The sequence below is a fragment of the Solea solea genome, chromosome 4, assembly GCF_958295425.1.
Source record: "Solea solea chromosome 4, fSolSol10.1, whole genome shotgun sequence".
NCBI classification, from domain to species: Eukaryota; Metazoa; Chordata; class Actinopteri; order Pleuronectiformes; family Soleidae; genus Solea; species Solea solea.
This window is the reverse complement of record NC_081137.1, coordinates 20950395-21075137: the sequence shown is the minus strand read 5'-3', so window position 1 is coordinate 21075137 and position 124743 is coordinate 20950395. Positions and strand designations below refer to the sequence as shown.

The 124743-nt window shown below is 39.7% G+C and overlaps 2 protein-coding genes across 7 annotated transcripts; both read left to right on the top strand.

The window, feature by feature from the left end:
* Positions 1 to 8952: 8952 nt before the first annotated feature.
* Positions 8953 to 14432, top strand: yipf5 (Yip1 domain family, member 5). The gene is made up of 6 exons (XM_058628211.1): positions 8953 to 9068; positions 10147 to 10264; positions 10460 to 10632; positions 11324 to 11469; positions 11883 to 12064; positions 13364 to 14432. Exons 2-6 carry the CDS (start codon positions 10155 to 10157, stop codon positions 13524 to 13526), a joined length of 774 nt encoding a protein of 257 aa, XP_058484194.1. The 5' UTR covers positions 8953 to 9068; positions 10147 to 10154; the 3' UTR covers positions 13527 to 14432.
* Positions 14433 to 22759: 8327 nt separating this feature from the next.
* On the top strand, positions 22760 to 89832 carry LOC131458161 (glucocorticoid receptor-like). 6 transcript variants are annotated; one of them, XM_058626986.1, is made up of 10 exons: positions 22760 to 22850; positions 34926 to 36178; positions 69348 to 69517; positions 71928 to 71954; positions 76753 to 76869; positions 79371 to 79628; positions 80766 to 80910; positions 82387 to 82517; positions 85480 to 85637; positions 85896 to 89832. In XM_058626986.1, exons 1-10 carry the CDS (start codon positions 22797 to 22799, stop codon positions 86055 to 86057), a joined length of 2475 nt encoding a protein of 824 aa, XP_058482969.1. In that variant the 5' UTR covers positions 22760 to 22796; the 3' UTR covers positions 86058 to 89832. The 6 variants fall into 6 exon arrangements, with proteins under 6 accessions (XP_058482969.1, XP_058482967.1, XP_058482968.1 ...); XM_058626984.1 differs by lacking the exon at positions 22760 to 22850 and adding an exon at positions 32416 to 32595; XM_058626987.1 differs by lacking the exon at positions 22760 to 22850 and adding an exon at positions 32435 to 32551.
* The last annotated feature ends 34911 nt before the right edge of the window (positions 89833 to 124743 follow it).

Below are 124743 nucleotides of genomic sequence, written 5' to 3'. Positions count from 1 at the left end.
CTATGAGACGTTTCCTTATCTTTCTTTTTTTTAAGCTTTTTTATTCCACACAGTCCTGCATATGATATTTACAAATCTATTGAAATATGGAGGTATATGCACATAAATATCTTCTTTTTTGCCAATATGTACCCAAACTCCAGTCCACAAAACAAAAATTACTACCCTGCATTCCAACTTTTCTTTTTTTTTTTTTTAAATATAAACTCATTCCTTTATTAGAACTGCAGTGCAAAAAGATTTTACGAGGATGGTTTTAAAGCATTCCATAACTTAGGAGACTTTTATGGGTATATTGCAGCCCACTAAAGACCCAAAAAAAAGCAAATGTTAATTCATTCAACAATCAATTTTCTCCACACTGCATCCTTTCAGTGATGCAGTGTTAGATCAAAAGGTGCAGGGTATCTTCAGGTCACTCTACTTTATGCACAACTAATAAAGAGGAGAGGGTTGTTGGCATTTATTTAGTGCTGATGATCTCTTCACTGTAGTATCGCTCCGCTTCTCAGGTGTCTATAATTAATGAATAATTACAGTGACCATTATAGACGCGATGAATCTACAGCGTTAAGCCTTCATACAAACAACCACAGCAACTCTCAGTGCACACTTTTTTTCCCTCCTCTGGTTGCACAATTAATAAGGAAATACAAATAGTACAAAGAGTCAAAGAAGTGGACCTGTGTGTAGCGTGCAAGGATGTGCTCATTGTTTGTGTTGCCAGGCAACAGCCGAGTTGGTCCCGTTTGGGAACTATGTTTTTTGTTGGCAGAGGAATATAACTGTTTGAATTAAAGAAAAGAAAATTGTGTATATTATATATCACATTCTTTATCGTAAGTGACTTTGTATGCAAACAGGAAGGCAATTGTGTTAAATGACTGTAATGCCCGTGGCGGATGGATTGTGATGTGACATTTACCGAGTTAATGATTCTGCTTTGAGGCTCTGACCTTTGGCTTTGGCTGTTGAAATATCACTTATTAGCCAAGTGTAGTAATAATAATAATAATAACGACCAGTACATTAAGCCGCTGCGATACTGCATCTGACATGTTTTTAGTCTTCCTTTCTGTCCGTGGTAGAATTTAGTTGCGCGTTTGGCACTCAAAGATACCTGGAGTGTGCAGGTTGCAGGTGTGCACACCTGGCAAACGTGCTGATGCCAGAGAAGCCCCATGCAGAGCATTTGCTCCTAGCAATGACAGCTGGTCCCCAGGGCCACAACATTGCTTGGAAGAATATCTTTATTGCTATGGAAAACCAGACCAGGGCAGAGACAGATAGATTCAGACAACCTTTGCCACAAGCGTGACCCTTCATTGAGACATGTGTGTTTGCGCTGCACTGTCCTAAGAGAAATTAAAATGTCCCTCTAATGAGCACCAGCGATGTGACGATGCCGTGAGAACCACAGAGCTCAGGGACACGTGAAGCTTGTTGATATAAACGTTTGTTGTTGTTTTTTTTCCTTCCCTCAACTACACGACACACTCATTTAAGACCTTTCCTATGTATACAGCAATTGATTGGTTGTTCCAGGTTATTGGCACATACAGTAGCCTCTGCACAATGTCCTCTGTTGGTGTTCTTCAACAACCTAGATATGTCAGCCTGCAACAACTGCTGGAACCAGAAGAAAACCTACAAGAGGAGACTTTTCCTGGAGGAGCAGCGTGGTGCCTCTCATTCAAGGTTGCCAGTTCTTTCCTCAAACAACTACCAAGCACCTGCTGGTTCGATGAAAGACACACAAGACCAAGCTACTCAACCCACACAGACTCTGAGAAACAAAAAAGGCATATGCGTGCACATCTTGTGCAAGAAATGCATTTACATCACAGTGTAAATAATGATAAATAAATAATTGATTTGTAGTAGTAGTAGTGATCCTTTGTACCTTTTTGTTGAGGGGTTTCAAAATAAATGTCCTGTCTCCACTTTTTAATAAAAGTCTGGTTGACTGCAGCCAAAATAAACCACAGACGTGTATTTAATCAAAAATGTAGTTAGAATGAAGTAATGAATAGATTTTTTTTTTTTTTTTTAAAACATCAATTGTGTTAATGATGTATGACTAATTATGAAAAAATGGTGTATGGTCTCATGTCAATTGATCCTAAATTTCCACTTTGTTATCAATAGAAAAAAAAAACCCTGTTATGCTTTGATAGAGAAATTGTAGTAGAAGCCAGTAGACCTCACGAGTATCATACAGTAGGTGGTGTTTCATTCAGCTGACTCAGAAAACAGTTGGATGGGATCAACTTGTGGGTGTAGTGAAAGGAGGAGAGGGGGTGGAGGATCTGACAGCTCCATGGCAAAAGAAACAACAAAAAAAACTCATTTGTTCAAAGGAAACATCCATTGAGAGAGACAAACAGTGTGTAAGTTTACACCGATGAGATTAACTGTATAAAGTAAACGTTCAGTCAGCCCCGTAACAGTACACTATTAATGTACAGTAAAGCTCATTTTGGCTACTTGGAAGTATATAGCTCTCTGCCATCATCATCACTCCACAATAGCAACCACTTTTTTCACATCTTAAGCAGACGACTTAGACTAAGTAACTAAAGCAGGGAGAAGATAGTGGGACTGTATCTGTGCAGCGCTCTCTCTCTTCTCTGTCTCTCAGGCCTCCGCGACACAGTGACACAGTGAAGTTCTCAGAGCCCTAAAGGGATCTTGACCCTGCTGAGTTGGCGAACCGTGCAGGTGAGGTGTTGCTTAGCATCCATTGCTCCCTCTGCCAACGTAAAGGCCATGTGGGAAGAAAACCGTGGAGGGGGCAGATAGCTGTGCTATAGTTTACTGCCACAGTCAGCTCTCCTGCCGTGTGTGTTTCAGTGTGTGCGTGTGTGTGTCCCTCTTTCTCTGTCCTTCTTTTGCCCTCCCCTCAGTATTTTCCGGGCATTACTCCCCAGCTCTTGGGATTAAAGTGTGGTTTCCACAGGTTCTCCAGTGTGTGACAAATCTCTTGATGGAAACAAATTTCCCAAAGTCCTTTGAACTGTAAAATATTCTCTAAAGGGATTTTCCCCTTTCTACCGTCAGGAATATGCAGTGCATGATTCAAAGCATTTCCAGCAGAATAATAATTCAAATGTTTTATTATCCCAATAACGTAGCGTTTGTAATCAACAGAATTTACCTGCACGACTTTTCCAGAGCTTCCTTCGATCTGCTCGTGCTGACAAAATTGAGATACAGTAAACTAAGATGAATGAATGAACGTTGCCTTGGGGGGGAACTGTGTGAAGCTCTCCCTCTCTACGCACCCACAGTGGAAATGGACAACTTGTGTCAGTGTGAGGAAGCAAAAGTGACAGATGAACATGTGGTGGGTCTCTCATGCCACCATTCATTCCATCAAGGGGGAAGCAGTCCACTGGTACGACGGAGTATTGGGGCCAAACTGAAGAGGAAATAAATATTGACTCTTTCGAGAATGAAGTCATAATATTATGAGATTCTTTTTTCTATCGTTATCTAATCCGTCTATTATTAAGTAGCAACAGAACTCAGATGTAAGCCAATAGCAGCCGTTTCCTCCTCCAGTCCACAAAAGAGATGCTTTCCTCCTCGTCTGTGTGATTCGTTCTTCCAAACAGACTCACTTTCTTTCACAATCTTTTCAGATAATGTTGGTGCTGATGTGACAAAAATATGAAGTATTTCTTCATTTGTGAAGCCCAAATGTAACTTCACGAAATGTTGCACGTTCCTCATCTTGACGCAGGTTACAGCTTATCATCTGAGAATTTGACTGAATAATAATTACGACCTTATTCTCAAAAGGTTACGACTTTATTCTCGAAAGATTGCGACTTTATTCTCGAAAGATTATGACTTTATTTTCGAAAGGTTACGACTTTATTCTCGAAAGATTGCGACTTTATTCTCGAAAGATTATGACTTTATTCTCGAAAGATAGCTACTTTATTCTCGAAAGATTACGACTTTATTCTCGAAAGGTTACAACTTTATTCTCGAAAAAATGTGACTTTATTCTCGAAAGAAAGCTACTTTATTCTCGAAAGATTACGACTTTATTCTCACAATATTATGACTTTATTCTCGAAAGATTTGGCCATAATACTGGTATGCGTCGTACAGTGAGGAGTCACCTCTACCAAAAAAGCAAAAATGGATCTGTTATTTTCAATTTTTATCTTGAGTGCAACAGCAACAAACAATATTGTGGTTGTTTTAAAAAAAGAAGTTTTGTGCTGCAGTTAAATGTTTAAATCTAAAAGAAAAATTGCAAAGCATGAGCCCGGGCTTCTGTCTAGACGCATCTTTTAGCGCTGACAGGAAACAGTCGGAGAGAGAGCTCCATCATTGAAGGTTCTGCTACTTTTTCCCCTCCACTGATAGTGGCTTTAATAATGCAACGATGCGATGGAGCCTTAAGATGCTGCACGTCCGGTAAAAAGAGACTCGTGGGCTGTCGTTTTCCTCTCTCAGCTGCCATCTACTATAGTTAGGAGAGGAGAACAGAGCTGAAGGCAACCAGATCACTCCTGCTCTCTAAGGACTGGGGGGGCAGGTTCAGGGAGTAGGCTGATAGCAAAGGAAATTTCAGACCTGCATCATAACTTCTGAAACTTCTGACACAAGTTAACATCATCAACTGATCCAAGGGGATATTTCTTTTCCGGCATTCAGCAGCCAGACTGATGATGGGATAATTTGAGCTGTAATTCTGCTGGAAAGTCCCATAAGAAATCTCCAACAAAGTCTTGGACCCTGCTGTCAAATCTTTTATTTTAATTAGACGGAGAAATATATTCAGGAAGGAGAAAGAAACTTTTCAGAGACTGATGCTATAAATATTAATTTCAATAGTAAAAAAGGATATATGCAAAAGACAGAAAACTGGTGACTTAAAGATATTTTATATTGGCAAAAAAAAATGTTTCTCATTTGCTGTCCTCTCTCTTAACACATTGATCTTTGCATTAACTTTGATGCTAAAATCGATGTCATTCGATCAATGAATCACCCGTGTAAGAATGTGAGAGATATGGGGTTTTAATTCAAAGATATGGATTGTGCGCTCTGGAAAATATATAAACAACAACCCCCAGATGTTGTCATGTAGAAAGAAATATCGATTTTCCTTAATTTGATCTGCAGTAACAAAACAGCGGTAATCCGCCGGGATAAAACTAATTTATGTCCGGCACGGCCTTTTCCTCACAGTGAAGGGAATTACAAACTCTTTCACAAAAAGTTAGGCTTGAATGAAACTTGGCCGAGTGGCTATCGGGGGCAGGAGGAGGAAGAAGAAGAGAAAGAGCCAAGGCCATGCAACTGTTTATGATACAAGACTTTATTGTTATATATAGCAGCTTCTAAATCTGTTCTGACAGGTAGAACATTCGTGGGTCGACTGCTGCACTCTCCGGTGCCAGCCAGAGACAGATCAGAGAGGGATGGCTCCAAAACTCCACAGTGTGCTCCCCCAGAAAGTCTTAGACCTGCAGTATATCAGGTTCAGCTACCATTTCAGAATCTAATGTTTAAGGAAAGTTACACTAAATCTAATCAAATGATGATTATATCAAATAAACATTTTTATCTTTTACCTTCTTTGGGTGTGTTGAGTTGTATTTTCATGCATGTTCTCCACGTGTGTGTGCGTGGGTTTTCCTCTGGAATTTGGCAAATTAGACGCTCTAAATTGACCGTAGGTGTGAGTGTGACCCTCAGGTGGAGGATAAAGCGGTAGAAGATGGATGGATGTTCATGACGGCTGATCATTTTGCACAAGTTGCTGAATCTTAAAGTGGGAATCACATTTTTGGATCAAACTTTCAAATCTCTTCAGGTGCTGTTTAGTATTTTATCGTGCAGAGGGAGGAAAGAATGGACCACACAAAAACCAGATGCCTAACAATTTCAGCCTGTGCAGCAGTCACATCATCTGGGTGGCAGGAAATTGAATTAGATTATAATATTTAATCTTGTAATGGTCTGAGGGAGATGTTTGCATCCGTTCCTGCTGTAAAGATAGAGCCGTGTGTGAGTGTATAGTAGACGCAGAGGAAGAAAATGTGTACCAGATGAATATATACTGTATATCTCTTGCATTTTCTCCTTTATTTGATCTCGGTGAGGAGGCGAGTCTTCTCAAATGAGGGTGAAGTAAGTGGTTGGAGATGAGAGGTTGCAGCAGTATGGGGAAATTCAGTATTTTTTAATCTGCTCATCCACCCAGGCGGTGACAGCAGGATTACAGCAGAGACATTACAAAAGACTGCAATTATGACAGCGCATAGCAACATACTGCCCCTAAATTCAATTACCTTCTCTGGCACTTTTCAATTTTCTTCCATTAAGTGGATTAAGAAGAAACATGCTCTTCATGTTCTGAAATGATTAAAAGTCTGAGGAAAGACGTACGGCAGGCAACTCGCTCCTGCTTATGATTAGCGTTTGCTGTTGAAATTTGTGTTTCGTGCATCAAATCGATTATGTTCAACAGCGGAGACAAATGACCCATGTTAGACAGCTGGTTCTGTTAATGATAGTCCTTTAGGGTGTTTTTCCCTCATCCTCCACATCTTTTCACGTGTTGTGTATAAACACACTTTAATAAAGCTGTATATAAAAATAAGGGCTCCAGTTGACAGCAAAGTCTTCAACAGGAAAAGGAATGGGACAGAAAATACAACACTGTCAGTATTGAAAGTCCAATACAACAAAAAGAATAGCATGTCACGATAAGATAACTCAATAAATCTTATCTCTGTCAAAGATGGAGACATTTCAGTATGTCTCCTCAGAAGGTTTCTCGTCATGTCATTTTCCACCATATTCTTTTTCTATTTTCTCCCTCTGTAACTCCGAGCCACGTCTATGAAATTTAGTCTGCAACAGTTAATATTTGGCTTTTATTTACTATAATAAATGACAGGATATTGTTACAGCAAAGTAGTACTAGCTCTAGTTTCTGAGAAAGAAATGGACGAGTAAAGCAGAGCAGTGTTTTCTTTTTTCTGATCTGTTTGTAGTGTGACATTCATTACGGGGTCACGCCAACATCTGTGATGTTGTCTCGGCTGGTCGTCGCCACATGCCCCTGTTTTCTCTCAGCAGAGGTCAGTGGCCAATTATTTTACATTATCTGTCATCATCGGAACGAGCGCAGGATCTGATCCACCTGCAGTATTTGGTAGCAGCGCAGCTCCCCCACACACAGGCACTGATCAATGTGCTCCTCGGCTTCCACATGAAAGAGGCCACCTTTGTTGTTGCCTGGAGCTCCGAACGTGTACGGTTAAATCATCTTTTCTCTGACGATGAGTCAGAACACAAGATGATCTCATCTCTACATGTGATGGGCAACAGTCAACGCAGACAATAAGCAATGTTTCCCCCTCTTTGAGTCTTGTATATGTATCTAATTTCTTCTTTTTACACTATTACTAATAACTTTCTGCTCACCAAAGACTTAAAGGCTTGTTATCTGAATGTATCCCAGCATTTGTCTGGTGGGTTATTCCACAAAGAAAGACTGTATGCCACTCAATTGAATTTTCACCATAGTGACTAACTCCTATAGTGACTGTTGTTTGTGAAAATATCTAGAAAGACATGTTCTTACTCAGAGATATTTGATGTGAACAATAACTGAAGCCACTTATCTCCAAGATGGATTTGCCATTCAAGAAAATTCTTTTATTTTCTTTTTTTTTGCTGTCTTGCAAGAGGACAAAGCCTGCAATAGGTGAAGATATTACTATTTTTTCTCTCTTTTTTTTTATCTCCAAAATGTTTTTTTCTGTGTTTATATTCTAATTAGAATATGTTCTGATTTCCAGAGCAAAATCCAACCTTGAAGAAATACTTATTTCCTTTCTGCTTTTGTGTGTTGTGTGTTCACAGTATCTGAAAAAATCTCAGTTGGTGAAAGCTGTTTAGTACAGCTTTCAGCAGTGTGTTCTCGTTCAAACAGAGTCTGACTGTGTGTGTGTTTGTGTGTGTGCCATATGGTGACAAAATTGGGTTTTTATAAATTACTTGTGCAGTACCCGCATCTCTTTAACTGACTCAGCATCTCCGTATCCTCTCTCTATTGACACAACTGTCTTTAAGAGTGATGAAGCGACTTATTTAGCGATATTTCTGTCACATTTGCCCCACGCTCGCTGACCTACCTTGAATTAAATTTGGTATTTTGCAAAAAATACCTCAGATTTTCTGCTACTTGTGTGGTTGTTTAGATAAAACTCCAGTAGACGAGTGTTCTCAATAAACCACGTTTACGTGTGTGAATTATGGGACATATAATGTGAGCAGAAGATAAAAGCTTATTATGGGTAATTATGTTCACAAGCTCTACCACTGGCCCAGAGTTTAGACTTAGACTTTGATGTTAATTTCCGCCAAAGGGGAAATTCCTTCTCACAGCACTGCACTTGTTTAACAGATGCAACAACACAACAGCAATAAACTTAACATACTTTACCACCACCTATCCACCCTTGCACATAAAACAGTGATCATGAAACCGTTGTGATCGCACTCAGTGGGCTTTGTTGTTGAGGGATGTGATGGCTGCAGGAGGGAATCGGCCAAAGCGTTCCCTCCTGCACGTCAAAGCCTTGTATGTACCTGCGCCCTGAGGGCACGAGGGCTAGATGTTCATTGTGAAGTCCTGTTTTATTGAAATTGCAATGCATATAATGGCCTTTGTTATTAAGTTCAATGAGGTTGGGTGTGCATGGGAAATTTTGGCTGAATTATGCCAAATTAGTATGAGAATTATATTTATATTATGTCATACTGTCACATTTATACGAAATAAGTGGTGTGCTTTTTATTAGAAAAAAAATTATTCATGTATGCTGTTTCTTTTGGATGAAAAAAATCCACTTGATGACTATGATGTAATGCCACTTTCGGTCGATGGGTAGCGCTACATTTTCTGCAATCGGTGATCGAACAGCTTCCGGTTGTCGACGTATCATGCCGGAAGGTTTAGCTGCTCTGCTGACACGTAGCAGCCGCAATCAAGTTGGCACCGCTCTCGTCAGAATAGTCAAACGTCACAGGTAACCGTTTGTAATGCTTCATGTCTCAGTTTTGATTTACTTTGCATGAAAATGGCGAATGGAGCGTTAAAAACCCGGCGCTAGTATCTTGTCCCAAACATGCGTGACACGTCTTCACCGCCGTATACACAGCTGTTGTAGTGATAGCTTTAGCTACTTAGCAGCAGGGTTAACGGTACGTTAGCCGCCCAAAGATGAGCAGTTTTACTCTATTGTGACCAGACAAGTTAAAACCAAGTTTCGCCCTTTGTTGTGTCATTTGAGAGTCCACGCAATTCATAAAAAAATACCATGGATAACATTTGTTTTGACGGTGTGTGGAGTTAAATGCGTTAGCCTCTGTAGCTCTCAGATTGTGTTACAATAATAAGAAGTTAGAGTCGCAGTAACTGGGTGGAGGCTGTTCATTGTAAACAAAGACGGTGTGGAAATGTTTGCTAAAGACAACGTTAGGGAAGCTGCTATAACTTGTGATTACAACCCGTGATTCATTCAGTTTCCGCCAACTGTGTCAAGACTTGTTATTATCTACTAATGGAAATATTTGAAACGCGAGCTCCAATGAAAAGAGCCACAACATACAGTACATGTCATGTCATGTTATGTTTATTTTAGAAATGTATACAATCTAGTCACTGTGGGATGTGCCAGTAGTTACAGAAGTTACAGTATTTAGTAGCCAACATTTGTCATCCATGTTATGGTTATACTTTTGTGATTATGAGATGATGTATCACCGAAAAGCACTGATAGGTGGAAGAAAGAGCTGACTTACTATCAGCAAACTCTGAATTATAATATATTACAGTCAGTCAAGAAAGGGATTCTGTGATCCAAGACTGAATTCACATTTAACCAAGCAACACAAGCTGAAGCTCAAACAGAACATTTTTAACAGCTGACTAAGTGGAATTCTTTAACTTAACAGCATTTAAGATTTGTCATCTTATAGGGATTGATGTTAAATTTAAGTAAAATGAACACTGCATGCTGTAACAGGAAATATCGTCAGAGTGTGTAATTTACATGAACATAGGTTCTTATCCGAGCTGATCTGGTGTTTTCCTGTTCCTGCCAGGCGGAGAGATGTCGGGGTTTGACAACTTCAATACAGACTTTTACCAGTCAAGCTACAGTGTAGATGACCAAAACCAGGCCAGCCAAGGCTACAGCAACACTGAAAACCCCTACAACAAGTAAGTGAAAAAGGTCCCTCCCCTAACATCGTAGATACTCAGTTATGTTTTAGCTGCCTTAACTCTTTGAAGTGTTAAAGTCAGTTTGGATATTATATTTGAATTCATTTAAGTTTAAACAAGAATAGGGCTTCAAAATGTGAACACTGCTTCACTGAAAAGTCTTGGTCATTGAGCATTGTGTGTCTTTTCCAGGCCGTACGGTCAGTATGATTACTCCCAGCCCATGGGTTATGCTGCCCCAGGCGTGATGCAGCCTCAGCAGCCATACACAGGACAGATCTTTCAGCCCACACAGACCTACACGCCATCTCCATCACAGTCAATGTATGGTAGCAGCTTTGATGATGAACCACCGCTGCTAGAAGGTAAGAAGCACAACTGTAGGCCATGACTTGATTTCTATATGCAGTAACTCTCCGGCTCTCACAGTGGCAGTTTGACTGACTTTACAATATTATACAGGTACACTGTAAAAATATAGTGTACCTGTAGAAAGCAGTTTCAACAACACAAGGTCTAGTATAAAGATGTGAAATTAAAGTTGCATCTGTTGTAAAACAAAATGTGTCGTAAAAAATATTTAATTCAAGAGGAAGGGCAGAAAGGCTAAGTGCTTAAGTGACTGCATAATTGACCTGATTGACCTGATTGTCAGTGTTTACCCTCCAATTACACCCATGTGGAAGTGTATTAATGGCATAAATGTTGTGCATGTATAAATCAACAGCATACAAATTTAAAAATGAAATTACATGACACATTGCAGTTGTGGCAACATGCAGCTGCTCTCATCAGCCAGAACACTAAAGCTGGTATTAATGTTGTGGCTCATCCGCAAATATTTGCTCACTCTGACCCATCGATGATGTGATGTGAAACGTACTGTATTTGAAAGTTCAATAACAGTTATTCCCCATATATTTATTTCTTCAATCACTCCAAAATAAATGTGTCTGTAACAACAGTAGAAACCAAGCACCAGTTTTTATCCTAGTGTCTGTGCTTGATTATACTGTTCAACATATGTAATGTGTATTCTTCATTCTTTTGTTTTAGAACTAGGAATCAACTTTGACCACATCTGGCAGAAGACTCTGACAGTGCTCCATCCACTGAAAGTAGCAGATGGCAGCATCATGAATGAGACTGACCTGGCCGGCCCCATAATCTTCTGTTTGGCCTTTGGAGCGACACTCCTTCTGGTAAAAATCATTTAGTGAACAGTGTTGATGATTCTTGTGGTGTGTTCACACTAGTTTTCTCTCTCTCTATTCACACTTATTCACTGAAAGCACAGTACTGTAGCATGCCCACCCACTAACATTTACCTGCTGATGCTTCATGATGTAGAAATTGTGAGGGATTTGTCTTTTTACCAGGTTACATGTCTGACAAATGACTTTTTCTATGAACATCATTTTTGTTGAGTGTATGAATCGGACCAGCTGAAAAATTTAATGATGCGAAGCAGACAGTTAGTTGTGAACGCATCCTTAAAAACAAATTGATTCTTCCACTGTTACGCACACAATATACCATCCTGCACTATCCTGTGCAGTTGTCATGTCGATGTCTCCAAATCCATATATATCTGACAATTTCTTTCCATTTCCAGTCAGGTAAAATCCAGTTTGGATATGTATACGGCATCAGTGCAATCGGCTGCCTCGGCATGTACTGTCTACTCAACCTGATGAGTATGACTGGCGTCTCCTTTGGCTGTGTGGCCAGCGTGCTGGGTTACTGCCTCCTCCCCATGATCCTCCTCTCCAGCTTCGGAGTCCTCCTCTCTTTACAGTGAGTAGGAAAACATTTGCGGATGTCAATATATAACCTCTAATTCAAGCACAATAAAGACGGCTCTCTGAATGTTTATGTAGTGCAGCGTAAGCCTGCGTCCACACTGTATCCGTGTGTAGTGCGCGACAGCTGCGTCGCTCATCTGCTGCATCTCACACTGCACTGTTTATCACACACAGAGCGTGTCTGTTGTGCATCTGCTGCATGGCCTCTTGCTATATTTGACATATCTGAAAACCATAAATATTTTTTTAGTTCTCTAAATAGTCCTCTGTACTCAACTTAATACCAGTACTGTTCAGTATGAAGCAGTGCATCCCTCAGTCCTGCTTATATTTCACAATGTACATATATAGTAAAATATGTTAAATATTTTACAAATTTTAAGTGAGAACTGAAACGCTGGAGTTCTTTTATATTCAAATGGTTAAAGGACCTGCTATGTTTGACCTTTGTGACAGATATAGACGTAGAAACTGACGGGTCATTTTCACTGTCTATTTTTTGCTATGAGACGGGCTCAGCTTGCAGAAAAAATAGGTGGGTGGGACTTCTATTCCCAAAAAAGAGACGCATGTCTTATGCCTAAATGAAAAGTCAGGCGTTTTTTTGACGCAGACTGCACCCAGCCTAACAGCATTCCCACGGGTCCTTGAAATCCCTGAACATTTGTGAATTAGATCAATTGAAAATCACCCTAAATAGACATTTTAATTTAATTTTGTACAATAAAAAAAGGTTTAGGTAAATTTCTCCCGTTTGTGACGACACCACCTACTGTTTCATGCGCCCTGCATTGCTTGAGCTACGTAGACTTGGCCTACGCAGAACACACGCCAAGTCCTTACTAGCGACGTGGTGGACACTGTACACCGTCTCTCTCCACCCGTGAGACGTGGGATTCCATGCAGAACAATGAGCGAGTAACGTTGAGCAAGAGAGAGCAAATTAAAGTGATGTCTGCGAAATGCAAATTTCAAGATCTCTGGCTCACCAAAGACAAAATACAAAGGCTGGCTTGCCCACGATCCCAAGGACAATCACTTATCCAGATGCAGAGCGTGCTGCAAATCAATAAAAGTGGACGCTACGGGAGAAGCAGCTTTTACAAGTTGCCGTGTCGGCACAATTTGAGGGAATTGGTCCTGGAAAGTCCTTGAAAACTTGAATTTAATGTCGACCAAGGTGCTTACTTTTTATTGTTATTAACTGTTTATCTCATTTAATGCTGCTTATCTGCAGGTAACCTTTGAAATGATTGAACTAATTTCCTGCTTCCTTCTCTGTCCTCTCTAGGGGCATGATAGGAATTATACTAACGGCAGCGATCATTGGCTGGTGCAGCTTCTCAGCCTCAAAGATCTTCATCTCGGCATTGGCCATGGATGGGCAGCAGCTGCTGGTGGCCTATCCCTGCGCTCTTCTATATGGGGTCTTTGCACTCATCTCTGTCTTCTAAAAAGAAAAAACACGACAGTTTAAAAATAACTGCCCTCCATTACAGAAAAATAGGAGCCGTCATCTTAAATGGCAGCAAGTTTTTTTTTCTTTTTTAAGCCTCCACCTCTCACAATGGTCCAGATTAACCATCTGAAGGCTGGAGTGTGTCGTCTCACCTGTGCTTACTTGTCCACCTTGTTCCTCTCATGCATCATAAAGGAGAGGACTGTCGATAAACCTGGTGAGAAAAAAACAACAACTCTCCTTTGGACTACATTGGGCCTTAAACAGCCTCTTACTGTTCAGTTATTTTAAGGACATGAAGGAGAAGGAATAGAGCTTCCCACATTGGAAACAGATATATTTAAGTTCAGCACAGATCTGACAACGCTCTCAGTTTCCGACAAGAACCGATGACAACACCCCCCGCCCCGCCCCGTCCCCACCCAGCAATTTGATGCCAGTGGAAACACCGTGTGTAACAAAAGCTTTTGTGAACCATTTCTGGCCGGGATCCATAGATTCTACAACTGCAAGACTTAAGGGAAGGACCCACTTCCGTCACGCACAAGACTACAGCAGCTTGCTCTTGCAGCTTTGTCTTCTTCCACTTATTCCTCCAGGACTGAGGAGCCACGACTTCCACCGTGTGCTCACCACAGCAGTGACCTGATCTTTTGATGTAACATCAACATCAACTGCTCTGCTTTAACCTCCCATGTACTGTTTTTTTGTTTCGATGCCTTGCAGGAAGATGGAAATACAGATCGCACACAAAACTTGTTCCAATTCTCCAAACCCACATGCAAATTTGATAAGATTGAATGAAGAGTTTGAGAGACACTCTTACATTTATTGTATGCTTTTGATGTGTCGTCTGTTGCTCATGTCTCCTCGTGTACATTAAAGTTGTCTTTGAAGGTTACCCCCACCTTGTGACATTGAAAGCTACATTGTTTGTTCCAGCAGATAAATTGTAAGCGACGGCATAACCTTTCAAACTGGGATTTTATTTGACCCCTGTGCACCTGCAGTGTTTTTATATGCAGGAGGAAGTTGCTGTGTGATGTGTAGTGACCGCTTCAATAACCCGTGGAGATTCTATCACCGTTGTTGTTTGTGGTTTAGATCATTTGCATGAAAAATGTGAAAAAAAAGTAGGTTTGCACCACCAGCACTACACCGCTTTATTCTTAAAATATCCTCAGGATGGCTCGCTCCAATGCTTTTATTGCTATGCTATCTATTTAAAGCCAGAGTAGAACCTACTTGACTGATGTTTTTCCAGGCTTTAAACACAGTATATTAACGTTAAACTTAAATATCAAAAAACATTTATGGATTCTGAGATGAGTAAGTCGTTTTTAATTTGTCATAATGAGGACAATACAGATGAGGGAATAATTACACTGACGCAGAACACGGGCTAAATATTTTTAATGAGCTGCTTGAAAATCTCCCCCGAAACTGTGTAACTGTCTTAATGTCAGCAGGGTTTAAACTGTTTAAGTGTTGCCTTTTAATCAAAATCATCCAAATGTAATCAGTGATATAAACTCTGTTGTGTTTGGCAGAATAGAAGAGCACTGACTGACACAGCTTGCGAAATACTAAACCGAATAATGAGGAGAAAGAATGTTTATTTTAAGGTAAGAACAGAATCCTCTATTTTTCTTCTTCCTTCTTGCTATTTTTTCTTTCTTTTTATTTTGCACTAGCATACACAAATCACATACACGGGAGGTCTCCCTACATGGATGATAACCCAGTTAGGACGGATGAATAATTCAAAAAATGGGATTGAGTGCTTTTTTTTCCCAGTTCCATCAGACTCGACATCAAGGAGATGCTTTGCATTTTAAGCAAACCTGGGAGAGTTTGTCTCTCAAAGGCCACACTGTGGTTCATACAGTCTGTTCTCACGTCCCTGCTGTATCTAAAGTTTGTATTTCAATTAAAGAAAGGTAAAAAAAAAAAAACCTATATTTTAGTGTCTTGTCTTTTATGGAAGTGCACCGTGTTGCACAGGGATATATATTTGGTTTCTCTTTGAATAAAACATGTTCTGAATGATTTTTTCAACTCATTTTATGCCGTCACACCTCGGCAAATCTGCGTCCAGTGCTTTATGTTTTGTCCTGGAGCTCTGCGTCTCGTTAGTTCTGCAGATGTGTGGAACAGTTGATATTGTGGGAGTAGATGGAAGCCAGTTATTGACATGCATTCACCCTTTTTTATGTGCATGCATGAGCGCGTCTGCAGACTCTCAGAGACAGCTCATACTGTATGTTCCCTCTTGAATCGACAGGAGAAGGAATTATTTCCGGAATGCCACAGATGCCACGAGGGACTCCCACCAGTGTGTGCTGATGTGAGACAAACATTTCAAGTTCTAAATGATGATTAGAAAAACAGGATAATGTTCCTAACTTCCTGTTTTTAATATTGTTATTAAAACTGCGCTAAAATTCAACTTCACTGAAAAGCTTCACCCACAATTCACAGTTGCAGAAACTGTACGCGTACTCTATTATTATTGGATGAGGTTCAGTGAGACAGCTCGTGTTTACAGCCGCTGCATCTACAGGATTTTGTGTAATCTGTGTTCGGGATCAGATGTCATGCAGCATAGTTTACAGTTACCTTGTGTTATTCATCTTCAAAGGATCATGAGATGCAGATAAACTGTGGATATAGTCGCTTCACAACAGTTGTCTGTCCTTGTGTTAATAAAGCCAATAATCATTTATTATAGTGCAAATTAACTTGTGTAAAGTGCGTGTGTATCCTTTTTTTTCATTCTAATATATGATCCACTAACTAGGCCTTACACGTGTGAACAGAATGTGATATTATTTATGGTTCCAGGATAGTGCTGGATGTGTTTTTTTTTGTAAGCCAGGCTTTCACACCTGCACAGCCTCTTTCCCTACAGTGTGTTCACATGGAGTTATATGTAATCTGAGTTTAATGGATTTAATGGACACGTGAAAATAGGAAATGTAGATTCAAGAGTGGACACTTGGAGCTAGAAAAAGAAATGAACTTGTTTCTTTTCACGTGTGTGATTCATTCATTCATTCGTTTACTTGCTTCTGAAATGCCTCAAACAGCACTTGTCAAAAACAGGAAGACAAAAAACTCCTGCTACTTCCTGTTGTTTTTCTTCACCTGAAAACATCTCCACCCGTGTGCCTCTAGATGACAGTATTGAGTAAGCCTATTTGTCATCTGTCCTCTGTGTCTCACCCTGCTGCTGTTTCCAACCTAAATGAAATCCTAGAAATCGCTGACTAGTCGAGCTGAAACGATTAATCGACTATTAATCGATCACTAAAGTAATCGGGTAATGTCAACTATTTTGATAATCGATTCATCGGTTTGAAGCTTTTTTCTTTATTAAAACAAGATTTCTGAACTGTTTTACCTTCTTAAACGTAAACATGTATGCTTTCTTTGATCCAGATAACAAAGAAATCATTAAAAACTGAATAATTTCCAAGTTTGACAAACGCTCATCAACATTTTTTAACATTTTCTGACATTTTACGGACCGAGCGATTACTCGATTAATCGTGAAAATGATCAACTGATCACACTACTGACGAGTTGTTCTGTTGCGATTCTCGCTGTTTTTCTGTGCTGGTTTGTTTGTGATCTGCTGAACTTGGTTCTGTGCGTGTGGCACCTACTGCACGTCTGTCCTGGGAGAGTGAGCCCTCCTCTGTGTGAGCTTTCTCCCCATATTTCTTTCCCTGTACAAGGATGGAGTTTCTCCCCTCCCTTGATGTGAGGGACGATGTAAGGACTTGCTGTACAGACTATAAAGGCAAATTGTGGCTTAGATGAAAAGTGTTGATGAAAATGATGACATTTTCTCTTGCTCTGGTGCTCAGAGAGGGACCGACTCAGACACTTTGGGTTGTTCTGATTTTCTCCTATTAGTCATGAGGGTAGAGGAGATATTGTGACTGTCGTTGACTCTGTCTGTGATGGGATGCCATTGTCCTTTCCAACCTCCACAATGTGTGAATCATCCCTCGTTTGATTCTCTCTACTTTCCATTTTTCAAAGACATCATTTCATTGACTCATGTATGACGCAAAATACTGTCTAGCCCCACTCTCGGTGCACTTTCCTCCCTTTGGACGTTTGAGAATAGACATTTTTAACCTTCCACCTTCCAGATGCTGATGTTTATCCACAGCTAAATGTCTTTTTAATGCCTTTGTCTTGTGTTTTTTTTACTTGATATTAGTGTATTCATTTCTCAAGTATGAATGAAGGTTGTGTGACTTTTGTGGGAGTAAATTTCACCGCGATGTGTCTCGCTTTGTAAAATCTGAGCAGTTGTTTCTGTTTTTTAAGGATGGACAAAAAGGCAACAAGGCCGATTAGGGCGTTGACTTTCACCGAGGGAGCAGACGAGTGACAGGTGGAAATGTGACGATTGCTATTCAGCGAAGCAGTGGCGCCTCTTTAATGCATCTGCATTGCCAACAGCACATGAATATTCACCGGGCAACTGTTAGCACAGCACTGAGTGTGATTTGCTCCTGCATTTCATTAGGGTTAATTGTCCCCTCTTGTGGCTCCGCGGACTCTTCTAACAGTTGATTCAGAACTCGATGAACTAAGGCAAACACTGCAAGGGATAAGCAGAGTCCAGCTGAGGGGAAATGAGTGGTGTGTGTGTGTGTGTACTTTGTGTATTTGTTACCTCCTGAGGACATTTATCACTGTTTACCGTCATAAACACCGGCCTTGTCAGGACAAGTCGTCTTCATGGAGGAACTGGTTTAAGTCTAGGGCTGAGTTTTGAAGATAGTGTGTATATTCATGAACTGCTTTTATGAATGCATGCAGTGCTGTATGAGCATTAACGTTGAAGTATGTATATCCTGTATATGTATATACAGCAACTTTCCCTCCACTATCTCTCCTTTTGCTGTCCAGAGGCAGACAACCACCCACCCAGAACCTGGTTTTTGCTGTTTAAACAGAAGTAGTTTTCTCTCCGGTGTCAACATTTGATTATTCGTCCGTGTGCGAGGACAAGGCCGTGACTCATTTGCAAAATATTTTCGGCGGACACAAATTCACACCTAAATAAAGAGGCGCGTACGACAGCTATAGATTAAGTCATCGACACTTCAAAAGATTGTCAGACCACAAATTGAATAGTGCCCACAGGCCTTTTTTTCACAGCAGACGGTTCAGCGTGTCCTAGCAGGGGAAACTATTTCATTAATGGTTGAGTTCAATGGTTCCAAGGCAGGAGCAGGTTGACGTGCATGTGTACAACGTCTTTAAGTGAGACATTTGAAATGTTCCAAGAATTCACTCCATTCCAGGCTCTATTTGACTCCCTCTGCTGCTGGGAAACATCTACTCCAGTCTATAGGGGTTAGACTCTTCAGGAACTTCAGGAAAAGTCACTGTGAAATAGTAGAGCTGCAGTAACCACCTTTGCCCAGCTGTCAAGTAGTGTGAGGTATTCAAATATGACAGTAAACTGTAACATTGCATCGTTTCCAGTCTCTAGTGTGCAGCATCTGCCTCGACCGGTTGGGGTGAAAGGGGAAATGAGAGAGAATGAGTTGTAGTTGTAAATGTAAGTTGTGTATGTCATTGTATAAATACTTCAGTGCCTTGGAACGTATAATTTTGATCTTTTACTCATAAGTAACTGTTTTTTTTTTTAGGAAATAGAGACCATAATCAATTTTTATTAAGACTCACATACTTTAAGCCACATAATCAAGTTAGTATCCTACAAACAAAAACAATGATACTGTATTCACAAATTATAATGATATGAATAATTATTAATTATTATTATATTATATTATATTATAATGAATAATTATTATTACCACTTAAAATCTAACAGTGCTCCGATACATTTTCCCAAATGTTTCTGCAATTAATTAAATTGAAAATGAATTAAAATAATCACAAATGTGACAGGACATAATTACGCTTCAATCCTCCAATTAATATTGACTAGCTGTCTCAAACAAAACTTTACAAATAAATGTATAACTCGATAAAACATGCACACATTTGATGGAACAACATGCATTAATACAAAAGTTTCATTTGCTCGTTATCATCCTTAATCTCTCTGTCCACACAGACACTGAGTTCACTCCATGTCCAGCTACATACTTTGTTTTTAGGGTGTTTAAATGTGTGTCTTTAAGATCTTTTCATGCTTTATTCTTGTTTTCTTTCATTCACCTCTATGTATTGTTGCGTTATGTGCGGTTGTTAGATCAGTTAGAAAAGAAAACATCGATAAATTCAGGTTTCGTGGTCTAGTGCTGTGGATTTAAAGCGTGCAGTGAACTCGAAGGTTTTTCCTGCCTGAAGGAGAACTTCGTACTGTGATAAAGAATCGTGGCAGCACTACACCTCGACATGCAGCCTGTCAGGAATTATAAATATTATTATTAGAAGAAGAAATCCCTTATGTTGAGTTGTTCCTGATAGAAATGCTACTGCCGTCTAACATCTTCTATTTATGGGCTGTAATTATTTTTGTTCTTCCAAGTCACAGATGAATCACTTTCATTTTCAAATCTCTCGTGTTTATACCTGCAGTGAGTGCAAAGGTCAAAGCCCAAATGTCAGCTCTTCTGTGTGTACATGACGCTCTCAAGATCATCTCTCTGTTAATATTTGGAATAAGAACTAACTGCAATATCTCTTCTGTCCACTAGGCCAATTAGTGGCACTCATTTTTCTATCTGAGGGCAAATTGTACATATTCTTCATAACAAATGTGTTCATCCTGGAGTAGGCATGGGTACATTGTCCCCGGCTGCATCCTAATGCCAGATTAAAATGCCCTGCGTGTAATTGATGCTAAATGACACCTCTTATTACTCTCCCAGATAAACAAGCTTCTCATTAGCGCAACAATTAGGGCCGCGTAATGAAACCTTGTCATAAATCAGAAAAATGAAGGCACAGGTCCAGTTAAAATGTAGTTCTTACAGGGACATCGCCGCACAAAGGGCGTATGAGGGAATAGAATAAGGCTCTTTTATTCTGAAAAGGAGGTTTGTTTGCGTCGATGAAAAATACGCAATGTGAGGTTGGATAGTTTGAGTCACTGTGGAGAATCCGGTCAGAAGTCTTGGCTTTGCGTCTACACAGAGGGGTTCGATAACCAAGCCTGGCTCAGACGTGTGTGTCTCTATTTCTTCTAATAATAATAATAATAATAATTTCCAGGAGGCTGGACATGAAGAGTTGTAATGCTGCCCTCCACAGTTGCAAGATCTTCTGTACCAATGTAGACATGGGAGACAAGAGAATGGAAATGGCCAACCCAGGTCTCCTTCTTCTTCTTCTAGTTCTCAATCACAGCTCCTCAATGCAGTCCAGCTCCCTGATTATTGGTGGACAATTGATATCCTTCTTCTTCTTCTTCTTCTAGTAATTTCTAGTAGCCTGTACACTTGAGAGGTGCAATGCTGCCTCCCACATCAGAGGTCGAACTTCTTTACCACAGTTCCTCCATCTTCTCATCTCCTCAGCCTCATCCCTCCCAAGCCCCTCCTCAAAATCCACTCAATATTGAGAATCATCACCACCTTCTCCTTTCTCATCCTTTTCCTCTTCTTCTTCTACTACTTCTTCTATAAAATGAGTAGTGTTGCCCTCCACAGTTCAAAGGTCTTATCACAGTTCTTCTCATCCTCTCATCTCCTCATCCTCATTGGCTTAAGCTTAAGAAGCTGAGATAATAGCTCACACCGCTGACCTTGTAAGTCCTCTGCAAAGTTTGAAGCCTTGAATGAGTAGAGAGATTATTATTATTATTACTCTTTTTTATTATTATTATTTCCATTTCCTTTCTTTTCATGGTTTTCATAGATGTAGGAAGCAGGACATAATATGAAGGTAAAAGAATGAGTGAGGGAGGATGGTCGGAGTCAGACACTGAACACAGATAAAATACAAAAAACAGCTTGGGAGGCTCAGAGCGTATTGATTCTTTATAGTACAGTATGTGATCCATTGTTGACATAAAATACTTATTAATGCATCTTGAAATCTTTTTTTTTATGATACAAAGCAGAAAATCTTCACATTTGAGAAGTGGGAAATAGAAAATATCTATGACCTCTCACTGATAAATGTCAAACACAGTATCAAGTGTGTTAACGCGCCTTCTTTGAGCGTTTGTTTTGTGTATAGTGCTTGCTTTAAGTTTAACCGTGCTATCTTTGAAGATGGTGCCAGTCACTACAAACCTCTCTATCTTAGTTCTTGCCAACTCACTTTGTCCTTTACCACTGTGTGTTTGTTTTTTTTTGTTGCTTTGTGAAGTCGTGGGAGAGCAGAAACAATTGCCTCTGGCTGAATAGAACCACTCAGATCATTTTGGTCAAAAACACTCATGATATTTCATTATTTTGTTGTGTTTTGTTGCTAACCCCATCAAAATCAGCCTCCGCCAGCTTTTAAAAACAATATAAGAATAATATCACTTCCACCCGGTCCAACTGGGGAAGAAGAAAATGTTATTATGCAAGCATGACGGCTGGTAAATGTACTTTCATTATTTGAATTCATAAGCACTGCTTAAACATCATGAAGGTTAAAACCCGTGTGTAGCATGTGCGCCGACAGCTGTGTGTGTTTGTGTGCTCCTTTGTGTGAACACGACCCTACACTAAGCCGGTACCCTCGGTGCTCAGCATACCGAACACTTAGCACATGATAGGTCGACCCCGAAAGGTCACACCGCGGCGGCCTGTATCCATGGTGACTGGTTTGCCAGTAAAAAAAAAACATAAAAAAAATAGCGAGCTGTGATCGGGGCTGCAGACTAAATCAAATCACCACACACACATAAACACATGCGCACAAATGGCTGTAAGGAAGGACGGATGTTTGTAACAAAGGACGAGATGGAGGAGAACGGTGTTTAAACTGAACACGGCTTAAATCCTTCTTTATTTTTAGTCTCAAACGCTTGTTTTAGACTTTGGTGAATGAAAAGACGTGTTAGCTGTTCACCAATGCACCTTTAATAGTTTAAGTTTGTCTGCGTGACCTTAGAACCTCAGGGTTCTGAATTCACACATTGTGTTGACTTGATTGCACAGTGGCTTATATCCCAGTTCACAATCCTAATGACTACAATAATAAGAATGTCATTTAAACTGTACAGATGACACAAAGATTGATTTTCGTTTTGTTATTGCAGATCATTTGCAGCTATCACGGTTTGAAGACAAGACCATGCTCTCTTCACTGGACCTGGATCACAATGACTTGCTCCACATCCCCCTGGAGAAGTTTGTCTCTCGCCTTATACTCCAAGGTAAAACACAGTAGGTGAATGGTGGTGGTGGTGTTTAAGCGAAACAGATGTTTTGAAGTGAGCCAGTGAGAATTGCTCTGCAGTGAATTGACCACGTAACCGGTTACGCGATAGTTTGTTTTTATTATTTTCATTTCTTGAGGTGGGTGTTTTGAAGAAGAGATGCAGTGGCTGTGAAAGCACTATAATCCTTTTACAATTAAAGTGAGGATTTGTTACCTGATCCACTTTCACTCATTTTCGCTCTCGCACAAAAGAACAAGAGACGGAGGGTGAGTCTCTCTCTCTCTCTCCCTCTCCCTCTCTCTCTCCCTCCCCTCCTCTGTCCCTGTCTGTGAGCGAGTGAGTCACCCTGGTTAATAAAACCTCTGTGTCACATATTTACTGTGAAAAACAACAGCTAAAGACAAAATAACCACAAAAAAACACTAAATAACCAACAACATATTTTGTATATTGACATATTTGCGCAATTTATTGAGCTGCCTCATAATTATTAATTATGATATGATTCTGTAACCAATGCAGTGTATACCCTACCAGTCATATATAGGAAGAGAGTTTAGGTTTGGGTGGATTCTGAACCTGGATGAACAAATTACACAATGACACAAAACCTTCAGTGCACATTTGGGTTTGACGCGTTCAAACACCCAGTGCTGATCCGAGGACGGGCTGATAAGTTCACAGGCTGACGAAGAACAAGTACCAGTAATGCCAGAGCAATAACCTTTCGTGATACTAACTGCACTGCCTCGTTCCAGAATAACCCACATTTGAGAGGGAAACTAGTGCTCGAGACATTTTGTTTTCTGCTCGGTTTTGATCCCTGATCAAAAGCACACCAGGCTGCTCATGTCGCAGGAGAACATGGCACGTTTTGAAGCAGATCCAGATGGTTTTCCTAACCCAGGATGAGTGTTGGTCCACCCAGGGGACAAAAAAGCAGTCCATGCAGTGGAAATATCTGCTGTTGCTGTTGTCTTTTTTTGACCAGGAAGACTACGTTAAAAAAGAAACCACATTTGATCCAGTTTGACCATTGCACCATGGTCAGCCGGTGCACTTTTCAGCCCAGCCTCGTATAGAAACAAGACAGATATCGGCAGAGCCACGTAGGGGTAAACGGTGGCATTTTAACCCTCACATAACAAAGATCAGACAATAACATGCACTAAATGCTCTCACTAGATGGAAGGAAAGCAACTGCTGTATCATATAACCATAGGCAATATCTGTATATGTATATATAAACTTTTACAGGCGCAAGAGCAACACAAACACACATCATTTATATTCTCACATGAGAAATTCTAATTCAAGTTTTCTGTGCAGGAGCAGAATAAAAAGGACAATCTGTCCCGCTCTTGACTTTAATATAACCCCTGAAAAGCAGATGTTATTTGCTGTTTTGTGGAAACACACAAATGACTTGTGTTCTTACCGGGAACGTCAGCAGGATCAATATGTTTCTCATTTCTGACTCTCGCTGCCATCATGTTGATGTTTCTGGCTGGGTACATGAAACTGATTGTGTCTTCTTGCTCCTTCTTTTTCCCATTGAAGGAAATGTCAATACAAAAGTACAATAGGTTACAATACCAGTGCAGTAGTTTGCTCAAGGGAACGTAAAACAGCTTCTTCACTTCAGTTAACCCCACAATGAACCCGGAGTCTACACTATAAGAGCAGGTTGACAGGATCAGGGTTCACACAAATCATGTTTTTTCACAATATTGCAGCTTGTAAATGCCACCTTCATTTATAGAACACGTATAGCATGTAACAATGTTGCACTGTTAAACTGCAAAGTCTCATTTGTGTGAAAATACCACGGACAGTTACAGAATCTTTATAATTCTTTAATTTGTCTATATATCTGCAACAAATGACTTTGAAAAGTTGCTTTCTTTAAAAAGGTGATTTAATACTGCGCTTTGTATATTTTAAGTTGATTTTTATGTTATTATTCATGCTATATGACTGAATTGGTTATATCCCCACCTAACCTATATGTTCTGCTGCCTGTCTTGGCCAGGACCCTCTTGCAAAAAAATATTTTTATCTCAATAAGGTTTATTCCTGGTCAAATAAAGTTAAGATTTTTATTAAAAATAAAAAATCACTGCATATGCAGAGAGAACAGTTTGTGCTCTGCGCTAATTTAGCTGCGGCTGGGATTCAGTTTGCATGTAATAAGCACAACGTTCTCTAAGATGATTATCCTTGTGAGTAAACCCCGAAAAATAGATTTAATATGCAACGTGTTTTATCATCAGGGCTGTATTATTATTATTATTATTATTATTACTATTATTATTATTGTTGTTGTACCTGGAAGTAAAATGATGGCTAATCAGGCTGCGGACGGCGAACCCATCAGCCCTGCAGCCACTCTGTTGACAGCTAATGGGTGTTTTGTGCGGCTAATCTTCTAAAAACCCCTCGTATGTCGCGCAAAGATCATATTCCCTATTGAACTATTGAATCCGAAAGGTCACCGCGGTCAGAGAATTGAAGCGCCTATGCGACGCAGATTCTGATACTAAATATAGAACTCTTTTATCCTTGCTCTCCATTTGGTCGGTCAAGCGTTTACACGTTACAGAAGTTTTTTTTTTTTTTCATTTTTGCAGAAATTATGCAGTTTTTTACAATTTTGGAACTGAACGTTTTGCATATAAAATGTTAGCAAGTCGTCGGATTTGTGAACGAGATGTAGTGTAGCATAGAAAAACCAAAGAAATAAGATTGCCTCTGGTCCTCTCTCAGCTCTGCAAAAACTTTATTTACGACTGCAAGTGTGTTATATATATATATATATATATATATAAGTACATACTTAATTCTGTGACATGGCAGAAGGATGGAAATATAGCGAATGCCCTCCAGGCCTTGTCATTCAGACCTCCTGTATGACACTGACAGGGATGCAGCTGTGTTTCACTACACTGCATGTCCTCATTTGACTAAATCTCTCTTATATACAACCTTCTGCATATACACACGATTACGCCCGAGCAAGAACATGCTGTATATGTAGTCCGTGTATAAATCCATCCTTGCAGTGTCATTTTAATTCCTTCCCGCATTAGATGTTTCCTGTTTCATTGTCTGAGTCAGCCTTCCCTCGGTCTCAAAGAAGAAATACCAGAGGGTGTGAACTGCCTGTTCACCTTTAAAAAGAACTCCTTCCTTCCTGTCTCTGGTTCCTATTCAAAAGAAACTCTTCCTTCCTCCGTGTGCTTTCTCCTCGACGTCTAACACCGTGACTCAGTTGTGTTACAACTCCAGTTCAGACAGACTAAGTGCTCGAACACAAATATAGAAAAAGGAAAGAAAATACACAATGTACTACGTTAGTATTATTTGCTTTAAGTAGACTTTAATGTCTTTTTTTCTGTCTTTTTCTTACTTGGGTTTGTATGGTGTAGGTTTGTCATTTAACATTTTACAGGACAAAGCACTTAAGGTGGGCCGGACCAGTCAAATAATAGCATAATAACCTATAGACAACAGACACTCCAAATGTTTCCCTTTGTTCTACATTTAATAAAGTATCTTTTTACAAAACGTGACATTGAACGTGCAATTTCAAAAATATAAGTTTTCCATTTACACGTGTGTAGGTATCTGCATCTGATAAATATAGGATTTCACATTATGATCAGATTGTGCGATGTGATGTGAAGTTTTCTCAAATTCATCCTGCAGGCCGGATTGGACCCTCTGGTGGGCTGGTTCTGGCCCGCGGGCCATATGTTTGACCCGTCTGACTTAGGGGAATGCATATGCGAAAAACAATATACCTTGGTGCTATTTAAATGACTGATTAATTCTTATTAAAGTGCCACTTAACCATGAGTGATACAGAAGCCAAACTTTATCCATAGTAACACAAATATGTGATGTTATTTGGAGACACTGGTGTACGGTTGTTAAAGGAGTTTAAGGCATGAACCATGAACTGCAGCCTCACTTAAAAAAAGGCATCACATCAAATGGAAAGCATCGTGTGTCATATTTTCACTTGGAAACGCCGCTCCCCGTTAAACCACAGAGCAACATTTTCCTGCGTGGCTGACTCTCCATTAGTTTCTTTTGGACTCGCTGGAGAGCTGTGACCACATCTTCAGTGGAGTCGGATTCATGAGGAGAGAAAACACTTCATGATTTGTGATAAATGTGACTGACTTGTTACAGCTTGGTTATCGTTCAAATACCACGTGGCAAACATTCTTTGGCTCTGGGACGATCATGGTTGGCTTGAAGTATGCGAGGACTAACTGGTCGGACCAGGGAGATTTTCTGGCCAGCTGTAAAGTTACAGGCGTTGACTGCTCAACCTCCGTCTGCTCCTGCTGTTGTGAACTTTTACAGACTCCTAAAACACCAGAATAGTTTACTTTTTCCCGTCATCTCGCTACGTTGAGTCAGACGTGAGAATCCTGTGGACACATTTTAGTGTCATGAATAAAATACCTTTTAAACTTGGCGTTTGCGTGACAGCACAGTTTCACTGTAGGAGACTATTATCTCAAAATCTCATCTGATAAAAAATAGCTGCTTATCCATCTACCGCTGACTTTAGGTAGAATCTGCACTTGTGATTCAAATGGACTGACCTTTTAACCTCTACAGGCAGACTGCCGAAACCTCTGTGTGTGTGTGTGTGTGTGTGTGTGTTGTCTTGTATGGGTTATTAGGACCAAAAAATGTATAAACCATAGAGAGTGAGGACATTTTGGCTGGTCCTCACATTTGAGGGTTAAGACTTAGTTTTATTGTTAGGGTTATGCATTTAGTTGTAGTGTAGGAAGCTAATGCATTATGTATATGAGTGTCCTGGTATTCCTCATGTTGTGGGGACCTAAATCTGTTTACACAGTCACATTATGAGGAATTGTCTTCTTCATGGGGACAAAAAGCAAGTCCCCATAATGTAGACAACAACATTTTAAGGTGAAGACGTGGTTTAAAGTGAGGCTGAGGTTAGGGTCAGGGTTAGGATTAGGCCAGTAGTAATTATAGACAAGGTGTAAGTCAATGTAATGTCCTCTGAAGTCATGTAAACCAGTGTGTGTGTGAGCACAGTGTGCACCTCTCCTTGGGTCTAGTCATTCATTCCAATCTAAAAATCAAGAAAATATTTGAAACCCACACGTCGTCCTCTCACCGTCGCAACTAGTGTAACCCACTGCACCACACACACACACACACACACACACACAGTCATAGACCTATAACATAATTATCCCATGAATCCATGTGGCACATATTTGCACACAGAGCACCACACGTCCAGTGTTTTTTTTTTATTATTATTATTTTGATTTTGATTTTTTTAATAATTTATTTATAAATAGGACGTTTATAAACACTACCAACGTTAGTTGGTAGTGTTCCCTGTGATGTTTTGAGAACAGTGCAGTTTTCTCAGGCCCTGGGGAGCTCCTGCTCCTCACCAGGCACACTGGCTCTTAATAAGACAGCCACATTCACAGGACACACTTCTGTGCACCGCCTAATTGAATGACTTGCACGATGGGTCATGCCTGCCCCTCCCCTTTTTCCCCCTTTCTCCGCCCCTTCTCTGTCTTTCTTGTTCTGTATGTGTCTGCCCGTTTTGTGTTCCCATGTCTTGTCTTTCCTTCCTTCCTTCCTTCCTTCCTTCTTTCCTTCCTTCCCGCTCTTCTTTTCCCTTTCACCTATGACATTTTGGTCCACACTGAAAGGTCGTCTAATGACTCCGAAAGTGGTCAAATGATCAATTTGGCTTCCAAAGTCTTTATTAATTCTATTCATATCCTCATTTTACCGCTAATTTTTGGGTTGTGTGATTCTTCATTTTCCGTTTTTATCATGTATTTTGAGTTGCGTTGTCGACTGTTGTAGTGAATGTAAACTCTGGCCCTTGTATTGTTATTGTTTTTAATTTGCTTGTATGTTATTCACCAGAATAAGTTTCTTTTACTGATTGTTTGTTATCAGTTATGTCAGTTATTGGTGATTCATTGTTATTGTGATCGTCTCTTGGCCTTGCATCTCTATAGCCATTGATTCAATTCACCATTAGTGTGAGGCGGCGACTTGGCAAACAAACGCAGACAATTAATCTGACATTATTGATTATTTAACAACGGCAGACCAGGCGTTTGTTTACAGCAGGCGCTCCAGCAACACACTGTCAACACCAGCAACGATGGAAAATGGAGATAAAGTCTGCACATCCGTGGCCCGTGAACTCACCTCGGAGTTCAGCGGATGCTCAGCAAGCAGAGTTTAAACATTTTGATAGAAGCAGACGTAAAAACAAATGTTCACTCAATTTATCTTTATTGGCGTTGACAACAGTTAATCAATAGGTTTAGAAACATGCCTGATTGGGAATGTATAAGGAACATGGTGCACTCACTGGTCAGCGGTAAAAATGAGGATTCATTTTTAAGTCGATAGTTATGTTGATTATTTGCCACAACAACAAAAAAATAAATTTCATAGCTTCAAAGCAAATAGGCCGCTGACAGTTTATGTTTGCATGTGGGATCGAAAATGTCATTATTATGCCTTTGTTCACACAGTAAACCCGATCATCACAAGATGTTCTCTTAGCAACACTGAAACTTGTGTTACTTTCTATGTACTGAATATAGTTCTACTATGAGTTCCCTGTTGCACATATACGCATAGCGCACCACATGTCCAGTGTCTTTTGTTGTTGTTTTTTTATCACTTACTGGTAAATAATTTCACCCATTGTTACCTCACAATAAAAAAACTCACAGTGTTCCCTGTGATGTTTTGAGAACAGTGCGGTTTTTTCGGGCCCTGGGGAGCTCCAGCCTCTCTCCAACCACACTTTCCCTTAATGAATCATCCACATTCACAGGACACACTCTGCTCCTCCTAATCAAATGACTTGCATGGAGAGCCAAACCTGCATCTCTCACTCCACCCCCTTTTTTCCCTCTTTCTTCTTGTGGATGTTGGTTTGCGTCTGCCCGCGTCCAAGTTTCTTTTCTTGAAGATGGAACAGAATGGGCGTGTGCCACTGCTCTTCCTTGCCTGGTCCTTATTCTGGTCCCCTACAGAATATCATCAGGAAAATGTAATGACCTTTACAAATGACCTTTTCTAGTGCAGAGGTCACTCGTTATTTCCTGTGCAGTTTTGTGCAGGGGTGTGTAGGAGGAGTCTATTTTTGCAATGTTGAGTCATCTTTTTTTTTCCTCTCCTCAGTACGTTGGAAAACAGGTGTGCAAAGGGTAACACAATTCTCATGCAAATGCACATGTGGCCAAATAATATTTTCTCAAGTATTTTCTCAAGAATTTGGGAGGTTGCAAAGTTTTCATTCTGTGACCACTGTATTGCCTTTGTAAGGACTTAAGTGAGGGGCATAAGGCTTCCTTTTCCTTTAATTGTTGACTGTGCTGCTTTAACAGCATGCAAAGACTTGCTTTGTCCTTTTAGCTTCTCCCTTTATGGGTTCGCCACAATGGGTCAAACTGCCTCCATCTCAGCCTGTCCCTCGTGTCCTCCTCTGTATCATGTCCTCAGGTCCCCCGCTTTTCCTCCTGCACAGCAGCTCCATCCTCAAAATCCTTTGTCCAATATCATCACTGTCCCTCTGACTAAACCATCTGAACCTTAGTTATTATGGATGGCGCTTCTATTATTGTGATGAGCTGCGTTTGGTCAAACACAAGCTACAGGATATTAGTTTTTTTTGTTAAGTCCTTTAATGTCAGACAACGGGAGCCATGTATGTATACTAAATAGTGCTTAATTAACACAGAGTGTATCGCAGGCGACGTGTTTGTGCAAGCGCACTTTGCATTACCGTAAAAAGCCAATATGTGGTAATATTATGGTAATTTTTACATTTTAAATTGTTAATACACTATTTTAACATTGCAGTAAATTGTAAACAACTGCTACTGAAAGTTATTCTGCAAAAAATGGGCAAAAGCACTTAACTCACAGGATATTTTCCGGCCCTTTTAAGATTAAATCAAGCAACAGTGTCCAGACCGACATTTTGAGGCTTAGGTGTTAAAGGGTTAAGAATAAAACAATGTAATAAAATACACAGGGAAAGCAAGAAACATATACAGTATGAAAAGAAAGTAGTGCAAAGCTTCAAAGACAGGGAGTCACTGAACTATCTACAGTAAGAGTGCACAACATAATAGTGTGTAAAACATGTCTTATGACATAAATACGAGGGTGATATTCTGTCATAGATGTTAAATAGAGGAATAGAAAGAATTATTTGTATTATTTTTCAATTGTTTTTTGATCCAGTGTTGCCGATTGAATACAAAATCAACAACAGGATGGCTTCTTCAGCGTTCTTTAGCGTGCTTTTATTTTGTCACATTTTGAATTCATTTCCTGTTCCGAGTGGAGCTGACTTGAGGGGAGGGCCTGCACCGGAAATGACCCCACAGACAGATGTCTGTGGCCTGCAGACAGAATCATCTGCTTGTGGGAGCTGAAATCTGTCCAGTACTTGTGTGTATAGCTTTGTAAAAGACTAGGATTCAGACTCAGGCTTCCAGTTTCCAGACTTCTACAGTCTCACAATCTATCCTCTGACTTCTCTCTGCTCAAAATGCACAATAAGCTGAGTTTCAACTCTTGTCGCTTGTGGGAAAATTGCTTTCCTGAGGCACAATTAATGATCGGAAATTGCTGAAGGCAGTTTTATTTTGCAGTATTTATTTAGTTTGCATAAACGTCTTTTTTTTCTACCGTGCACTGCCTGCAATTTGAGTTTGGCCTCTTATTTTTCCCCCGTTCAGCAATTCCCTGGATGCACTGTCTGCCGAAGGGATTCATATTTGCTGCAGGTGAGTTGACAGCTATCCTCCGAGCTAAAACCCGGAATGAATGACATATTACAAACATCAAAGAAACTGGCTTGGACCCTCTGAGAATCTGGAGAGAATCTTGACCATGTATAACAGACAGTTGGCAGTTTTAGTGTTTCAGATTTTTTTTATTGCCCTGTTTTATTGGTTTTCTATTCAGTTTTTTTTTTTTTTTTTTAATATTGCTTTTAGTTTACATTGTTTCATATCCCGTCTGTTTGATGTATTTATGCGATGCACAGCACTTTGGTCAACTCTGTTGTTTTTAAATGTGCTATAGAAATACATTTGGATTACACTGGATTGATACAACACTGAGCTGTTGATGCTGGAGATGTAGTAATGATTGTTGATGACTCCGCACCAAGAAACTCCTGGGTCTTGGAAAACCATTCCGGATGCTCAAGGACTTGTTCGCAAAGTGTTGGTCAAAACAAAATCAAACACTCTGGAAAGACTTGTTGACTTTACGAGATTAGTTGGGATTCAGTTTAACTGATTAATGCAGGATTATTATCCGATACAGTGTAATATGTAAACAGTTAAACTTGTGAACTGATGGCCTTAAGCGGTTGCATTTAAAAGAGAGGACCTTTGATGTTATTTAATAAAGGGCTCAGTGGATCTTTGATGTCTTTGATATCAAGATAAATGGATCGGGTAGGTGTGATAGTTTGGGGTGAAAAGGTTGTGAACCGCTCGTCTACAGTCTACAGAACATTTAAAGAAGAAGTGAAGTATTTCTGATCCGAGAGAGGCTTAGATTAAATAATCTTTGAATGGGCCTGTACAATCTCCTGGTCCACCATGCCGGGAGTAAAGCAAGTGGGCGACACACGGAGACACGTTTTGACAGATTCCCCAGCAGGGTGAGTTTCAGTCTGAGAAAGGGGGCGTTCACCAGCAAGTGTCAAACTCCCAGCTCTGTCAAGCTGCCAGACGTGGACAAACGCTGGCCGGAAGCCGAGCTTGTTTCCTTTAAAAAATAAAATACCTAAACTAACATGAAATTAATTATGAGGTTTGTAGTAAGTGCTTAAGCAATACTAGTGATTATTTTAATACCCAAAAAATACGCTTTGATTGTTTGTCTGTGAGCATGTAAGACAATAAGTACACATCTGTGACAACAGGACTTTTATTGTTAAAGGGCGTGGCAAGAAGTGCTGCTCTCGTTTCAATGAGCTTGACGCCATTTCCCTAACTGTCCGCCCTGCCCTGGTTCGAGTTTGCAGTTGAGTGCGCCAGAACACCACGGCTGAATTACATAACTTTAAAGCACTCACTGCACTCACTTATGCCCTAAATCTGTCGCGTCTTCAACGGATTTTCTCTTTTCCTGCCGAGAGCATGAGCAAACAAGTGACCGATCGATCTCCTCCGCCTCCTCCTTTCCGCCCGTCCCCTCCTCTCCCGGCGACGTGTGTTAAAAGTTATCGACAGATCGTCGAGGCGGCGCTCGAGATGGATCACAAACTCCAGTGAGGTCAGCGACGTTTTTTGTTTTTTTTTGTTGACTCTAGTTTGAAATAGTAGATGCTGGTTTTTTTCCCCTGCCTCGCGGCGTGGACGGCGACAGCGAACGCATCTGACATTAAAGCAGAAAACATCGCTGTGACGAGTGGACAGCTTGACTGGGTGGACATTGCGCTTCCCTCCGCCCCCCCGTTATTTTATTTTTTTTCTCCCTCACTCAACTCGGACTTATAGGAAATGACCTGACCATTGGAGTGCTTTCCTTATTCCACTACAGGTACGACCCACTTTCAGATTTGAGCACTTGTCTCATAATTGGCATAGATCTGTGCTGGAATACTGTCAGAGACGGGGGAGACAGAAATAGACGAGTAAAAAAGCTGGTTGTTATGTCGAGGTAGGCCAACGATGAGCGTCCGTCCCCCGCCGCTGCTGCCTCTGGCTGCTGCGTCGGTACAGCCGCACTGACATTCCCGCTGACAGTGACAGTGACAGCGGCGAGGAGCCGTTTTCTTTTGCTGTGCAAGAAGGAGAAAATGTTGCACAAACTTGAGTTTATCAGCGCCTCGGGGCTGTAGGCGTGTGAGCAGCGCAGTTTCCTCTCAGCGCCAACAGGTTGCACTAATGCCGTTCATGGTGTGGTGCGTGAGAACTAACAGCCCCCCCCTCCCTCTTTAATTTTTCAACTTGAACGTATATAGGAGGTTATCTGTTATCTCCAATTTCAATGCATTCGCAGAAAGATTGCGCTCCATATGAGATAAAGTGCTTGACACCACAGAAGACGTCTGTAACTGCGCTGTGGCTCGAGAGGAAGTGGTGAAACATACAGTCAGTATGTGACCAAAACAAAAGTATTTCGATTTTTTTTCTTCTTTTCAGTGTTACAAAACATAGCAAAGCAACACACACAGGATGTACCCTCTTGTCTGTGCTCTCTCGGTGTGGTGATGTGTAATGTGGCACTGACTTTGAAAGTTCACTTTTTGCCAAATAATCAGTAGGTTAATAATAAAAGTGCAATACCATTAAATATCATTCTTAGTATTAGTAGGAGTATCAGTAGTATTTTATGGGCAGTAAATAAAAAAAAGTTCGTCACAAGAGGCGTGAACATAGTTGACCTCGTGGTCAGCACGTTCATTTAATGCTGAAATCCCTTCTTTGCATTTCATTTCAATGTATTTCATTTGTTTTGTATTTAGTCCCCTTAATGGCGTTGAGTTGACTTTGTCTTGCAACTGGTGTCAAACTGTGGCTGCTAGAAATGCCCAGAGGCCCACATTAGCTCAAGCTCTTGTATGTTGTTGCACACATGCTTATATTCATTAGCACTGTCATGTAACACAAGTTACTCCGGGGCACTGGACATCTGGACATCTGGACACATAGTCGGTCATCTTTGTGACTGTTTAACACTAATTTAAGGTCTTTAAAGTGTCTTTTTTTTGCCTCTGCCATATTGCCTGCAGATGGGCGAGAGAGAAGGAGATTGCCTCTCTGATTTGTTTTCTTGTAATTTCGTGGGAAAATGAACATACATAAGACGGCAGTGTTGTTTAAAGACATTCAAGACATCTATTCTTGTGAAAGGTCTATATTTCAAAAAGCATTTAGGCCATTCTCATAGTGTCGTCCTACCCATGATATCTCTTTTGAAAAGCTAACCAAGTCTCATCTCTCCCACTGTGTGTGTGTGTCCCCTCCATTCACTCTCACTCAGGACAAAGAAATGGCTCAGGGCGGATTCAAGCGCAGTGCTAACCAAGACGACAGCCTGACCTTTGGGGAGACAGGAGTCGGACAAGGCGGCGACACAGGTGACGCAGCTGCTTCACTGCTCACGTCCACAATGCACCTGCCTGGCCCCGGGTCCATGCCCCAGCTCACAGTGGCCCCAAACGGACGGACTGGAACCAAAGAGCAGGGCGATTTTGAAAGCCTCTTTGATTCCCCTCATGGTCAGTATGAGGGGTCAGACAAGGAGGCCAAAATCATGAGAATGCAGAAGCTGCAACAACCACAGGATATCGGTATGTTCAACATGGAGGGCAATTCGCCATTTTCTGATCTCGATCAATCAGCCACCACGGTCATCAGCACCTCAGACAACTCAGTCCTGGGGAACCTACCTCTGCCAAATCTTTTCCCACAGCGTATCAAGCAGGAGGGAAATTTTTCTCTGGAAACTGATTTGGGAACTTACAGCGGACATACAGCTGGTGGACCATGTGATTTGGATGGCAACAGCATTCGCATGATTGAGGAAACTGTGATCTGGCAAGACCTGGACCTTCCTAATTCATTGCCAGAAATCAGTGATTTGGAGTTGGTGTCAGAAGTGGCACATTTGGATACCATTCTGCATGACACCGGTGGTGGTGGTGGTGGTGGTGGTGGTGGTCCTGACGGCAGCTTGCTAAAGGAAGCAAAGACTCTGGTGGGTAACGGGGGAAGCTCCACCAGTTTGAATGGCACAGACCAGCAACAACACATACACCATTATCAACAGCAGCAGCATTGCCATCTACTGCAACCACAGCAACATCCGGTTCACCCCCCACTTCAGCCGTCTACGCTTCTCTCTACCGTAACAGTCAAGGTAGAGAAAGAGCAGGACAACTCCTTCATCCACATCCGTACCCCTGGTGTGATCAAGCAGGAGAAGCAAGAAAACAGTGCTTTCTGCCAGTCACAGTGTCTCCAGAGCAGCATGAGCTCTATCCATGGAGGAGGCCCGATGTCCTCACCCATGGGAGTCAGTGCAGGACCCGGCTACCACTTCAAAGCCAACCCGGCCTCCACGGTGGGCCTTCAAGACCAGAAGCCTTTTGGCATGTACTCAAATGTGCCTCAATCTGTGGAGGAGAGTTGGGCTAGAGGGAACAGGTATGGGGAACCGTCAGGGTTACAGAGAGGCAATGACGGGCTCCCCTCCCCTGCTCTCATGGCATCTTTTCCTGTCAGCTTCTCCAGGTAGGACCCTTAAAACTACTCTATCCTGCTGTTTACTTTTGTCATGGAGGCAAATTGGGTGTTTTGGTGCTTTGTTTGACGTTGTACTTGTGTGCAAAAGGTGTTTTCTGTCTCTATCAGATGTTTAGACTAGAGCACAGACGTTCTGTGACTCAGTTTGTTTACTCTGCCATGGTGGCAGGAAACGGCTGTGCAAAAATGCCAGTAGTGAGAGTTCACTGTGCATTTTGCTTCCCCCCCCGTCCCCCACCTCTCCTCTGTCGCCCATTTTTCCTTTCACCCCAACCGGTCGAGGCAGATGGCTGCACATCTTTGAGTCTCTGCTCTCCATGAAGTTGTATATTACATTATTACATTATTACATGTCATTTAGCAGACGCTTTTAGCCAAGCGACTTACAATAAGTGCAGTTCAACATTTGGGTACAAACAAGAGCTAGAAGTAAGTAAGTGTACAGTGCCTTGAGATAATGTATGCTGTGATTCGGCGCTATACATATAAAATTGAATTAAAGCCATTGAGAGTGATCAGTATATTACAGAACCTGACATACTCTACAGAATCTGACCCTTACAATGCCCCCGTGGTGCATTTCACAAGAAAAGAAACCGTCAGTGCGGAAATGATTCCACACCGGCAGCATTGCGACATTTTCAACTTTCTGATCAACTCTCCCTCATCCTGAACTTTTACATGTTGCAATAAAAACATGTGAAATAAGCAAGATATTAAAGGGAGTTAGCACCGGATTCTGTGCCTGGCCTAAACTGAGTTCTACACAAGCATGATCTCCTGTTGTCTGTTGGGTCCCATCGCTCCCTCACTTAGAGCATATTTTATGGCCGTCTCACAGGATCTTTGGCAATCTGGTAAAATACTCTCCCATTTGCTTGCCCCCGACTGTTTTGGCATTCTGGGGCACAACAGCTGTATGTCTGTAGATTTGATCAGCATGGCTTCTTGCCAAAATGGTGTTTTTGTGTTGGTTGTGTTGGAGTATTGCATGACAGGGTTTGTGTGAAAGCTATTGCAGCTCCATACAATAAGACACTGCTATCTGTATTTATTATAATTTAGCTGGAGGAAAACCTGCTCAATCTTTCCCTCACATTTTTGGAATGCCTTGACAAATGAAAAGTCATGGATTGTTGTCAGAGGACGCAGATACATTGCAAAACGATGCGCTTTTGTTGCCAGGTTACAAGGAACAGGTTACAGCTTATATAATCCTTACAGTGAGATAACGGAAATCTGTATTTCCTTTTCTGGTCATTTCAGGAATTGGGGTGGTTCTCACACACACAGTAGAATTTCCATGTTCCTCTTTGCAGCACATTTGTAACACAGTAAAATTGTGGGGGTTACGTAAATGTTTCAATCCCACAGGACGTGATTCATTCAGAAAACATGATATGTGCATTTTGGAGGATGTAGTAAAGGCCCATTAAATGAGTCTTGTGAGAAAATCATGTACAAGGAAACGTCTCTAAAGGGCATGTGTCACTTCAGCTGGGAAGTACTGTCTAAATACGGCAATGACTGTGAGTGTAATGTTAAAGAGGGGGATATTATTTGCTGTTTTATGAGCTCCTTTGTGGACACGGGCCTGAATGGGCAGATCCCAGTATGTCGTCTGATGACTGTAGTGTGCTTTTGTGACTCAGCCTTGTGTTTTTTAGATGAGCAACTGTGGTGTTTGGGTCTGAAATGAACATGGGTATCTGCTGCTGTTATCTCTCTGCTGTCACATTGATATACCCCTGGGTTGTTCTGCTGCAAACTAGTCCTAACTGTAGAAACGCCTCTTTTGTCATGATTCATTCTGTATGTGTGAAGTCTAATCTCCTGTAGTCACAGTTTGTTTGAATTTCACTTCAGTGCAAATAGTACACAATGGATGTTAATTCGTCTACAAACATTGAAGATAATGCTTTTTGAAAAGGTTTTAGGGATCCGTTCAGTGTTAATTGTTGCAGGGTTAGGTTTACAAACTCATGCATGCAAAGAATCTGTGTCACGGTAGACCTGTACTCGAGCTACTTCCTGGTTTGTTGACGCTTGTTGCACCAGCAATTTTCTTCTCACAAAGTGTTCCCTCGATGCTCTGCAAGGCCTAAACGGTGCAAGGCAGGAGTTCCTACAGAACAAGCAACTTCATATACAAACAAATGATTAGGTGACTCAACAATAGTCTTCTAATTTCCTCTTTATTTTATTAATAGAATAAAATAACTCAGTTCTGGGTCGGATTTATGCACTCCTGTATGCCTGCGGTAAATGGTGGCTGACCTCCACACACTGATACTGAAGCAGTGAGTGAGTGAGTTGTTGTAGTTTGTACAGGAATTGAGTTTGCTAATATCAACAAATGTCCCACTCCCAGCACACTGACACACACAGACTGCTGCTGCTGCTGCTGCTGCTGCTGCACAGTCTCGGGTTGTTGTGAAAAGTAGCTCCAAAGCAGCAAATGCTTCTCAAAACTAAGTCACCTTTTAATCGTAATTATAAAAGCTTCCCCTGGTAGTACTTGGAAATACTCTTCTACTGTATATACCAGGGTATGTGATGAGGAGATAAGTGGTGCATTTTTGTTTGTATTTCTGTTATTAAATAATAATAATTAGTTGCGTCATCTCTCACTCCATCTCAGTCTAATTTTGCTACACCGGTGTCTAAAGTATATGTGAGATAGAGGAGGAGGAAAAGTCCGTAGCTGACTTTGCCCGGCCTATTTACACCACTGTGTTTTAAAGGTTTTAAATGGTGTTACTTCGTGAGCTCAATATTTTCCTGGGTGGTGCTTGTGTGTGAAAAGTTTGAGCATTTAAAGCAAAAGAACATTTTATCAAGTGCGGCCCTTTGGGCCAAACCATAAAGTGACCAATGGTTTAGTTTCCTCATCGGTGTGAGTAAATCACTGCTCTCTTCTCTGTCACTGTTTTTTTGGAACTTACGTTTGGCCTCTTAAAGATTTCCCAACCGTCCCACAAAAGGGACGTTTTCTTGAAATTGACGGGAATGCGTTGGAATTTATTTCCAAACAAAATTGGATGATTGTGATAATAAGGGCATGACTCAGCGATAACTCGTCGAGAGCAAGGGTGTTGTTCTTGTTGTCACACTCAAGTCTCTCTGTAAAGAGTTCTGCCATTGTTGAGCTGTGTCATCTTCTTTCCGCTCACTCTTTCACACACACACACACACACAGAGGAATCACACTGATTGCCATTCATTTGGACGACCTAACCGAAGTCCCTAAAATTGACCATAACCGGGTAATGCCTGACTTTAACCATAACCACAATTCAAAGCTTAGCTCCTAAATAGGTAACAAATATAAGTACACACTCGCACACGCATGACAGTGACACCTGGTGGTAAACCAGTTTCAAACGCGATTATCAAAGTAGAAAAAAACATCAACAATCGGGTTAAAGCGGTTAAGCGCAGTAGCTGGCTCCACGTACTGCTGTATCACTGAGCACCTAACTGTGCGATGGGAAGTTTCAGCACAGATGGAGCACGGTTTGGCTCTGTCACGTTGTTTGGCTCGAGCCTCTTGTTATGTAACTAATAATTAAATAGACAAATGTTGATGCTTGGAGCTCGGGGTGAAATGGAAATGTGCTTTTAAAGTTTTTAAAAAACGGCCCGATGCCACATCTTATGAAGTGGATACTCGCTTTATTTGCTTGAGATTTATCCCGGATTTCTTTTATTGTAGGCAGCAGATAGCATTTAACTATACAGGGCATTACTTTCTCTATATAATGCATGTTTAGGTTTTTTTTATCTATTTTTTATGTGATGTTTAAAATGTCATCATAAAATGTTCACACCCACGCTGACTGTAAAAATGCTTAAAAAAACTGATGTAAACTTTTCCTTGGTTGCTGCTGTGTGTGTGTGTCTGTGTGTGTGTGCCAGCCGTCGATAGCAGGACAGACTGCCTGTGTCTGTGTGTGTGTGTGTGTGTGTGTGTGTGTTTGTACACACACAGAGAGGTTGGGAGGCCACGTGTACAGATCTGCTCTGGTGCGCTGTTGCGTCTCTCTCCTTAGACTGCTGCTACTCTGCTACTCTACTTTTTTCCTTCTTCTCACCTACTCACCCTCGATAGGCCTCTCAGAGCGCTCTGCATTTCACAGAGGCATGCGAAAGCCGAACACACACACATGCGCGCGCACACACACACACACTCCCACACCACTTACAAGTCAGAGCAGACTCTCACACACACACACACAATCACTGTTTATTCCCCAACACTTACACAGTGACTTAAATACACCCTATGAAACAATGCTGTGATATAATATATTCATTTTTTAATTGTTTGATTGAGGTTTTTTTTATGACATTGACAACTTTTCATGCACAGCCATGACCTGACACCACCACATGCTGACGCAAGCGATGGCAACAACTAATGACACGAATGTACAGTCATTATCACTACAGAGCAAACCAGAGAGTCCACAACAGGTTCCACAACAATGCATATGCAGCACTGTAGAGTGTAAAAAAAACCAAAACATGGTCTGGCCTTCTCATGAGTGATGGAGCAAGGCCTCTAAACAGAGTGGACGGTTTGTTCACAGCTGGGAGCCGGATCTAAGGGGCCAATAGAAGGGTAGAAGCTGTGCGGTAGAAATGTAAACATGACTTGCAGTAATGGATTTCAGCAGAGTCAGGCTCTAACTGTTCCATGACTTAAAAAAGGCCAGTGGTGATGTTCATTTGTGTGTAATTGTCCCTTAGTTACAGTCAAAGCTTGGTATGAGGAGGAGCTCTCTGGTTTTCTGCCGGCATTGATGCATAACGGTTGCACTTTTTGTAAATGTTGTTGCTTGTGGAAGCTGTAGGTAACGGAAATATCCTCTGTGAGTTTCCTAGAAGTTTTCCTAAAAGTTGCAACCACACTGTAGGATCCTAGGAACTGGGGGTTCAAACCCCTGACCTTCAAGTTGAAGATAACCCGTGAACTGATCCATAGTAATGTGTTACAATATAACACATTATAATTTCACTGCAGCCACCTTAGGTAAAAGGTTGATGTCTGCTGACAGTTTCCTGGATTTGTAATCGTTCAAGATTATGCCGACCGCAATTTGCAGTTTGTCGAAGTTCCTGTTTCTTTATAGTCTTACTGATGACCTTTGATGCATGCAGAACAACATTTCACTACTCTTTTTTTATTCGTTTCACTGCCACCTCACCCCCTCCCTTTCTCTGAATGTCTTTTCCCGCCCAAGTCTACTGTGGTTTTGGATAAGATCAACGTAGCGCAGAGAACCAAAGCAAGGTCTCTTCTGGCGGCCAAGCTGTTTTACGACTGTTCTGGTGGCGGGTGGCCACATGTTTACACCGGTGTTGGGTGTTGTGCACATATCCAAGATGTGCAAAAAAAAAAAACAGCCACATGATGCCTTTACCGTCTGAGAAAAATTGTACATAACTCCACTATTTTTGTAACACTCTTCATGATGTTGGATCAACCCTGTCAACTTCAATTTCTGGTTTGTAGTGTGTTAAAAATGCAAATCACACTCACGGAGAGTGCTACACAACAGATTATCAGTATTATCAGTGTGTATAATATAATTCTATTTTTGTTTAATTTTGTGTTTTTTGTGACTCTGTCAACCCGATCTCATGCTCGATAAAAGGGGGCTTATGTTGCTCAGTTGTCACCATGTGACTGTTAATGGTATTTAGCTTTGTGCTTTCTGGAAATTCCTCCACTTGCCAAATAGGGATTGGATACTTAGGCTAATCCTGACCTGGGCTGATTCCACAGTTACATTTTTCTTTAATGTAATGCATAAACAATAAAAGGGCAAATGTTGACACACACGTCATGTGATTACTGTTTATGGTAAGCGATGAAAGCGAGGGATAATTTCCTTGTTCTAGATAAACGATATTTAGAATGGAGCACTTGTTGGATAGCGCAGACCGATTTTTCTTATTTATCCATCCTTGTCCAACGAATTACGTGATGTCCTTAAATAATGTGCCTGAACGCTCATGTGAGCATCTAGTATACAATAGACGTCCTCCTGCTGCTGCTTTTGATGCCTTATCTAACGGCATAATCTTGCTCAGCTTGCACGACGATAAAGGCATTCGTTGGACGGCAGCAGCTTATTTATTTCTTGGTAATTCTTCCATGTACTTCACAACGTGGACTGAAATTATTATAAAATTGACTTATTTGGGTTGTGTTATGGCAGCTGCAATCAACCATTTTTCCTGAAATTCTGAGGTTGAAGCTCCTAATTAGCTCGTATATCAAGGTGTACCCAACAGGCTCGCTCATTCATTAAACATTAGGACTGTGTTCTACACTTCCGTCATTCTTTTCTTTTGAAATGATTGTATTCGTAACCCAAGTTTCACTGTAAAATCCTCTAAATTCTCGGTCATGTCGAGACTTGGTTTCTGATTGACAAATCACATTGGTGGAATTTCCTGTCTTTGCTGCCAAGCTGTTGGACACTGTGTCATGCTGCGTTTTCAGTATTCTCTACCATTGGTTTGTGTTTTTTTTGTTGGGCAGCCATTATGCCTTCCTCGCTCTGTCTATCTCATGCTATAACACAGATGTTTAATCCCTTCTTCAAATGCCCTTAATCTGTGGAAGGAATATGCACATCAATTGCCTTTTTTCGATGTCCCAGATTAGACGAAGGAAAACGTGTTCCGAGCATGCCGGGGTTTTATTGCCAAGGTTCAAGGATCACTGCCAGTTCTATTGCACAGTTAGGAATTACAAAGCATATCGTCGTGATCAATTCATCCACATGGTTTTATGAGACTGTGCCTCTGTGAAAAGGGGAGCAGTCCTTCTTGCGTTTAATTATTAGGAGACTCCTAATGCAGTTATTTGTAGTAATTACAACAGGAGCAAAGGAGGATGGTGTAACAAGGGCCAAAGTCCATGTTGAGAGGAGGTTGTGTTGGATCGATGGGTCAAAAAAAAAAAATACAGGACTTTAACATAAGAGACCACTGTTTGCCGCTGTCACAATTCACAATTATATGACTTTAAACTCAAATGCAGTGGCCGACAATGCTTCTCTTTGGTATGGAAGCAGATGGTAGCCATACAAAGACATTCCATGCACAGTAACATCTCGCTGGAGTACTTTAAATATGCGTATGTATTTATTTGGTGTACACGTTGTATTCCCATGGCCAGAATGACAAAGGGAAACAGGTGATGTGTTTTTCAATATCTTGTGCCATATTTCAGCACTTGACACTGCAACGGTTCCTTGAGATAAGTGGACACTTTTCTAGCAGTGCCACAATGGCAACGAGACACTTGCACCTGAATGATGTTATGGCCTCTTAAATATTTCACCGCAGGACTTGCCTTACATTCTCTGTCATTCTGAACAGGCTTTCTGGGCTCCCAAACTTACCGAATCAGTGTGAAATTGTATGTGTACTTATTTTTTTTAATGGCAAGTAGCACAAGACCTTCTTCTTCATCATCTGTGCAGCCCTTAAACCTAGGTAGACTTGTTTATATAATTTTTTCCGTAATTGTATCAGGACATATCATCTTGTAAATTGTATTGCAGGCTGGATCACGCTGTTTTGAACGTCCCCCACCCCTAAAAAACACCTCTTAATGGTCATTTAAGGACAAACAACAACCTAAATAGGGTTGTGCAGGTTGGAGGACTTGTTGCATGTTAATGATTATATTAAATCTAAATTTAAAACCAGTGTGGGGTGCTTTTCAAAAAATTAAAAAGGCACACCCATGACACTTTGGCAGATTAATGTGAAGCCACAGGTTCAGGTCCCTCTGGTTAGTTAGCATTCGGCCTGTTGAAGTGTGAGCTACTCAAAGAATCCCACCAGTCCCAGAGCTGCATTTCTTTGATTTACCCGGGCTGATGTAATTATAGCTGCAATGAAATTGCACGCACTTGCAACAAGTGGCCAGCTTTTGGACCCTGCAGATGCAATAGTATGTAAGATTAAAGTTGATTGTGACTGGGGGAAAAAACAGATTGTTGAGTAAATAGAGTAAAAAAGTAGGTACTTTGTATGGTGCCTCAAAGGAGAACAGATGAACACTATCAACTTTATAGCAAAACATCTTAAGGCCCTGTAGAACACATGCACCTAAAGTGTGCTACTTAGTTATTAGGAGCATGTTATATTATTGGTTATTTTAGCGAGCATTTGTTGAATTGATCTGTCTTTTGCAGATTGACTAGTAATTCTGTTGTGGTATCAATCACAGTGTAAATGCTGTATTCTTATATTTCAGGAGAACTACAAACATTTTCCTGAATACGTATAGATGAGACATTTTGTACAACTGTCCGCATGCATTTGCTGCCCTGATTTCTGCATGTGCACAGCTGGCAATATCATAGGTTGTAATAGGTCGTCACCAGACAACAGATAGGACCTTGTGCCATAGGCCGATCAATGATTTACCTGACCAGTGATACTGTACATGTGGAGGCAAACATTCATTCCACCATGCTGCTCTCCAGACTTTACCCTTGTGCCATCTTAAGATCTTTTTCCAGCTGGCTTGAAGGAACTTGATAATGGCCTCATTTTCTCTCAGTGAAAACACCACTAATGAGATTCAGTTCAGGTTTAGCCTTTGAACTCGGAGGCGACCCACTTCTTATTGTTGCATTTGCTGAGCTAACGCTGTGCACCAGAATATTTAAACAGCGCTGCTATTACAAGCTGATACTTTATTGCCAAGATAGTTAAGTGTCAAAGCTGTGTTATCAGGAGTTGTTATGTAATGACTTTGCAAGGAGTTAGGGAAACTGTGAGGTTTTTTTTTTTTTTTTTTGCCTGTAGTTAAGTTTGAAAAGAGTGGAAAGACAGAGTCATGCTTCTACTAATAGGATTTGATTGAGAGTTTATATATTAAACCAAGCAGCCGAGTCCTGACAATAATTTTACACCAAGTGAGCACTTTACTGAGAATGTAACCATGGTTGTGATGGACATCTAGGCCACATTTTGGTTTCTCCAAAGTCAACATTGGCAAGCACTTAACATGTGGTTTGCTGTGGAAGTAGCTGTCAATTCCAGCTTTAAATGTAGTCAGTTCCTCTTGTGATTATTGACTGCTGTGTCCAAAGTGGTACAAAGTGCGGGATCTTTACCCTAATTTAACAGCTTCGGAGTCATTGCGATGGTTTGAATGACTTGTGTGGCGAAAAAGAAGCAGAGAGGAGAAGAGGCGCAAGGGGGACCACACATGAGTAAACCTCAGACTGGCTTTTTTTCCACCCAAAATCAGGAGAATTGAAAAGCACAGAAGCATGCAAAACGGATGCCGACTGGCACGTGTATGGCTCCACAGCTTGTGGTCGCTGGCTCCGGTGAACACATATGCACATGGTGAGGAGGGCCAGGGGAACCCAGTGGAGAATAAGGTGAAAATGTGACCAGACTTACAAAGTTAATAACACAAAATAGAACACATTTGCCTCACAATCGTAACACCTAGGTTTAAGTGGAATTCATGTCTTTACGAAGATGACATAAGATGTCTGGATTATTGGAGTTATCCTGGCCAAGATCATACAAAAGTAGCCCGTCTTTAACACTTCGACTGACTAAGCTGTGTGTGTCTGTGCAGGACAGATGGGCTTAGCTGCAGTAATGATGCCGTGTTGGACTGGTCTTGACCCTTTCCTTTCTTTTGTTTGATTGTCTTTCTATTCTCTTTCTGTGTTTTAATTTCCAGCATCTGCAATCCTGGCTTTTTATTATAATGCGATTAATTTACCTTTGGTCCTTGTTGCTGCTCGGGTTTAATCATTTGTTCGGGGACACTGACCCACCTCTCAGCCGCCATCCTGTCATTCTTAAAAAATAGAATCCCCTTCGGGTCTGGAGCTCGTCTATTTTTAGCACAGCTAATGCTAAGACCAAACAACTATTTTTAAAAGCACTTAAGCCAGTGATGAAAATGACTTGCATTGAGTTTGAGTGTGCCAATTTTGGCCTTGCCAAAATATTGTTGTTGAAATAGACCTGTGGGGTGGAAGAAACATCTTTCTACCGGTGTCAAAATGATATTCATAGCTTATTCGTTGGTGCACTGTAAGTTGGCCGAGATTCAAATATGGGAGAAATGTTAATGGCGTTTAAAGCTTGTGCCTCATTTAAGTTGTTGTCAAGGCTAGGGTTACACTTGGCTATGGCTCACAGTAAAGTCAGAGGTGTTTCTTTTCACTATCATATACAATTTCCTGCCATGCATCGGTGAATCACAGAAAATCTCTGCGATAGACAGTGTGGTATTTTGAGTCCGTCAGAGCTTCTGCTTTTGAGCTCAACTTCATATCAATCAAATCACTTAACACTCAAAATGGATTTGGTGTGGCCTACTTAAAGTGGCTGCCACAGATCTGTGTGATCAAAGAGGATGATTGAGACCAAAAATCTATTCATTTTCAACTGTCCCAATGTGGTAACATTTAGGACGGCTTAATTTTTGTCATCGTTACCAAGTGTCTAATGTAGCTGTAGATGTTTATCTAGTTTAATGCTTGTCAGAGCAAATGCACAGATTTAAGACAATAATCAATTCATTTGTGATGTTTTTTTTACTCATTATTTCTTAGATTTATTCTACAAATTGAAAGAATACAAAAACAATGATTGCTTTTTAACTGATAAGGATTATATGTCCTACTAACATGTGTTGAGCTACGTGACCTTCACGTCTTATGTTCTCCATTTCCCTCTCTCCTTTTGCTCGGATCATGCATTATTCTATAAACTCACAGATGCACACTGTTTGCAGCACGGATTAAGATAGATTAATCGTATCAGATACTGCCAATAATCTATTGGTGTAGCGTGAAGTAAAGACTGCAAAAAGGAACTATTTCAGCCATCGTTTTTGGTCAAACATGATGAACAGGTTCACTCGTTGCTGTCACCATCCATCAAACATTTCCAGGGAAAGCGAGGTGTGGAGGTGTGGAGGTATGGAGGTGTGGAGGTGTGGAGGACAAGTTATGTATGATTTTGAAATAGTTGGACATTTTCTGTGAAGGAGACGACGACATTAAGCTGTTTCTCAAAAAACATGGCAGCAGTTTAGTCATTAGACATCCGTGACATCATTCCTTTGAAATTAAAATCTGCAAACAAGTATCGCTATAAAACATAATTACGGATTTATTTACTGTGAGAAAGGGTGTGAGAGTATTGTTGCTGGCACATTTTGGCATCCAACAGCTGTTTCTTAGATAATACACAGTTGAATTAAGCTACACTGGAAGAACATCTAGAGTGACAACTATTCCCTTAATGATTTTCAGTAGAAGTGTTTAAACATAATGTCATTTGACTGGAAATGTCACATTCATTTTACTTCCTGGCTGTTTCGACTGCCTGCAAATGAATCCTCCACTCGTCGCACATCCACTCGTTGCTTTGCTGAAATAGCTTCCACCGGGTTAGTATGGGTATGGTCTTGCTTGAACTTGAATCCTCAGACAGCATTTCATTGTTGTATCCTGCGTGTTAAAACGTGTGACTCTAATTCTGAACGAGCTGCATGTCTGCTTACAGTGTGAGCCTGGACCTTTCTGTTTAAAGCAGCTGAACTTCAAGGCCTCGGCACAGGCTCATCTCATCTCTCTGTCGTTTTCTTACATGGGCAGGTGTAACGGCAAAGCGACACCTTGAAAGGCTGCCAAGAAATGGCAGCATCTGCATTTACACAATGCTCCCGTGGATTGTGGTTACTGAAAACAATGGTATCCCTCCTTACTTAATGATTTTTTCGGCTCTGTTGGCTACAAATTTGTCTGTAAGTTGTTGTTTTTTTGTTTTTTTTTTTAAGTTCATGCTTTTTTTTCAGGCATGGAATGCAGTGGATAATATTATTTAACAGCTTTCTCCTTGAGTTTCTTCGAGGGTATTCACCTTGATCTTAGAAGACACTCATATTTGAAGGTCTGGTGCTGGCCTGTCATGCATACCTCAAATCCTCCACGCCAAGCCATTACTTTAGTGACCCTCTTTAACGCTGACGTGTACATACTGTACATGGCGAGTAAATGTGCAAAGCGATTGTTCATTTTTGTGCCACGCGCCCAAACTCCAACAGGGGTTTGCCACCTGATTAGAGCCACAATTAACGATTATTTTCACAATCAATCGAGTAATTGTTTGGTCCATAAAATGTCAGGAAACGTTCAAAAATATCCATCAGTGTTTGTCAAACCTGGAAATGATGATGTTCTCGAATGTCTCGTTTTGCCCACAAACCAATACGATTCACTTTTAGTGATTTCTTTGTTATAGGGAGCAAAGAAACGAAGGATATATTCACATTTAAGAAGCTGAAATAATCACAAATCTTGTGATAATTGAATAATTGAGTAATTGTTTCAGCTCTACGCCCAATTTGTACTCTGGCTTGTTTAGTATGTTATTAACAGTTATTTAATTGTAATGGCTGCCTGTTTATATCTGAATGTAAAGTCAATCCTGAGATAGCTTGGACAAAATGAGGTGTATATATATATATATATATATATATATATATATATATATATATATATGTGTGTATATGTGTGTGTGTGTGTGTGTATGCTATCTTGTTTTCATTCTACACGATAAGAGCTTTTTTTAGATGACACTGCATGCATCATGCTGTTTTCATTTCCCCTCGACTGTGGCTTGAGAAACAGTATGGTTAGTGTACGGTCAGCTGCCTGAAGCCCAGCAGTAAGTATTAAACAATGTTCGTGGCTCTTAATTTGCTATTGATCACATGCATTCTGAAGCAGTGCTGTGTATAATAATTAAGGTGGCAGTATGGATTGACACTAAGTTGAGTAAGTATAATTTATGTGGGGGAATGTGACGATGTGTTTGCACCCTTGGATGGGTTTATACTACACTGGCGACTTGTGTTGTAAATCACAACTCTCAGGATTGAGGATAACATTTTTTACATGGATACTGATTTACTGATAAGACAAAAAGCCTAGTTTCCTGTATTATGTGAACAAAGAAAACGAGTAATGCGAGCAGGACAGGACAACATGCGAGCAACATTTCATTTTCTGATAGAAAACAACATTTTTGAGCACGTGTCAGTCTCTCACACAAGCAGTATCGCCCACAGATGATGCTTTTTAATAATTTGGAGCTAAAATAAAGCCCAATAGTTTAGAGGTTTTAACCAGAACAATATCCAGAGAAACCTGCTGGAGGAAGGAGCATGTGTTGCAGTATGAGGTTTCTGTACTTTGCAACCATTTGACTAAATAATTATTGAAAAAAAAATGTGGGATTCGTGGCCTGTTGAAACAGTGCTTCAAGGCTCAGTGTTCAAAGACCAAGCTTGCTTTGATTTCCCATTTGAGTAAAAACAAAAATTTGTATGATTAGTCAACCGAGCGATGCAGAGAGAAAGATCTCTTATCTGTATGAGAAGGAGCATTTGGCATTTGCTTCTGGGAAATAGTCTTAAAAAACTTGAGAAATGTTATTTGATTGTAACAATATCTGATAACCACCATTTATTATGTACAAAATATGTATTTAGGGTTATTACACATGACTCAAGCTAAAATATTAGTAAGCTATCGGACACTATCTTTTTATCCCGTCTGCATGCATACGTATTTTGTCGATATTAAAAGATCAAAAATGATTCACGAAGTACTTACTAAGAAAATAACGTTCTGACAGCAGCCTTATCTTAACACCACCGTATCACCAAAATAACACCGAATCAATCAGTCCTCTTGCCATTAGTAGATTTATAGACCTACTTTTTATTAACAAAATGGAACAAAATGGAAAAAAAATATGTAGGATTTTGAGTACGGTCTGGTGATGTGTCTATAACGTTTCCTTTTTCTGTCCGATTATGTGTGTTAGACAAGCACAGTCTCATTGGAAGGGTCTTCATCATATTATGGGCTGCATTAATTGTACGCCCATGAAAGGCTCAGTGTCTGCTCTGGGATCTGGATCCGTTGGTATCAGTCTCTCAGAAAGCACTGGGGAAACCGAGATGACCCAACACTCACCAGCGCTCACTGAGGTCATCTCAGTGGTGTATAATCCTGGCTTTGGTCCCACCTGCTATTCATTTAAGTGTACAGTCAAATGAAGAAGATAAAGTGTGTTTCTCTTTTGTAGTGGAGGAGTTTTAGGTCTGTCCTTAAATGATCGTCATTTGATGGCCGATGAACTCGGACGGAGATTACCATGGAAAGTTGTGTGTTTTTCTGTGTTAGTGTTTCAGAGCAAAATTACTACAAACACGCTGGCGTGAACACACCTGAGGCACTCCTTTGTTGAGTCTACAGTGTGTTGTGGTTGGTCCGCGACTGACTGTAAAGCCGTGGTGAAAAATGCATCTTTTACCACTAATGGCTGTGTTTACCTCCATTAAATCAATGCTGCAGGGGCTGTGTTTTTAGCTCTGGGTCAGCAGGGGAAATTGATGGAGATGCAATGTTTCGATGTTTTTTTCCTCCCCCTGTCCATACTCTGATTGCTGTATGTCTACATTCATGTTAAATTATGTTTTTCCTCAGTAATTAAAAAAGAGCACGTGCCATTTTGAGAAAGCTCAAATGTGTATAAGTCTAATATTAAGCCAGCTGTGCTGATTCTCTCAAAGCAAACACGCACAATTTGAAGGCTGTTGTTAGAAGTGGAGGTAATTTCCTCCCGACGCGCTGTTAGTTTTTGTCAGTGCTATTTACGGTTGTTAGAATAACAATAATAAGAGCAGGGCCAATGACTCACCTCTCCACGGCTCTTATCAAGCTCTTTATCCATCCCTGTGATCCCTGCTCCTTTCTTCAGCCTGAAGGGTTGAACAAAGACAACCCCAAAAGTCCAACAACCTTGGATTCACTGAGACATTACAATTGTGCTCATTAGTTCTTAACTTTTGCACATTTCACTTGTGCTCCAAAATCACCGTCCACGAAAGCTGCACTGATCGGATGTCACTTGTTACACAGTGCATCGCCAAAGAGTGTGAGAAAGCGATGCTTCTGTTCCACGAACACAACAGATGCTCCTGAAGTTTGGGGCTTAGCCACGCTAAAAAAAAAGATAACACGGTGCAGCTGTGAGGAGAAAGTGGAATATGACATAATATTTACATCGACGCAGCACGATGCTGAGAGAATACACCTTGTTTGATGTGGTGGTCGTGCATTTTCACTTGAGTCATGCAGATGAAAGTGAGAAAAGTGACTAAATGCAATGTACATATGTCCCGTTGGGTTATTGATATCAGGTTGGTCATGGGAATGAATTGGAATTTGATGTTTTACTTTGATAAAGATGGGATTTGGTAAGCAGAATCCAAGTTTAATTGAGAAATGTCAGATCGCCTTTTAAGGTCACTCTGGCCTCAGGTTTTTTGTATTGAACAGTTTTGAGACGAAGCCAGGATCCACATATCTTCCTCCTATCAGATGCTTCTCGTCCATCTCCTCTGTTTCCCCTGTCATAACAGGGGGACAGTGTTTGTGAAATCCCACTTGTGAAATCTTGGGAAAAACTGCACAACCAGGTTGTCTTTCCCCTGATTTATTTATCTAATCTCGCCTTAGTGTCTTTCTCACAGTCATTAACTCTTTCCTTTCACTTCCTCCCTTTTCCACTCGAATCACACCTCACATCTTTGCACTTGTATCATTCAAGAGGAGGCGATGGACTTCTTCTATCATGTGCATGTGTTTGTGTGGGAGATAGATAGATAAGTAGATGCATTGAAACAAAGATGGCCAAATTAAAGTAGTGCTATGCCCTTATGGACTCAGGGTAAAAGTCTGCTTTGCCCACATGTCACACGCACGAGTGCACTTTAACCTGCGGCTGTACGCTGCTGGGCTGCTGAGATCAGGTTCATTTAATACAAAAATATTATGAGTCACTTATTTTATTTATCAGGGTATTGGATGTGCGTCTGAGCATGTGTGCCTTTCGGTAATAATTGAGGATGTTACATGTATTTCTGGGCCAACACTGTGGCATTGTTTCAGCTGCAGTTGAGCTGAAGACATTGATTGATTAAAATTGTAGGATTATAAGTTTAACTTTGTATATGACTATAAGACTATTTTGTTCTCCCTCTTAAGCCAAAATGACTTACCTACTTAAAGCCAACGTTGCCTCCGTTTATGAAATAACTGTTAAATATTTAACCGAGCTTTGTCGCAACATAACAGACTGTATTGTTTGTCATATGCCCGGGGCTAGGGTGCAATCGGAATAATCATGCATTCATTCATCTGGATATTTAGCAACCCTGGGTGTGTGTGTGTGTGTGTGTGTGTGTGTGTGTGTGTGTGTGTGTGTGTGTGTGCATGCATGTTTTTTTTTTTGTTTTTTTTAGGTCTGGCCTTTTTTAACCTCTTCTGTTATGTGTCACTTTTGACACACAGCTTTTATGATGCATGTATCATGCATTATAATATGCTATTATAATAATAATAGCATTTTAATATTATTGATTGAATATAATATAATATAATATTAAAATGCTATAGACCATATTATGGTCTATGGCACTGGTTGTGTATCATTTTCAAACATATTAGTGCTCATACTGTAAGTGGAAAATTGCTCATTTACATTTCCGTCTTAACAAAGTAAGATTAACTGGTAGTGTTGACAAGATGATGTTCTTGGTTACACAGTGTTGTTTGACTTCCCATTAGTGTATTAAGATGTTGTTGCTTGTAATAGTAGTAATAGGTTAATGTTAAATTTCATCAAATGACTTATGTCATTTCATGTCAAGTGACATAAGTTGCTGGCACCTTCACTGGGTGACGACACGACGATGTATGACATGTAAGAAGATTGCGCGACATTTTTTGTGTATGGTGCGGCAGGGTTTGTGATGCGGCTTGCTAAATCCACCAGACTCCTCTGTTCAATATTGAGACTTTAGACATTTCCCTGGTAATTGTTAGAGATTAACCCACGCTTTTAGGATGGTTAAGTCTTTTTAACTGATCTACTGTATTGTTTGGCTTGATTCTTGTGTCGGACGTCTCTTCCTGTGAAGGCAATCTGACCAATCAGTGGCCCGGCAGTCTCACGACGTCGAGTTTCTGTTTCCTGTCAGAACTTGTGCTGCAGCATTTCGAAACAGACTTATAGGCGAGTTCCCGATGGTAAGCGGTCGCAGTAGTCCTCGTCTGTCGGGAGAGTTCTCATAACAGCGCCCACTTTGGTAATTGCTTAAATTTCCGAGACTGGTTTTAATTATTCCTATTTACATATGTTTGTCGAGTCATAATTGAGTCCTGGTTCTCGGTCCGAAGTGAATAACAAAATAATGCAAAACATGGTAACTAGGTCAGCCACAAACGGTTATCATTATTGACAACATGTTTTGGAGTCATTGGATAAAATGTAAAAAGAAAACTGCTTTATACACAACTGACATGCTTGCGCAAATAGCCTGTGGGCTGCATATGACACTGTGGTTACACGTGAGGCGTAATCCATGCTGCAGTTAAGTGTTTTGTAATCTTAGACATGCCTGCACTGAGACAGAAAGCCAGTTTGGCAAAGCGATACCGTTTCTCAGTTGCATTTTGGAGACGTCACACACAAGCCTGGTGCACCACATTACATGTGCACTGGTGCAACGTAGAGTAACCATAATTAAAAAGATTCTTCTCAATATTGGATGTGCTCTTTTGAAAACTATTTGACAAAGCACAGGCCTGTACAGCACAATTTATCACGTAAGTTGAAAGTAAAAACTGTGTTATTATGTTTTTCTTGTTCTTATTAAATAACTAGAAAACAACTTTATGGCCTACAGTCTTGTCTGCGCTTGATTTTCGTGTTATCCTACAACACATTCTTCTCCTTCCACATTCAGAGCCTCTTGATGTGTGTTGCCATTTGCTGCACTTCATCCCGAGCCAATAAAAGATAGGGAGTGGCATTATATGGTGTTTATTTATAAGGCCGTACTGCAAAAACTGCCTAGTTACATCTGCTCTCTGGTTACATTCAAATCCATAACCTACAATGTCAGGTCACAGGGACATTTTAAAATTAGCTGCACCTCTTGTTTACACTTTAGATGGAAAAACTGGTTCCCACTACGACACTGCCAACAGACTGGGACAAGCTTTATATAATGTGAAAGGATAGCTTTTGGAACACTTAAAAAGGTTATGTACTCCCTCTTTAAAGTACGTTTATTTTTTTGTATAGCTCTGGATAGAGGTGCATAACAAAATAGGTAAAAACCTGCTTTACTTTCTCACTGTTCTAGCACCATTCATTTTGGAATCTTCAACTTCATTAATATTTTTTGCAGACAGAGATTGTGGGCGTATGCAAATTTAACCCCTCATTACTCAGACCGAGCCTTCACCACTCTGCCACCGTTGCTGCTGCTGCTTCTGCTGCTCTGGACAGTTTACATATTATTCCAGTCTGACAGCTTTTCTTGCAGGGATGTTTCAATGGCCTCTGGGTTCACTGACAAAAGGCACCTGACACTCTGAAAGCTTTTGGCAGCAAGCTAGTGGCCTGGGGTCTCATTACAGAGTTTCTGACTATGGTGTCAGACCATGGACGGCGCATAGTCAGTAAAACGTAATGAATAGCCACCAGTGACTCTGTTGGTTGCAGAAAAAGGAGGTCAATGGGGAAATGAGCTTACTTTGCACTTGATTGGTTATATTATATTATTTTGTATTGATATGCCAGGTCAAATATAGATATTTTATGTTAACAAATGAAGGAGCTCTAATGTAAACAGTCCCTCCCAATGTGGCTCCTTCATGTCTCCTCGCAGTGGCGCCTCTGAAATGAGTGAGCAAAACTTGGGTGGAAGTTACCTGGCCGCATATCGTATGGTGATTAAAATTAGGCTGCGCATAATCAGTAAAAATATAATGAATTGCCACCAGTGACTCTGCTGGTTGCAGAAAAAGGAGGTCTATGGAGAAATGAGCTTACTTCTCACTTGATTGGTGTGTGAATGTTCTTAATCGCTAGATTTAGATGACGTAAATTTTATGGTGATATATCGTAGTCCTTCCTCATACATAATAATGATAAATATTTGACTTCCTCTCACGCAGGAAATCTATATTTGCCAGGGCAAATATTGATATTTTATGTTAACAAATGAAGGCGTTCTAACGTAAACAGTCCCTCACAGTTTTGCTGCCTCATGTCTCCTCGCAGCGTTGCCTCTCGAATGAGGGTGGACGTTATCGAGTATCGTATCGCGAGGTTCCCTGTGATTCCCACCCCTAATTTTTTTTAATTATGTACCAACTTAGAGGAAAACAGATGATCAAGCACTGCACATATGAGTTCACACCAGTGCACCTGGTATCGTCCAAAAAGTACCTTGTTGCAGGTAGTGTTTGTGAACTTCTCTTAAAGTAAAATGGCAAACTTGTGAATCCGGAGGCTTCAAAATGGGAGTTGAGATCCTTGCGGGTGATGTCACTCCCTTTTGCCACTTAGTTGCAATGGCCCTGGTCTGCCCACCCACCCGCCTGCATGTGTGACCTGATTTCTAACACCACTGAGCCTCTGCAGCCACACTACTGACTGCAACACTTTTAGGCACAACCAGCCAGCTTAACATATCTGATAGCACGCTTTAGAGAGCATGCATTGCCTCATTGCCTCAAAGTTGCTAAGTCAGTGTTTCAGTGGAAATGATATTCACCAGAAGGCTGTAGGCCATATTCCTGCCCACACAGTGACCCCAATTGCAATCCCAGGATGTGAGCACATAATGTTATCAGACATACAGTGCAGGGAAAAATCTATTTAAGCAGGTACACTGAGATGGATCTCAAATACAATTCTCTTCACTAGTTGCTAGTGGGTAGTTAATGCAGTATAATGGCAATTCAGTGATAGGAATTAATGGAACTCACACATTTGATCTATTTTTCATGTCCATAGGACACAAATACTTTTCATAAGCTGTATATTAGGCCAGATATCAAGGTGATGGTAAGTGCACACTGAAGCTTCATGTGCAGTTTTGTTTGTAGTTACCTGACATTCAAAACTTGACCAACCCTTGATCTCATTGTCTTCCCTTAACAGAGAATAGCTGTTTTTCTTTTGATCAAAGCTGAGGCAAAAAAAATCTTTTCTCCAGTAACCAGTAAGAATCACTTTTATTCTAGTACATTATGCATGTCATGCTAGTTGTCAACAGCAATTGAAATTTAAGTGACAATTCAAGCTGAAATTTTTTTTAATGCGATTATAATAATAATAATAACAATATTTTATTGCTTGCATAATGACAGCAGTAGTTACAGTGATGTGAGAAGAAAGGAGTCTTTTCTGTTGATGTGGTGCCCTGACTGAGAGGAGCAGAGGTAGAGCGAGAGTGGCTGATATGGCGAGAGGAGACCTTCTTGTGGGTAATTTGTGGGCAAAACATTAAGGTGCTAAATGGAGGCTAATTGCATAAGGGCATCAGGGGAAATGGGTGCTGTGTGACCTCAGGCCCTGGTCATCTATCTGATTTAAGACACACAATGTGTCAGTGGCAAATTGAATCTGTGGGACGCAATTGAAGGATCCCTGCAACACGAAGACACACACACACACACACACACACACACACCCTTTCTTGTGCTGAGGTAAACCTGTGCATCAAACATACACAGGTTTTCATTACAACCATGTTAGAATTGTCCACTATTGATAGAGCTCCTCCCCTTTGTCGCCGTTAATGCATATGAAGCTGCTCATCCAGCGCATACACCGAAAATGTTTCTGACTTCGGGGTTTATTTCCAGGTTTGTGGCCCATAGAACATGTGCAGTAGCGTTACTCCCATCATGCCTCTCAGCTATGTGAACGAGCCGTCCACGTTCTCCATTTGCTTGCTGCATCCGTTATTAGCCAAAGGCATGATGGGAATAACACAGTAACAGCTGCTGTCAGTGTAATTAGAGCATTTAATATAAAATCTTTTGATTCATGGCATTTTTACAGTGTTGTGTTTTGTCATTTTACTTATTTCTAATGCCTTTTAAAAATGTGGATCCACATTTTATACATTATTTTCCAAGAAAATAATGACAAAAAGTACTTTTATGATAATTTACACATTTTTTACATTTTATTTAATTTACATTTTATTGCATATTAATCATGAATAGGATTTTTTTTGTTGTTTAATTTGAGTTTAAACAATTGTTTGAACAAGTTTTGCAAGCATCTCTTTCACTATTGTGGTCTATGGGAAAATTGCTTTTTGGGCCGCATGGGTATTTTTTGTTGCAGTACCATGAGTGGCCACTGGGAAAAGCAAGAGGGCAAGGTGCTCTATCCAGTTCTTATAATACTTCCATAGTCCACACCCTCTTAGATTTGTGCCGGTTTGTTCAACAACTTCTCTCCCCACCTTATAAATACAATTTATTGTTTGTTGAACATTTGCGTCAGTTGTGCTTTATACCCCAAAGTTTAATCAGTTATAAATGTGTTATCTTCCCGTTTTGAAGGAGAAAGTAGAGCTAACTCTGGACACACGCAGTTTGAGCCGATATTATCCCACTCCATCACCATAAAACAGACAGAAGTCCTTGCACTGTTCGTTCAAGAGCATAAATGCATGCAAGAGCCCCAGCCCAGATGAAATCTGTGTTGAAATATTGCCCTGAACAACTGAACTGTGCTCTGTTTTTGCTGCTGTTTCTCTGGATCAGCACATTGTACCACTCTTATGGAAAACTTGTATCCCTAATCTTAAGAGTCCCTCACCATCCGAGCATAACCACCACAATCCTACACTATTAACCTCATTGGAAATGCTTTGAAAAACAAAGGCATGATGGGAATAACACAGTAACAGCTGCTGTCAGTGTAATTAGAGCATTTAATATAAAATCTTTTGATTCATGGCATTTTTACAGTGTTGTCACATGCACGCTTCAGTTACTGGACTGCAATTCCCTTGCATCTTGTTTACTCACATATTGAGGCTTCATAAACACATACTTCTTGTCAGCTTTCAACCCAGGATTCAGAGGACTGATTGAGGAGTTCACATTGGATGGAGGCCAGCTCTCGCCCTCGCAGGCAAGTTTGCTGATGATACATCAAGGGTGATAATCAGGAACATGGCCCAGTTTTGTTTTTAAGATGGTGTGAAAAGTCTAAGACAGGAGAGTGAAAAATATCATGTCAGAGGACGGCCCTTACAGTCTGTCACTAAGTGATTTTAGATAACACACTGAAGCGAGACCAGTGCACTAAAAAAATTACAACAACAACATCTTTACTTTGGTCAAATTGGTGTGATATGATGGCGGCGGCACGGTACTTACTGCTCGGCATTACAGCCTTGAACATGTTTGCAGATCAAGATCCTTGAGTGGAGGAAATTTTGAGCAGATTCAAAGCATCCACTTTTCACGTTGCCTTTAAAATGCCTCCCTCAGGTAGTAGGTTTTTTGCTACCCAGCCAATTTTAAGAAACAGGACAAAACAATCCTACATTCTATAAGTAACCAGCTCTTTAAATAACTTGAAAGATAATGGCAGGTTTTAAACCCACTCTAGTTTTCCTGCTCAGCGCGTCTGAACAGGGTCAGACTTCCCTCATCCACCCTTCCTGAGATGTTTTCCCTTTTGAACGTGTATTTATTGTCTTTATTAATTCCTGCAATACAAAGGCCTCTGTGTATTTCTGCGTACTGATGTTTTTGAGCTGTGATGGGAATAGTGAAGACTGGCTTAATGTCAGCCTTGGTGTTTGTGCTACGTGAAATACTTTATTCATTTAGAATTCTTGGTTGTGTGGTTATTCCAGTAGACCACACAACCAAACTCAGTGAAAAACGGGGAGAATAAAGTTTCTATCTATCTAAATTTCATTCAAATCATGTCAAATTTTGATTCCATTTGTATCATTTTTATTGCTCAGTGCTGTAATTCTGAGCAATAAACAACACAAGAGCTTAGTCCAAGAAACACAAAGATATACTAGGCTGAGACTGCTAAAGGGTCATGTTCAACATGTTCTTATAGCGTTAGTATAGAACTTTTGTGTAGTTCAACAGGAATAAACCTGAAAGATTGTGCCGTCGCCCCTTCATTGTGCTCCCAGTGGTCTGCACCATGTGGCCCAGTTTTTCTGTAAAGCTCCACATTCCAGTAGCATAGTTATGCTCCGGGGACTTAACATGTGACCTCATCTAACCTCAACCTTCTCAGAGAGAGAAACAGTGGCAGTTTTTGTCTCCTAAATATTCAAATTAATGTCCATCACATTATTATAGAATATCCCACATCACATTGAATACTCAGTTGCAGTGCAGTGTGTGCTTGTTATTATCTTCTTTGACATGATCACTATGGCGTCATTCCACAAAAATGACATCATGTGTGATAATTATTTTGTGATCCTGGTTAGCGGGCGCTTCGGTTAGTCTTGGTTTTCGGCTGCTTTCAGGATTTGATCCCCTCTCGCCGGCACACTGCTGATTAGCATCGTGTCGTACGTCATTTAGTGTACCTACTTTTTTATGTCGCACACACACAAGCGCCATGTTGTGCGTTGTGTTATGTGCGAGCACTGTGCTATAAAGTACAGTTGTGTTTAAGGGGGGAAAAAAGGCAATGACTGATGGATTTATTTCAGAATCTTGATTAAAAGTCCCCTTGGTTTGCTGCCAGTCACTGTGGAAATGACTGTTAATGAGATGTCATCCTGGCTGCTTTGCTAATGATTCTTTATGAGCAGCTGTGCTGGTGTATTTAAGATAAAGGGAAACAGAGGGAGAGAGGGGGACAGAGCCGCAGCCGAAAATGTGATGGGAGAAGCAGCATAAAAACATCAACTGTCACTATGTGCGTGAGAGGAAGTCAAAGTGCTTGTCTGAATTATAAACTTGTTTTTATCTATCAGGTTTCACTTCTCCTACGCTCTGACTCAACTCTCTCTCACTTAGGCCTTTGCCTGTTCTCAAAAAAAAAGGTCCTTGGTGGCGATTGAGGATGGATTTGAAAGGAACTGTTGTGTTTACCTTGAGAATATATTCTGATCTGGTGCTCCTGTCTGCGTCATGTTTTTTTTTTTCTTCTTTAAACCAAGAAGTCCAAGGCCATGGCAAAAGACACAAGTCGATGACTCTTTAAACGCTACGAACAACATATTGACTCATCCATAACCCAACATCCTCATTAACAGCTTTTGGAATATCACTTCTGACGAGAAGCAGTCGTAATTTAATTGGCCGCAGGGATTTTGTGTCACACGTTTTTTTTTTTATTATTATTCTCGCCGCCGAGTTCTGCCTCACACTGTACCAATTTTGGAGTTACGTTATACTGCGGAGGAAAACAAACAAAAAGACTAATGCGATGAAATGATTGAAGTGACAGCAGTGTGTAGGAGACGCGGAGACTCAGATGTGAAGGGGGTGGGAGTTTTGAAGCGAGGGAGAGAAAGAGAGAAGAAAAGAGGGAGCCATCACACAATCACATGATGATTTCTGAAACAAGGGTAGCTTTATAGCTGGGCTCCTCTCTAGCAACCAAAGGCTCCACTCAGTCATTTAGAGACCAAATCAACACACATACACACACACACACACACACACACACACACACATGCAAGTGTGTCCAGAAAACACACATACACATACTGTATGATGTGTACGCTTGTCTCCGGGTAGGTGAGCTGGATAATCCCATGACTCGCCTGACCTCCTCCATACTCCCTGCCTGTAGTGACTCTCGATTGGCTGAGAGGCTGAGCGAGGAGGAGGGGGGAGGGGGGAGGGGAGTTTGGAGGGTGTGGGTGGGTGGGTGGGAGCAGCAATAATACACATATTATATAACAGGCAGATGAGGTGGAGTGAAGAGGAAGGAGGAAGAGGGGGAATGACTAAGGGAGAGAGAGAGAGAAACAAACGTGACAGAAAGAGGAAGTGAGAGCAGGAAAGGAAAAGTACAGTAAATGGGTAAAATTCCACAATGATGATTTCAAAAGGCACAACGAGATAATGGGCGGTACAGTGTTAAATAAATCACATCATTTATAGAGAACATGCTGTTACTTATTAACGCCCTAATGGAAGGAACCAATGAATATCTGCGACATGTTTGCAGCACATTTTTGTCATTTCCATTCAGTTGTGTTTTTGTATTTGCAGTATAGCATTTTCTTAATTTACTTGTTTTTTTGGTTTATTTTTTTAGGCTCTTTGGTAGGGCAAGGCAATTATTCAAAAACAGCAGATATATAGCGGTATACTTTGGTGTTATTAATACTTTTATTAAATATAAATCGATATGTTTATGCGTTGAGCTAACGCACTTCGAGATTTGGGAAGCATTTCTGTGTTTGACAAGTCTTTGTTGTTTTCTGGCTATTGAACAGTTTAAAAAATGCAAAAAGTCTTAAACTGTCTGACATTTCTTTGCAATAATTATCTATATCGACTGATTTGAAACTCACATATTGTGTGCACGTCCTTCCATCTTATTTCTGTGAATACAATTTCTCATCCTTTCAAATCTGTCTTCAACATTCATTCACTCACACTCTAGGATTCAATTTCGAAGTTAAAAGCCCCTCATGACACCCATAAATTGAGAACATTTGTCATCGAAACTCAAAAGATGTTTACTTTGTCCATTGTAAAATGGTGGGTTGGGTCGAGCTGACCCAGCTCCTGATATAAATATAAAATGCTCATTGTGGGTTAGTGAAAAACATGCAATTCATGTCTGCATGGTGCAAAACAATTCAAGGTCACAGTGGAATCATAAAATGTGTTTTTGGCCTCTTGAACGTTGCATTTCTTTGTATGTGTCTGGAAAAATAACAAGGATTACAAACCCTGGGTGGTCATTTTAATTTGCCCTTTGTATCAACTTATCTTTTCCTGAAACAGTTTTGATAATCTAAGATATTTCCTCATTTGCTCCCCACTAAATAATGAACAGTGGGAAAAACACCTGTGACTTTTAACATGGTCTCAGACGTTTGGACCCTGTTATCGTGTTCCGTGTTAAATATCGTGTGTGGGCAATGGTGAATTTCTGCGTGGCTCTTTTGGGGCTACACGATGTGTTAAATATCCACCTGGTGAAAATTGCATTAGTACAACAAACACAAATCTGTTATTTGAAGTTAAAAATTAACTCATGACTCAAAACTGTTGGCTGTCATGAGTCAGGACGGTGGTTTGATGTTTGCCGCCTGCTGTAACAAAGATAGGGGGAAGCAGGGAGCTGTGAGCTCAGTGTTTGTGTTTATTGATGAGGTATTATTATCTGTGGCTGTTGTAAAGCTGCAGATGTTGACTGACCGGTGTGTGTGTGTGTGTCATATTTTATTCAGGCTGTCCCTGCTGTTTTTACATATCAGACTTAGAGTTCTTTCCACAAGCCGGCGGCCACTGTCCTCCCTGTCTGAGCTCAAGTGTTCCTATAGATCTGCATTCACACCGGCGCGTCATGATCGAACCCGAGTTCATTTGCTCGGAAAGTGAACCAAATGCAGGAAGCGGACTACAACGCAGGGGCATTGTGGGTACACGCGTGTAGAACGATAGCCGGGAGAAATGGCTGAGCTTGTTGTTATGTGGTGAAAAGAAGTTGCCCTGCATTAACAGATGAGTTTTCTTGTTCATTGTTTGTGTCGTCTTCTCCTCTAATAACTCTTGATGCAGCGCCACCTCAGGCGAGGAGGGGAATACGTTAGTCAAAAGGTTGGATTTGTTTCGCTAAAGTGCGAAAGTGTGAAAGCAAACTCGAAACCCTCCCAATTGAACCGAGTCCCCAATCGTACCGAGTCAGCATTGGTCCGATACTGATCACTATCACCGGATTGGATGTCTGTAAAAGAACCATCCAACATGAACTGTAAATATGATGTAAATGCTCGGTTCATGAAGCCCAGGCTATAAAGAAACTTGGGCAGAATGTGAGTCAGAGATGCAGTGATCATTTAAATTTCAAAATAAAAGCAGAAAAACACAGTGCAATTTTATAAAAAGGCTGCATCTGTCTGATATTGTTACTGGTATATACTCATAGCTGTGATTTTTTTGTGGTCAGACATGAAAAATATATCTGTATGGGGTTGTTTTGCACATGAAAATGACAAAATGAAAATAGACTGTATAGTGTACCACTCCACCTACTGTATATCCAGTATGCTTTGAATATACGATAACATCTCTTAACTGTAATTTCAGTCCACTCAGACCGTCTTCAGTGTTTTGCCTCAACACATTGAAAACAACACATACTGTGGGTTTCACATGTGAAGAATCTCTCGAGTCACATGAAAACATCTGCACTGGTTTGGAAGTCTGTGTGAGGCCAGTGGTGCTTCCCATGTGTGCACTCACATGCTCTTTGAAAAATGTTCCCTCACTGCGCTTACATGTGCCGGCACATTGTTCCGTCTATTTCACATGTGATTTTATCATGTTCACACTTGTGACATTCTTGTGGGTCTCCCCTCCTCGGGGTAACCAGAAACAAACGATGAACCCGTTGTTTATTTATTTGTTTGTCTGTCTGTCTTTTAATAGGACTGCTCAAAAAGAACTGAACTCATTTCATTGATATTTTGACCCAAGGGATAACACACAGACTGTGATATAGAATAGATCCAACTAGGGCAGTGGAAACAGGAATTTTAATAACAAGATTATTATAAACAAACACATTTGGTTCAGATTAGAGCTGTGGCTAAGAATTTTATTCATAAAGTAATCGTTTGGTCCTGGAAATGATGATGTTCTCAAATGTCTTGTTTTGTTCACAAACGAAAATGAATCAGTTCTAATGATTTATTTGTTATCTGGAGCAAAGAAACCAGGACAAATAATCACATTTAAAGAATCTAAAATGATCAGACATCTTCTTTCAATAATGAAAAAATCCTCAAACTGAAAATTTATGATCAAAATAGTTGACGATTCAACTATTGATTATTCGAGCAATTGTTTCGGCCCTAGTTCAGATCTACATTATGATAATAAATAAAATAGATATTTCAGGGTGTTGATCTTTATTCATTCCTTGTTAACGTGTTGTTGTGTTTCTCAGATGTACATGTGTGTATGCCGTTACAGCAGGCATGTCCAAAGTCCGGCCCACGGGCCAATCACAGCCCTCGGTCAGATTTGGTACGGCCCGCAGCTTCGGCTCTAAAATGTATTATTTATGGCTCAGGACGGACTGCGACACAAAATAGGCTCCAGTCACATATCATCCCCATTAGCTCAGCTGGTAAGGAGTTGCTGTATCAAAATCAGGAATATTGCCAAGTGCGATTTAACGACAAGGGACTTGTTTAGTGTATAAATGTATTATAGTGACAGAAAGACATGAAATATGTGCAGTAAATGGTCTTACTAAGAGCCTTAAGGTCACCTCAGGCAGGGTATATTTAATGACATATTGCCAGGACTGTCAGAACTGACATTTTTCCCTCATAAGGAAAATGTACATTTATTTTTACCAAAGTGATCATAGTGTCGCATGTTATGAAGTAGGCGTGGAATGACACAAATGCCTGCTTACAGAGTTTCCCCATGCTTAAGTACTTTGACGGTTCACATACCTTTTAGCTTTGATCTTAAAGAGAAAAATAGAGCGTGCATCGGCTCCCACTGATGTCACTGCAGCGTACAGTTAGTTCCCCAGTGACAAAGTGGGTCAGCCCAGTGCAGACAGTTTATTTTTCCGAGCCTGTTCTGACAGTAATGTAGGATGATTTGGCATTATTTATCAGTTGCCCACGAAAGATAATTACTATTTGCTTGGTGATGGAGGAGAGAATAGAGGAGTGTGCATTCTCAACCAAGGTCTGCAGGCACATGTGGCCTTTTGCAGCAGGATTTCATTTCATTTCTATATTTTTTCTTCTTCAATTCTTGTTGCCAAGGCCGTTGAACGTCTCGGAACAACCTCTTTGTCGTCTCAATCAAGAAAAAAAAAAACAACATGTTTGTAAGCAGAAGTAAAATGGTGAAGTAAGTGACTGCAGCGGGGTGCCTCAGACGTCTCTGATACATCTGCCTCTTTTTTTCAAATGTGCTCCAACACGCATGAAAGGAAATGTGGGCAGCGATTGAGCAGCAAAGAAGAGTAACCGTTTGAATGAGTGCACTTGTTTACTGTGCTGTAGTCCCGCATGAAGGCACTCCTAAAGAGGCTTGAAACTGCACTGCACAGCTCAGAGCCTGTAAGAGGAGCATGTGAGTAAGAGCAGGAGTGGGTGAATGGGTGATGTATGGAATCATCACCACCCGGCCACCCCCACACCCGCTCACGTCACTTCACCTCTGTCTCACAAGCTCCTTGAGTTAAAACGTCCACAGAGTTGTGTATGAATTAAAATACCACCTCATGGTTAGTTCACATTATACGCACTTTTAGGGTGTGTTCACACCCAATAATCCATTTCATTGTTTAATTATTATAATTATATTATAAATTGTGAACCATATCACAAGAAGTCATATGATCATAAATACCGCTCAGCTATTGGTCACATATGTAGACTATGTGCCCTGCTGCTCTGGTGGTAAACAGGTCCCTAAAGGCCAGCCGGTGGCTGGTGGACGGGTACGGGTAAGGTGGAGCCGTACAGCCTCATGGTTTGTCATCCACATTCCCCAATGAGGAGCGTAGAGAACCAGGAGGACAAATGCCATGAACCGGTGTCCATCCTTCAGGTCCATGAGGAGCCAACCCGCTGGTTGGAGGGTCCGGCGCCTCAGATGTTGCCCTCATCCTTATCCTAGTGCCCACAAGTGAGAAACAGCAGCGAGTCGGTGGTTTTGGGGCCACAATGCTCTGCCGAATGTGCTAGTTAGTCTGCGGAGATCAAACGTGTGGTTTTCTCTTCTCCTCACTTGCAGATGTGGACGAGAACACAGAGGCTATAGCCGTTAATACTTTGCTTCAAGTGAAAAGTGCAGGTAGAGTTCACATTAGTAATGAACTGCTCCAGAGTTCACTTTCAAGCCACGTTCACACCGACACAAACGGACTGTACTAAGGGGGTAAACGCTCCATGGCTCGATTTATTCAGGCTGTTGTAAACGCACTCTTAGTCATATATCACATGATATTTTGGGCTCTCTAAGGTGCTTGCCAACAAAAATGTCCAGAGTAAATACCTAAACCTGCAACACTCTTGTGATCTCATGCTTCATTGTCTTTTCTTTCTGCACACGAGGAGTCTCGAGAGAGACGTCACTGCCACAATAATTAGCGTTCGCTGCAACAGCTGCTTTAAGTTGACAAGTAACGGGCGTGCCAGAGAGAGGAGCACATCACCCGACACCACACTCCCCAACTACAGAGGTTAAAGAAGGACAGCTTCTATAAACACCCTATTATTACCGTACGGACAGTCCAACGTGAATATCGCTGCATATTAGAAATAATCTCGCAAAATGTGCCACTGATGCAGAGTAAGTCTTAACCATTGTGTGTACAAAACATTGTTTGCTGTTCGGATTAGTTCACATCACTGTAATGTAATTACAATTAATCTAATCGTATCGTATCTAACCTGTATTTACTATTGAGTGACTATAGATTTGACACAGGTGTTTTTGCTACTTTCATTTCTTGTAATTTTCCTGGAAAGGTCCCACTTTGTTTCAATGGCATATGGAGTTGCAGCCATGTTCAGCATGTTTGTCTGAAAATGAGGTTAAATTTAGACATATATATGTACATGGTAATTTAGGTGCAATCATGAAACGGTCTATGTCTGAGGCTGACTTGTGGATAAGGTCTAAATAAACCTTTTGCCCTGCTGTGCTTTTGACCACATTCATATTTGGATTTCGTCAGCTTGTCTTCTTACTTGGTTTTTGACTTTGTAGTTTCATTTCCAGACCCTTCACTGTGTTTATCCCCTCTGCAAAACATTGTTTTTGCATATTCTGTTTCACCTACTACCAAACCTGCAGTCATTTGCTGGGAATCATCTTCATCATCAGTTTTTTCCCCCCACTTGATGAAATGAAGAATAAACTTAAAACCATTATGATGCTGCTTTGTTTGTTTAATTTGACCAAATTTTTTTCAGAAACACAATTTCTTTGAAGGAAGTGACTTTGATATTGACTTTTTGTCAATTTTGTTTATTTTTCTCTATCCCAACTTCCTCTGTTGTTGTCTTTCCAGGTCTTGTCACCTCTGCTCCCCTTGGTTTCCGTCCAGTTTACATAAGCAAGTGTTGTCTTTCCAATGACCACCAGCACCAGACACTTAGGTCATGCTTGTTTGAGGATACAAATGGGAGGGGGGGTGGGGGTGCGGTGACTGACTCCTACTCTGTGTGACAGACTCTAACACAATTTGAAAATCGGTTGAAGCAACACTAATGAGTTGAATATATAGTAGCAGGGCTTTGACATACTGTATATCAGCATGCCAGTTATGTGACTTCCAGCCAAGTCCAAGCATCCAAACACCTGTCACACAGGTTTTTACACCAGTCTGGAGTCACACACCCCCGTAACCCACATTCTCTCAGATTCTCTCTCTATCTGTTGACAGCTTACATATGACAAATTGGTTGTCGGTGCCTAGTTAAGCTTCAGTCAGCAGTTAAGGTGACACAGTTACTTTACGACTAATAATAGACGGTCTTGGGATAATGACAGGTCTTTGTGTGTGTGTGTGTGTGCACTTGTGCTTCTCATGAGGCTAAAGCAGGATTTAATCTGCTTGGTAACCTAATATGTTACAATGTAATAGACTTTAAATGCAGACACAGTGGTTTCACTGGTGGTGCATGTCTTTGGTTTCTACACAAAGAATAAAACAACGTACCAGGTTGATCATGTACCTTATATGGCGTTTTTGAGAAGAGGTGGCTTCTCTACCAAGCACCTGTCGGCACAGGGCAAATTTCAGAGATTTTATGCTTTTTCCAGTGTTTCAACTTTGGTTAAGGGTGAGGTTTTCAGTGCTTGTGACAGGTCGTACATGCACTGCAACATTTTTGTGACATGGAAACTTGAAATAGTTCTCATACTACAAGCTGTGACTTTGCTTGAGGACAAGTACAGGTTATGAGGTTTTAAAGATGTGGACTTATGTTGTGATAATCTTGGGTTCAGAGTTAATTTAGCTCTGTATTACTAGAATAGGGGTAGTATTTTTGAAAAAGTCTGCTTCCCAACCTCAGTTTCCTCTGAGTTGAAAAATATCTTCCTTCTTTGTTACGTGCCCACCAGTCACAATTGGTCCTGTTAGCATAACTGTTAGCAAAGATGGCGGACACTGTTTACATTCTGGGAATGAGGTTCCGCCCCCCTTACGAGTGGAATTAGCGTTGCAGTTTCAAGCCTCGGACCAGGTGTCACTGGTGGGCACGTAAACAAAGAAAAGAATGAAGATATTTCTAGACTCAGGGGAAACTGAGGTTGGGAAGCACAATTTTTCAAAAACACTAAACAGAAGCAGAACAGGGAGTAGGTCTTCACTCAATTTGGGAAAGAAAACATACAAGCAGACCAGTAAAACGTCAGGTGCACTGCTGTGAATGGGGGGAAAACGTTTAGTTTCACTTGAATGACCAACACGCTCACACGCCGCAGCCAACTTTGGAGCTTAGTCACTGCACAGAGGAGCTGTTAACAGTGCTAATGATTCACTTCTAGAGAGCTGGAGTCATGTCCGGGCTGGTCTCTACGCCTCTACCAGCTTCTGTAACTTAATACGGTTTCGTTTGAAGCGTGTTTCCTTGGAATTACTGTCCATTGTCTTCATTAAATGTGCATTACTTAGTGAACCCAGTAAAAAGTACATTATAGCACAGTGGTGGTGTCATCATAATTAGTGTGTGTTTGATTTGGCGCCATAAGACGCTCCATAAAAAGTGGAAAGATTCTATCAGGAATGTTTCCTACTTGAGTCCTTTGGCCCAGAACAGCACATTATCCTGGACTGAACTTGCCACATATAAAAAGTAAGAGGTAGCAATGATAGAAACTCAGTTTTTCTGCATTTATTCAAGTGGTATTACCATTATTTGTCATTTCTGGTGCTTCATGTGCTCCTTACATCTGTACAACATCATTTAAGCTGATAACATTTGTCACAAATCTATTATCTCTGTGTCTGCATATTCTAGCTCCTCGCCCAGAGCAGGAGAAAACAGCGGTTCCTCAGTGCCTGGCCCGACCAAGCCCAGTGGGCAGACCCAAAAGATCTGCTTGGTGTGTTCAGACGACGCCTCTGGATGCCACTACGGGGTTGTGACGTGTGGCAGCTGCAAGGTCTTCTTCAAGAGGGCCGTTGAAGGTTGGTTTCACTTCCCTCAGTCACTCATTTGTTGACTTGAGACGCGATGACAGACGAAGGCATCGACACACATTTCTATAGAGACAGTTTAATGACACAGGGTGATTAGATGTGGTTTTATGTCTGCACCTTAGTGCAATTATGCGCAGTAATTATAAACGAAAACATAAGTTACATGAAACGGGTCAATAAAAAACTAAAGTTATAGTGAAATTTAACAAGTATCTGGGAACAAAAATGTGTATTTGTAATAATTGGTCAATGCCGATTATTAAACAATGCCAATTATTGGCGCAGTTAATCTTAATCGGTCTACATCTCAATAAAACTCAAGTCATCCCGCCCAAATAGGTAAGAGCTGTCAGTCAAAGTCAGTTCATCCAAACCAACACTAAATAAACTAATATAGAAACACCTATGCACTTGGCTTATATAGATGCACAGAAGCTTTAATTTAACCAGGTCATGCACAGATTTGCAAGTCCATGATTATGATGAACATAGGTCCTCAAGTAGTGGCTGGGGGCCAGATCTGGCACATAAGAGCCAGATGTCTGGCCTGTGCAGACCCCATTGGTCGTCCAGGTCTGTGATCATGGAAAAAAAGCATTATTTTCTAAAAATAACTGAGGATTTGATATTTGAAACTGCAATTGCACTGTGCCAGGATCAGGTAACTCACACATGCAGAGGAGTTTATTGATGGTGTTGGACTATAATGAAAGTGTTGGCATGGAACGTTTGAGCTTGGACCTGGAAGATAAAGTCTTTTTTTTACTCGTATAGTCAGGATTTATTTGGTTGTTTTTTTGGAAAACCTTTCAAAGTCGTCACGTGTTAGACGCGGGAGAACGCAGCGGCAGTCAGAAGACCTTTAAGCTGAATGAAGCAAGCGAGTGTGCGTAGCAGTTAAAACGCAGGGAAACCGAAAAACACAAAACAACATTTACAGCCACTGTGACCTAAAGCACAGAGACGAGCTGCAGGAAGTTCTCAGTGTAAACACAGACGCGAGTCGTGCAGGTTTACAGAGCCTCTGTTGTGAAACACATCCATGCCTGCAGAGACACAATCAGCAAAGTCTGATTATCCACGATTAACCTTTCAAATATGAAAGTCATTTCAACTAGTATGTGCTTTCTATGGAAGCCCATTTTCACCAGGAGAAAAAAGAGATAAAACTTAGCCTTGATAATAAAAATATCTTCAAAGTAAGTCGAAATTATGAGATAAAAAGTCATAATTATAAGATAAGAAGTGTGCATGCACCTCAGCGGTAATGTTTGTAATGGCCCCTCTTTTAAACGAGAGATTGAAAGACTTTTTCAATCTCTCGAAAAAAAAAATTGACTTTTTATCCCACAATTTCGACTAACTAACTTACTGTATACTTGCGCCCTTAGTAGCACTCAGTCACATTTTATGTATTAATTTGAATGATGGAAGCTCAGCTCTTGAAGATTTGTGCGTGTCTTCATTTCGATTTTTTTATGCATCAGAGAATTAAATCAAGTCTCCTCATCCAAGGTCAAAGTGGAACAGTGGGGTTATTTGTTGAGCTTCAGTTAGACGCACACACACACGCACGCCACGCACAGTAGTGTAGCATTTTTGTGGGACTGAATCACGGCCCTGACCTTTCATGTCCGCACACCTCCTCTTTCTCTCGTCTTTCCCGCTCGTCCGACATCAAAGCAGAAACAAGCGAGCTCAGAAATGCAATTCCTTTGAGTCGATGGACGCTATTGCCGAAGGGGAAAAAAGCTCATTATAGTGACACTCTTGCATTTAACGCATTCATCAGTCGACACCTATAGCGTTTGATTCATGTCTCAGGTTAAGAAATTCACGTGTGTCAAGACATCTGTCATTAAACTAACGGCCTATGTGTTCTTGACCCAGCACGAATACTAAATGCACAGAAATGGCAGAATATTAACCTTTTTAATAACGTCCCAATTAAAAGACCAACACACTTCTCCTTTCATTTACTCCTTCATTCTACATTTTTATTCACTATTTTTTCCTGCTGTTTGTAACTCTGTCTTTAACTAACATTAGCCGTGTAATAATAATAGTAATAATGATAATAACACAGTTGGTACAGTTGAGAAAATCTTTATTCAGAAATGAAGTTGCTGGTGTAAAACATGAGTGAAAACAATGACAACGAAACGTTAAAAAGCTGAATACAAACTCTTGATATGATATAATTTTTGGAATTGAATGACTGCGTTACTGTTTTCTGACACACTTTTTTTTATTTTGTGGTGCTGGCATAATCTCCTAGCACTCAAGTGGAAGTGTACGTTTTCTTTTGAACCGAGCTGTAGTTGCACTGAGATCTGTTATTCTTGTTTTTCTCCCCCCCACCTCTCGCCATTCTCTGGTTGTTTTCTCCATGATGAAGGATGGAGAGCACGACAAAACACGGATGGTAAATGAATTTACTTTCAATAATAATTACTAATAATTACACGAGTGATTATGATGATGGTTAGTATTATTATTATTTTTATTATTAGAATGATCTGATACCTGATTTGAAATACATGTATAACCAATCTGTCCGCATACATGTGTGCTCTATACACTTCTCTTCTGCCAGCTGTCTGTCAATGCATGCAAATGTTCTGATTTGGAAATTCAACGTCGACGTCAATTGCCTGCGAGTGATGTTGGGTTTCTGCTTGGTGTTGGCGGCAATAATTGCAATCACAACCCTGTCACTTAATAATTTTCCCCCAATTTCTGTGCACTTGACCCACATTAACCTCCTGAGAATCTGATGTCAGAAAATCACCTGTTAAGTTTTTGACCCTCTCTGTGTTGCCCGTGTGTTAACTCATTAACTCTTGTGTTTCACGCCATCTGCTGATGAATTGGATTTAGGCCATGCCCTGGTTTTCTGTTCAAGCAGTGACAGACATGCTAAGTTAAGGCTTTTCCTTAAAGTCCATTAACTCAGCATTCTGAGTGTTCTGTAACCCTCCACCCCAGCAGCCCTCTTTTAAGCTGTGTGACTATGCATTTCTATACCTAGTGCCATTGATTTTCATAACAATTTCATAACGATTATGAAATTAATCGATTACGAAATTAATTGTGTTTCAAAGAAAGTTTTCTGATGGTTTCAGCTTCTTAAATGTGAATATTTTGTGGTTCGTAACAAAGAAATCATTCAAAGTGAATAATTTTTGTTTTTTGAACAAAACAACAAGACGACACATTTAGAGCTGAAACATTTACTCGATTAATAATCGATTACTAAATGAATCGTCAACTATTTTTGATAATTGAACAATTGGTTTGAAGCTTTTTTCCATGATTAAAACAAGATTTCGGATTGTTTCAGCTTCTTAAATGTGAATATTTTCTGGTTTCTTTGCTCAACGTAACAAAGAAATCATTAAAAACTGAATCATTTTTGGTTGGTGGACAAAACGAGACAATCAAGAACATCATCATTTCCACACTGATCAACGTTATTCTGCATTTTCTGAGAAAATAATCAACAGATAAATCAATTATGAAAATAATTGTTGTTAAAAAATGTTAATTTCTCAATTAAAGACACTAAACCGCTAACATGAGATTGACTGGTACAAGACTGGTATGTGAAATCATAAAAACCTCTCCACGTTGTTTTCCACAACTCAATTTAGGAACCCCTACTGCACAGTAAGTGTTTTTATTTCAATTCAATGCACTGATTAGGGACCAAATTACTTCATACTAATGAGCATCACATGTTGCTTCAAGTTTATCAATAACCAATAAGCAAGTCGTATGATCAGGTCCATTTCCTCTGATGTGTTAACCTTGACATTGTTGCAGCCCGGCGTGGTCGGAGTTTAAGCTCCAAACGCAGCCAGACGCTTCACCAACCAGTGCTGACGGGTGTTTGCCAAGTCCTTCTTCTTCTTAACAGGATAAGGGAGAGAGAGAGGATATCAGTGTGAATCAGCTGGCACTTTTGACAACACAGATGGCTTTTTACGCTGTTGTTTGTAATGTCTTCCTGTGATAGCAGTGATGGGTGCAACTGGCAGCCCCGAGGCTGCTATATCTTGTTGCTAACACCGCTCTGCAGATTAATGTCCAGTCCAAATGACACAATACTATTATTGAGGTTTTAATGTTGTAACTCTCTGTAATTTTGACATATAATATAATATGATATAATATAATATAATATGATTTGATGAATCCATTGTTATTCGATTACAAAAAAAATCAAACTGAATATTTTTCAAACTTTTTCTGGTAACAAAGTAATATAACGTGTTACAAATCATTTTTTTTGTAATAATGGTTCTGTTATGAGACACGTAATGAGTTACCGTAAATTCACATCAATGAAATGTTAGAAAAAAATTAAGTAGTGAATAGGGTTCCACAGGAATTGTAGGAATTTGGGGAACTAATGAGAATTAACTGGAAATTTGGGGTCATTTAAAGAAACTGAGTCATAGACCAACATAAATATAAACATTTTGTTTTGACTCTTTTAACCCACTTCACTGTGGTCATTTTAGATCATCCCGGCCAGGATATATTCAGGGATTGGGATTAAAATTCCCCTGAAAACAGCACTGTCATTTTACAGTCAAGGTGATACAACTGTGGCATCGGACGTATACAGACACTGGAATTAATGCTGAATATTAGAATGTAGTTTTACAGTCAAATGGTTTAATACAATCTGATTTGCCCCCAGGTTTCCCCATCATCCTTTGTTGGCAATTATAATGTAATAATCTGTTCACAGTAGTTACATTAATAAACACATAATTAAGTGATACAATTAAAATGTGTAGAGACAGATCACTGAAAGAGAGAATTAGTAATATTGTAATGTACCTTATTACTTGAACTAATATGTCATTTATTAGTAACTCGGCAAACACTGTTATTGAGTGTCCTTTAGTTCAAAAAACACCTGGCTTTTTTATTTTTATCACTGCTTTATGACATTTAAAGTGTTTCCACATGATATGACAGTGAAGGAGAGGTCATTTTTTGTGTTGAGGATGTAATGCTGAAAAGTCTACACAAAACAATACGGCGTAAATGCTTTAATTGTATCCGCTGGTTTTGCCACTGCTCATGTATAGTGATCGTTGACGAGTGAGCCATCTTATCTCACCATGTTACTGAACATCCAGTCACTCAGAAGAGACATTTGATCTTTAATAAGATATTCTTTTGAACTTATGTACATTTTTCAGTGGAAGAATGCAACTCATAAGGGAGTTCTTTGATATGGTTACGGTTTCCTGTCACGCAGACTTGAGCTGAGAAGAGCTGCCAGTGTGTTTTTTTTTTGCTTTGTTCATTTTTTGTGCATTTGCATTTCATCTCTCGTCGTCATAGTTCGTGAAGTGTACAGTAAAGCGGCTTCACTACGTCGTGCCATAGTCCAGGATGGTTGTCGGACATCCCCTCGTACATTTTTTCCGCCATTAAATTTATTACATTTCATTCTGATCTCAAGATAATGAGACTCATGTGACGCTCCTCCTCCTCAGGCTCTGTCACACATACACTGTATGTTATTAGAGTAAGACAACGTTCCTCTGTCTCCCCCCCGCCCCACCACCACTAACTCTACAGGGCCACATAACTTAGGGGATATTTGTGTGAACAGCAGAAGTTGCTCCAAAGTGTCTCCTGCCTGTTTCCCAGAGTGAGCTCATGTAAGAACATAGGACGTCGCTGCTGTAGTGAAATTAACATAATCATTTGCACAGTCGTCAGTTCACAGCGGACGTAGATATGCGTCTTCTTTCTTTGTCCAAGATAAATAAACATAAAAATATTATATATATATGTTGTGAAAGTTCATTATGTCTTCTGATGTTTTGGTTCGACAACAGTAAGTTTTCCTTTACCTCGTTAACAAGTTTCGGCGACGTGTATCTTCCACTTTCCTCAGAAAACTTAGCGTTAACCCAAAAACGAAAACTAAAAACATTACAGTTAGAGAAGGTAGCAGCCTCTTCTGCTTACTGTGTCAGTCGTGTGTTTGCCGACATCCGCTGTTACTGTTATTGTGCAGATAATGTCGCACATCCCTATAAAATAGTTTTCTATATTCTGCTGTAGCCCTAATGTGCCTTGCACAGCACCCTATTATTTTTTCCCGAGGAACATTCAGTATTAATCATCAGAATATTGGTATTGCTGTAGCACACCCATTACGCCTGCATGAATAGAAGAGAAGCTTTTATAGTGGTTATTCATGTCCTTCTTCTTCTTGGATCGCCATAGTCATGATTGTCAAGTAAAAAAAAACAAAAACACTATTAAATATTATTATAGAGAGCATGGGATTCTTGACCTTTTGTATTGCGAGTGTGGAAAAAGACAGACTGAGGCACTGAGGTTTTTAAAAAGTAGGACTAGTTGGTGTATCTCATTTATCAGGATATCACATACCTTCTCCCTCAGGGAGAGCTCCTGGCAGTGGGCTATAAATGGTGGAAGTGGGAGACTGACAGGTGGACTGATGAGCCGTCGACAGTGAAGTAGGCAAAGATAGAACTGAGCTTCTTCTCTTTTTTTTGTAGCTAATTGACAATCATCCCCTCGTCATGAGTGATGAGTAGTAATTGCAAGGACGAGACATCGGCAGTGAGCTGGCTGCAGCTCTTTGCATCGAAAAGGGACCTGATGTGGTTGTTAGGCGTCTGATTAGGATGGAGGACTTTAGGGCAAAGCAAAACAAAAGACAGAAATCTCAATGAAGAGTAACATTCAGGAGAGGGAGGTCAAAAAGAATCACGAATTTATGACTCGCTCGGTTCTCTCCGTGTCTTCATTAAATTAGTCCCTGTGAATAGTGTCGCTTGTGCGTTTCTGGCGTCTCTCCACAAGATGTTTGATGAAGTCGACACATGCTGTAAATTCCTCCCTCAGGTCAAATATGGAATGCTGCCCATTTATTAAATAAAAAATAATCTAGTCACTGTCATCTCTGCATCCTCATCATGTAGTGCCTTGCTACTCGGCGAGGAAAAATTATACTCATACAGAACGCTGTACTTTTGTTGGATGGATGTTGGACCTTATTTGATTACTGGGTTAAGAAGGTTTGATTGAATTGTACCATTTTTTTTTTTCCAAGGCTTTCTTCAAAAGGTGGTCGGTGTGTGTGGTCATAATACTGTAAATACTACTCATTCTAATCATTTTTAACTAATGTGACTCCTTCTTCTTCTTCTTCTTCACAGGCCAACATAACTATCTCTGTGCGGGGAGGAACGACTGCATCATCGATAAGATCCGCAGGAAGAACTGTCCGGCCTGCCGCTTCAGGAAATGTCTTCAAGCTGGAATGAACTTGGAAGGTAAAAAGAGGACAGACTACATTCAAAGACTCCACAGTATTGGTTAGATCTGATTTGACTAATCTAACCCTAACCTGAGATTTCTGTAATGGAATATATACATTATACCCCTGACCTAGGCAATCTGATGAAGCATTGTTTTCATTTTCACCAACTATATAAAAACACCTGATCAAAAAAGTATTCAAAATGGTGACAATGTGGAAATACGTCACAGTTCAAAGTTCACTTGGCTCGTTTTCATGATCAAAAAGAAAAGGAAAACTAAGTCTATTTTTTTTAATATACTTTTTTTTAAAGTATTGCTACTTTATATCACTACTAAAAATTAGATATAAAATGAATCATAACTTTGATAAAACGAAACAAAACACACACATTTTTTAAAGACATAATTGTGTATTATTCCCACGGCAAATTACCATTGGTGCACATCTGAGCACTAAGGGAATAATACACAATACAGTAAAAAAAAAAGGCTCCAGAAAATGATCTCCCACACTGACTTTAAATATGTAAAATGACCTGTTTCAAGCTCGTCAACAAGCTCTGCAGAAGCCTGGTAACAAGCTGTTCATCTGAAAGCAGGGCAACATCTTAAACATGCAGGGCAGTGTTCTCTGCCCTGCATGGACCAGGGTTGGGAAACACTGGAGTAGATCACCAGGGCAGAGACAGAGCAGGCAGGGCCGGTACCGGGGAATCAATCTGAAAAACGCTGGAGAGAACTGAGAGGTGAGTTTATCAACTGGGTTGATTGGTGATCAGAGGCAACAGGTGGGGAGAAGAAGGGGCTGGTGAGCTAAGGTGAAAGAGAGAAGATCATGACAATAATATGCTGAAAGTTAGTCTAGTATAGTGCCATCGACTGGGTGCACAGATATTTCCAAAACAATTGAGCGGCAATACCCGAGATAAACACTTTCTTCAGATAAGGCCTTGAAAATCGCTCACAGTGGACTGTGGACGTCGAGTGTGTATCATCGACCACCATCATCATGTACGAACCAGTGTGTGTGAGTCCACTCCGTCACCGGATTCTGCTTCCGGGGATCAACGTTAACGGTGCACCGTACAGCAATCAAAGATGTGTGTCAAGTTTGAGGAGGACAGACCGTGGACGCACACGTGTCAAGTACTCGGTGTGTTTCAGTGCTTAGAACCTGGTTCTAAGCACTAAGCACTGTTATTCCAGGTTATGAAATTGTTTTCAATACAGTTTGTACAAACGGCCGTTGAGCGAGATGCCGTGTTTGTCAGACAGAGGTGGGCATGGTTACATGGGGGGAGGGAGAGACAAAGACGGAGAGAGGTTTTTGATGGTTGCCATTGCATCAGGAGACAAACTCTCCCTCCAGAGAGGCTTTTAGTTGCCATAGAAACACCAGGAGGGGAAATTAAAAAAAGGTCGAGAGTAGAAAAAAAAAAAACCAACATGCTTTTTCACGATAACCTCTCACCCCCAATGTGTTTTTTTACCATGATTCACAGGTAAATCTACATAATGTGAGCAACAACACGAACCATTTGTCACTCAAGAGAAACTCGCTGGTGTGGAAAAATGTTCTTCTTGGAAAACGAGGCCTTTGCTTTACTTACTGTTAATCAGATTCAAGTTGACACGTGAGTGGTGGTTCTTTGCAGGGGACAGTGGCGTCTTATATTTTTTACACCAAATGGATCAGCGTAAATGAGTTGAAGTAAAATAAATGAATAATAAAAGATAATAAAAGATAATAATTTGATGCTTTTTCCTCGATGGGCGATCCTAGGCCTGTCCCCGATTGTTCTATAGCCTTTTACTGAATTCTTTATTCTGTGTTTTTCAATAGTTTTGGTACCAAGTGAGAAATGATATTACGGTTTGTTTTATTTCTATTATTTTGTGTGATTGTATAGACCATTATTTCTGAATGCATAAGTAAGTAAGGGTCTGACTTCCTGTTAATGGATGACACTTCCGGTACTTGTTTCCTCCACATATCTGTGATTGGAGTGAGTCTGCTTTCTTCCCTGCGAAACCACTTGGAACTATCAATAACAAACTGAAAGTCAGTTCTATTTCTGCTCTCGCGTGGTGTTTATTATATTAATAAAAGTCTGCAGTACAGCCTGGTAACAAGTATATCAACTGTTTCCTGGGACACCAACGGAGGAGGCCACTAACAACACTTATTTATATTTAGCTGTGGCTTTACCGACGGTTTTACTTGGTGTTTCATCGCGTAGACACGGTCTCTGGTACAGGACGATCTCCTGGAGGTGTGTTTCGCGGCCGATAGGGCTGAGCGATTTTAAATAAATATCTAATCGCGATTATTTTGACAGGAAACGCGATTGCGATATGATTCGCGATCTCATCGGGAATGGTCATTTTGACATTTGTGCAGCTCTGTGAGAAACGAAGATGTTCTCTTCAGTCTGTAGAAGAAGGTGTGTAATAAAAACTTATAAAAAAATAATAACAACGTCTGATCTTCTGTCCCGCTCTTCTCCCCCAGCGAGAAAAAACAAGAAAATGAAGAAAATCCCCCAACCGGGATCATCAGTGCCTGACATCATGCCGGTTCCCGTCCTCCCGAGGATGCCCCAGCTCGTGCCGACCATGCTGTCTGTGCTCAAGGCCATCGAGCCAGAGATCATCTACTCGGGCTACGACGGCACGCTGCCGGACAACTCCTCGCGCCTCATGAGCACGCTCAACAGGCTGGGGGGTCAGCAGGTCATCTCTGCAGTCAAGTGGGCCAAGTCTCTGCCAGGTAAAAAATTAAAAAAAAAGCAAGTTACGTCACTTTAAGACAAGACATCCAGCGGTCAAACAAGCGTCTGATCGTCAGCATTGTCGTCGTTCTTCGGTTAAAAACAAAAGAACGGGAATAGCCGCAAATTAACTATCTTGCCAGATAATCCAAAGTATGTGACGTCCTTTTTGAAATTACGCGCAGCTTGAATAATTATACAGCAAATTAGTCGAGCACAATTAAGCTGGTGGGGCAATTAGTGACTATGTAATACTGTGCAGCCTCTGTAATTGTGGACACCCAACCTCCAGAAGTTCTTTTCATTTGAATCAATTTATAGAGACGACACTCTATGTATTGTTCCTACAGCGAGTGAAGATGTCCCTTATTCATTTTATTGCGGTTAAAATTACTTTTTTGGGGTGGATTCTTCACATAGTTTATGACTATTTCAGCTCATGTAGTACCATTACTGAGAAATTGTCAAAAGAGAAAGAAGTCATCAGTTCGGGATGAAATTCAAGTAAGGGATAGATTTATATTTTACATTCCGCTTCATGTCAAAGTGAAACAGAAGCGGTGGATTTGAAGGGTGGCAACACCAAATTTGATCTTTTTACCACCCTCGTTTCTCCTCGTGAGAAAGAAAGAAAGAAGGCACATCGCTGGATAATAGTCGCTTTGAGATTTCTCTCTTCACACTGTAATAGTTGCTATTGGTCGTCACAAAGAATTAAGAGCAGATTTGTCACACAAACGATCGTGATGCCTTTGTGTGCGACAGTATGATCAGGGACCGATCTGGCTCTGGCGCTGTGTGAATCGTTTCCAGCTGGCCGGCTGCCAGGGTGATAGTGAGGGAAAGCTACGAGGGAGGGAGGGAGGGAGGGAGGGAGGGAGGGTTGGAGAGAGGGAGGGTTGGAGTCTCTTACATAATCGCCTGGATTTAAAACAAATGTAATGTGAAAGGGCATTTCTTCATGTGCGACTCCACTTTCACCACATTTGACAGATGTGCAAAACGACTCAAACGTGAAGATTGACTTAATTAGGCTGTAAATAAGTATTTAGCATTTGCAGTAGCTCAGGCTAAACTGGAAGACAAAATGCTCAACTCAAACGACCCCCTGGCCTTGACTTGTCTGACCTTCCCAGGCTTCCGTAACCTGCACCTGGACGACCAGATGACTCTGCTGCAGTGCTCCTGGCTCTTTCTGATGTCGTTCAGTCTGGGATGGAGGTCGTACGAGCAGTGCAACGGCAGTATGCTCTGCTTCGCCCCCGACCTCGTCATCAACAAGTACGTGCCCACCCCGGCCATTTTTACCACGCGTCGGTTCTCAACCTAAAAGAGAAAAAGAAAAGATTAAAGCTTAAAACAGGAAATACGATACGTTAAGATGTGCTTTTGTTGTAAGATGAGGGAAATACGCGCTGATACAGCTGCACAAGAGTGAGAAGCAAATAGGTTTTTAAGACTCTATTTTCCAGAACCACCGAGAATTTCAGACATAGAGTTAGACATCCTCATCCATACAGCATAAATTACCCAAGTGCTAAGTTGTAGATGATCAGGTTTGGGTTGTATCACTTTAACAGTGTCTCTGGCCGCAGATAAATGATGTTATATTCCCCCGGGGGAAACAAACAGAGCTCGCCATGTCTGTTCCCTCAACAGGGTTTTAATTTGAAAGCTCGGACTTTAAATACAACACTGTGTCCTGTCGTCCATGATCTGCTGATGTGCATCGTTTGTTATCGATCACCTGAAGCGTGCAGTGAGGCATTTGCTCAACCTCCTTGAAACCCTTGTTTTTTTCACAATAAACGTTCCACGTAATAACATGAAACGTATTAGATTTTTACAATAAACTTTTCCTGTTATAACAGGAAACGTGTCATGATCACAAGGTTTTCACGTGAAAATGTGAAGCTGTCATGTGGCATTTTTTACAGTAGCCTCGCGGATAATGTGAAACGTTCCATTTTTTTACAATAAATCATTCACGTTGTAACACGAAACTTGTCGTATCGCAAAAACAGATTTTTAAGAAAGGAAAATAAGCCTCATTTCTGGGAAATTGGTCTTATTTTTTTGCGTAAAAAGAAAAATAATCTTGGAAAGCAAGTTTTGCACAAGAAAAATCAATATTCTAGCCAAGCAAAAAGTGCTAATGCCAGTGAAGGATTCTTTCTCTTCAAACAAGAACATTTAAATCAATTTAAGAGTATTTGGCTCATTTCTTAATACGGCTGTTTTTTTTGCAGTGTATAACGTGATACTAAGCTATTTTAATTATTTGCAGGAGTGGCAGGAATAGGTTGCCAAGTATTTGGAAGTGATCAGTGCAGCAGTATAAATGTGACAGTACACTGAACACCTGAAAACCGGGGGATATGAACCCTAAGCTGTGAATCTTTGAACATCAACAGTTGATTTCAAAGGCAGAAAGCAATGTGTGTGTGTGTGTGTGTGTGTGTGTTAGTGTTAGTAGACGTGAGGTGTGAAAATCCATCTGGACTGATTTCACAGTCCGGTTTTCTCTGCTCCCCCGCTGAGGCCGTTTATTGAGGCCGTTTATTGAGGATTGAATAACAGGATGAATGAAAGAACTTCAATCTAATCTGTATGTGTCTCTTCCCTCCGTTTTCCCCTCGTTTCTTTCTTGGATGTCTCTTCCTGTTCTGCATTTCACTCATCTCTTCCTATCTACTCTCTACATCTCTTTTCCCTCCCTCTCTCTCTCTCTCTCCACTGCCTTTTCTCTCATTTCAGAGAGCGTATGAAGCTGCCCTTCATGAACGACCAGTGTGAGCAAATGCTGAAAATCTGCAACGAGTTTGTCCGACTGCAAGTGTCCTACGACGAGTACCTGTGCATGAAGGTGCTGCTGCTGCTCAGTACAGGTAATGTGTCAGAAACACAACGTTTACTCTCAAACTGAAATCCTCTTTCTCTTAAAACCACTTGCAAATGGCAGTTGGTTAGGTTGGTTAGGTTTTCCTTACAGTACATGGATGGCAGTAAATGTTGATATTGTGGATTTGGTCTTCAATGTTTGACAAAACAAGCAAATTAAAGATCTAATTGTTTGTTTTTTTGTCATATTACACACATTTGTGTGGCAAATCAACAAAAAAGCATTCAATTTTGTGGCGAAAGGCATTTTCTCATGACAAAATCAGCTCTTAAATGCATGGAGCGTCAGAGATTAATAATGCAAGACACCGTTTTTTTGTTGAAATGCTATATGATCCAAGAGGAGCTGTGGTGTTGTCTGAGTAAGTCGGGGGGACAGTGAGACAGTGGTGAGGCGTGCAGTTGGATTGACGGATGGGTTTAAAGGTGAGGGTGGGATTACATCAGGGACCACCTCTGAGCCCCTTCTTGTTTGCAGTGGTGATGGACAGGTGGACAGGTTAGGTGAGACAGGAGATGTTGTTTGTTTGTTTGGCAGAGATGAAGATGCAGAGATTTCCACTGTGAGTGACCAGGATGGACAAGATTAGAAATGAGCATATTCAGAGCAAAGAAGGTTGAAGTTGTATCTGCACGGCAGGAGGAAAAGAGGAAGAAGACCACAGAGACGGTTCATGGATGTTGTGAAGGAGGACATGAGGACACAAGGGATAGAACAAGATGGAGGCAGATGGTCCACTGAAGAAGATCTGTTCTCAACAGCTTTTAGTTTTTTTGCTCGTTCCTTTAACAATTAACTCAGACCGCAGAAAGCTTGCTTGGAAATGATAATGCACAATGAAGTCAACCATGGAGTTTATTTCATTTCATTGATCAAAGTGGATGAAATAGAGCTTCCAGTTTGTCTTGCTGTCAACATCAACATGGCCACAAATTGCCAAAATCATAAAAAACCTTTTTACAACAAAAACCCTTCTCTCAGTTTTTGACAAATGAGTCCATTCTAAATTGGTTCTGAGCGAATGGTAATTTGGTTGCAGTGATTTGCTTGAGTTACTTTAAAAATGTCCATTTTATGAAGGACTTTTAACATAAAAAGGCACAAAATAGTCAAACGTTTCCCAGCCTCTTAAAGGTTCAAATAATAAAAGAAGGCTTATAGAAGCTCTAGATAGATAGAATGATATTATTTGAGCAGTTCATTTACCAGGAATAAAATGACCACCTTAATCTCAGAGTACAGCGCAGGTGAAATGATGCACTTTAAATGGGATTGCACTCATTATTGCAGAGGAAATGACATTTCCATCGGGTACACTTGTCACATGTATGCATGTATGTATGTATGCATGTGACTGAAAGATTAATGTCACCTTCAAGTCACGTTCTGACTTATTTTAAAGTGTCTGTGAAGTTTTAAAAGGCAGACCTTGCACATTATTTAAATAATTCATACACACACGTGTAGCTCTTTGCCGCTGCCTGTTAAAGCTGTGTTAGATATAAATAGCATTCATTATTCATTTATGTATTTTACACTACACAATTCAGAGAAAGGAAAACGCCCTCTTTGGGTTTTGCATCTTTGTCTCGAGACACCAGGCTGACGAGGAGTCCCATAATGTGTTGACATGGTTGTCACGACAACTGCGTACTGGTGTTGTCTTTCCATCCATGTGCTTTTTTCTGTCTCCTTACTGGAGCTGCAGTGAATGATTATTTTCATAAGCAATTAATCTGTCGCTTGACTAATCGAGTCATCGTTTGGTCCATAAAATCTCAGAAAACGTTAAAAAATGTCCATCAGTGTTCGCCAAACCTGGAAATGACTTTTAGCTTTTAGAGGGTGTCCATTTTTGTTTGTTAACACCTTCACCTTGACATTTATCTTCAGATTCATCATGCCTGCTATCTCGAATGTCTTGTTTGTCCACAAACCTAAATGATTAATTTTTAATGATTTCTTTGTTACACGGGGCAAAGAAATGAAGAATATATTCACATTTAAGAAGCTAAAACAATCAGAAATCGTGTTTTAATCATGAAAAAAGCTACAAACCGATGAATCTATTATCGAAATAGTTGACGATTCATTTAGTCGTCGAGTAATTGTTTCAGCTCCACTTCCTTACTATTGACTATTGTTTTTATGGATCATGTCTGAACATGTACTGCATCTCTTTGGCTCTCGTGCCGTCCGACATTTAGGCAACACACTGCACACACAGCAGATGTCGATGTTGAATTTAGTTTTGCATATTTTCCACTGCCTAAAGCGTTCAGGTTCAACCCAGCGTCAGCATCGTCTCTGCTGGGATCCTACACTGTAGCTTTTAATGGTTTTAATGCTGTTGTTGCAGCAGGAAACAGGATATCGGAGTGTATTCCACCAGTGAAGCGTTGTGCGTCAAAATACATGGCGCCATGTGAGCCGTTGCTCATTTGCATAAAGCTGAAGCCCCCCCCCCCAACGCTACTTTATGCAAATCACAGGTGTGCGGCGTGACTTGACACCTTTGATTTCAGACATGTTGGGTGACGGCGCTCGTCCAATCAGGTTGCAGCCACTGTTTTGACAGTTGTACGAGGCGCCTGTTAATTATCTATCTATTTGCAGGGTTTCTCAATCCTGGCGCTGGGGAACCCGCTGGCCCTGCATGTTTTAGATGTTTCCCTTTCCCTCAGGTGTGTTTGAAGCAGGGAAACGTCTAAAAACATGGAATGAGAAACTATTGCAAGTGTAGGCGGCGCTCTTTTCTGACAGAGATCCCGGGTCCAATGACAGATTGCAAATGTTCCCAGATCCTTATGTGCACACCAAGTTCAGTGAGTTTCCGTGAGCGCCAAAGCCCTCAAACGTGCGCTTTTAAAGAGTAAATGGGAGGAGAAAGAAAGAATAATCCCTGATGTGTCTCTTTGTTTGCGTGTCTATCGTGTATTTGTGTGCAGTACCCAAAGATGGCCTGAAGAGCCAGGGGGTGTTTGACGAGATCAGGATGTCGTACATCAAGGAGCTCGGGAAAGCCATCGTCAAGAGGGAGGAGAACGCCAGTCAGAACTGGCAGCGCTTCTACCAGCTAACTAAGCTATTGGACTCCATGCAGGAGGCGAGAGCAACACACATACACTACATTTATACTTTATCTCTGTCTTAAGGATTAATGTTTTACTAACTTCCCTGCACCATCCGGTTTACTGTTTACTCACAAACGTGCATTATGTTCCGATCAAGTCCAGCGTCTCTGCTTTTCTATCGATGGCAGAAGTAAAAAAAAAGAATCTATTCTACGGAGACATGAGATGAATTTAAAGGTTAATGCTTGGATGTTGTTGTCCCCCCTCCCCCCTCCCCCCCTCCCCCACAGATGGTGGAAGGCCTTCTACAGATCTGTTTCTACACCTTTGTGAATAAAACCCTCAGCGTGGAGTTCCCGGAGATGCTCGCAGAGATCATCACCAACCAGATACCAAAATTCAAAGACGGGAGCATCAAGCCGCTGCTGTTCCACCAGAAAGGACTGCCATAAACTGTGAAGCAATGACTTTTAAAAAAAAAAAATAAATAAATCCTGCAATCATGCAAGAGCACAATACCTGTAGCCACACGCCTCTTAATCCGATTTTCTCAGATTTGGCTAAAAACGACAGCAGGAGGCTCGACTGCTACTGACCAGTCGCCTTTTTCGGAGAAATCGGCTTTGCATCTGAATGTCTTGTGGCCAGGCTACATTTTGGTGATCTTTTGCCCGCCTCTTTGTCCTCAAGCCCCTCCCCTCCCCCCCTGCCTCCTGTTTCGTTTTTACACAGACGAGCCGACTCCCAGAGCCACCTTTTTCCCCCTCCTTCAGCGCTACAGCGAACACACTGTCCAGCAACCTGTTGAAGCTTGCCCCAAGTTTCTCCTCCGCTCGCCGCCTCCCCCCGACTTGTTTGTGTTTGCCCGTCCCAGCTCCGCACGTGTGTGTGTGTGTGTGTGTGTGCGTGTGTGTGTGTGTGTGTGTGTGTGTGTGTGGTTTCCACAGAACTGTTTGGTGAGGAAAACGCTCTCTCTCTCTCTCTTTTTTAACCCTCCGCCTCCCCATTCTTTGGACCCGAGGACAGTGAGGGCAAACTTTTTTTGTCAGCTTATCATTGGATGTAAATGTAAAAGGTCCCGCTTACACACACACACACACACACACACACACACACACACAGATACAGGAAGAATCCATGCATTCACGCGGTAAAGTGTTTACTCAGGATGCATCAGACAAGGGAAAAACCAGTGCCTTTTCTAGCTTTTTTTGAAGCTCTTCACAGCCATTTCAAAGCAGTTTCTTTGCATCAGAATGTAACTTGGACATGTTTTCTACACTTTGTTTTTTGCAGTTTCTGTTTTTCTGTTTTCTCCTCAATTTGGGCAGCTTGTCACTGTTGTGATCGCCGAGATAATCCCCCACGATGAGTAGTGTAGAGCCGAATAACAACAAACAGGAAAACAAAACGCCAGTTTTTCTATCTTGAAAAGTTGAATCTCCTTGTCGGTCACAGCACAGACGTAATAATCGTGTCTGATACTTATTTTCTCGAAAGAAAGAAATACGAGGAAAGCTGAAAGCAGCTACGTACATGGAGACCACTGGAATTTAACAAAGACATATCTGATGTTTTGTACACAAACCTTTGCAACGTAATCATATGCATAAGATAATATAACGATAATTAGCCATAAGTCAAAACTGTCCTGTCACCGCCAGGCTGCTTCTACTACCAAGTATAGTGTCCTGCTTTTAAAAATATGTGCTTTTATGGGACTGCAGTTGGCATCTCAGAAATCACATCATAGTAAAATAGGAATGGAATGATTCCCTCTGGTGTTGTTGTTGCTGCAGCTTCACATGAATACTGGACTTTAGAAATGCTATCCACTTATTATCAGGAGAAAGACTGAATATTATGCCCTTTAATCTCTGTGTTTCTCACACAGAAACTCTGTTCTCAGCACAAGAGTTCACCTTTTTTGAGGGGGGGAAAAAAATGTAGTTTGGTCCAAATAATTTATACAAAAAGAAAATGAGTGTCGACATCACCTGGATTTGTTTTTTTCCCCCACTAGTGCCAAATATCTTCTTTCCTCGAAGATCTACTGACGGAGAGATGATGATTCACTTGTGATTTGACGTCACGTCGTCCTTGAGACTTTGCTCAATGTCACACCTACACCAGCTTAGAGAAGTACCGATTTTGTGTTATACGACGCACAAAAATGTTGTACTTTTTTTTTCAGGTGGTGATTTTTTTTTTTTTTGGTACATGTGTAATGTGAAAACGATGATTGTACCAGCTTACGTGATCGCCAAAGCAGATTTAAAGCAGTGCCGCAGTCGTGCACCTGTGACGTCTGCGTAAATCCAGTGACCCCGTCCCCCCGTCCCCCCCGTCCTCCCCCCCACCACACGCGCAAAAGACTCTGTCTCCTTAATGTCTCTCATAATTGCCAAGCCTCTCTGCCTACAACGTCCACCCTATAGATTTTCTCAGCTGTTTACTCTGAATGGTACTTGTCCTTCTGCACTACGGAAGTCTGAATGGCAGTTAACAGCGCAGGTAGCACGTCGTCATGGCGACCGGCCATTTGTGTGTTACTTACAGTTAACGGGCGCAGCGGGCGCTGCATGACATACAAACCACTATTCATTAGGAGGCTGTAGCTGTTTGGATTAAGTCGTCCGTGTACACGTTGGTTACACATGGGCTTAATGCTGCTGCTGCTGCTGCTGCTGCTGCTGCTGCTGCTGCTGCTGCTGCTGCTGCTGCTGCTGATTTTTCTCGGGAAGCTTTGACTTATCCGTCTATTGTCCGGGTAACTTTGCATACAGTATTACGGCTGTTTTCAAGTGGCGGTGCTTCAGGAAACCAGCTCTAACACACTGATGTACTTATATATCCCTGAGCTCCTTTCTAAAAACGGCCATAGGTGTGTGTGTACTATAAAATAGCAGCGCGGACATATCCAGTGCTACGCAAAAGTGTCTATTATTACAAAATATTTTTGCATAGACGTAATCTCTATATTCATATTCACTTACTCTTCTGCTTTTCAGCTCCACGTAAGACTAAAGGCCTTCTGAAAGGGAGTCAATGAGCCATAGAAATAAGATTTCTAATCAGGAAATAGATAAACCCTTACGAATATTTGTGTTTGTGGAGATTGACGTGTTTAAAAAATGCATATGTGTGTATGTATATATATATATATATATATATATATACACATATATTAAAAAAAGATGATATTTTTTGCAATTTTGAATACATCCGCTTAATCCTCTTTATAATGGTTTTACTCAATCCTTTTTTTTGTAAATTGAACGAGTCGAGAAAGTAAATATTTTTCCGTTTGTTGGTTTGTGTTTGATAAAGGTAGATGTGTTGAATACGTTAGGAAGTGTTGAACATTCTTTTTTTTTGTCTTGTGAAGTCAATGTAAATTTTACAAGTCAACGGGAAAGTCTACACCAGAGAGCTCACTGTGTTTTACAGAGTTATATGAGGGGGAATACGGCGGGAGGTGAGGTGGACTGGGGGGAATGTTTTGTGTTATAGTGTGACCAAAGCAGTAAAGGTTTAACAAACCAAAAGAAGTATTCAAGTAGTTACATTTTAAGTAGCACTTATTATCCAACTTGTAGTACTTCTTTTTATTCAACAGGTATCTTTTGTAAAGGTCAAGGCTGTGGATCCCATGTATATTGCTGTGAGGATTTACTGGACACTTCAAAATATAGGAAAAGATAAAAAAACAAAACAACAACATAGAATCTCCACGTGAAAGTAAATCTGCCAGAGCCTGATGGAATTGCACTACCCATGTATTGGTTGATAAAGTCTATTTTGTATAAAATACTTGCAAATATTATCTTTAAAGATTAAGGGCAGATCATGTTCCATTGTTCAATATGGCTATGGCTTTCACTGAAGTCTGTTCTGTTCGTATTTCAGTTTATGTAAATGTAATCCAATGTAAGAAGACGAAAAAAAAGCAGACAAAAATATAAAGTGTTTGTTTTAAAGAAAAAAACAATAGTTTGTATTACTTCTGTATTACACCTCTTCTGTAGTCAGTGTCAATATTTTCACCTATTGATTAAATGTTGAATTAAGTTATCTGTGTTGTTCTTGGACATTGGATTTGGCATCCTGTCGGTGGCATCTTGATGTTTTTTTTCATCACTAGCTAAAAAATAAGAGGGGATTTGGAAGAAATCATTTCTCCTTGTTTCAAACATCTTACACAATAAATGTGTCTGCTGTCCAACACTCTGCTCCAATGCGTCCTTTATTTTAAAGGTGACCTGATTATGTGTTTAACTAAAGCACCACTGCAGAATGCAGAGACGTTGCATACTTCGGAGAAGTCATAGTACAGTATGTCTTCCAAAATCGGTCAAAAAAGTCATAGTATACTATACTATAATATCACTTTTTTGGCTGATTTTGGACGACATAGTATAGTATTACTGTTTTGCTTGATTTTGGAAGACATACTATAGCATGACTTTTTTATGTGATTTTGGACGACATACTATACTATGACTTTTTGACTGATTTTGGACGACATACTATAGTATGTCTTTTTTATGTGATTTTGGACGACATACTATACTATGACTTTTTTACTGATTTTGGACGACATACTATAGTATGACTTTTTCAGGTGATTTTGGTCGACATACTATAATATGACATTTTTGACTGATTTTGGACGACATACTATAGCATGACTTTTTTGACTGATTTTGGACGACAAACTATAGTATGACTTTTTTGACTGATTTTGGACGACATACTATACTATGACTTTTTGGACCAATTTTGGACGACATACTATACTATGATTATTTTTACTGATATTTGACGACATACTATAGTATGACTTTTTGGACCAATTTTGGACGACATACTATACTATGATTATTTTTACTGATATTTGACGACATACTATAGTATGACATTTTTGACTGATTTTGTACGACATACTATATACTATGACTTTTTGGACCAATTTTGGACGACATACTATACTATGATTATTGTTACATGCCCAGCAGGGGCATTGTATTAGTTTTTCTTGTCCTCTTCTCTCCTCTCTCCCTCCCCTATCCTTCCACCAGGTGCTGATGATCATGAGCTCCACCTGGGAGGACATGAGGCCACCGCCTTGACTTCTGCCATGGCCAATCATCTGACGGGAGGCTCAATAAAGGGGAGCCTGTTGAGGAGCTCTCACTCTCTCAATTTGTCTACACTCGATGCAATTGCTGGCAGACAACAACAGTCGTGGTAAATGGTGTGTGGTGGGGAAAGGAGTTAGTTCAGCTTGGGGTACCCTGTACATGGCAGCACGTAGTTAACACTGTCTATATACACTAGCTTAGCGGTGGAGCGTTGCCACCCATGTAACATTTTGACAATTATTTTGAACTCTTGTTTTTAGAGAGGACAGGGTTTTTTTTGTTTGGAAACAAAGGTATAGAGTAGGACTAGTTTTGTTTTATTGATTTCATTTATTTGGCACTCCACCTCCCTCCTTTCCTCCCCCCACCTTGTGTAAACCAGGCTGTGTTTAAGTATTCATTATTAAATATAATTTCTTTAAACTGTCTTTGTCTCATTCAAAACTTTGGTTTGTCAAACAAGACAGCAACACGCTGTCTTGTTTGTCTAACAAACAAATTAAGAACGTAACATTATTTTTACTGATATTTGACGACATACTATAGTATGACTTTTTTGACCGATTTTGGACAACATACTATAGTATGACTTTTTTGACTGATTTTGGATGACAAACTATAGTATGACTTTTTGGACGGATTTTGGACGACATACTATACTATGACTTTTTTGACCGATTTTGGACGAAATACTATAATATTACTTTTTTGACTGATTTTGGACGACATACTATACTATGACTTTTTTGACTGATTTTTGACGACATACTATCCTATGACTTTTTTGACTGATTTTGGACGACATACTATAGTATGACTTTTTTGACTGATTTTGGACGACATACTATAGTATGACTTTTTTGACTGATTTTGGACGACATACTATATACTATTACTTTTCGGACCGATTTTGGACGACATTCTATACTATGACTTTTTTGACCGATTTTGGACGACATACTATAGTATGACTTTTTTGACTGATTTTGGACGACATTCTATAGTATGAGTTTTTTTACCCATTTTGGACGAAATACTATAATATGACTTTTTTGACTGATTTTGGACGACATACTATACTATGACTTTTTTGACCAATTTTGGACGACATACTATACTATGACTTTTTTGACCAATTTTGGACGAAATACTATAATATTACTTTTTTGACTGATTTTGGACGACATACTATACTATGACTTTTTTTGACCAATTTTGGACGAAATACTATAATATGACTTTTTTGACTGATTTTGGACGACATGCTATACTATGACTTTTTTGACCGATTTTGGACGACATACTTTTTTGACTTGAACAACACAACTTCATTGTCTGATGAAGTAGATCAGCTGATTAAAATGATTCTAATGTTTGAAAGACTCTGAGAATTTTAAAAACTCAGGAACACCAAGCAGAGCCGGCCCTGGGCATAGGCAGTATAGGCAAATGCTAGGGGCGCCGTCATCCGCAGGGGGCGCCGAAAACGGAGGAAAAAAAAAAATATATATATTTTTTTTAATTATACTTTTTTTTTTTTTTTTTACCAGTGCCATTATTACTATTATTTCGAAATATTATATAAGCCCACAGCGACATAAAGTCATAGCAAAGATTATTAAATAATGCATCGTAGTTACCGTTGTTGGATGTTGGAGCAGAATGTTAGCTTGCTAGCTTACTTCAGACGATAGCAACATTGTTTAATAATCAATAAATAGCTGAGTCGACGTGTGTTAATGTTACTCCACCTTAAATTCATCAGGGACGTTTGGAAACTTAACATTAGGCCTGTTCAGGTGTTATTTTACAGGTGTCTTTCCTGCTTGTATGTCAGTTAAAATGCTTTAAGTTGTCCATCCCCTTTGTAATAGGGTGGTTGTAAGCCTTTGGTTTTATGTGTCACAGTTTATGTTTGTTAAAGTTTACATCAGTGTTAAAGTGCAGTTAAAGTGTATTACTGTTAATATTTCATACCTTAGCTTTCCCATATCATTCATAGGCTATATATACATATATATTCATTTCACTGCACTTTACTGGTTTTTGCACTCTGGTTAGACTGAATTGCATTGCAATGACAATAAAGTTGAATGAATCTCATCACATTTTCATTATTAGTCTATATTAGTCTCATGTATAGCACACCAAGCATCTGTTTTTTTATTAAAATGTAACATGCAGTCGTCACATATACTTCTCTTCTCTCTTCAGATGCACTTTTAAAATATTTCAGTACCACCCCCAGTGACACAGCATCAGGTGCTGCTGTCCCATCTACCTCTGCACAGCCCAGTGACACTTTTTAATTTTATCACTTGTTTCTTTCTTTAGTTTTTATTTGGTGTGATATTTTTTACTCAAAGAAATAAAATCTTGAATACACACATGCAGTTTCTGTGTGATGGTATGAAAGTTGATTGTGAAATTGACTGCTGCGATGCAAGGGGGCGCCAACTAAAATCTTGCCTAGGGCACCAAATTACTCAGGGCCGGCACTGGGTGGAGCTGCTCCTGCACAAACACACACTGATTTAAAGGCTTTATGTAGTTTCCGTGACTTGGTACATTCCATTCCCCCCCTCTGTGTCGATCTATTTGGAATGTTCCACTACCTTTGTCGGAGGCGGAGCTTCTTCTGCGCAGAGACAGAAACGAGAAGCAGCGGGAACTAACATGTGGACAATCATGTGAACAAACGTGGTAACTGCTGTTTAAAATGATCCACACATTTCTTAGATTCTCTGTTGACGCTCTGTTTACATCCGACCACAGGTGTTCAGGTTACAGCTGCTAATGCTAACGTGACGTCACTGCTCCGCAGCAAACACACGTGTGTTGTCAATGTGACAGTATGTCGTCAGAGCTGTCCAAATATGTCGTTTCCGAGTGTAGTATGTCCTCAAAAACGTTTAAATTTAAGTTTAAATTGTCCACATATGTCAATGAATGTCCTCAACACAAACTGTCAATAGACCATCAAAACTGTTCAGAATGAGTATCTAGTCTGGCCAGTAGCAGGTTAGCTGCTGCTAATGTGACGTCCTGCTCCGCAGTAAACACACGTACATGTTTTTAAAAAAGTGACTCAGTGTCAGATATGTCATTATGTAGTATGACGTCATACTGTCAACAACTGTCCAAAATGTCCTCGTATAATATGCAGAGGTGGGTAGAGAAGCCAAATAAATGACTCAAGTAAAAGTACTGTTACTGTAAGATAATAATTACTCAAGTAGAAGTAAAAATAAAATAAAAATACTCTAAGAGTAAAAAGACGACTCAAGTACTGAGTTTCTCCGGATTTATTTTTTAAATATTCAGCGCAACACAAATAGTACAAAATAGACACAACATAATATAAAACAACAATGTTCAAATGTTAAATAATAATATTCTAAATAAAACAATAAATACAGCCTTTAAAATAGGAAGAGAAATAGATCGCGCATGTAATAAAAAAAGATTTTTAAAAAATTACGTAACGACCGTCACTTTTACAAATGTTTTCAGGATTTTTAAAGTCTTTGTAACTGATCTACAACTTTGTTTGGAACAGGACCAGGACCAGGAGCCGGAGCCAGGATCAGGACCAGGACCAGGAGGAGGACGAGGAGCAGCGGGGACAGGTGTGTGGTAACTGCTGCTTAAAAATGATCCGCACATTTCTTAGATGTTCTGTTGACGCTCTGTTCACACCTGCTGTTAACATCTGACCTGAGGGATCCGATCACAGGTGTTCAGATTACACCTGCTAATGCTAATGTGACGTCACTGCTCCACATGTAAACACACACACCTTTCATTTCACTTTCTTTATTAAAAGGAACAAAGAAACCGGAAAATGTTCAACATTTGTAATAAAACAAAAAACAATTCATCGATTATTAAGGTATTTGACAATTAATTTAGTAATGGTTTAATTATGCAGTAATCGTTGCATCTCTACTTGTTTTATATTTTTTTAAATAATCATCACAGACACCATGAGATATACTTAGACAACAGCGCTTGTGAAAGTGAGCACTTGGCAGCACCTAGTGGACTGAAATGTTCATTTATTTAATTAAAATAATTTTTAATGACGTTTATTTGTAACATCAGTTAAAAAAAACTATACACTAAAAAAAAGAATACGCCATATTTCACTGTATTAGTTTTTCTACTGATAATTCTCTCAAACAGCGTCACATCCTGTGTGTAACCGTAGCAACCACAACAACATTAGCTGGAAAAGTCGCACTATTGTATCGACGCAGTTTCACGTCAGACACTGGAGACGCATCAGAGACTCGTCGCATTTAAACTTGTGTTTAGCACACTTTCTGGAGCAAACCATCACTCTTTCACCTGTGATTTCATCCCCTCACACGGACGTTAACAGCACTTGTCAACAGAGCCTCTGTTTAATGTGTTCACATTATTTTTTACATTGTTAACCAGTGAATACTGTGGACGAGTCAAAGTGGCAACATTCAATCAATAAATACACTATTAAATAATGATGTGTGCCATTCTATATGTTGTTTTTACATCAAATGAATTTGGTATTTGAATGAATGAATGAATGACACATTTAATAATGAGACATTTATGTATTTAATTCCAATGTGAATGAATGAATGTGAGACACATGTGAGTCATTATTTAATGGTGTATTTATTGATTTAATGTTGCCACTTTGACTCGTCCAGTTTTCACTTGTTAACAATGTAAAAATGATGTGAACACATTAATCACACAGAAGTCTCATTCATGTGCTCATCATTTTTAAGCAGCAGTTACTGGACACCTGGACCCAACTGTGTGGTCAACAGTCAAGGGAGTGAACCCCTATCATTATTATAATTTTTTTGTCTTTTTTTGGCCAAAAATGTGAAATAAAATGGTATAACCCCCTGCTGTCATCTGTGCGGGGGGCCGGGGGAGCACAGCCCAGCCCCGGCCCCAGTCTGGCCCCGGCGCCGGGGCCAAGTGTTCGCAGCGTGCTGGATTTGAACCAGCCACAGCCGGACTGGCACAACCTCCTCGCGGTTGAGAACCAACCCACCACGCCACAAACCCTTTGGAGGTTTGGGATGGAGCTCCGGGCGTTTTTGAGTTTTAACTTTGGCTGTGGAACCTTAAACCTTGACCTATAAAGGAATTGAACCGTCAACATCAGGACTGAAAGGCTACTCTCTAACCAGCTGAGCTAAGTGTCCATGCTTTTCCTCACGTTTTCTCACACCTATTCACTCTCTGTGTAGCATATTGGACTTAAAAAGTTGCTTCATCTAAGATTTGAACCTCTGACCTCAGGAACTCCAGTCTTTGCCTGAACCACGTGAGCTATTTGTACTCACACACTTCTTCTTCAACGTTGGACGACTTTCAATAACAGATGAGCACAAACATGACTTCAGAAAGACCTCAGACTAATGAGGTATTTAACGATACATGTCCTCCTTAATAGCCCAAACAGTTGGTGCAGTGGTTAGTCCTCTTGCCTTTGAAACAAGAAGACCTTGGTTCGAGACCCAGTTAGAACAACGATCTTTGTGGAGTTTTTCATGTTCTCCCCGTGTGAGAATGTGGCTTTTCTACACATTGTCTGGCTTCCTCCCACAGTCCATCAATCATCTACCACTGTGTCGTGGGGGCTGCTGTGCCAAGCTCAACTGTCATAGGGTGATAGGCTGTGTTCACTCTGGACTGTTGGCCAGTCCATTCAAAACATGCAATACAGTGATGAGGTAAATTTCCACTTCAGGTAAGATTCGAACCCCTGACCATAGGAACGACAGTCCTTGTCCGAACCATGTGAGCTAGTTGTCCTTGTATGCTTTTTTTGTCCAATTTGGAAGTCTTTCAATAATAGAACTCATGACTTCACAGACCTCAGCCTTATGAAATATTTAACAACATCTGTCCCTCATCATGGACAGCGTGGTTGGTGTAGTGGTTAGTGCTCTTGCCTTTGAAACAAGAAGACCTCGGTTCGAGACCCATATGGAACAAGCATCTTTCTGGAGTTTTTCATGTTCTCCTTGTGTGTCCGCAGCTTTTCTCCGGGTTCTCTGGCCTCCTCCCACACTCCATCAATCATCTACCACTTTGTCCTCCACTGGAGGGTCGTGGGGGCTGCTGTGCCAAGCTCAGCTGTCATAGGGTCATAGGGGGGGTTCACCCTGGACTGTTCGCCAGTCCATTCAAAACACGCAGTAGAGTGATGAGGTAAATTTCCGCTTAAACAATGACTTCATGTAAGATTCGAACCCCTGACCACAGGAACGCCAGCCCAAGTCTGAACCGTGTGAGCTATTTGTCTTTGCAAGCTTTTCGCACAATTTGGAAGTCTTTCAATAATAAAGTCCATGACTTCAAAAAAATGTCAGACTGATGAAATATTTCAGAACGTTTGTCCCCGAATATGGACAACGTGGTTGGGATAGTGGTTAGTGCTCTTACCTTTGAAGTGAGAGGGTCCTAGTTCAAGCCCAGCTTGCAACAAGTGTCTTTGTGCGTGGAGTTTTAGAGACTAACAACCTTTCAACACATTTACAAGTGTTTCAATAGCAGATTCACAGAACTCAATTGGTCAATTTAGAGTGACCAATTAACCTCATCGCCATATTGCATGTTGTTGGGAGGAAGCCAGAGAACACGGCGAAAAGCCACGCACACATGGGGAGAACATGAAAAACGCATTAGGACACTTGTTCAAACTGGGTCTCGAACCCTGTAAGTCTTGTTTCAAAGGCAAGAGCACTAACCACTACACCAACCATGCTGTCTAATTCTGGGGACAAACGTTCTTCAATATTTCATCAGTCTGACATTTTTTTGAAGCCATGGGTTGTATTATTGAAAGACTTCCAAATTGATTGAAAAAGCATGCAAAGACAAATAGCTCACACGGTTCAGATGTGGACTGGCGTTCCTATGGTCAGGGGTTCGAATCTTACATGAAGTCAATGTTTAAGCAGAAATTTACCTCATCACCGTACTGCATGTTTTGAATGGACTGGCGAACAGTGCCGGGTGAACCACGCCTATCACCCTATGACAGCTGAGCTTGGCACAGCACTCCCCGCAACCCTCCAGTGTAGGACAAAGCGGTAGATGATTGATGGACTGTAGGAGGAAGCCAGAGAAACGGGAGAAAAGCCACGCACAAACAAGGAGAACATGAAAAACTCCAGAAAGATACTTGTTCAAACTGGGTCTCGAACCCTGTAAGTCTTGTTTCAAAGGCAAGAGCACTAACCACTACACCAACCATGCTGTCTAATTTTGGGGACAAACGTTCTTCAATATTTCATCAGTCTGACATTTTTTTGAAGCCATGGGTTGTATTATTGAAAGACTTCCAAATTGATTGAAAAAGCATGCAAAGACAAATAGCTCACACCGTTCAGATGTGGACTGGCGTTCCTATGGTCAGGGGTTCGAATCTTACATGAAGTCAATGTTTAAGCAGAAATTTACCTCATCACCGTACTGCATGTTTTGAATGGACTGGCGAACAGTGCAGGGTAAACCACGCCTATCACCCTATGACAGCTGAGCTTGGCACAGCACTCCCCGCAACCCTCCAGTGTAGGACAAAGCGGTAGATGATTGATGGACTGTAGGAGGAAGCCAGAGAAACGGGAGAAAAGCCACGCACACACAAGGAGAACATGAAAAACTCCAGAAAGATACTTGTTCCAAATGGGTCTTGAATCCTGAAAGTCTTGTTTCAAAGGCAAGAGCACTAACCACTACACCAACAACGTTGTCCATTTTTGGGGACAAACGTTCTAAAATATTTCATCAGTCTGATGTTTTTTTGAAGTCATGGGTTCTATTATTGAAAGACTTCCAAAGGTTGGCACACACCATGTGAGGACAAATAGCTCACAAGGTTAAGAGAAAGACTGGAGTTCCTCAGGTCAGGGGTTCGAAACTTGGATGAATTGAATTTTTAGGCATGCTATTCAACACAGAGTGTAAATAAGTCTGAGAAAACATAAGGAAGAGTGTGGACAGTTAGCTCAACTGGTTAGAGAGCTGCCTTTCAGTCCTGACGTGGAGAGTTCAGTTCCTTTATACTTCAACGTTTAAGGTTCCACAGCCAAAGTGAAGAGTGAAAAACGCCCGGAGCTCCATCCCAAACCTCCAAAGGGTTTGTGGCGTGGTGGGTTGGTTCGCAACCGCGAGGAGGTTGCGCCAGTCCGGCTGTGGCTGGTTCAAATCCAGCATGCTCCGAACACTTGGCCCCGGCGCCGGGGCCAAACTGGGGCCGGGGCTGGGCTGTGCTCCCCCGGCTCCCCACACTGGTAACAACAGGGGGTTATGCCATTTTATTTCACATTTTTTCCCCAGAAAATTCCCAAGAAATCCCATAAAATGACAGGGGTCCACTCTCTGGACTGTTGACCACACAGTCGGGGTACCGGTGTCCAGCAACTGATGCTTAAAAATGATCAGCACATCAATTAGACTTCTGTGGGATTAATGTGTGCACATCATTTTTACATTGTTAACAGGTGAAAACTAGGGAGCGCTCAAAGTTACAAAATTCACTCAATAGATAATTACACCGTTCAATAAGGACTACAATGTGACATTTATTCATTGATTCAAATTGGAATGAAATACATACACGTCTTATTAAATGTGACATTCATTCATTCAAATACCACAAAACATATCTAATGACTTGACTTTGACATGAATGATGTCATGGTCCTGTGTTGCAGTGCATCATGAATTGATTTAACGTGTCAAAGTCACCCATCAGCATCAAATCAACTGATGATGCACTGCAACACAGGACCATGAAATCATTCATTCAACAGTCAAGTCATTCTATATGTTGTTTTTTACATCAAATGAATTGGTATTTGAATGAATGAATGAATGAATGAATGTCACATTTAATAAGACGTGTATGTATTTCATTCCAATTTGAATCAATGAATGAATGGCACATTGTAGTCATTATTGAATGGTGTATTTATTGATAGAATTTTGTGACTTTGAGTGGTCCCTAGTTTTCACCTGTTAACAATGTAAAAATGATGTGCACACATTAAACTCTCTGTTGACAAGTGCTGTTAACGTCATCCGTGTGAAGTGATGAAATGACAGGTGAAAGAGTCATGGTTTGTTCCATAACAATGTTTTGAACTGATGTTATAAATAAACGTCAAACTTTTTTGTGGATTAGCATTACAAATAAACAAAATAAATGAACCTTTCAGTCCACTAGATGGTGCCAAGTGGTCACTGTTGTGTCAGTGTATCACAATGTATGATTTTGCAAGTATCGCAATAAATCATATGATGTCTCTGATGATTTTAAAAAAATATATATATAAAGTAGGGATGCAACGATTACAGCATTATTAAACGATAACTAAATGAATTGTCAAATACTTTAATAATGGATTAATTGTTTGTTTTTTATTATAAATGTTGAACATTTCCGGTTTCATTGTTCCTTGTAACAAAGAAGGAATTAAAACTGAATAATTTTTGGTTGGTGGATAAAAAAAGACATTTGAGAATCATCATTTGACATGATATTAGCAATAGCAGTAGCAGGTGTAATCTGAACAACTATGATCGGATGACTCGGATCAGATGTTAACAGCAGGTGTGAACAGAGCATCAACAGAACATCTAATAAATGTGTGGATCATTTTTAAGAATCAGTTACCACACATTTGTCCGTGCTGCTCCTCGTCCTCGTCCTCGTCCTCCTCCAGGTCAGCCAGGTCCTCCTGCACCTGCTGCAAACAATGCTGTAGATGAGTTACACTGTAAAGGACTTTAAAAATCCTAAAAAAAATTCTAAAATCTCAACATTTAAGGATTCTGATGTATTTAGTGACAGCACTGGTGAAAGCCTCTTCTTACTCTTCACTGTAAAGTCATGGCTTGGGTTTTTTTTCTCTTATTGCCCTAAATTCTGATGATAATGACCTCATTCAACGATGCTTGAAAACACATGAACTGTGTCTTTAACTGCAGCTGTTTGTAGGTGTTCAGTCATGGGACATGATCAGACAAAGTAGTATCCAGTTTAGAGTGTCCAAATGTGGTCATTGCAGTAAATGAGTGAAGAAATGTGAGTAAAATACATTAAAAGGTTTTTACTGTCAACTATATATTGGTCCATATCAACACAGGCACTTTTATTTATTCTACGAAACCACTGCTCCTGAACAGGGTTTTTTTTTTAAGATATTCTAGATACTAGATACTCAACAGTTTAAATGGTATGTTGACATTTTTTGTTGAGGACATTGTTTGACATTTTGGACAGTTTACTAAATAATCGATATACTCAGTTATATTTACATAAACAGTTCATATTTTAACTTTTTGTTGACATATTATTGGACATTATGGACAGTATGAAGAGGCAGTTGTTGACATCATACTGTATCATGACATATTTGACACAAAGTCAGTTTCTTGAAAACACACACGTACATGGTTACACGGTGATCGTGTGTTTGCTGAGGAGCAGTGACGTCACATTAGCAGCAGTAGCAGGTGTAATCTGAACACGTGTGATCGGATCGCTCAGGTCTGATGTTAACAGCAGGTTTGAACAGAGCGTCAACAGAGAATCTAAGACATGTGGGGCTCACATTTAAGCAGCAGTTACCATGTGTTTATTCCCGCTGCTCCTCGTCCTCTTCCTGTTTCTGTCTCGGCTTGGAAGAAGCTCCGACAAGGGAAGTGGAACATTCCACATAGCTCGACACAGAGGGGAGGAGTGGAATGTACCAAGTCACGGAAAGTACCCAAAGGCTTTTAAATCAGTGTGTCTTTGCGCAGGAGCAGCTCCACCTGTGATTAATCAACGTTCATGTCCTCGCTCAGAGCCGGCCCTGGGCATAGGCAGTATAGGCAAATGCTAGGGGCGCCGTCATCCGCAGGGGGCACCGAAAACGGAGGAAAAAAAAAAAAATATATATATTTTTTTTTAATTATAAATACTTTTTTTTTTTTTTTTTTACCAGTGCCATTATGACTATTATTTCGAAATATTATACAAGCCCACAGCGACATAAAGTCATAGCAAAGATTATTAAATAATGCATCGTAGTTACCGTTGTTGGATGTTGGAGCAGAGTGTTAGCTTGCTAGCTTACTTCAGACGATAGCAACATTGTTTAATAATCAATAAATAGCTGAGTCAACGTGTGTTAATGTTACTCCACCTTAAATTCATCAGGGACGTTTGGAAACTTAACATTAGGCCTGTTCAGGTGTTATTTTACAGGTGTCTTTGCAATGGAATGGAACCTGCAAGGCTGTGGTATTGAACCGGTCACCTTGTAACTCACGCATTCCCATGGTTGTGAAAAAACCACTGCACCACCAATTCCAATTGTAAACAGGACTTTCGGTCTCCTTTCAATCTTCACTTTGGATGTTGACCTTTAAAATATCCTGGTCCTCACAAGAACTGAACCTACGAGCTGTGGATTTCACAGCAGCGTTCTTGTACACTGAGCTACCTGCAACTTCCCTTCTCCAGGTTCTCTTAGAGCTTTTGATTGTTTACTTTGAACATCACACTCAATGAGTTGACCATAAGACTCGAACTCATAACCTTAGACATACAAGTCTTACTCTTACAGCACAAGCTACTCTTATTGACCTGCAAACAGAAACGTTGCTGGTATTTTTAAATTCTTATGTTGGTCTGAAGTTCTAAATTTGGAGGAAGTTCAGTTGATTGCAAGAGTTGAACTCACAACCTCAGAGATGCAAGTCTCCTTCTGATGGTGTGAGCCATTCATTCTGATGATGACTCTCTGACTTACTTGGTGTACTTAACTTTCTCGTCCAGGTCAGAATTTTGAGAATCCTGAACTGGAATTTTGAGAACAGTCACTTGAGGGTTATCATAAGACTTAACTCACAACCTCAGACATACAAGTCCTGTTCCTCAAGCAGGAGCTATTCTTCCTGAGCTGCAGAACAATAAGTTGCTAGTATGTTTAACTTCTTATTTTGGTCTGAAGTTTGAAAGCAGCACAGAAGTTCCGTTGACAGTAAGAGTTGAACTCTCAACCTCAGAGACACAAGTCATCTTCTGATTGAGTGAGCTATTTGTGCTGTTGATCAGATGGTGAATTTCTTGGTGTTCCTGAGTTTTTAAAATTCTCAGAGTCTTTCAAACATTAGAATCACTTTAATCAGCTGATCTACTTCATCAGACGATGAAGTTGTGTTGTTCAAGTCAAAAAAGTCATAGTATTGTATGTCGTCCAAAATCAGTCAAAAAAGTCATAGTATAGTATGTCGTCCAAAATCAGTCAAAAAAGTCATAGTATAGAATGTCGTCCAAAATCAGTCAAAAATGTCATAGTATAGTATGTCGTCCAAAATCAGTAAAAAAGTCATACTATAGTATGTCGTCCAAAATCGGGCAAAAAAAGTCATAGTATAGTATGTCGTCCAAAATCAGTCAAAAAAGTCATAGTATAGCATGTTGTCCAAAATCAGTCAAAAATGTCATAGTATAGTATGTCGTCCAAAATCGGGCAAAAAAAGTCATAGTATAGTATTTCGTCCAAAATCAGTCAGAAAAGTCATACTATAGTATGTCGTCCAAAATCAGTCAAAAAGGTCATATTATAGTATGTCAACCAAAATCACCTGAAAAAGTCACAGTATAGTATGTCGTCCAAAATCAGTCAAAAAAGTCATACTACAGTATGTCGTCCAAAATCAGTCAAGAAAAGTCATAGTATAGTATGTCTTCCAAAATCAGTCAAAAAAGTCATAGTATAGTATGTCGTCCAAAATCAGTCAGAATAGTCATACTATAGTATGTCGTCCAAAATCGGTCAAAAAAGTCATAGTATAGTATGTCGTTCAAAATCAAGCAAAAAAGTCATACTATAGTATGTCGTCCAAAATCAGTCAAAAAAGTCATAGTATAGTATGTCGTCCAAAATCAGTCAAAAAGGTCATTTTATAGTATGTCGACCAAAATCACCTGAAAAAGTCATAGTATAGCATGTTGTCCAAAATCAGTCAAAAATGTCATAGTATAGTATGTCGTCCAAAATCAGTCAAAAATGTCATAGTATAGTATGTCGTCCAAAATCAGTCAAAAAGTCATACTATAGTATGTCGTCCAAAATCGGGCAAATAAAAGTCATAGTATAGTATGTCGTCCAAAATCAGTCAAAAATGTCATAGTATAGTATGTCGTCCAAAATCAGTCAAAAAGTCATACTATAGTATGTCGTCCAAAATCGGGCAAATAAAAGTCATAGTATAGTATTTCGTCCAAAATCGGTCAAAAAAGTCATAGTATAGCATGTCGTCCAAAATCAGTCAAAAAAGTCATAGTATAGTATTTCATCCAAAATCAGTCAAAAAGGTCATATTATAGTATGTCGTCCAAAATCAGTCAAAAATGTCATAGTATAGTATGTCGTCCAAAATCAGTAAAAAAGTCATACTATAGTATGTCGTCCAAAATCGGGCAAAAAAAGTCATAGTATAGTATGTCGTCCAAAATCAGTCAAAAAAGTCATAGTATAGCATGTTGTCCAAAATCAGTCAAAAATGTCATAGTATAGTATGTCGTCCAAAATCGGGCAAAAAAAGTCATAGTATAGTATTTCGTCCAAAATCAGTCAGAAAAGTCATACTATAGTATGTCGTCCAAAATCAGTCAAAAAGGTCATATTATAGTATGTCAACCAAAATCACCTGAAAAAGTCACAGTATAGTATGTCGTCCAAAATCAGTCAAAAAAGTCATACTACAGTATGTCGTCCAAAATCAGTCAAGAAAAGTCATAGTATAGTATGTCTTCCAAAATCAGTCAAAAAAGTCATAGTATAGTATGTCGTCCAAAATCAGTCAGAATAGTCATACTATAGTATGTCGTCCAAAATCGGTCAAAAAAGTCATAGTATAGTATGTCGTTCAAAATCAAGCAAAAAAGTCATACTATAGTATGTCGTCCAAAATCAGTCAAAAAAGTCATAGTATAGTATGTCGTCCAAAATCAGTCAAAAAGGTCATTTTATAGTATGTCGACCAAAATCACCTGAAAAAGTCATAGTATAGCATGTTGTCCAAAATCAGTCAAAAATGTCATAGTATAGTATGTCGTCCAAAATCAGTCAAAAATGTCATAGTATAGTATGTCGTCCAAAATCAGTCAAAAAGTCATACTATAGTATGTCGTCCAAAATCGGGCAAATAAAAGTCATAGTATAGTATGTCGTCCAAAATCAGTCAAAAATGTCATAGTATAGTATGTCGTCCAAAATCAGTCAAAAAGTCATACTATAGTATGTCGTCCAAAATCGGGCAAATAAAAGTCATAGTATAGTATTTCGTCCAAAATCGGTCAAAAAAGTCATAGTATAGCATGTCGTCCAAAATCGGTCAAAAAAGTCATAGTATAGTATTTCATCCAAAATCAGTCAAAAAGGTCATATTATAGTATGTCGTCCAAAATCAGTCAAAAAAGTCATAGTATAGTATGTCGTCCAAAATCAGTCAAAAAGTCATAGTATAGTATGTCGTCCGAAATCAGTCAAAAAGGTCATATTATAGTATGTCGACCAAAATCACCTGAAAAAGTCACAGTATAGTATGTCGTCCAAAATCAGTCAGAAAAGTCATACATACAAAAAAGTATGACTTTTTTGACTGATTTTGGACGACATACTATAGTATGACTTTTCTGACTGATTTTGGACGACATACTATACTATGACTTTTTTGACTGATTTTAGAAGACATACTATACTATGACTTTTTTGACTGGTTTTGGACGACATACTATACTATGACTTTTTTAGGTGATTTTGGACGACATACTATACTATGACTTTTTTATGTGATTTTGGACGACATACTATACTATGACTTTCTTGACTGATTTTGGACGACATACTATACTATGACTTTTTTGACTGATTTTGGACGACATACTATAGTATGACTTTTTGACTGATTTTGGACGACATACTATACTATGACTTTTTTGCTTGATTTTGGACGACATACTATACTATGACTTTTTTGACCGATTTTGGACGACATACTATAGTATGACTTTTTGACTGATTTTGGACGACATACTATAATATGACCTTTTTGACTGATTTTGGACGAAATACTATACTATGACTTTTTTTGCCCGATTTTGGACGACATACTATAGTATGACTTTTTGACTGATTTTGGACGACATACTATACTATGACATTTTTGACTGATTTTGGACGACATACTATACTATGACTTTTTTGACTGATTTTGGACAACATACTATACTATGACTTTTCTGACTGATTTTGGACGAAATACTATACTATGACTTTTTTTGCCCGATTTTGGACAACATACTATAGTATGACTTTTTTGACTGATTTTGGACGACATGCTATACATACTATGACTTTTTTGACTGATTTTGGATGACATACTATACTATGACTTTTTTGACTGATTTTGGAAGACATACTATCCTATGACTTTTTTGCTTGATTCTGGACGACATACTATCGTATGACTTTTTTGTTTGATTTTGGACGACATACTATAGTATGGACTATAGCATGACTTTTTTGATTGATTTTGGACGACATACTATACTATGACTTTTTTAGGTGAATATGGAAGACATACTATAATGTGACTTTTTTAGGTGATTTTGGTCGACATACTATAATATGACTTTTTTGACTGATTTTGGACGACATACTATAGTATGGACTATAGCATGACTTTTTTGATTGATTTTGGACGACATACTATAGTATGACTTTTCTGACTGATTTTGGACGACATACTATACTATGACTTTTTTGCCTGATTTTGGACGACATACTATACTATGACTTTTTTGACTGATTTTGGAAGACATACTAAACTATGACTTTTTTGACCGATTTTGGACGACATACTATAGCGTGACTTTTTTGATTGATTTTGGACGACATACTATAGTATGACTTTTCTGACTGATTTTGGACGACATACTATACTATGACTTTTTTGACTAATTTTGGACGACATACTGTAGTATGACCATTTTGACTGATTAAGGACAACATACTATAGTATGACTTTTTTGATTGATTTTGGACGACATACTATATACTATGACTTTTTTGACCAAATTTTGCAAGACATACTACACAATTACTTTTTTGACCGATTTTGGACGACATACTATGGTATGACTTTTTTGACTGATTTTGGACGACATACTATAGTATGATACTATAGCATGACTATTTTGATTGATTTTGGACGACATACTATAGTATGACTTTTCTGACTGATTTTGGACGACATACTATACTATGACATTTTTGACTGATTTTGGACGACATGCTTTACTATGACTTTTTTGACTGATTTTGGATGACATACTATACTATGACTTTTTTAGGTGATTTTGGACGACATACTATACTATGACTTTTTCAGGTGATTTCGGTCGACATACTATAAAATGACCTTTTTGACTGATTTTGGACGACATACTATACTATGACTTTTTTGACTGATTTTGGACGACATACTATAGTATGACTTTTTTGCTTGATTTTGAACGACATACTATACTATGACTTTTTTGACCGATTTTGGACGACATACTATAGTATGACTATTCTGACTGATTTTGGACGACATACTATACTATGACTTTTTTGACTGATTTTGGAAGACATACTATACTATGACTTTTCTTGACTGATTTTGGACGACATACTGTAGTATGACTTTTTTGACTGATTTTGGACGACATACTATACTGTGACTTTTTCAGGTGATTTTGGTCGACATACTATAATATGACCTTTTTGACTGATTTTGAACGACATACTATACTATGATTTTTTTGCTTGATTTTGGACAACATACTATACTATGACTTTTTTGACCGATTTTGGACGACATACTATACTATGACTTTTTTGACTGATTTTGGAAGACATACTATACTATGACTTTTTTGACTGATTTTGGACTACATACTGTAGTATGACTTTTTTGACTGATTTTGGTCGACATACTATAATATGACCTTTTTGACTGATTTTGGACGACATACTATACTATGACATTTTTGCTTGATTTTGGACAACATACTATACTATGACTTTTTTGACCGATTTTGGACGACATACTATACTATGACTTTTTTGACTGATTTTGGAAGACATACTATACTATGACTTTTTTGACTGATTTTGGACGACATACTGTAGTATGACTTTTTTGACTGATTTTGGACGACATACTATACTGTGACTTTTTCAGGTGATTTTGGTCGACATACTATAATATGACCTTTTTGACTGATTTTGGACGACATACTATACTATGACTTTTTGACTGATTTTGGACGACATACTATAGTATGACTTTTTTGCTTGATTTTGAACGACATACTATACTATGACTTTTTTGACCGATTTTGGACGACATACTATAGTATGACTATTCTGACTGATTTTGGACGACATACTATACTATGACTTTTTTGACTGATTTTGGAAGACATACTATACTATGACTTTTCTTGACTGATTTTGGACGACATACTGTAGTATGACTTTTTTGACTGATTTTGGACGACATACTATACTGTGACTTTTTCAGGTGATTTTGGTCGACATACTATAATATGACCTTTTTGACTGATTTTGAACGACATACTATACTATGATTTTTTTGCTTGATTTTGGACAACATACTATACTATGACTTTTTTGACCGATTTTGGACGACATACTATACTATGACTTTTTTGACTGATTTTGGAAGACATACTATACTATGACTTTTTTGACCGATTTTGGACGACATACTATACTATGACTTTTTTGACTGATTTTGGAAGACATACTATACTATGACTTTTTTGACTGATTTTGGACGACATACTGTAGTATGACTTTTTTGACTGATTTTGGACGACATACTATACTGTGACTTTTTCAGGTGATTTTGGTCGACATACTATAATATGACCTTTTTGACTGATTTTGGACGACATACTATACTATGACTTTTTGACTGATTTTGGACGACATACTATATTGTGACTTTTTTGACTGATTTTGGACGACATACTATAATATGACCTTTTTGACTGATTTTGGATGAAATACTATACGATGACTTTTTTGACCGATTTTGGACGACATGCTATACTATGACTTTTTTGACCGATTTTGGACGACATACTGTAGTATGACTTTTTTGACTGATTTTGGACGACATACTATAGTATGACTTTTCTGACTGATTTTGGACGAAATACTATACTATGACTTTTTTTGCCCGATTTTGGACGACATACTATAGTATGACTTTTTGACTGATTTTGGACGACATACTATACTATGACATTTTTGACTGATTTTGGACGACATACTATACTATGACATTTTTGACTGATTTTGGACAACATGCTATACTATGACTTTTTCAGGTGATTTTGGTCGACATACTATAAAATGACCTTTTTGACTGATTTTGGACGACATACTATACTATGACTTTTTTGACTGATTTTGGACGACATACTATAGTATGACTTTTTTGCTTGATTTTGAACGACATACTATACTATGACTTTTTGGACCGATTTTGGACGACATACTATAGTATGACTATTCTGACTGATTTTGGACGACATACTATACTATGACTTTTTTGACTGATTTTGGAAGACATACTATACTATGACTTTTCTTGACTGATTTTGGACGACATACTGTAGTATGACTTTTTTGACTGATTTTGGACGACATACTATACTGTGACTTTGTCAGGTGATTTTGGTCGACATACTATAATATGACCTTTTTGACTGATTTTGGACGACATACTATACTATGATTTTTTTGCTTGATTTTGGACAACATACTATACTATGACTTTTTTGACCGATTTTGGACGACATACTATACTATGACTTTTTTGACTGATTTTGGACGACATACTATAATATGACCTTTTTGACTGATTTTGGATGAAATACTATACTATGACTTTTTTGACCGATTTTGGACGACATGCTATACTATGACTTTTTTGACCGATTTTGGACGACATACTGTAGTATCACTTTTTTGACTGATTTTGGACGACATACTATACTGTGACTTTTTCAGGTGATTTTGGTCGACATACTATAATATGACCTTTTTGACTGATTTTGGACGACATATTATACTATGACTTTTCTGACTGATTTTGGATGAAATACTATACTATGACTTTTTTGACTGATTTTGGACGACATACTATAGTATGACTTTTCTGACTGATTTTGGACGAAATACTATACTATGACTTTTTTTGCCCGATTTTGGACGACATACTATAATATGACTTTTTTGACTGATTTTGGACGACATACTATAGTATGACTTTTTTGACCGATTCTGGACGACATACAGTAGTATGACTTTTTTGACAGATTTTGGACGACAAACTATAGTATGACTTTTTTGACTGATTTTGGACGACATACTATATACTATGACTTTTTGGACCGATTTTGGACGACATACTATACTATGGCTTTTGGGACCGTTTTTGTAAGACATACTATACTATGACTTTTTGGACCAATTTTGGACGACATACTATACTATGATTATTTTTACTGATATTTGACGACATACTATAGTATGACATTTTTGACTGATTTTGTACGACATACTATATACTATGACTTTTTGGACCAATTTTGGACGACATACTATACTATGACTTTTTGGACCAATTTTGGACGACATATTACAGTATGACTTTTTGGACGGATTTTGGACGACATACTATGCAGTATGACTTTTTTGACCGATTTTGGACGACATACTATACTATGACTTTTTTGACAGATTTTGGACGACAAACTATAGTATGACTTTTTTGACTGATTTTGGACGACATACTATATACTGTGACTTTTGGGACCGTTTTTGGACGACATACTATACTATGACTTTTTGGACCAATTTTGGACGACTTACTATACTATGATTATTTTTACTGATATTTGACGACATACTATACTATGACTTTTTGGACCAATTTTGGACGACATACTATACTATGATTATTTTTACTGATATTTGACGACATACTATAGTATGACTTTTTTGACTGATTTTGTACGACATACTATATACTATGACTTTTTGGACCAATTTTGGACGACATACTATACTATGATTATTGTTACATGCCCAGCAGGGGCATTGTATTAGTTTTTCTTGTCCTCTTCTCTCCTCTCTCCCTCCCCTATCCTTCCACCAGGTGCTGATGATCATGAGCTGCACCTGGGAGGACATGAGGCCACCGCCTTGACTTCTGCCATGGCCAATCATCTGACGGGAGGCTCAATAAAGGGGAGCCTGTTGAGGAGCTCTCACTCTCTCAATTTGTCTACACTCGATGCAATTGCTGGCAGACAACAACAGTCGTGGTAAATGGTGTGTGGTGGGGAAAGGAGTTAGTTCAGCTTGGGGTACCCTGTACATGGCAGCACGTAGTTAACACTGTCTATATACACTAGCTTAGCGGTGGAGCGTTGCCACCCATGTAACATTTTGACAATTATTTTGAACTCTTGTTTTTAGAGAGGACAGGGTTTTTTTTGTTTGGAAACAAAGGTATAGAGTAGGACTAGTTTTGTTTTATTGATTTCATTTATTTGGCACTCCACCTCCCTCCTTTCCTCCCCCCACCTTGTGTAAACCAGGCTGTGTTTAAGTATTCATTATTAAATATAATTTCTTTAAACTGTCTTTGTCTCATTCAAAACTTTGGTTTGTCGTGTTGCTGTCTTGTTTGTCTAACAAACAAATTAAGAACGTAACATTATTTTTACTGATATTTGACGACATACTATAGTATGACTTTTTTGACCGATTTTGGACGACATATTACAGTATGACTTTTTGGACGGATTTTGGACGACATACTATATAGTATGACTTTTTTGACCGATTTTGGACAACATACTATACTATGATTATTTTTACTGATATTTGACGGCATACTATAGTATGACTTTTTTGACCGATTTTGGACGACATATTACAGTATGACTTTTTGGACGGATTTTGGACGACATACTATAGTATGACTTTTCTGACTGATTTTGGACGACATACTATACTGTGACTTTTTTGACCGATTTTGGACAAAATACTATAATATTACTTTTTTGACTGATTTTGGACGACATACTATACTATGACTTTTTTGACTGATTTTTGACGACATACTATCCTATGACTTTTTTGACTGATTTTGGACGACATACTATAGTATGACTTTTTTGACTGATTTTGGACGACATACTATAGTATGACTTTTTTGACTGATTTTGGACGACATACTATATACTATTACTTTTCGGACCGATTTTGGACGACATTCTATACTATGACTTTTTTGACCGATTTTGGACAACATACTATAGTATGACTTTTTTGACTGATTTTGGACGACATTCTATAGTATGAGTTTTTTTACCCATTTTGGACGAAATACTATAATATGACTTTTTTGACTGATTTTGGACGACATACTATACTATGACTTTTTTTGACCAATTTTGGACGACATACTATACTATGACTTTTTTGACCAATTTTGGACGAAATACTATAATATGACTTTTTTGACTGATTTTGGACGACATGCTATACTATGACTTTTTTGACCGATTTTGGACGACATACTATACTATGACTTTTTTGACTTGAACAACACAACTTCATTGTCTGATGAAGTAGATCAGCTGATTAAAATGATTCTAATGTTTGAAAGACTGAGAATTTTAAAAACTCAGGAACACCAAGCAGAGCCGGCCCTGGGCATAGGCAGTATAGGCAAATGCTAGGGGCGCCGTCATCCGCAGGGGGCGCCGAAAACGGAGGAAAAAAAATATATATATATTTTTCTTTTAAATTATAAATACTTTTTTTTTTTTTTTTTTACCAGTGCCATTATGACTATTATTTCGAAATATTATACAAGCCCACAGCGACATAAAGTCATAGCAAAGATTATTAAATAATGCATCGTAGTTACCGTTGTTGGATGTTGGAGCAGAGTGTTAGCTTGCTAGCTTACTTCAGACGATAGCAACATTGTTTAATAATCAATAAATAGCTGAGTCGACGTGTGTTAATGTTACTCCACCTTAAATTCATCAGGGACGTTTGGAAACTTAACATTAGGCCTGTTCAGGTGTTATTTTACAGGTGTCTTTCCTGCTTGTATGTCAGTTAAAATGCTTTAAGTTGTCCATCCCCTTTGTAATAGGGTGGTTGTAAGCCTTTGGTTTTATGTGTCACAGTTTATGTTTGTTAAAGTTTACATCAGTGTTAAAGTGCAGTTAAAGTGTATTACTGTTAATATTTCATACCTTAGCTTTCCCATATCATTCATAGGCTATATATACATATATATTCATTTCACTGCACTTTACTGGTTTTTGCACTCTGGTTAGACTGAATTGCATTGCAATGACAATAAAGTTGAATGAATCTCATCACATTTTCATTATTAGTCTATATTAGTCTCATGTATAGCACACCAAGCATCTGTTTTTTTATTAAAATGTAACATGCAGTCGTCACATATACTTCTCTTCTCTCTTCAGATGCACTTTTAAAATATTTCAGTACCACCCCCAGTGACACAGCATCAGGTGCTGCTGTCCCATCTACCTCTGCACAGCCCAGTGACACTTTTTAATTTTATCACTTGTTTCTTTCTTTAGTTTTTATTTGGTGTGATATTTTTTACTCAAAGAAATAAAATCTTGAATACACACATGCAGTTTCTGTGTGATGGTATGAAAGTTGATTGTGAAATTGACTGCTGCGATGCAAGGGGGCGCCAACTAAAATCTTGCCTAGGGCACCAAATTACTCAGGGCCGGCACTGGGTGGAGCTGCTCCTGCACAAACACACACTGATTTAAAGGCTTTATGTAGTTTCCGTGACTTGGTACATTCCATTCCCCCCCTCTGTGTCGATCTATTTGGAATGTTCCACTACCTTTGTCGGAGGCGGAGCTTCTTCTGCGCAGAGACAGAAACGAGAAGCAGCGGGAACTAACATGTGGACAATCATGTGAACAAACGTGGTAACTGCTGTTTAAAATGATCCACACATTTCTTAGATTCTCTGTTGACGCTCTGTTTACATCCGACCACAGGTGTTCAGGTTACAGCTGCTAATGCTAACGTGACGTCACTGCTCCGCAGCAAACACACGTGTGTTGTCAATGTGACAGTATGTCGTCAGAGCTGTCCAAATATGTCGTTTCCGAGTGTAGTATGTCCTCAAAAACGTTTAAATTTAAGTTTAAATTGTCCACATATGTCAATGAATGTCCTCAACACAAACTGTCAATAGACCATCAAAACTGTTCAGAATGAGTATCTAGTCTGGCCAGTAGCAGGTTAGCTGCTGCTAATGTGACGTCCTGCTCCGCAGTAAACACACGTACATGTTTTTAAAAAAGTGACTCAGTGTCAGATATGTCATTATGTAGTATGACGTCATACTGTCAACAACTGTCCAAAATGTCCTCGTATAATATGCAGAGGTGGGTAGAGAAGCCAAATAAATGACTCAAGTAAAAGTACTGTTACTGTAAGATAATAATTACTCAAGTAGAAGTAAAAATAAAATAAAAATACTCTAAGAGTAAAAAGACGACTCAAGTACTGAGTTTCTCCGGATTTATTTTTTAAATATTCAGCGCAACAGAAATAGTACAAAATAGACACAACATAATATAAAACAACAATGTTCAAATGTTAAATAATAATATTCTAAATAAAACAATAAATACAGCCTTTAAAATAGGAAGAGAAATAGATCGCGCATGTAATAAAAAAAGATTTTTAAAAAATTACGTAACGACCGTCACTTTTACAAATGTTTTCAGGATTTTTAAAGTCTTTGTAACTGATCTACAACTTTGTTTGGAACAGGACCAGGACCAGGAGCCGGAGCCAGGATCAGGACCAGGACCAGGAGGAGGACGAGGAGCAGCGGGGACAGGTGTGTGGTAACTGCTGCTTAAAAATGATCCGCACATTTCTTAGATGTTCTGTTGACGCTCTGTTCACACCTGCTGTTAACATCTGACCTGAGGGATCCGATCACAGGTGTTCAGATTACACCTGCTAATGCTAATGTGACGTCACTGCTCCACATGTAAACACACACACCTTTCATTTCACTTTCTTTATTAAAAGGAACAAAGAAACCGGAAAATGTTCAACATTTGTAATAAAACAAAAAACAATTCATCGATTATTAAGGTATTTGACAATTAATTTAGTAATGGTTTAATTATGCAGTAATCGTTGCATCTCTACTTGTTTTATATTTTTTTAAATAATCATCACAGACACCATGAGATATACTTAGACAACAGCGCTTGTGAAAGTGAGCACTTGGCAGCACCTAGTGGACTGAAATGTTCATTTATTTAATTAAAATAATTTTTAATGACGTTTATTTGTAACATCAGTTAAAAAAAACTATACACTAAAAAAAAGAATACGCCATATTTCACTGTATTAGTTTTTCTACTAATAATTCTCTCAAACAGCGTCACATCCTGTGTGTAACCGTAGCAACCACAACAACATTAGCTGGAAAAGTCGCACTATTGTATCGACGCAGTTTCACGTCAGACACTGGAGACGCATCAGAGACTCGTCGCATTTAAACTTGTGTTTAGCACACTTTCTGGAGCAAACCATCACTCTTTCACCTGTGATTTCATCCCCTCACACGGACGTTAACAGCACTTGTCAACAGAGCCTCTGTTTAATGTGTTCACATTATTTTTTACATTGTTAACCAGTGAATACTGTGGACGAGTCAAAGTGGCAACATTCAATCAATAAATACACTATTAAATAATGATGTGTGCCATTCTATATGTTGTTTTTACATCAAATGAATTTGGTATTTGAATGAATGAATGAATGACACATTTAATAATGAGACATTTATGTATTTAATTCCAATGTGAATGAATGAATGTGAGACACATGTGAGTCATTATTTAATGGTGTATTTATTGATTTAATGTTGCCACTTTGACTCGTCCAGTTTTCACTTGTTAACAATGTAAAAATGATGTGAACACGTTAAACACACAGAAGTCTCATTCATGTGCTCATCATTTTTAAGCAGCAGTTACTGGACACCTGGACCCAACTGTGTGGTCAACAGTCAAGGGAGTGAACCCCTATCATTATTATAATTTTTTTGTCTTTTTTTGGCCAAAAATGTGAAATAAAATGGTATAACCCCCTGCTGTCATCTGTGCGGGGGGCCGGGGGAGCACAGCCCAGCCCCGGCCCCAGTCTGGCCCCGGCGCCGGGGCCAAGTGTTCGCAGCGTGCTGGATTTGAACCAGCCACAGCCGGACTGGCACAACCTCCTCGCGGTTGAGAACCAACCCACCACGCCACAAACCCTTTGGAGGTTTGGGATGGAGCTCCGGGCGTTTTTGAGTTTTAACTTTGGCTGTGGAACCTTAAACCTTGACCTATAAAGGAATTGAACCGTCAACATCAGGACTGAAAGGCTACTCTCTAACCAGCTGAGCTAAGTGTCCATGCTTTTCCTCACGTTTTCTCACACCTATTCACTCTCTGTGTAGCATATTGGACTTAAAAAGTTGCTTCATCTAAGATTTGAACCTCTGACCTCAGGAACTCCAGTCTTTGCCTGAACCACGTGAGCTATTTGTACTCACACACTTCTTCTTCAACGTTGGACGACTTTCAATAACAGATGAGCACAAACATGACTTCAGAAAGACCTCAGACTAATGAGGTATTTAACGATACATGTCCTCCTTAATAGCCCAAACAGTTGGTGCAGTGGTTAGTCCTCTTGCCTTTGAAACAAGAAGACCTTGGTTCGAGACCCAGTTGGAACAACGATCTTTGTGGAGTTTTTCATGTTCTCCCCGTGTGAGAATGTGGCTTTTCTACACATTGTCTGGCTTCCTCCCACAGTCCATCAATCATCTACCACTGTGTCGTGGGGGCTGCTGTGCCAAGCTCAACTGTCATAGGGTGATAGGCTGTGTTCACTCTGGACTGTTGGCCAGTCCATTCAAAACATGCAATACAGTGATGAGGTAAATTTCCACTTCAGGTAAGATTCGAACCCCTGACCATAGGAACGACAGTCCTTGTCCGAACCATGTGAGCTAGTTGTCCTTGTATGCTTTTTTTGTCCAATTTGGAAGTCTTTCAATAATAGAACTCATGACTTCACAGACCTCAGCCTTATGAAATATTTAACAACATCTGTCCCTCATCATGGACAGCGTGGTTGGTGTAGTGGTTAGTGCTCTTGCCTTTGAAACAAGAAGACCTCGGTTCGAGACCCATATGGAACAAGCATCTTTCTGGAGTTTTTCATGTTCTCCTTGTGTGTCCGCAGCTTTTCTCCGGGTTCTCTGGCCTCCTCCCACACTCCATCAATCATCTACCACTTTGTCCTCCACTGGAGGGTCGTGGGGGCTGCTGTGCCAAGCTCAGCTGTCATAGGGTCATAGGGGGGGTTCACCCTGGACTGTTCGCCAGTCCATTCAAAACACGCAGTAGAGTGATGAGGTAAATTTCCGCTTAAACAATGACTTCATGTAAGATTCGAACCCCTGACCACAGGAACGCCAGCCCAAGTCTGAACCGTGTGAGCTATTTGTCTTTGCAAGCTTTTCGCAAAATTTGGAAGTCTTTCAATAATAAAGTCCATGACTTCAAAAAAATGTCAGACTGATGAAATATTTCAGAACGTTTGTCCCCGAATATGGACAACGTGGTTGGGATAGTGGTTAGTGCTCTTACCTTTGAAGTGAGAGGGTCCTAGTTCAAGCCCAGCTTGCAACAAGTGTCTTTGTGCGTGGAGTTTTAGAGACTAACAACCTTTCAACACATTTACAAGTGTTTCAATAGCAGATTCACAGAACTCAATTGGTCAATTTAGAGTGACCAATTAACCTCATCGCCATATTGCATGTTGTTGGGAGGAAGCCAGAGAACCCGGCGAAAAGCCACGCACACATGGGGAGAACATGAAAAACGCATTAGGACACTTGTTCAAACTGGGTCTCGAACCCTGTAAGTCTTGTTTCAAAGGCAAGAGCACTAACCACTACACCAACCATGCTGTCTAATTCTGGGGACAAACGTTCTTCAATATTTCATCAGTCTGACATTTTTTTGAAGCCATGGGTTGTATTATTGAAAGACTTCCAAATTGATTGAAAAAGCATGCAAAGACAAATAGCTCACACCGTTCAGATGTGGACTGGCGTTCCTATGGTCAGGGGTTCGAATCTTACATGAAGTCAATGTTTAAGCAGAAATTTACCTCATCACCGTACTGCATGTTTTGAATGGACTGGCGAACAGTGCAGGGTAAACCACGCCTATCACCCTATGACAGCTGAGCTTGGCACAGCACTCCCCGCAACCCTCCAGTGTAGGACAAAGCGGTAGATGATTGATGGACTGTAGGAGGAAGCCAGAGAAACGGGAGAAAAGCCACGCACACACAAGGAGAACATGAAAAACTCCAGAAAGATACTTGTTCCAAATGGGTCTTGAATCCTGAAAGTCTTGTTTCAAAGGCAAGAGCACTAACCACTACACCAACAACGTTGTCCATTTTTGGGGACAAACGTTCTAAAATATTTCATCAGTCTGATGTTTTTTTGAAGTCATGGGTTCTATTATTGAAAGACTTCCAAAGGTTGGCACACACCATGTGAGGACAAATAGCTCACAAGGTTAAGAGAAAGACTGGAGTTCCTCAGGTCAGGGGTTCGAAACTTGGATGAATTGAATTTTTAGGCATGCTATTCAACACAGAGTGTAAATAAGTCTGAGAAAACATAAGGAAGAGTGTGGACAGTTAGCTCAACTGGTTAGAGAGCTGCCTTTCAGTCCTGACGTGGAGAGTTCAGTTCCTTTATACTTCAACGTTTAAGGTTCCACAGCCAAAGTGAAGAGTGAAAAACGCCCGGAGCTCCATCCCAAACCTCCAAAGGGTTTGTGGCGTGGTGGGTTGGTTCGCAACCGCGAGGAGGTTGCGCCAGTCCGGCTGTGGCTGGTTCAAATCCAGCATGCTCCGAACACTTGGCCCCGGCGCCGGGGCCAAACTGGGGCCGGGGCTGGGCTGTGCTCCCCCGGCTCCCCACACTGGTAACAACAGGGGGTTATGCCATTTTATTTCACATTTTTTCCCCAGAAAATTCCCAAGAAATCCCATAAAATCACAAAAACAAAATGACAGGGGTCCACTCTCTGGACTGTTGACCACACAGTCGGGGTACCGGTGTCCAGCAACTGATGCTTAAAAATGATCAGCACATCAATTAGACTTCTGTGGGATTAATGTGTGCACATCATTTTTACATTGTTAACAGGTGAAAACTAGGGAGCGCTCAAAGTTACAAAATTCACTCAATAGATAATTACACCGTTCAATAAGGACTACAATGTGACATTTATTCATTGATTCAAATTGGAATGAAATACATACACGTCTTATTAAATGTGACATTCATTCATTCAAATACCACAAAACATATCTAATGACTTGACTTTGACATGAATGATGTCATGGTCCTGTGTTGCAGTGCATCATGAATTGATTTAACGTGTCAAAGTCACCCATCAGCATCAAATCAACTGATGATGCACTGCAACACAGGACCATGAAATCATTCATTCAACAGTCAAGTCATTCTATATGTTGTTTTTTACATCAAATGAATTGGTATTTGAATGAATGAATGAATGAATGAATGTCACATTTAATAAGACGTGTATGTATTTCATTCCAATTTGAATCAATGAATGAATGGCACATTGTAGTCATTATTGAATGGTGTATTTATTGATAGAATTTTGTGACTTTGAGTGGTCCCTAGTTTTCACCTGTTAACAATGTAAAAATGATGTGCACACATTAAACTCTCTGTTGACAAGTGCTGTTAACGTCATCCGTGTGAAGTGATGAAATGACAGGTGAAAGAGTCATGGTTTGTTCCATAACAATGTTTTGAACTGATGTTATAAATAAACGTCAAACTTTTTTGTGGATTAGCATTACAAATAAACAAAATAAATGAACCTTTCAGTCCACTAGATGGTGCCAAGTGGTCACTGTTGTGTCAGTGTATCACAATGTATGATTTTGCAAGTATCGCAATAAATCATATGATGTCTCTGATGATTTTAAAAAAATATATATATAAAGTAGGGATGCAACGATTACAGCATTATTAAACGATAACTAAATGAATTGTCAAATACTTTAATAATGGATTAATTGTTTGTTTTTTATTATAAATGTTGAACATTTCCGGTTTCATTGTTCCTTGTAACAAAGAAGGAATTAAAACTGAATAATTTTTGGTTGGTGGATAAAAAAAGACATTTGAGAATCATCATTTGACATGATATTAGCAATAGCAGTAGCAGGTGTAATCTGAACAACTATGATCGGATGACTCGGATCAGATGTTAACAGCAGGTGTGAACAGAGCATCAACAGAACATCTAATAAATGTGTGGATCATTTTTAAGAATCAGTTACCACACATTTGTCCGTGCTGCTCCTCGTCCTCGTCCTCGTCCTCCTCCAGGTCAGCCAGGTCCTCCTGCACCTGCTGCAAACAATGCTGTAGATGAGTTACACTGTAAAGGACTTTAAAAATCCTAAAAAAAATTCTAAAATCTCAACATTTAAGGATTCTGATGTATTTAGTGACAGCACTGGTGAAAGCCTCTTCTTACTCTTCACTGTAAAGTCATGGCTTGGGTTTTTTTTCTCTTATTGCCCTAAATTCTGATGATAATGACCTCATTCAACGATGCTTGAAAACACATGAACTGTGTCTTTAACTGCAGCTGTTTGTAGGTGTTCAGTCATGGGACATGATCAGACAAAGTAGTATCCAGTTTAGAGTGTCCAAATGTGGTCATTGCAGTAAATGAGTGAAGAAATGTGAGTAAAATACATTAAAAGGTTTTTACTGTCAACTATATATTGGTCCATATCAACACAGGCACTTTTATTTATTCTACGAAACCACTGCTCCTGAACAGGGTTTTTTTTTAAAGATATTCTAGATACTAGATACTCAACAGTTTAAATGGTATGTTGACATTTTTTGTTGAGGACATTGTTTGACATTTTGGACAGTTTACTAAATAATCGATATACTCAGTTATATTTACATAAACAGTTCATATTTTAACTTTTTGTTGACATATTATTGGACATTATGGACAGTATGAAGAGGCAGTTGTTGACATCATACTGTATCATGACATATTTGACACAAAGTCAGTTTCTTGAAAACACACACGTACATGGTTACACGGTGATCGTGTGTTTGCTGAGGAGCAGTGACGTCACATTAGCAGCAGTAGCAGGTGTAATCTGAACACGTGTGATCGGATCGCTCAGGTCTGATGTTAACAGCAGGTTTGAACAGAGCGTCAACAGAGAATCTAAGACATGTGGGGCTCACATTTAAGCAGCAGTTACCATGTGTTTATTCCCGCTGCTCCTCGTCCTCTTCCTGTTTCTGTCTCGGCTTGGAAGAAGCTCCGACAAGGGAAGTGGAACATTCCACATAGCTCGACACAGAGGGGAGGAGTGGAATGTACCAAGTCACGGAAAGTACACAAAGGCTTTTTAAATCAGTGTGTCTTTGCGCAGGAGCAGCTCCACCTGTGATTAATCAACGTTCATGTCCTCGCTCAGAGCCGGCCCTGGGCATAGGCAGTATAGGCAAATGCTAGGGGCGCCGTCATCCGCAGGGGGCGCCGAAAACGGAGGAAAAAAAAAAAATATATATTTTTTTTTTTTAATTATAAATACTTTTTTTTTTTTTTTTTTTACCAGTGCCATTATTACTATTATTTCGAAATATTATACAAGCCCACAGCGACATAAAGTCATAGCAAAGATTATTAAATAATGCATCGTAGTTACCGTTGTTGGATGTTGGAGCAGAGTGTTAGCTTGCTAGCTTACTTCAGACGATAGCAACATTGTTTAATAATCAATAAATAGCTGAGTCGACGTGTGTTAATGTTACTCCACCTTAAATTCATCAGGGACGTTTGGAAACTTAACATTAGGCCTGTTCAGGTGTTATTTTACAGGTGTCTTTGCAATGTCGTCCAAAATCAGTCAAAAAAGTCATACTACAGTATGTCGTCCAAAATCAGTCAAAAAAGTCATAGTATAGTATGTCTTCCAAAATCAGTCAAAAAAGTCATAGTATAGTATGTCGTCCAAAATCGGTCAAAAAAGTCATAGTATAGTATGTTGTCCAAAATCAAGCAAAAAAGTCATAGTATAGTATGTCGTCCAAAATCAGTCAAAAAGGTCATATTATAGTATGTCGACCAAAATCACCTGAAAAAGTCATAGTATAGTATGTCGTCCAAAATCAGTCAAAAAAGTCATACTACAGTATGTCGTCCAAAATCAGTCAAGAAAAGTCATAGTATAGTATGTCTTCCAAAATCAGTCAAAAAAGTCATAGTATAGTATGTCGTCCAAAATCAGTCAGAATAGTCATACTATAGTATGTCGTCCAAAATCGGTCAAAAAAGTCATAGTATAGTATGTCGTTCAAAATCAAGCAAAAAAGTCATAGTATAGTATGTCGTCCAAAATCAGTCAAAAAAGTCATAGTATAGTATGTCGTCCAAAATCAGTCAAAAAGGTCATTTTATAGTATGTCGACCAAAATCACCGGAAAAAGTCATAGTATAGTATGTCGTCCAAAATCAGTCAAAAATGTCATAGTATAGTATGTCGTCCAAAATCAGTCAGAAAAGTCATACTATAGTATGTCGTCCAAAATCAGTCAAAAATGTCATAGTATAGTATGTCGTCCAAAATCAGTCAGAAAAGTCATACTATAGTATGTCGTCCAAAATCAATCAAAATAGTCATGCTATAGTATCATACTATAGTATGTCGTCCAAAATCAGTCAAAAAAGTCATACCATAGTATGTCGTCCAAAATCGGTCAAAAAAGTAATTGTGTAGTATGTCTTGCAAAATTTGGTCAAAAAAGTCATAGTATATAGTATGTCGTCCAAAATCAATAAAAAAAGTCATTCTATAGTATGTTGTCCTTAATCAGTCAAAATGGTCATACTACAGTATGTCGTCCAAAATCAGTCGAAAAAAGTCATACTATAGTATGTCGTCCAAAATCAGTCAAAAAAAGTCATACTATAGTATGTCGTCCAAAATCAGTCAGAAAAGTCATAGTATAGTATGTCATCCAAAATCAAGCAAAAAAAGTCATAGTATAGTATATGGTCCATAATCAGTCAAAAAAGTCATAGTGTAGTATGTCGTCCAAAATCGGTCAAAGTCATACTATACATACACATATATACATATATATACATATATATATATATATATATACGTATGTATATATATACATATATACATACGTATATATATACATATATACACATATACATATATATGTATATATACATAGTGGTGAGAGGAGTGGTGAGGTTTCCTGATGACATCATCAGCAAGCGGAAGTGCCTTTCCGCTTTGCAGAGCCCATGAAAACAATAAAACCTTAGGGTTTCATAAACGAGGTAATGACGCAGATACACACACAAAAGCAGCAAAAGAGCCATTTTGCACCACTTATGTGATTTGAGTGGCACTTAATCCATTTTCCAATAGGTCCACTTACCACTGTGTGAGTGCTTGGGCCATAATAATGATGCATACAGACTTATAAATGTGAACAGCAAAGGGTTCCACAACAGTCAAAATTCCCGCCCCTTCAGGTATCTGAGTACAGGATCTAACAACACTTTTCACAAAGCAAACATTTTTTAAGAAGCAAATAAAATATTGTATTTTATTGTTTGTAAATGCATAGGCTTGGACTCGCTGTCTAATGTCTAAGTATCTAATGTTTATAATCTGACAAATGTTAGATTATTACAATTATAAGTTCCAGATGGACAGTGACTCCAAGCCTGTGACGTGGCTGGTCCATTGCCAAAAAAGCCCCCCCAAAAAAGTCGTAAAAACAGACAAACAAAAAAATCTCGGAAAAACAGACCCCAAAGAAAAAATATTGTAAAAATATACCAGAAAAGATATCTCGTAAAAACAGACCCCGAAAAAAAATGGCGTAAAAAACAGACCCCGAAAAAGAATCATTTGATACACTCACATAATAAACTACACCTTAAAAACATTCGACACCACAGGTGTTGAAGATTTCTCTTTATTTCTGCACATGCGTATCAATTCACAAAAAAAAAAAGAAGGAAAATTTAAGGCTGTAGAGAGATTTAAATGATACAAACCTTTCGGCAACAAAGAGGGAATTAAGTTAGTATGCTAAACATACAAAATATAAAAATTATACCTTATCAAATGTGTTTTTATTTACAATGTCACAAAAAGAAAAAAAAAGAGTACAATTCAGTTTAAGATATTCTCATAAATAAGTTCAGGTATAAACAAAGTAGTCTCATTTCACATTTTTTTTTTTTTTACTCCCATGTGATTTTCCTGTGTAATATTATTTTTTAATATTCTGTCCTATAAGAAAAGGTTTTTAAAAGATGCAGTCGATGCAAATGATTGTGAATTCATTAAAAAAGGTGAATTGAGTGAAGCCCCAGAGCAGACCAGCTTTACCAAATTAATATTAATATCACAAAATCGCACATCTGCGTTTCATTTTACGACGAATGAACGTCTAGAAAATGTCAACGTCCTCTCCTCTTACGTCGTCTTTTTCGGGATTCTGCGTTAAACAAACGCACCACAAGTCGCCAAATGTGTCACATTTCAAATATACCGTGTATAGATACAGTAACATATACATGCTCAATCACATGTAT

Bases quoted from the DNA above. Each gene is read 5' to 3' on its own strand.
- yipf5 (XM_058628211.1), top strand. From the start codon at position 10,155: ATGTCGGGGTTTGACAACTTCAATACAGACTTTTACCAGTCAAGCTAC. The intron at 10,633-11,323 runs GTAAGAAGCACA...CTTTTGTTTTAG, and splicing joins TGAACCACCGCTGCTAGAAG to AACTAGGAATCAACTTTGAC. The intron at 11,470-11,882 runs GTAAAAATCATT...TTCCATTTCCAG, and splicing joins TTGGAGCGACACTCCTTCTG to TCAGGTAAAATCCAGTTTGG.
- LOC131458161 (XM_058626984.1), top strand. From the start codon at position 32,506: ATGGGCCTGTACAATCTCCTGGTCCACCATGCCGGGAGTAAAGCAAGT. The intron at 32,596-34,925 runs GTGAGTTTCAGT...ACTCTCACTCAG, and splicing joins TTGACAGATTCCCCAGCAGG to GACAAAGAAATGGCTCAGGG. The intron at 85,638-85,895 runs GCGAGAGCAACA...CCTCCCCCACAG, and splicing joins TATTGGACTCCATGCAGGAG to ATGGTGGAAGGCCTTCTACA.